At 40.6% G+C, this 117,472-nt stretch overlaps 1 protein-coding gene across 1 annotated transcript; it reads right to left on the bottom strand.

Annotated features, from left to right (window-relative positions):
* Window positions 1-6,430: 6,430 nt before the first annotated feature.
* LOC126259886 (uncharacterized) lies at window positions 6,431-117,192 on the bottom strand. The gene is made up of 8 exons (XM_049956962.1): window positions 117,058-117,192; window positions 116,837-116,952; window positions 106,866-107,094; window positions 87,105-87,270; window positions 36,524-36,565; window positions 14,362-14,567; window positions 14,079-14,264; window positions 6,431-6,889 (listed from the first exon to the last, which is right to left on the bottom strand). Exons 2-8 carry the CDS (start codon window positions 116,896-116,898, stop codon window positions 6,569-6,571), a joined length of 1,212 nt encoding a protein of 403 aa, XP_049812919.1. The 5' UTR covers window positions 116,899-116,952; window positions 117,058-117,192; the 3' UTR covers window positions 6,431-6,568.
* Between the last annotated feature and the right edge of the window lie 280 nt (window positions 117,193-117,472).

Genomic DNA, 117,472 nt, shown 5'->3' with positions numbered 1-117,472 from the left:
ACACCACATGTTACTTTCTGAAGCATTGAAATCGAGATTGCAATGTGCTTTTGTAACCCAGTCATAGCTCAAGTAACGTGATCTCATCAGCCGATGACAGTGGATATTCAAGAGCATAGGAAACGTGATATAGTCAGCCAATAGCAGCACTGTTAAGTAGGTGAACACACAATAGGAAAAGTTAATGTTTTAAATCAATATACATAGTGTTGGTATAAGAAAAGCAAAGATTTCACATATACTACTGGCCTCTAAGATTAATAAGCTGCAAGAGAAGCTACGCTCTGACATATAATGTTGATCTTTTCTACATGTGTTACACTTTAAGATACCTCATACAAATGTGCGAGTAAAATTTTAAATAACGACATAAATGTCTAAACTTCTGGGCTCGAAATTCCTCTAAATGGTCATCCTCAAAAAGTTGATTTTTAAATGAGAGTCAAATGCTCTGTGGCTTAAGAAATTTATCATATATTCCTGCACATCATTCATCTTGAATAAAAGGAAATTTACTTTGGAAGTAACGCTTTTCAACCCGCCATTCGCAATATTTTCCCGTGACCTGTCAGAAATAGGCATCACCGCACTAGCGCAGCTATGATAACACGGGAAGCCTGCATGTTCGTACATGTAAAACATTAAAAGATCTTACATTATGTCATAAAAGAAACAAAACATCAGAGGATACTCTAAGAGCATTGGAATTCCGTGAACTACATTAAAAATGCATAATTCGGCTTAAAGTATGAATGTATTTTAATTCAATTGATAGCTCCCAGCCACAGAAATGCCATTTTGTTTTCATTTGGTGTGAGAGCAATAAATGAAGAGGAACCAGTAAAATCACTAAAAATAAACATGGTCACGCGGAGACTACCCACCTCCCCACTACAACTCAGACTGCTCTGTACATCAGCCCCCTCCATCTACAGGATTTCCGAACTGGGGCTATACTAGCTTGACATCTTGCCGCTCTTTTTTTTTTAAAAAAAGCTCGCAATTAATACTGGATGGGATTATTTGAAACCAGTAGAACAAGAAATCTTCCGAAAATTTGCACTCTTTATTGCCTAGTTGCTACTAACTTGCTGTTTTGTGTGACACAGAATTAAATATAGGATACATAAAACCAGTAACAACAAGAGACAAGCAAGTACACATTTCTTCAATCCTTAAGTCCTAGCATTGTTTTCTCTCTCATCTTGCAACAGATTTACATGGCATGCTTTCCTTTCGGCGAAAGAATCTGTTACCTCATCAAAGTGCTTCAAACATTTTGCTACATGAAAAAACAAGATGTCGTCATCAAATACTGAAAAAGCTTAATACATATAGTATCCAAGAATGGTGTGGTTTCTCGACCTGATTACTTGTATTTTGTCACTGTCTGCTAGATAAAATGAAATAGGCCAGACTAATATTGCAGAAATTGTAACACACACAAAATAAACGAGACTGTTTTGGCACAAATGGTCATTTTTATAACACTACAGAATATAATTCATGAAATGCCAATCTCAAATGCCGATTAGGCCTATTACAAGCAGAAAGCTTTATGTTAGAAAATAGTTACGTATTTCATTCATACGCTCCAGCTTCTCGAGTGCAAGATCAAAAAGTAGCAGTACAAAATTTTTATATTTATTTGGAATCATCATACTCTTCCACAATTGGTGTGATGATCCTGTTTCTTCTCCTTCATCATTCTAACAAACAATCTTGTCATCACTATTTCTGTAACTATTCCTGCCAGTGTCTAAACTTATTCTTCAGTTAACTTCACTAATCCTGCCACAACCACTTGCTTAGTTATCCCATGTTTATTCTCCAGTTATGCATTATTGTGTGTTTGTACAACACATTTTCCAGGCTACACGCAGACTAGAACTTAAGTGGGTGCTAGTCAGGGACTGTACAACTAGCCCTTACTAGTGTAGCGGTCTGGTCAAAAATTTTCAGCCAAAATTTCATTTTCTTGGATACACCGAGAAGATTACTTGTAATCTTTCTTACCTGTCATTCCTGTTAGTCATTTATTTCCACTCTGGTAGTCTGACTATGGATATCGTTAGTAATTATAAAAACAATGATCATTCACAAACCCAGTCAACCACATAAACAAACAGCAATTGGCATTCACCCGTTCAGCTTTATTCCGCTCAGCTCGTATAGGCCTGTCCCCTTTCGTCTGCAAGAAAGTTTACTTCTAGATGGGACGGGGATTCCCCTGGCAGAGACATCATATATACCACACACGCATTCAAAAATCAACTTATGATTCATTCAGAAATAAACTTAGGATGTGTTCAAAAACCAGCAGAGATGCATTTCAAACTCATATGAATAATTAATAGAGCAAAGTGTGCTGGATGCTGGCACTTTGTGAAACAAGGTTTTTTCCCTCAAAAATATGAATTTGGTGTCCTCAACCCCCCCCCCCCCCCCCCCCGAACCGCAGCCCAGGGCACAGATACCCCATTTTGCTGCCCGTCCCCCCCCCCCCTCCCCCACCCCAGATCCAGGCCTGTTACACATGTGTGAATCTGTCAGGGAGAGCCAGTAAACTTTTTCTGAATAGCATCTGGCTGCTTGCTGCTACTGCTTATACAGTTAACAGCCACACTTCTGTAGCCAGAAGCAGGAGAAGGTACAACTCATACGCGACTCAACTGCGCATGCACATGAGCCCACTCGCAAGTGCTCAAACAAATCTAATGTAAACAGTTGTGATGTCAGGCTCATCAGAGGCAATTTTTTTGTTATGAAGCACTGCATAGTCTTCCTAAAGCCTTTGACGCAGTTTTTCTGTTAGCAGACTCTTATATGAGCACTGTGTTTTGCTGTATATGGTGCATTTCCTTTGCAACTTAGGTTTTATTTTATTTTCTTTTTTTCTCTTGTTCATGTTTTATTGCTGCAGTATTATTCTGCAGCATAGGGATATAGTAATATCCTTTGTCAGGGTATTGGTTCCTACCAGTCAAAATTACAAAAATTTAACTGAAAACCAAAACAATGAAAAATTGCCAGAATTCTAAAAACATTCCCAGGTTTTCTCCCAGATGAAAAAATTCCTGGGTTTTTCCTAGATCTCCTGGGTCGTATACACCCTGATGGATGCATGCCCTGATTATGTTGGAAAGGATGTTTTAAAACTGGCCCCCAATTGCTGCGACTGGTCCTCGATATTCTGGATACTGGCACTGGGATCGAGGTGATGTCCGAGGTGGCTCCATACATTCTATCATGGACAGATCTGGGGATCTTGCTGACCACATAAGCACCTCAATATCATGCAGACTATTGATAGATACATATGCCATTTGTGGATGAGCACTGTCCTGTTGGAGACTGGACCCCAACCCTGTCACATGAGAAGTAACACATGTAAACGACAGTTTACGCATGGGATATTAATTCCTTAGTCCGGCTGCTACTAGTCTATGAACAATGATGTGGAATGACACAAACATCACAAGGAATCCTTTCTTTGTTTTCCTATGGTAGGTGCAGATATGAAGGGGTTAAATTATGCTTGGTGCACAATATGGCGATCTTCCTTTTCTGGTAATCACATGTGGTCAATCAGAAACTTGATGGCTAGTATGCCTGCCCTCACATTCCCAAGCTCTCCAAAATCAGGCCACTCTCAGAGCCAAATGCCCCACAAATATGGATATTGTGCAATTCAACCAGTTGGCCAAATGGAGACCCATAATGAGGGCTCTTGCAAACTTTTGTCAGGTTCTAATAACATTGTCTCACATGAGTATACAGCATCTTTGTGTCCTTCAATGATCACTCAACATCTGGCACTGTTCAAGCCTCTCATATATATCGCAGACCTGGTTATAACTCAGACACTGGCAATTCTGCTGTGGATATGTGAAGAGGGTGAAGAACCTATCTCGTGAGTGCAATGTTATCCAAATTTGTAACAGCCTTAAGGTTATAAGTAATACAAGGTGAGAAGACTAGTGATACAGGGAAGTTTAATTATTTTCACCTTTGGAAAAATTAAACTCATGAGAGAGTGGGAAGGAGGGGTGTGAGGGTGCTTGGGAAGGGGGTTACTGGACAAAAAGTGTCACATTTTCCCTTCCTCTCTTTTCTTAATGGTCACCTCCCTCTGTCTACTCTCGGCTTTCTTTATTTACATTATTTGCTACACTTTTCATCTTTCTTCCTCTTTACTTCTTGCTCTGTCCTCCCTATCATCTCTGAACTGAAGCTGCCCTTTAGCTTATCTATATGCTATATTTGACGTCCTACCCTCTCTGACATTTCACTCATCTTCGTGTCCCCTTGTCCTCACACCATTTCACATAGCATGTGAGTTGAAGTTCAGAAATCCAAGATTAGTATTATCTACTGTAAGTTGTTTTTATAGGTAATACTACAAATTTCTTGTCCTGGAAGTAAGTAATGGAGAAAAAGTTTGTCACATTTTAATTTTATACCACAAAATTCTACAATAATGATAACTACAACAAAAACAATAATAATTTCTAAGGTCATGGTTAATAAAGTGGCATATCCATCTCCCCTTTACATTTAGTTTTTAAATTTCATTTGTAAAGTATGTAAGTTGTCTCTTTAACATGCCGCATTATAGTGTCCACATGTGCATTACACACACACACACACACACACACACACACACACACACACACATATATATATATATATATATATATATATATATATATATATATAATAGAGGAAAACATTCCACATAGGAAAAATATATCTAAAAACAAAGATGATGTGACTTACCAAATGAAAGTGCTGGCAGGTCGACAGACACATAAACAAACAAACACAAACATACACACAAAATTCAAGCTTTCGCGACAAACTGTTGCCTCATCAGGAAAGAGGGGAAGGAGAGGGAAAGACGAAAGGATGTGGGTTTTAAGGGAGAGGGTAAGGAGTCATTCCAACCCCGGGAGCGGAAAGACTTACCTTACGGGGAAAAAAAGGACAGGTATACACTCGCGCACACACACACACATATCCAGACACAAACAGACATATGTCTGCTTGTGTCTGTATATGTGTGGATGGATGTGTGTGTGTGTGGGGGGGGGGGGGGGGGGGCCGCGCGCGAGCGAGCGAGCGAGCGAGCGAGCGAGAGTGTATACCTGTCCTTTTTTCCCCCTAAGGTAAGTCTTTCCGCTCCCGGGATTGGAATGACTCCTTACCCTCTCCCTTAAAATCCACATCCTTTCGTCTTTCCCTCTCCTTCCCCTCTTTCCTGATGAGGCAACAGTTTGTTGCGAAAGCTTGAATTTTGTGTTTATGTTTGTGTTTGTTTGTGTGTCTGTCGACCTGCCAGCACTTTCATTTGGTAAGTCACATCATCTTTGTGTTTATATATATATATATATATATATATATATATATATATATATATATATATATATATATATATATATATATATATACACACACGATGTAAATTCATTGCAGTTGCTAATTCTTCCTCTACGGCCAGCATGCCGTTTTCCATAGCCATGAGCAAACACCACACTTTCAGTTTACCATATAACTGTCATTGTGTTCTGCACTGGTAACTTTAAGCTTCTTTTACAGTTGTTTTCTGTAATGAATTTTGAAAGGAGTGATATAAGCTCATGCCTGTTAAAGCTTTTAGCTTCTTGTTGAATACTGATACCCCGAATGTAAATATTTTGCTTCTTTATGGGCTGCAGTACTGCTTCAGTCGCCTTTGCACAATTTATGTTTTCCAGTGGACAAATGTATATTCTGTGCTCATCTTGTTGGAGATAACCAATTGAAAATAGTCTGAAGGCCAAACTTGCAATAGTGGAATATAATTAAAGTACAGTAAATATCAAAAATGACTACATTAAAAAAAATTAATGAGATGGTGAAACTGTAACAGACATAACATTACTATCACGTCCAAATTTGGTGGCTTTGCACAATCTTCAGATGAGGATTCCTAAAACTGTAACACAAATGACAATTTAATAATTATACTTAAACAATGAATAACACCACCACCACTGGATAACGCAAAATCAACCACCAAACTATTTCACTTCAAACACATTAAGTGGAAAGGCCTTCAATAATTTTAAGGACTTTTCAAAAGTTGCCAGATGACAACTTTCACAGCTTCAGGTAAATTTCATTAAGCAACAAGTTCCCATCATGTCTGCGAACTGTTTGCAACAGCAGCAACAGCAGCAGCAGCAGCAGTAGTAGTATTGATTCAGTCAGTAAAAGTAAAGTATTTTACAGTTATGTTTTATTACAAAAAAAGCACATGCTGCATAGCAACAGAGCTTCACTCAGATAATTGATTTTCAATTGAATGCTTGTTTGTAGTCACCAGGCTTTTTCTGATCCTTCAAAACTGTCAGGACAGCATTTTATTGAGTAAAATGCCAGCTTAAAATGCATTTTTTAAGAAATTGTGCTTTATTTACTGATAAACCTTTACAGAAGAAATACTCTTATAAACACTTGTGCCTACAATTGCAATTTTTGCAGTAAATATATCTTCATAATTATATTGTTCTTTATGCAGTATGTTTCACTCCTCAGAACGAGGTCTTGAAGTAGAAAGGATTGAGTCTGCTAGAACTTCTATCTCATCTTCGGGCAGCCATGCCTGCAGCACAGGGCGGTTACATACAACTGGATGCTCCTGCATAAGCCACTCACAGCCATCTGGGATGATGCACCGTACTTTCAGATTAATGCAACCACTCTTTATATACTGATTAACCATCAATGTGTATATTAATTTCACATAACTGGCATCTATACAAGAAGTTAATGGACCTTCAGTCAATGACTCAGCAGTCAACGCATCCAAGTAACCTTTAGTCACTATTGGGATTACATAGTTTACCTGGAAAAAAAAATTACATGTGTAAATATACTTTCACTAGAAAAAATATTTAGCAGTAAAAAGACAAGTGAGAAGAAAAGCTCTATCCTTGTGGTATTTACAACATGCAGATCACCTAAGACAGTATATTGCACAACTTCCTGACACTGTGACACAACATCAGCAGACAGCAAAGTAATCCATGTATTGAGGTCTCTGCCCCGAAGACTGGTTTGATGCAGTTCTCCATGCTAGAAGACCCTGTTCAAGACTCATCTCTGTATAATTACTGCAACCTGACATGCATTTGAACTTGCTTGCTGTAGTCAAGCCTTGATTTCCCACCACTACTAAAGAGACGATTCTTTGATTCTTCATAATCAATCCCTTTAACCCACCCCTTCTCTTACTCAACTGATCCATGAATTTATTTTCTTGGTAATTCAATAAAGTTAATATTTTTTGAAACATTGTCCATTTAAATAAAAATCTCAAAATTTTCAATTAAGTTGCTCTTACCTAGTTTGTTGATCTAGCCATCTAATCTTCAGCATTCTTCAGGAGCACCATATATGAAAAGATTCTATTGTCTTCTTGTCTTAACTGCTTATGTATGTTTCACTTCCATATGAGGCTACACTACAGACAAATGCTTTCAGAAAAGAGTTCCTAATACTTTATGTTCAACATTTCAGGAAAATTTTCTTGCTACTGAGAGTCTGCATTTTATACCCTCTTTCTTTCTCTACTTCAAACACTGTCAGTTAGTTTGCAGACGAAATAGCAAAACTCATCTATTTATACTGTCTCCTTTCCTAATCTTATTCTCTCACTACCACCTGATTTACTTCAGCTACATTCCACTACACTTGTTCTACTGATGTTGACATTTGTCTTTTAACTTCTTTTCGAAATCCTATCCATTCCATTTAACTGCTCTTGCAAGTCCTTTACCATCAATTTTTTATTTCTTCACCCTGTACTTTAATTTCCTTTCCAAATTTTACCTTTGTTCCTTCACAGCTTGCTCAGTATACAGACCGACTAACGTGAGGACTAATATAGAACCTTGTCTAAACTTTTTCAACTACTACTTTCATTTCATGTTCTTCAATTCTTATAACTCCAGAATTGTTTCCATAAAAGTTACAGATAACCTTTTGCTCATTGTATTTTATGCCTGCCATCTACCGAATGTCAGATAGTCCATTCGAATCAACACTTTCAAAAGCTTTCTCCGGATCTTGCCTTTTCTCAGTCTGTCTTCTAAGATTAGTTGCTGGATCAATATTGACTAGTATGTTCCTACACTACTCCAGATCCCAAACTGATCTCCCCAAGATTGGCTTCTACCAATCTTTCCATTCTTTTTGTAAAAGATTCATCTCATCTCAGTATTTTACAAATATGATTTTTAAACTCTTAGTTTGCTAATATTCACCCTTCTCAACACCAGCTGTCTTTACATTATCCTTTAAATCAGAGCATATTTCATCTGTCTCACAAGTCTTGTATACTAGGTTGAATGGTTATATCATGATTTTTCTCCCAAGGTTCTATATAATTCTTGGGAAATGGTGTCTAGTCCATACGACTTTTTTGACTTATGTCTTTCAATGCTCTATCAAATTCTTCTTGCAATTTCGTATCTCCCATCCCACATTCATTTAAATTATCTTCCCTTTCCATAATATGATCTTCCAGCCAATTCCATTTGTACAGTGCTTCTATATATTCCTTCCATCTTTCAACCGTCTCTTCTTCGTTTGAACTGACTTGCTGTCTAAGCACTTGATAATCATACATCTGCTTCTCTCTTCTCCAATATTCCTTTTTTTCTTTTGTTTATTTTCCAGTAAGTGGCATCTACCTATTCCATGGTCTTGTATGTTTATAACTTTCTATTTTTCCTCTAGCCATTCATGGTTTGCTGTTTTGCATTTCCTGTCAATGCCAATTTTTAAGACATCTGTATTCCCTTTTACTATCTTTACTTCTCCCTTCATCAGTTACATTCAATATCCTCTGTGCCATATCCTGTGTGAATGAGCCTTGTCTCTTTTTCTAATTGTTCCTCTGCTGCCTTCAATAAACTGTCTACTAAAGGTAGCCATTCATCTTCCATTGAATTCCTTTCCCCCTGTTTCAGTCAAGTGTTGGCTAGTCCCCCCTTTGAAACTCTAAACAACCTCTGGTTCTTCCAATTTATCCACGTCCCATCTCCTTAATTTCATACCATTCCACAATTTTTTAAATTTTTATCTAAAGTTTTTCACCACACATTACAGCCAATGTCTACATCTGCCACAGAAATTTTCTGCAGTTTAAAAATCTGGTTTCAAAATCTCTGTCTCACCATTATACAAACTATCTGAAACCTTCTACTGTCTCCAGGTCTCTCCCATGTATGCAACCATCCTATATGGCTCTTAAACCATGTGCTCTGTTTAAAATTCGAGCTGGTAGTTTTCCCCTTCATTCCTCTCCCCCAGCTCATATGCTCCTACAATTCATTTTCGCACTATTGAATTCCAGTCCCCATAATTATTAAATTTTTGTCTCCCTTAATGATGTGAATAATTTATTTTATCGTGTCACATATTTCTTCAATTTTTTCATCATCTGCTCAGCAAGTAGACAAACTTCTACTACCGTGGCATGTGTAGGTACATCCACAGGTAACTACATTTTCATCACAGTAATAGGAAAATTTGAGATAAATACAGCAATGGACTTTTATTTATGCCATTCACATGCACAATGTAATGCTTGTAGTAAAAGCGCAGAGATTTCAGAGTGAGACCAAAAGAGGTACAAAGTTGTAAATAAATATGAAATACTGTATTGGTTAACAAGCTGTTATGCACAATTCATTGAAGAAACAACTTTGCTAATTTTGAATACACTGTATGTAAACTCTGATCATTAAATTTTAATTACCTTAGCTCATGGATAATATTACAATGATGAAAATACCAGGATATACACAACAAACAAAAATTAGTACAGGCAACCACTCATATCCAGTTGGTTGATACGTAAACACACACACACACACACACACACACACACACACACACACACACACAGAGAGAGAGAGAGAGAGAGAGAGAGAGAGAGAGAGAGAGAGAGAGAGAGAGTCATGGCGAGTAAGTGCCGCCATTACAATAAGCACCGTCAACACCCAAATCCAGGACGCGTCTGAAGTGGGAACCATCGGCATCCTGGTCAGCGTCTGTTCACACAATGTGCGGCTGGTCATAATGCTCCAGGAACTAACAATCCCTGGTTCTAAACACCCAGTGGAAACACTGGACCAACTTGATTACAAGCAAGTATGACTCGTGCAAGTAGTAACAACATTACCCCAGGTGGTAACCAATCCACCCATCAACAGATGGCAACCAGGAATTCGGATTCTGGGGAACCTGGACTTACACGATTACATCAGAGAAAGTCGGAGCTCTCTGGCAAACTTCCACTTAAAACACCTACATACATTGGAACCTTTAACATAAATACATTAATCCAACCAGGAAAACTTCTAAACCTTACAACAGAACTTGAAAAGCAAAAGATAGTAATACTAGCTTTACAGGAGACACGTTTTACAGATGAAGAAACATCAGATTATGGCAACTATCGCATCTTTAAGAGCAAGACGGATAAACGAATCGGAAGAGGAGCCCCCCATCTCGGGATGGCGTTTATCATACACAAGAGCGTGCTCAGCTCCATCAATGAAGTTACTCCCGTAAATAATAGGATAATGACGATGTGGTTACAGTGTGCCAACAAAACATACACAATGGTTAATGTTCATGCTCCCACAAACGGAGACAACAAGAAAAACCCCATAGAAACAGAAAAGTTCTGGGAAAATTTGGAGAATATAATGGCCAGGATTCCAAAAGATGATACAAAAGTTCTACTCGGCGATTTTAATACCCAAATGGGTAGAGAGAAAATCCACCCAAAAACCGTAGGCAAATATCCTGCACATAAATTTACCAATAAAAATGGTACAAGGCTCGTCAAACTGTGTAAGCAGAATAACCTGAAGATAGTGTCAACATCTCTAAGAAAATGTCCAAGAAAACAAAAGACATGGAGATCTCCTATACAACAAATTGGCGAGTTTCAAATAGATCATGTGGCGATTTCATACCCAGTACAAAAAGAAATTTACGACGTCAAAGTACGCAGAGGAGCAAACATTGATTCAGACCATTACCTAACTAGAATTAAAATCAAGTTTACAGCACGAAGAAGTCATCAGAAGAAAACAGAAATATGACACCAAGAAGATTAAAGAATCTAAAGTAAAAGAAGAATGGGAGAAGGAAAAGGCAAACACATGGGAAGAATTTCATTCTAAAATCACGCGAATAGCTAAGGAAACTATTCCCTTGAAAAAGATATTCCAACACCCTTGGTGGGATTTGGACTGTGAAAATGCATTGGAAAGGAGAAAAAAGGCATTTCAAGAATATAACAGTAAAAAATCACAAGAAAGTCTACATTTATTTAACGAGGTTAGAAAACAGGTTTCAAAATCTATTAGGCAAGCAAAAAGGAAGTACACAAAGGCACAACTGGATGCCATAGAAGAAAATTTCCAAAACTATAATACAAGAGACTTCTACAGAACTTTCGCAAATAAAATACGAGGATATATCCCTCAAAATTAAATTTATGTTTCAGAAAACCAGATGGTAAATTAGCCCTAACAAACCAGGAAAACTGTCAAGTATTGGCTCAATATTTTTCTAACCTACTAAATTGCCCAGAACCTAGTTTAAGGTTTCCCAAAGAAATCTGTGCCAACGCTCAACCGGATTCATTACCACCAACACAGGAAGAAATCAAATGTCACATTAAAAACTTAAAAAATAATAGAACATCTGGCGAAGATGGCATTGTTGCAGAGATATTAAAAAACCTAGGACCAAAGACGTTGCAAGAGCTCACAAAAATAATAACAAAAATATGGGAAACAGAAAAATTACCAGAGGAGTGGAAATGTGCCCTTATTCACCCGTTACATAAAAAAGGAGACAGAACAAATGTCAATAACTACAGGGGAATCTCACTTTTACAAGTCACCTACAAAATTCTCTCAACATGCCTGCTGAAAAGAACACAAGAGCAGCTGGAATGCCAAATTGGTGATTATCAAGCAGGCTTCCGCCCCGTTCGCTCATGCATAGAACAAATATTTAATTTAAAGACAATATTAAAACACAAAGCAATTAGAAATGCCCCCATAATTTGTACATTTGTAGATTTTAAGAAAGCCTATGACTCAATTGACTGGCAATCTTTGTTTAACATTTTAGAGGAACTTGGACTTGACTCCAAAACACTAAGGCTTATCAAAGAATCACTGACAGACACTGTATCTAAAGTTAAATTCAGGGGAGAAATCTCTGAACCTTTTCTCATAAAAACTGGAGTACGTCAAGGTGACGGGCTATCTCCACTTTTGTTTAATATAGTCCTGGATAAAGTCATTAAGGAATGGGAAAAAGAATTAAAAAATCAATCCTACTGGAAACCAATCCATCTTGGTAGAACCAAAGACAACGTGGAGATATCTTGTTTAGCATTCGCGGACGACTTGGCCATACTTGCAGATGATGAAGAAATCGCCACCAAACAAATAGAGATCCTTAAGGAATGCGCGGATAAAGTAGGTTTACAAATTTCGTTTCAAAAGACAGAATTTTTCTGTACAAAATTCCATATACACAGTTTGAACACAAAATATGGAAAAATAAATAGAGTAAAACATTTTAAATACCTAGGTGAAATTTTGGAGCCAACCGGAGGAGAGAAAGTTGCACAGAAGATCAGACAACAGAAAATGAAGAGAGCATATGGTATGACACATGAAATATACAATAAAAAATGCATCTCCTCGAACACAAAAATCAGACACTACTGCGCAGTAATTAAGCCAGCAGCACTATATGCTAGTGAAACGCTCACACTCCACACAAAATGTGATTTAGAAAAAATACTAAAAGAAGAACGAAAAATTATGAGAAAGATTTTAGGCCCAAAATTAACAGAGGAAGGATACCGGATACAATCAAGAAGAACCACAGAAACTATATCAAACCTGGCAGCAGACATAAGAAGGCGAAGATTAAAATTTTATGGACATGTCACTAGACTTCCCCCCACACGACTCACCAACAGAATTCTCACTTACATAGAAAAAGTCAAATCAACAACACCATGGATTAGCCAAGTAAAATTAGATTTACAAAAAGCAAATATTGAACTTAAAGATGTCAAAGATAGAAAAACTTTTAGAAATAAGGTGGAAAAGTGGAATGTATTGTCGGAGAAGGAAGCACTAAAGAGACCAGGAACAAAATGGACAGAAGAAAGAAAAAGAAAACATGGAGAACGAATGAAAGAAGTATGGAAGAAACGACATCAGAAAGCTTTGCGTGATCCTTCTGGGTCCATCCGCGATATATATATATATATATATATATATATATATATATATATAAAAGCGCTGGCAGGTCGATAGACACACAAACAAACACAAACATACACACAAAATTCAAGCTTTCGCAACAAACTGTTGCCTCATCAGGAATTTTTTCCACGTGGAATGTTTCCCTCTGTTATATATATATATATATATATATATATATATATATATATATATATATATATATATAGAGAGAGAGAGAGAGAGAGAGAGAGAGAGAGAGAGAGAGAGAGAGAGGGGGGTCTACACATCACTATCTTTTGAGCTTCAGCTCTTTTCCCACTTATTTTGATATACACACACAGTGAGCACTTTAATTCTGGATTAGCCTATAGACACAAAGGGACTGCAGAATAACTTATTTGTTGTTCATTGTCTTCTCAAATAATAAACATAAGTTAATTCTGTTATGCCAGCTGTTTGAAAGTTTTTGTTACAACAAAACCATATTACATCTGGAACTGTGACTAAATTAATTACTGCTGTAAAATTTATACTTTTCTTCCATGGTCGTTGTTAAGTAGTAGAGAATTTCCACAAAAATTACTCATGAAACTCCAATTAGAAACAACAGAAGAACATCTTAGTTGTTTGAAGACAGTTGTTATGAACAAATACAGTAAGCTACACCACACTGCAGGAATAAAGGACCTTTCTAAATTACTGTATTGTTATTCTTCATGTATAAAAATTGTATACCTGTGGAAAGAATTCTGTTATAAACAATTCAGGATTTGAAACTAGACGATTACGGTGTTCGTCTAGTATCAAAACTCCTATACGGTTTTTTCTCAATGCTGATGCTATGCTCTTTGCGCAACTGAATCCATCTACTGAAAATGTCAGCATAACTATGGCCTTGTAACGTGTCCTCTTTGGTCGTATCTGAAACAGGATATAGAATTTACCAAAAGCAAGAAACAATCAAATTGCAGATTCTTATTTCTGCTGTTATGGAATGTAAATGTACAGATGATCATACCATATCTTTCACACAGTTTTCCTCTGATTTTATGAAACTTCTAGTAGCCATTCTCTCTGAGCAGAAAGGTCTCTCACTGATGTTTTCAGGGAAGTTGTATGTCTGCACAGTGTCAGATGTACAGAATATCTCATATTTTTTTGGAAGAGGTGGTAATTGTGGTTTACTGAAGAAAAGGTGATCATCACTGGGAATCTTGTGAAGTTCTGAAACAAAACAATGCAATTTTTTGAATACTGTGATTAACACAATCAACTGGCAGGGAAAAAAAGCACATTCTTTTTCCAGCCATCCCCCCGTCCCACATTCCACTAGCCTCTTGCTGCTCCATTTAGAAACTACTTTCCAAATACAACAGTTTCAGCCTCAATATAGTAGCTACATACTAAGAAAGGAATATTCATGATCCTAAATTGTATAAAGTTTCAAGTTGCCTTGAAAGTTCCCTGGCAGAAACAGTGAATTCAAGAAAAATGTGTGTAAATATTACTTGTAAAATACTGGCTCTACCAAATGAAACTATAATAAAACAAAATAACTTATCAATTAAGAGCAGTGTAGTCAGGAACAAAAGAGGCACATTCTAGAAATTTGTCTATCTTTACATGAGATGTAGAGCTTGAAGGAAACAAGATATTTTAGAAATTACAAGTGTCACTCAAAAAGTTTAGTAATGCAAATCCCTTCTTAAAAATGGGAATGATCTGTGCCTTTTTGCACTTAATTCAAGTAATTTGTTGCTTCAGTGACCTATTGTAAAGTGCTGCTAAGAGGCTAGCTGTTTCGCATTAGCTACAAATAACCATACAGATATTCAATTAGGACCTATAGCATTCTTCTGTTAAGCTATTTTTGGTGGCTTTCTATTCTGTGATCTGCAGCCTGCAAGCTACCTTATGGTTTGTGGCCTACGTTACTTCAGGTAGCACTATTGTTTCCCACCATTCACTGCACCATTTTTGAACACTGCACAGGAGAAACAACTCTTGCTAAGCCTTGATATGTGTTAGAATTTATCTAGTTTTCCCATCATGATAATTTTGCAATGAATGTGGGAAGAATTAATGTGCACATCTCTGTCATGCTTCTGCATCCCACATGGACAAGTGTTTTCCAAAAAGATTCATAAACACATGCATAAAACACCTTACACAAACACATTACACATGTTCTACAATTGATTGACATCAGTGATAGTGGCCTATAGATATCTGTCCACCAATGTTTCTTGGAAATGGGAGTGATCTGCGCCCTTTTGCAATTGCTTCAAATACTTTGTTGCTCCAATGACCTACAGTAAAATGCTGCTAAGAGGAGAACTAGTTGTTCCGCATAATCTACAAATAACCATATAGGTATCCCATCAGGACAAACAGCCATTCTTCTGTAGAGCTATTTTCATTGGCTTTCTATTCTGTGATCGAGTATCTCAATATCTGTCATTTCAGCAATGACTGAAAGGAAGAACAGAAGGATTTTTTTTTTATCAGTGAAGCAATTTCAGAAGACTGAATTCATTATTTTGGCCTTCTCTCTGTCATCCTCCATTTTGGTATTAATATGATCACTAAGAAACTGTATAGATAATATTAATCCACTTATTCACTTTACAAAAGAACAAAATATCATAAGATTTTTCATCAGTATGGAAGAAAATTTTACTTTTGGGCTCACTGAATGACTCACATTGCTCTCCTTATCTTCACATGGTATTTCCCCAATTTTCTGTTTTCAGTAACATTTACCCCTAGAACAAATGTACCGACTTGTTTTTGCTTGTTACAAGAATTGCATCAGAAAGACGCAATACTCTTACATCTTACTTTCAAGTTTTGGAAAGAATGATAACAAACAATCAACAAGAAGATAATCAGAAATGGAGCTCCAGCTCAGACTGGGCAAGAATGGAGAAAGACTGGCTCAGTAGTTTGCTAAGGAATCATCACAGATTAGTAGTGAAATCACATAAAACCTTGGATAGATGGACAATGATTTTAATACAATTTCTTCCAATGCAAGTTCATTATTTTGTATTTCCAATTTTCATGAGATTTTGATAAAGTAATGTGAACATTGTGTTACATATGTTTCATTTCTGGAGCTTCTTTTCTCAAACGCCTGTAAGGCACTACATCTTTTAGTTTTTCCTGACACTATACTCTTTGGCAGTGTTCTGAACTACTAGTATATTATTGATCATTGTGTTACTGGGTTAGTTTACCATGTTTTAGGACCTTACACATTTCCAACAAAGAGAAATTGCCAGTGTCCTCTTGGTGAGTAAATAACAGCTAAATAACTGCTAGAGATAGCATTATCTAGCATCATAAAGCAACATAAATCATATGAAAACTTTCGAAAGGTACAATAATGAAAGAAAAAGTCTTGCAAAATGTCATTTTTTGTAAACATACAAATGAAGCTTGTTGTATAGCACATAGTTTAATGAATATAATGACAAATTAAATTCCCTGATAGTTAACAAATCTTGGCTTCTGAGAATGCGAGAAGGTACAAATCTGAATTCTGTAAGAGTCTGGACTTATAAATGAGTAAGCAACCTGTTGATGGAAGACCTGTTACAATTGTATTTTTAAATTCTGATACTGATTGGCATTTTGTATGTTCATGGTACTCCTGGGCTCAAATGAGACACTTAGCATTACTGAACATCCTATCACACTTATATAGGTCGAAATGGTTTACCTTCTGCTGTTAGCCACTTCACAGTAGGTGGTACATTGAAATAATCAAATACTTCCACTGTGAGCATTAGTAAACAATTGACAGAAAAAGTAGTAAGAAGCACTACAGAAGATGAATGGATATCTTTGAGAGATGAAATAGTGAAGGCAGCAGAGAATCAAATAACAAAAAGATAAGGCTCAGCAGAAATCACTGGAAGATACATGGGAATTTAATTTATGAAAGGATAAAATATAAAACACTGCAAATGAACTGGTCGAAAGAAAAACAGGTGTTTAAAAAATGAGACTGACAGAAAATGCAAAATGGTTAAGACGGAATGGTTACAGGAATAATGCACGCTGTAGAAACATGCATGGCTAGGGCAAAGATAAATACTGCCTATAGAAAAATTAGAGAGGTCTTAGGAGAAAAGTGAAGCAGCTGCATGAATGTCAAGATTCAAATGAAAAGCCAATACTAACAAACAAAGCAAGAGTTGAAACATGGAAGGAAAGCTTGTAGTGATACATCCCATTCCTTGACAGAGAGATATCACATCCTTAGATACATATGTCAGAGAAAAGATGTTCGTCACAGAGAGTAGTTGGTAAGTGGTGAGCACCCCACTGTTGGGAGGTGTTTTAAATCATAGGTACTGATACCAGTGCTGAAGATCCAATGACTTTATGGAAATGGGTAGCACTCAGACAACCCAACCCGCTGAGGTGGAGATAGGAGTTCTATGGAGCAGTTGGAGTGGAAGAAAGAGCTCCAGGAAATTTAAGAATGCAAAATGTCAAAGACAATAAATGTACTGTGACTTAATTATCAATTTGAATATCAGATCTGTTATGTGCATAGTAGAGACAGGCAGTATTTGAGTTGGTAGCTGTCCTCATTTATCAGGTATTGAGTTGTAATTTTGAAGACAATATAGGAAGGTGAACTGAATCCCACTTCTTATTTATGTGGTAGAGTGAAGGACAAAGAAGGCACTCGAATTCAGGTTATGGACTAGCTGGACCCTGATTAATAATACTTAACAGCTACCAGATATTCGGTAAGCAACATTCAATGTATATAAAAGGTGTGTTCAGGTGGCAACTTATTTGTTTGGTGCATGAGAATAAGTATAACAAACCACTATGCAGCCAAAGCCAATGTGAAAAACCTCAAGCTATAAAAGTGCAATGAATTTGAAGACAATGTTGTAAAAGGGGAAGAGGATGCAAATAAAGATGAGATGAAGGATACGATACTGCAAGAAGAATTTGACAGAGCTCTGAAAGACTTAGAGGGAAACAAGGCCCCTAGAGTAGATGACATTCCCTCTAATCACCGAGACTCTTGGGGGAGCCAGCCATGACAAAACTATTCCTCCTGGTATGCAAAATGCGAGTCATGATCGAAAAACATGGTGAATAGTTTTATTAGAAACAAAGCAATAAGCTTGCATGGAATTTGATTTAATCTCCTTCAAAGTACTGTCACTGGCTAGCAATGTACTTATCCCAATGTTTAATCAATGACTGGAAGCATTTCTGGAAGGCTTCTTTTGGAAGAGTATTCAGAATCTCTGTCATGGCCTTCTCAATGTCAGGAATTGTGTCAAACTATTTTCCTTTAAGCAGTGCTTTAGTTTTTGGAAAGAGGCAGGATTCACAAAATGAGTAAGGCAGTTGTGGACAGATAATAACGCTTTTCTGGCCAAAAACTAAGGAATCAAATGCGAGGTGTGGCACAGTGCACTGTCACAATACAGGAAGCCACTGGCCAATTTTTCTGGCCCCTCTCTTTGTACACGAGTTCCCAGGGATAGGCTACAAACCTGTACACTCAGTGTACATGATTGCACTATGCTCTCAATATTAGAAGGGGGGAGGGGGGGGGGGAGGAAGAGGAGGAAGAAGAAGAAGAAGAAGAAGAAGAAGAAGAAGGAAGAAACAAACAAACATACATACATACATGAGTATGACTTTGCTATTTAATTTTGACTGACATGTCTTGTTAGGGTGAAGAGGTTCACTGGTTTTCCATTGGAAATCTGGATTTTCATCTCAGCATCAAACAAATGGATGCAATTTTGATATCTAGTTACAATTTTGGGCATGAAGTCTCAACCTAAATGAAGATGATCATTCAACTCTAAGCAAACAGACACATGATTTTTTCTCCTGTTCACCACTCAAAAAGTCTGGGAACAAATTTTACACCTACTAATCTAATTTGCAAATTATGAAGAGATGCTAAGTTCTTCAGTATGCTCTTCAACGGTTATCCACCTGTTTGAACATACAATTTTTTTTCACTTTTTGCCGCCGTCTGCTTGAAAAAACAATTTTTGACACTTTTTGGATATGTTCTTGTGGTTTTGAGGTTAATGGATGTTCTGAACATTATTTGTCTTCTAATGATTCACTTTCACTTTTAAATCACTCATACCACTTGTAGAAAGTCTTCAGAGTTACAGCATTGGCGCCATACACCAATTTCAACATTTCATTAGTTTCTTTAGAATGTTTGTGCAACTTGAAACAGAACTTAATGGTCATGCACTGTTCATAATCCTTGATGTGTTACAGACATAGTAAACAGCACATCACTCTAGCATCTCTAGATGTTGACTGACAAGTCAGAATGAGTTCCAACTTGGCACTGCCCATTTCGACGGATCAGGCTATTGGACAAATTACATCAAATGGTTGTAGTGTCAGCAGCTGCTGTTAAAAAATCAGTCATCACATTTTTTGATTGCGTGTCGTATATGAGACAGATCAAATACCCTTCTACTTCAAGAAGAATATAACTGCTCCATTTCCAAAGCACGTAGGTGCCAATAGGTGTGAATATTACCAAACCTCCAGTTTGATAAGTCATGGCTGCAAAATACTGTTAGACATTATTTACAGAATAGAAATTCTGATGAAAGGTGATCTCGGGGAACGTCAGTTTGGGTTCAGGAGAAATGTAGGAACAAGCATGGCAATACTGAGCCCACGATTTACCTTAGAAGATAGACTGAAGAAAGGAAGACTTAAATATAATTTGTAGATTTAGAGAAAGCTTTTGTGGTGACTGGAATACACTTGTGGAATACACTTGTGGAATTTGGGCAGGGAACTACAGTTGACACATTCCACACTGCTATGTATGCGCCTTGACTGTGCAGGTGCACTGGCGATTTTCATATTTAGCACACTTCGCTAATACAAAGCCAACACAAAACTGTACGAGGTTAAAGTAAAGCACGATTTACATTTATGTTTTTATTGATCCGGTGAACCTAATAAAACACGTCGCAGATGTGTATCTGCAATAGTTTTCCAAAACATTCCGAGAAGCAAAGACATAATTTTGTTAAATTTTTAATTTAGTAACTACTTGTTTTTTAAATGTCAGAAAATTGCACAAAGTTTTCAACAGAAGTTGTAGAGAATTTAATTTTCGAAAATTGATAGTAATAATGTTAACAGAAACTGTATAAATGTCAGATAATCTGCTTTTATTAATACCATAGCACACACGAATTCATGTTAAAGAGGAAACAACAAAGCTCAGTGGTAAGGAAGTTGTACAATGTACAAACAGTTTCACAATACATTGACAATAATTGTTCAAAAATGTCTCCACCGAGTTCAACGCATTTAGCTGCACATGTATGAACAACTTTTGTTGCTCATTTCAGTTTCACAGGGTTGTTCTTAATTTCGACTATTGCATGCATTGCAACTATTGCAGAAACACATCTGGGACATTTTATTAGATTCACCAGACCAATAACAAAATAAGCAGGAATCATGCTTTACTTTAACCTTTTACAGTTTTGCGATGGCTTCATATTAGCAAAGTTGCTAAATTTCATGCAAAATCTTATTAGCCGCTAACTCCATAACTACAAATTTGCGGACCTATGTTTATACGAACTTTTTCCTTTAGTTTTACTTGTAAAATAACATATTAAAATATTTGCATATCCTCGTGAATCACCCTGTATATTTTATACAGAATTCACTGTCAAGTGGTAATCCTGAAAGCAGTGAGGTACACAGAGACCTACATTGCAGTCTTTGCACCACCATCTACTTTTTTTCTTATACGCTTGCCAGTCTCTTTGTTCCCTTTGTTGGAGCAAACTTTGCAATGATGCGTAATACTTACTATGTTGGCAGTGGGAGATACTTTTTCTGGAAAGTGACGACCAAAATTTCTGTCCAGGCTAGTGCCATGTGTTGGTTCTAAAGATCAAAAGTCTCCTCCTGTTGCTACCAATTTCAAACTAACTTCTCTTTATGAAGTCCACAAGACGGATTTTTCTGTTTACTGATGTCTCTGACCAAAATAAAACTGTTCATGACAAACATTACAAAAGCATGAAAGAAAAGTTTTTTCCATAACTTCATTGTTTTACGTGTGAATGCATAGTAACTGTAGAGCTGATCCACACGATCTACACCAGTCTTGTTCATACTGATGCCAGTTACAATGTCTGGTTTCATTACTGTTGTAATACCACCCTTTGAATATACTGGAAAGTCTTTGGTGGTAGCCTGATGTCTTGTGGATAGACAGTATACATCACGCCTATTTTTCCACTTCAGTGCTAGAATGGGACCATTCCTTAAAAATATCATTTCATTTTGCTTCAGTTTCTTTGTTTTGAAGCTTTTCTGTTTTACATTCCAGTTCCAACAGCTAATGTATTTTCTTCCCATAACATCTTCAGTAGAGGAACACTAGTGTAGTAACTACCTATGTAAATACAGTGGCCTTTACCATAATATGGAGAACTGTCTGTCAGTCCTCCCTGCTGATCATGTGTAAACATCACAGTTCTGGACACTGCCTGTTACACCACCACAAAGTGCGTAAACTTTCATGCCATATTTACCGAGTTTATTTTTCATGTATACCCTAAAGCCAACACATCCACAAAATGGACAAATAGCTTCATTTATAGTCAAATTTTCATATGGCATGAAACTGGCTCTTCGTTTGTTGACAAAAAAGTCTAACTTGGGTCTAATTTTATGAAGAGGATCATGGTTTTCCTCTTTTTTTATGTACTTTGAGTTGTCATTGCCATACAGTGTGAACATAATACTGAAAAGCCTATCACAGCTCAACAATCAGCTCGCAGAGCCTGTTTGTAAAAATGGATCAGTTGACCAACAGTCACCAAGCTTTGATAACTTCATGACACACATATGCATAACTGTTGCATAAAACAAATATATTTTGTGTAGTTTTACTGGACCCCATTGGTGCCACATAGAGTTCTTTTTAATCTCATTTCACCATTTCATTGCAGCAATTTTTGTATCTGCGTATCTGTTTGTCTTGGTCTTTATGTTTCGCATAAAACCATCACTAAAAAATATCAAAAACAATTGTAAACATCAGTTCCTATTCGCAAACAAGTGGCTCCAGATGCCGACTGAAATACTGAAAACTGAGGCTGTGCGCTGAGCGCCATGCTCCTGCACCATTGCATTTGTTGCTGTACCATTTGTTGATCGTTGCAGCTCCTCATCTAATGGAAAACCATAATTCAAGTCAGATAAAAAGAAAAAAAAATAGTGTGTTTTGCTCTTAATTACTGACATTGTCGCTGACGTCAATATGAGTGTCATTTCCACCAAATAAAAAAATCCAGAACTTCACTTTCCCAGAGGCCTCTAGTTGTCATTTTCACTCAAAACTCTTACACAATTCCAAATTTACAGCTCCACACCATGTGAAAATGTCATCAAAGAACCAATCAGTATACTGAAAGATATTCTACTCACACAACTGATACACAGAACTCATCAACTGCTGCTGCATCTAGTAGACAAAATATGAACTACTGCAGTTATCTCACAGCAGCCAGCCATGTAGCTCATTGAAAAACACCTGTCAGCAACCGCAAAAGTTGCGCCTGTACAGGATACATGCTCTGTTGCCACAGCCAAAACATGTGCGCTCATAAGGTGTACGGGCATAGTGTTGAATGTGTTAAAAGAGATTAAATAAAAACTTTGGTGATGACATTTCAGTTCTAACACAAAAGCCAAAGGTCTCGGAAGAGCAGTTGGAGAGAATGAATAGAGACTTAAGAAGAGCCTATATGATTAACATCGTCAAAAGTAAAAAATGGTAGTGGAATGCAGCTGAATTGAATTAGAGGATGATAAGAGCATTAAATTAGGAAACGAGACACTAAAAGTAATCCATACAGGATGAAAATTATTGAACTACTATTTTTTTGGGTCATCAGTAATTTGACTAGTTTGATGCAGCCCGCCATGAAATCCTCTCCTGTGCTAACCACTTCATCTCAGAGTAGCACTTGCAACCTATGGTCACAATTATTTGCTGGATGTATTCCAATCTATGTATTCCAATCTATGTCTTCCTCTAAAGTTTTTGCTCTCTACAGCTCCCTCTAGTACCATGGAAGTCATTCCCTCATGTCTTAGCAGATGTCCTATCATCCAGTCCCTTCTCCTTATCAGTGTTTTCCACATATTCCTTTCCTCTCCGATTCTGTGTAGAACTTCCTCATTCCTCACCTTACCAATCCACCTAATTTTCAACATCCGTCTCTAGCACCACATCTCAAATGCTTCGATTCTCTTCTGTTTCGGTTTTCCCATAGTCCATGTTTCACTACCATACAATGCTGTACTCCAGACGTACATTCTCAGAAATCTCTTCCTCAATTAAGGCCGATATTTGATATTAGTAGAATTCTCTTGACCAGAAATGCCTTTTTTGCCATAGTTAGTCTGCTTTTGATGTCCTCCTTGCTCCATCCATCACTGGTTATTTTACTTCCTAGGTAGCAGAATTCCCCAACCCCAACTTCATCAACTTTGTAACCATCAATCCTGATGTCAAGTTTCTCGCTGTTCTCATTACCTTCATCTTTCTTCGATTTGTCCTCATTCCATACTGTGTACTCATTAGACTGTTCATTCCGTTCAGCAGATCATGTAGTTCTTCTTCACTTTCACTCAGGATAGCAATGTCATCAGTGAATTGCATCATTGATATCCTTTCACCTTTAATTTTAATTCCACTGCTGAACCTTTCTTTTATTTCCATCATTGCTTCCTCATGTACAGACTGAATACTAGAGGTGAAAGGCTACATCCTTGTCTTACACACTTTTTAGTACGAGCACTTCATTCTTGGTCGCCCACTCTTATTATTCACTCTTGGCTGTTGTCCATATTGTATATGGCTGTTGTCCGTATTGTATATGACCCATCTCTCCCTATACCTTACCTTACCCCTATTTTTTCCAAAATTTTGAACATCTTGGAACATTTTACATTGTTGAACGCTTTTCCAGGTCAACAAATCCTATGAACGGGTCTTGATTTTTCTTTTATCTTGCTTCCATAATTAACCACAATGTCAGAATCGCCTCTCGTACCTTTACTTTTCCTAAAGCCAAACCAAACACCATCTAGCACATCCTCAATTTTCTTTTCCATTCTTCTGTATATTATTCTTGTAAGCAACTTGGATGCATGAGCTGTTAAGCTGATTGCTCGATAATTCTTGCACTTGTCAGCTCATGCCATCTTTGGAATTGTGTGGATGATGCTTTTCCAAAAGTCAGATGGTATGTTGCCAGACACACACATTCTACACACCAATGTAAATGGTTGTTTTGTTGCCACTTCCCCCAATGATTTTAGGAATTCTGATGGAATGTTATCCATCCCTTCTGCCTTATTTGACCTTAAATCCTCCAAATCTCTTTTACATTTGGATTCTAATACTGGATACCCTGTCTCTTCTAAATCAACTCCTGTTTCTTCTTCTATCGCATCAGCCAAATAGAGGCTTTCAATGTATTCTTTCCACCTATCTGCTCTCTCCTCTGCATTTAACAGTGGAATTCCCGTTGCACTCTTAATGTTACCACCCTTGCTTTTAATGTCACCTAAAGTTGTTTTGACTTTCCTGTATGCCGAGTCTGTCCTTCTGACTCATTTCCTTTTTGATGTCTTCACATTTTTCCTACAGCCATTTCATCTTAGCTTCCCTGCAGTTCCTACGTACTTCATTCCTCAGCGACTTTTATTTCTGTATTCCTGAGTTTCCTGGAACATTTTTGTACTTCCTCCTTTCATCAATCAACTCTTCTGTTACCCATGGTCAGTTACCCTCTTTGTGCCTATGTTTTCCCTCCCAACTTTTGTGATGGCCCTTTTCAGAGATGTCCATTCCTCTTCAACTATACTGCCTACTGAGCTATTCCTTTTTGCTGTATCTATAGCCTTAGAGAACTTCAAGCGTATCTCGTCATTCCTTAGTACTTCTGTATCCCACTTCTTTGCATATTGATTCTTTCTGACTAATGTCGAACTTCAGCTTACTCTTCATCACTGCTATATTGTGATCTGAGTATACATCTGCTCCTGGGCACACCTAACAATCCAGTATCTGATTTCAGAATCTGTCTGACCATGATGTAATCTAACTGAAATCTTCCTGTATCACCTGGCCTTTTCCACGTATACCTCATCCTCTTGCGATTCTTGAACAGGGTCTTACTAGCTGAAACTTGTTGCAGAACTCAATTAGTCTTTCTCCTCTCTCGTTCCTTGTCCCAAGCCCACATTCCCCTGTAACCTTTTCTTCTAGTCCTTCCCCTACAACTGCATTCCAGTCCCCCCACAACTATTAGATTTTAATCCCCATTTACATACTGTATTACTCTTTCAATATCCTCATATACTTTATCTCTTCATCGTGAGCTTGTGATGTTGGCATGTATACCTGAATTATCATTGTCGGTGTTGGTTTGCTGTCGATTCTGATAAGAACAACCCTATCTCTGAACTATTCACAGTAACACACTCTGTGCCCTAACTTCCTATTCATATCGAATCCTACTCCTGTTATACCATTTTCTGCTGCTATTGATATTACCCTATACTAATTTGACCAGAAATCCTTGTCTTCTTTCCATTTCATTTCACTGACCCCTACTATATCCAGATTGAGCCTTTGCATTTCTCTTTTCAAATTTTATAGTTTCCCTACCATGTTCAAGTTTCTGACATTCCACACCTCAACTCTTAGAACATTAACCTTCCGTTGATTATTCAATCTTTTTCTCATGGTAATCTTCCCCTTTGATGTCCCCTCCCAGAGATCCGGATGGTGGACTATTCAAGAATCTTTTACCAATGGAAAGTTCATCATGACACTTCTTCAACTACAAGCCACATGTTCTGTGGATACACGTTACGTGTCTTTAATGCAGTGGTGTCCATTGCCTTCTGCATCCTCATACCGTTGATCATTGCTGAGTCAATCGCCTTCAGGTACAGTTTCCCACCCCTAGGACAAGAGAGTCCCCTGAACCTCTGTCCACTCCTCCACTCTCTTTGACAAGGCTACTGGCAGAATGAGGGTGGCTTCTACACTCCTGGAAATGGAAAAAAGAACACATTGACACCGGTGTGTCAGACCCACCATACTTGCTCCGGACACTGCGAGAGGGCTGTACAAGCAATGATCACACGCACGGCACAGCGGACACACCAGGAACCGCGGTGTTGGCCGTCGAATGGCGCTAGCTGCGCAGCATTTGTGCACCGCCGCCGTCAGTGTCAGCCAGTTTGCCGTGGCATACGGAGCTCCATCGCAGTCTTTAACACTGGTAGCATGCCGCGACAGCGTGGACGTGAACCGTATGTGCACTTGACGGACTTTGAGCGAGGGCGTATAGTGGGCATGCGCGAGGCCGGGTGGACGTACCGCCGAATTGCTCAACACGTGGGGCGTGAGGTCTCCACAGTACATCGATGTTGTCGCCAGTGGTCGGCGGAAGGTGCACGTGCCCGTCGACCTGGGACCGGACCGCAGCGACGCACGGATGCACGCCAAGACCGTAGGATCCTACGCAGTGCCGTAGGGGACCGCACCGCCACTTCCCAGCAAATTAGGGACACTGTTGCTCCTGGGGTATCGGCGAGGACCATTCGCAACCGTCTCCATGAAGCTGGGCTACGGTCCCGCACACCATTAGGCCGTCTTCCGCTCACGCCCCAACATCGTGCAGCCCGCCTCCAGTGGTGTCGCGACAGGCGTGAATGGAGGGACGAATGGAGACGTGTCGTCTTCAGCGATGAGAGTCGCTTCTGCCTTGGTGCCAATGATGGTCGTATGCGTGTTTGGCGCCGTGTAGGTGAGCGCCACAATCAGGACTGCATACGACCGAGGCACACAGGGCCAACACCCGGCATCATGGTGTGGGGAGCGATCTCCTACACTGGCCGTACACCACTGGTGATCGTCGAGGGGACACTGAATAGTGCACGGTACATCCAAACCGTCATCGAACCCATCGTTCTACCATTCCTAGACCGGCAAGGGAACTTGCTGTTCCAACAGGACAATGCACGTCCGCATGTATCCCGTGCCACCCAACGTGCTCTAGAAGGTGTAAGTCAACTACCCAGGCCAGCAAGATCTCTGGATCTGTCCCCCATTGAGCATGTTTGGGACTGGATGAAGCATCGTCTCACGCGGTCTGCACGTCCAGCACGAACGCTGGTCCAACTGAGGCGCCAGGTGGAAATGGCATGGCAAGCCGTTCCACAGGACTACATCCAGCATCTCTACGATCGTCTCCATGGGAGAATAGCAGCCTGCATTGCTGCGAAAGGTGGATATACACTGTACTAGTGCCGACATTGTGCATGCTCTGTTGCCTGTGTCTATGTGTCTGTGGTTCTGTCAGTGTGATCATGTGATGTATCTGACCCCAGGAATGTGTCAATAAAGTTTCCCCTTCCTGGGACAATGAATTCACGGTGTTCTTATTTCAATTTCCAGGAGTGTATATGAAATAAAATTGTAATAGCTTCTGAACATTTTGTGTTACAATGTTCAAAGTGCACAGGTGGACACAGGCATAATGGGAATTAATATGTGCTGTATGCTTTGGATTAGCGACGAAGCCCACTTTTATTTGGATGGGTTCATCAGTAAGCAAAATTGACACATCTGGGGACTGAGAATCCACATTTCATGATAGAGAAGTCTCTTCACCCTCAACGGGTGACTGTGTGGTTGCAATGCCCAGTCATGGAATAATCAGTGGGATATTCCTTGATGGTACGGCGACTACCAAATGGTACATGAAAGTTTTGGAAGATGATTTCATCCCCATTATCCAAAGTGGCCCTGATTTAAAACATGATGTGGTTCATGCAAGATGGAGCTCGACTCCACCAAAGCAGGATTGTGTTTGATGTCCTGGAGGAGCACTCTGGGGACCTCATTCTGACTCTGGGTACCTGGAGGCCTCTGGCATGGGCCTCGATAGGCCACCACTTTCTCAGGATCTGGAAACATGCAACTCCTTTTTGCGGAGCTATGTTAAAGACAAGATGTACAGCAATAAACCCAAAACTGTTGCTGACAAGGTGACCCTACATACTGTAAATCACAGATTTTGATGTGCTTCAAGTATGTTGTAGAGGCACTTACCCTGAGTACCCGGCTATCCGGTTTTTCAGCGATGGGCCTTGGTTTTTGAGAAAATCAACTTTGAAGTTCATTGCACACTTTGTATGTCCGTAACATTACAGATAGTCCAAGGAAGTCAGTGTAGCACAGCGGTAAATGTTCACGGCTACTGCGCTGGAGGTATCGTGTTCATATCCTGCTTGTGTATTTTTTTTTCTCCAAAATCAGCCACATTTTTCAATTTTGTTTCAAAGAATATCAACAAACAGTGTTGTTGTTGTTGTCTTCAGTCCTCAGACTGGTTGGATGCAGCTCTCCATGCTACTTGATCCTGTGCAAGCTTCTTCATCTCCCAGTATCTACTGCAACCTACATCCTTCTGAATCTGCTTAGTGTATTCATCTCTTGGTCTCCCTCTACGATTTTTACCCTCCACGCTGCCCTCCAATACTAAATTGGTGATCCCTTGATGCCTCAGAACATGTCCTACCAGCCGATCCCTTCTTCTAGTCAAGTTGTGCCACAAACTCCTCTTCTCCCCAATTCTATTCAATACCTCCTCATTAGTTATGTGATCTACCCATCTAATCTTCAGCATTCTTCTGTAGCACCACATTTCGAAAGCTTCTATTCTCTTCCTGTCCAATCTATTTATCGTCCATGTTTCACTTCCATACATGGCTACACTCCATACAAATCCTTTCAGAAACGACTTCCTGACACTTAAATCTATACTCGATGTTAACAAATTTCTCTTCTTCAGAAACGCTTTCCTTGCCATTGCCAGTCTACATTTTATATCCTCTCTACTTCGACCGTCACCAGTTATTTTCCTCCCCAAATAGCAAAACTCCTTTACTACTTTAAGTGTCTCATTTCCTAATCTAATTCCCTCAGCATCACCAGGCATAATGGGAATTAATATGTGCTGTATGCTTTGGATTAGCGACGAAGCCCGTATGTGAAATGATAAAGAGATATTCAGTTATTAATTATTTCAAATATTCATTCCGTTTGTGGTTTGCAGTTGGAGTTCCAAATGTTTGTACAACAGTCACTTCTTGTATTACCTGAAATCGATCTCCGCCCATTATCGTCTCCTCTCCCGTGAATACCGTTAGCTGTAACGGGAACCCCAGCTCCTAGTTGCGGCCAATGCGGAAGCGAGTTGCATTTCTTTACATTAGCATCTAACTACAGCGTCAGTTGCTCGCAAGGCTTCTCTAGTGCAATGTGTTAGAAAAATTCTGTGAAATGGAAGAACAAAGTGTTTCTGTAGTAGTGCAGCCAGAAGATCCACATGTCGAGGAGTTGAACAAAGAATCAAAAGGAGAAATACAAATGCCATTAAATAAGCCGAAAATCTACTCCACGATTTGAATCTCTTAACGAATACACCACCTAGTGTGATCTCTACCAATTCCATTGCAATTTGGTGATAAGATGTATATCACAATGCAGGATCTCTTGGCCGATAGATAAATAATTATTGATGATGAATTGATAGATTTCAACGAAGAAGGTGAATAGGGAGAATATGATGTGGTAAGTTTTACTTTTTTATGAATATTTTCTCTTTCAGATGAACGTAAAAAAAATAAAACTCTTCACTTTGCAGTGTATGGGGATAGAGGAAGATGGTGATTACGTTCCCGAAGAGTTTGCGCCAGAACCGACAGATTATGTGCCTCTGTCCTACAAGGAAAAAGCAGTCGCTCTTGCAGCAGCTCATCCTAAATGTAGCTTGTAAAGTACGCAATCTCATGGAGTTTCTCGATTGAAACATAAATTGATACTGTATCAATGGAAAGAGGATGTAAAACAAGGTGGAACTTGTCTCGATAAATGGAGAACCATTGATTGTGAGACTTATGAAAGGTTCATCGAAGCGAGCCAACATTTGGAACAGGTAAATCGTATTGACATGAAATATATGTTGAGTATATCATAAAAAAGAGAATGGCTTGTGAAAATAATTTTAAAAAAATTCCGATACCAGGTGACAACAAGAACTCTACAGCTTCAATTTCGTGGCCAGCCAAGCTTAGGTTGAGTGATTCAAGAAAAAACATAAAATTCGGCAAAGAAAAATTACAAAGTTCGTCAGCTCTAAAGAATTTGTGACAATAGATGAAGTTTTATTGTTAGTAGCTGCTGAACAATTCCACATACAAACAAGAATACTTATGGAGAATTTTGACCTAGACTTCGTAATCAACACTGATCAAACTGGCTGCCAGTATCAGGCAACATATAATACATCACTTTCCGAAAAAGGAAAAAAACTGTTCTCCACTGAACAAAAGATTTAAACAAGACTACTCATTCTTATAAGGCCCAGTGTACCATAACAGCCCCAGGAAAGGTGATCCTGTATGTTTTTTATGTGTGCAAGAACCGTCCCGAAAATTTGGTCCTAAAGTTCAAAAATGAATAGATGAATTAACTGGGAAATACAGAAATGTAGTCGTGTCCTGTACCAAATTCGGGAAGTTCGCGAAACTGGTATGCGAAGAATTTTTGCGTTCTGTAATTCTTCCGTAAGTGTTACAGAAAAATTTTTTGTACATTATCTATTCGTGGGGAGGGCAAACCAATTCAACTTTATACAATCATCTATTCACTGATAAAGGAAAGCAAACACCTGCACCCTAAAAGTGGTCACACCAAAGTGCACTCCTTATTGCCAGCCCTGCTATGTTTATTTTTACATACAGGTGAAAATCTTCATGAAAATTATTCAGAATGCTCCCGACTTAATGAAAGACAATAGAGATCACTTCTAGGGAAGAGTCAATAAAATTACATTTACTAATCCAAAATCAATTCAGCACACCTAATTTTGAAAGCATGATTAGATACGCACGGTTCGCACCGAAATTAGCAGATGAAAGAGAAATCTTTTTGAACACAAAAGAATTGAGTTTCCCAGTATCGCTCATGAAGAAACAGTGCGCCTGCAAGACGGTTGCTTTCATAAAATGTGCGTGGAGCTGCAAAAATTTGTGCTTCGGTTGTTTCTATTATAATTATCACCCACAATATTGTTCTGGCATGTCAAGCAATGTGGATGATGAAAAATGAGATTTTGTAATATTGTATGACAAAAAATTAATAATTAAATATATCTTTATAATTTCGCACACCTTACACTGCTTGACGATATTCTTTGAAATAAAATTGAAAAATTAGGTCGATTTTGATGAGCAGGATTCGAACACGGTACCTCCAGCACGGTAGCCGTGAACCTTTACTGCTGCGCTACACTGCCTTGCTTGGAATATCTGTAATGTTGCGGGTATACAAAGTGCGCAATGAACTTCAAAATCTATTTTCACAAAAACCAAGGCCTGTCGCTAAAAAACCGCATAGCCGGGTACTCGGGGTAAGTGCCTCTACAACATATTTGAAGTGCATCAAAATCTGTGATTTACAGTATGGAGGGTCCCCTTGTGAGCTGAAAACAGCCATTCAGAAGGACATTGACAGCATCAATGTTCCGACACTTCTGCTGGCCATGCAGAATTTTGCTGTTCATCAGTGCCACATCATTGCCAATGATGGCAGGCATATCGAACATGTCATAACCTAAATCCAAAAATCAGTAGTGACGTTTACATGTTGAATAAAGTGGGTGCACACCAAGTTTGTTACTAATTTATGTTTCGATGATTGTCACCCTATAAGTTCTGCTATTTTTTGGACAGCTAAATAAATGATGATGACCAAAGTGGAGCTGATATAAAATGCAGACTGAGAAAACGAAAAAAAGTATTTTTGAAAAAGAAATATTTGTAAACAATAAAAATAAATTTAAAGACTGAAGTGTTTTCTGAAGGCATTCATCTCATGTACAGAAATTAAACAATGACAATAAACAGATTAGATAAGAAGTGAATGGAAGCTTTTGAAATGTGGCTACAGAAGAATGCTGTAGATCAGATGGATAGAATGAGCTACACAACTCTACTGGGGAAAAAACAAATTTATGACATTACTAAAAGAAGCGATCAGCTGATAGGACACCACAACAACAACAACAGCAGCAGCTTTAGAGAGCATACAGTGTTCAGTTCACCTTTTATTTCTGCTAATAAGTATGTAAGTACTACATGAATCAATTTTGTTTGTATATGTGCAATGGTGTGTAGTAATGCTCCCACACACACACACACACACACACACACACACACACACACACACACACACACACACAAACTGTTATGAATTAGTGTTTTAGTCAGTCGCTTTCTTCTTGTTCCTCATGATAGTTTGATTGTTAGAATGGAGTCGCTCTCATATTTTTAAAATGGTTTACATGAAATGACAACTTATGAAGGATCCGTGGGCCTAGAATGTCCGTGTGACAAGTGAAGATAACTTAGATTTGGACAATTTGTGTGGAAATCCTACAACAGTAAATGATGTGGAATCTGTAGATGGTGATAACAAGTATGAGACTAATAGAGGGACTACACATAATTCAAATAATGTTTTGAAGGACAATGATAATGAACTTGTTGCTGATAAATCAGTACTACAAAATCCTGAAAACCATCCAAAGATACAAAAAAACTGACTTATTCAGAAAGAAAAGCAGTTCATTTCCTACTGAACCAGATTTCTGAGCATCTGGTAATGTTGAAATTCACCTCTTAAGTGAGATTCCAAGAAATCAGAACCATAAGATCTACTGACAGATATTATACCTCCTACACATATACCTATTCAAGCTAGAGACTCAGCATGTAGGAACAATTCAAAGGAATAGGATACCAAACTGCAAATTTTAAAATAAAGGAGAATGTGGATATTCTGAGGAATATATTACTACCACTGACAAAATAGATATTTCCTCCATTTTGTACAAAGATAATAGTATTGTCTATTTTCTGTCTATCTTTGTCAGCAAGCTGCCAAAATTGAAAGTGAAAAAGTTTGATAGAAACAAGAGTGATCACAATAGTACCAAGTCCTGCTGTTGTTTCCATTTATAAATCACATATGGGAAATATAGATTTATTACACAGCAACTGCCAAACATGGTATTTACACTTGTTTCCCATCTGATTGATGTAATCATAATAAATGCATGGATTCTCTACAGATGGGTATGCACTGAAAAAAGAACAGCAGACATGCAAAGGAACCAGAAGTAATTTAGGACTGAATTGGCTCAAACTCTAGACAGACTGGTATTGGAGCAAAAAAGTGAGGTAGACCAGCTAGCACAGGTCCAGTAGAGATCAACAGGATTAAATATATAGGATCATTTTTACTACAAAGAATATAAGATTAGATCCTTTTAATCACTGGCCAGTGTAGAATGAGAAGAGAAAAACATGCAAATGTCGTAACTGCAAATGCTATACATTTTTCATCTGTGAGAAGTGCAAAGAAACTTATGTTTAAATAAAGTCAAAAACTACTTTCCCGCATAGCATAGCAGCTGAAGACAAGTGCCATCCATCCATGTTCAATACTACCATTAATTCTGTCATAACCCATTGTTCATTTGGTGTTTAAAGCTATGTTTTTATACTTAACAAATGCTTATTAATGTTGTAATTTTCACACAGTTTTAATATATGTAAAATGTAAAAAATATATATTTTCCACAATTAAGTATTTTTGCACAATTAAGACGGTATTATTTTTCAACATTTTTTCTGAGACCTTTGAACAATTTCAAGTAAAAAAAAATTATTTGGTGTTCTAAAAAAAGTGCAGAATGAAGGGTTAAATCAAGGTGTCTCCTCATAAATCTTACTCATATTCCCTCCAAATGGAAACACTGCAATGTACTGTATTTACAAGGTGACCCTGCTTATAAGATGACCCTCCTTTTTAAGAGGATCCTTGTGAAAAATATGTTCTTTTAACATATTCTAACCAACCAAAATTACAAAATTTTACTGACCTAAGGTATATGCATAAAAAGTTCACAACAAACATATTCTAAACTTTGCCACTTATTGATTGTCTACATTTTGATAATACAAGAAGAAATAAACAAAAAGTACCTGTTTACACTAATTTTTATCTTCACTGCTTTTTTGTTTAGCCTGTCATCTCTGGTATCACTATTTTAAATAATCTTCATAATCCTAACAGAAGAGCGGTGAGACTTATACCTACATTGTCACACACATTTGGCGTTTCTTCCGAATACATTAGGATTTCTGTGATTGTAGTTACTGTGGCACCTCAGAACACAGTTCTTTTCTGAATAAATAACAGCTTTCACTTCTATACTGATGTGAGAATGTTACTATGTGTCTTGTTTGCCAAACATATTGTCTGCACACTGCTCTCTCATTATCTGTGTAGAACTAGTAGCTAACACCCCCCGCCCCCCCCCCCCCTAGTGTTTCCACCGTACCTCACTATGAACGTCAACAACACTGCTACACAAAACACCAAGTATGCCACTAGCTCCCATCTAGACTTTTGCCAACTACTGCAGGAAAATGTGCGATTGTGGATTGGTTGTTTTGGGGAAGGAGGCCAGACAGCGATGTCATCGGTCTCATCAGATTAGGGAAGGACAGGGAAGAAAGTCGGCCGCGCCCTTTGAAAGGAACCATCCCGGCATTTGCATCTTAGTTCTCACTTCTCAGCCAAGCTGGTGTAATTGTTCCCCCTCCAAACATTCTGTAGTGCTACCACTGAGCAACAATGAAACACGGATGGCAGTATCTTCTATGATGCAAGTAATATGCAAGAATAGCTATTAGTATGTAAATAAAAGATCACAATCACTATTTAGTCCAATTCTCAAACTTTCACTCGTCCTTACGATTAGTAAAGTTTGTTGGTACCATCTCCACAACGCATTTTTCTACTCTAATTTGTTCTTGCGACAACAACTGCTGTCAGTTTAATGAGATTTTCATTTGTTAGACATTTAGTTCTGGATTAATTTTCTTTCTCATTTCACATGAATGTCATCATCTTGTTCTAAAGCTGGGAACATATTTTCCTAGTATTCTAAGACATGAACAGTGACTGAGTATCTCATTGGCAACCCATTTGGTAAATCAGTTTCTCACAACCAAATGAAATACTAACTAGGGTTCAGAATCAAGTAATGGATTTTGAGGGAAACATTTTCATCTTTGAATGTTGCCTTTATGTATAAATCAGCATAAATGTATGTATACAGTACCCTACAGATCTACGAGAATTTTTATTGCAAACCTGTTCAAATATAACAAAAGTTCGTAAGTTGATAGAACTGAATGCTATTTGCTCCTGTATTTAACAAAACTGTCAATTTTTAAGCAAAGTGTTAGATTGTTGTAGTAGCTAGTTCATAGGTTCTTGACTATCCCTTGCACTAGTGCTGCAAATCAAATGTCTGTATTGAACACTTTGGCACACCGGGAAATCTCAAACCTATTCGAATGTAAGTACAATTTGCTAAGTGCTATCCTTTGGAATTCTTCAAAATAAATTTGTACGAAACCTCAATGACCAAAGCTTCATCTGTAAATGTAAGATGACCCTATAATCATCCATTAAAAATATAAAACCACTGGATTCAGCAGTAGCTATAGTTTAATCTGCAAGTCTAAGGTGACACTGTACTTTTCAAATTATGTATCTGGGAAAAATCTTTGCCTTACAATCGGATAAATATGGTACAATCCAAGTCCCTTACGTACGCCTCCAATAGTCACATTACAGAACCATTCCTCACTGGTTTTCCTGTCACATGAATCAGCTCCACATATACCTCTATGATTTATAATAATTAAGATTATCAATTTTATTATTTGTAACAACAATACCGCTTAAATTCTCTGCTGTGAAACCCTATTTTTTTATTTCATAAACTGATAGTTCTGGTTGGGCAACAGCACAAAATTGTACCAGAAAGAAGCACAAACTTGAGATTTTTTTTTATAGTGCATAAGCTCTGTATATAGCCCTTTACATACTTTTTATAAGCAAATTAAATCTGGAAAATTCTAATCCAGCTTCAAGTACTTACCATTCCACCTCTCAGCTTCTGATTGTAGTAGTTTAATCAGACCTACAAAGAAAAATAATTGGTGAAACATCGCAAATAGAATCACAGAACTGTTAATAAATTATCAAAAGACTGCTACTTTAGACACGAGGATAACTCCTTTATTCAGCTGCTTTTCCCATTATCTGCTGTCAAAGTATACCAACTGGTTTCATTTTCTCCACTTACTCCTCACAGGCATTATTTTCTTCACATCTGTAACCTATATTAAATTTCTATTTCCTTTTGCTGTTTTTACCAACTTCTTTTTCTTCATGGGCAAATCATCTACTTCAGATGCTCAAGCATATATCTCAAGAGAAGTCTCCACCTGTTCCTGGTAGTGGGTTTTGATACGGGTGGAGGAAGAGAAGAGCATTGTCTGGTGGAGAGTGCAGGAAATAGATAGCATCAGGTGGGGGGAGAGGGGTGAGAGGGGGGAGGGAGAGGAGAGAGGGGGAGGGAGGGGGGAGAGGAGAGAGGGGGAGGGAGGGGGGAGAGGAGAGAGGGGGAGGGAGGGGGAGAGGGGTGAGAGGGGGGAGGGAGAGGAGAGAGGGAGGGGGAGAGGGGGCAGAGGGGAGAGAGGGGGCAGAGGGGGCAGAGGGGGCAGAGGGGGAAAGAGAGGGGGGGAGAGGGGGGAGAGGGGGGAGAGGGGGGAGAGGGGGGAGAGGGGGGAGAGGGGGCAGAGGGGGCAGAGGGGGCAGAGGGGGGAGAGAGGGGGGAGAGAGGGGGGAGAGAGGGGGGAGAGAGGGGGGAGAGGGGGGAGAGGGGGGAGAGGGGGGAGAGGGGGAGAGGGGGGAGAGGGGGGAGAGGGGGGAGAGGGGGGAGAGGGGGGAGAGGGAGAGGGGAGAGGGGAGAGAGGAGAGGAAGAGCAGAGGAGAGGAAGAGCAGAGGAGAGGAAGAGCAGAGGAGAGGAAGAGCAGAGGAGAGGAGAGGAGAGGAGGAGGAGGAGGAGGAGAAGAGCAGAGGAGAGGAGAGGAGAGGAGAGGAGAGGAGGAGGAGAAGAGCAGAGGAGAGGAGAGGAGGAGGAGAAGAGCAGAGGAGGAGGAGGAGAAGAGCAGAGGAGAGGAGAGGAGGAGGAGAAGAGCAGAGGAGAGGAGAGGAGGAGGAGAAGAGCAGAGGAGAGGAGAGGAGGAGAAGAGGAGAGGAGGAGAAGAGCAGAGGAGGAGAAGAGCAGAGAAGGGGAAAAAATGGTGGGTGCATTAGCAGAGAGTAGCGCACAATGAGATGACAGGACAGAGGGGCAGAAACTATTGGGTGGAGGGTGTGGGAACAGTACATTAGCTTAGGTTGATGCCATGATAGTTTCAGGAGCAGAGAATGTGTTGCAAGGTTAACTCCCATGTGTAGTTCAGAGAAGCTGATGGTGTTTGTGGTGGTGGTGGTGGTGGTCCAGATGGCCCACAGCTGTAAAGCAGCCATTGAAATCGAGCATGTTATGCCACAGGATGGTCCACTTTGCTCTTGCTTACAGTTTGGCAATGGCCATTCATCCTGGTGGTCAGCCTATCGGAAGTCATACCAATTTTAGCTGTGTAATGATTGCATTAGAGCTGACATATGACACGGCTGCTTTCACAGGTGGCCTGGCCTCTTGTGGCACAGGATAAGCCTGTGACAGGACTGGAATAGGAAGTGCTGGGTTGGTGGGTGGGTGGACCAGGAAGGTCTTTCACTTGGATCTCCTGCAGGGATGTGATTCTGGTGACAAGGGGTTGGGGCTGGGAGTGGTGTAGGGATGGACTAGGGTGTTGAGGTTAGGCGGGCGATGGAACACCACTAAAAGGAGGGCAGGGACGGGCCTTGGATATGCTGTCCCTCACGGCAGGGCACAATGATAGATAACAGGTCAACAAAATAATTTTTTTTTACTTTGATAGCTGATCTTTACAGATTTTTATGAGCTGAATCCAAACTAGCCTTAGTTTTTTTATATCATCCATAGTTTTCGAGCAATGTGCTTTTTATTATAAAGTCATACAGTAAATGGGGGAAATTAATCAAACACTTTGTTACAATATAAGCATGGTTTGTATTTACAGTAAGCTACATAAAACAATGATTTATGTTAATAAAGGTTTCACTTGTCAGCTGGAGTTGGTTTGTATTTTCTTTCTCTTTTCTCTTTGTAGCTTCTTGTGTAGCTTTTTCAACGATTAGTCGCTTGCTGAACTTGGTGAAGTGACCAACAGTAGTCCCCCATCATGTTGGTGTTCCAGCAGCCTTGGTAGCATTTTTCCACCACTAGTTTTGGATGGATCAATAAACAGCCTTCAGTCTTCCTATCTGTATTAATACCAAACTCATTCATCAGACCAGGAATGTCTGAGCAGTACACTAAACCACCTTCTTGTTGAAAAAACTTGGAAAACTGCTGCTCTCTCTTTCAATACGCGTATATGCTAGTTTCAACTGCCAATAAGTTCTTTTCTTTTAATCTAGCGCCAAGCAATTCAGCTTTTTCTTTCGTTAAGCCCAGATCCCTAACCAAATCGTTAAGCTCAGTCTGAGTAAACAATTTGGGCTCTAGAGTTTCTGTGTTACAATGCAATTCATCATCATCTGGTTCATCTAAATCAGATTTTACATCAGAAAATGCTTCTGTTGGAACAAAATTTAAATCATCTGGTGGTTCAGGAACCGGCAAATTTACACCATGCTCTACTGGTTGGATGGCGGTCGGAGGGTTAGCGTAGCTTATCACCTTCTTGTTTTTCGAATTATGACCAGTAATATCAACACTGCAAAAGTAGCAATCATCAGAATTATTTCTTGGCTCCCTCCATATCAAAGTAACAGCAATGGTTTTTTTTCTCCCTTTTGTACCAGTTTCTCAGATCTTCAACACACACATAACATACCTCATGCGGCACCTAAGATTTATCTTGATCACCAAGTTTAGATCCAAAGTATGATAGACAAACTTTTTTGGCGAAGTCTGTAATGTTTCTTTGGTGTTTTGTAATCACAAATTCACCACAAATATAAGAAAAGCTGTCAGCAGAGTTTTTAAAAGCACAATTAGACATTGTACAGCAAGCAAGATGGTGTCGCGTGTAGATGTGGTTGTAAATTGTTCTGTAGAAATCGGAAATACATTTAATCTCTCTTGTTGCAACAAAAGTGTTGACATAGGTATCAGATTGTGTGCAGTAACACATGCATGGGCTCACATTTCGTGTTTGGCGAGCGTAGGCACGATAAATGAAGCCTGTGACTGTGGCATGGAAACATGTGACCTTCAAGAAACTGCGTCTCTTGGATGCCGATGCATTTCAACAGGAACTTACTGTAGCAAAAAGATTTGTTCGCAATTTGGAGATAGTCATAAAATCTCTCACAGTGAAAATATCTAGTGACGGTACCAGGAGTGAAAATAAGAAGTGTTGCATTGTGCCGAAAATACTTTCACACGTGAAACACTACCAGCAAGTGTTTACAACAGCTGTGTCTACCAAAAACAGCTCTGAAGTGATTTCAGATGACAAATGTACCTGTACAATAATTCAAACATTGCAAAAACCAAGTTATTCTTCAGATACTGTGAATATTCCCATGAAAGTGCTGCAAGTACAAAGAAATTACACAAAATTGAATAACAAGGTTAGTACGTTTCGCCGTGGCAACATGAAGTGTCGTGACATAAGTTATAAAGACAGAAAAGCGCTAGTTTTAGCTGATAGCCATGGTTGAAATATTTCGAAGACACTTAGTGAAATGAACATTAACATAACATCTTTCGTAAAACCAGGTGCACCTATGTATGAAGTAATAGCCGACTGCAGTAAACTATCGGAGAGACTCACAAAAAATGTTGTTGTCTTAATAGGAGGTTCTAATGATGTGTACCATAATAATGCTAGACAGGCTGTCAGAGAAACAGAGAAAACCCTAACCAATTTACGAAATGTAAAGATGAGCCTCTCGACATACCAACAAGATATGACTTAATTCCTACATCATGTGTAAACACAGAAATCGAAAACACCAATAAGAAACTACAGAAAATTGCTAAAGCATTTCCTACGGCATCTTTTCTCGAATGTCATTCCCATGAAAGGGATCATTATACTAGGCATGGCACGCACTTAAACAACAAGGGAGAGTTATTTATGTGTCGTCAAATTAGTAACATAACTAAGGGAAACAAGTCACAGACTGCCCTAGAAATGGGAATACAAGGACATCCAGGTGCTGAAAATGTAAAGAAGAAAAATAACTTGTCAGTTGGTGTACAAATCTAAACAAAAGGTCCATCTAAAACACTCTCCTATGCTGAAGTTGTGATCTCACCTAGAAGATTAAAGTCATCTGAAGAAGAAAAAGATGTGACATCTACAGGAAAAACAGAAATTCCACATGCAACAAATGGGAAGAAATCTTCAGCAAGCAATCCAAATAAAAGGTTGTTGGGCAGAAGAAATGCTGAGCCTCCTTCACATCTCAATGATTTTTTTGTGTGTGAGCCTGAAGAAAAAGAAGGGACAACAGTAGGTAGTGTCAAGTGTCTCCTCCCTGACTCCAGTGGATTCTCAGTCAGGTAACATCATCACTATTAGAATAAAAAAGCAAGAGGAAGGCATCTCTTTCTTCCATCAAAATATAATAGGCCTCTTAAACAAAAGATATCAACTTCTTATTAACATTAATGAAAAGGATTGTATAAATAATGCTCAGATTTTGCACTTAACTGAGCACCATGTTACTGATAAATGTGCCTTGCCATCTACAGTAAGTTATAGTTTAGTAATATATACTGTAGGGAAAGTAAAGACAAAGGTGGAGAAGAAATTTATGTTAAGGATAGTGTAGCATGCAAAGCTATACATATTAGGAAATATTGTGTGGAACGACAATTTGAGGCATGTGCAACAGAAATAATAATTACATTCTACGTCATAATATTGTTGGCTGTCTACAGGGCACCTTCAGATGACATAAAAACTTTTCTACATATAATGGAACTCTTGCTGTAAGGGTTACTTGTAAAATCAAAGGATATTGTAGTTTTAGGTGATTTCAATATAAAGTTTATGACATAAAATAAGTAATAAACTTCCCAACAAGAAGTACATCCGAGTCCCAAACTATGACAGATAACATTTTTTTAGATGTAAGTAGACATCAGAATTATACTGTCAGGCAGGTTATAAGTGGGCTATCAGATCATGATGGACAAATTCTCACTCTTTATTGTGTTAATCTGTTCAAAAAACAATTTCCTCAATGGAAATTCATAAGAGTAATGAACAAAGAGGCAAAAGAACCTTTCAACCACAGATTGCAGCAAATGGATTGGTGTTTAGTATGTAGCCTTGATAATGTTGATACTAAATTTAACTGTTTTATAAATGAATTCTGTGTTCTTTTTGAAGAAATATTTCCAAAGAAATGGGTTAGAAACAGTGCTTCAAATTCTGTACGTAGGCGTTGGATTACAAAAGGTATAAAATAGTCATGTAAAACCAAAAGGGAAACTTATGCTGCAATAAGACTATCTTAAGATGTAGAAAAATGGGAGCACTATAGATTATACTCTAAAATTTTGAAGAAACTAATATAGAAATCAAAAGCCCTTTATTATGAGAAGAAAATAGATAATTCTACTAATAAAATAAAAACAATTTGGAGCACTGCAAAAAAAGAAACAGGAAGGGATATAACAAGCAAAGAAGATGTAAACAAAATCAGATATGAAGGTACCCTAATAGATAACCCCAAAAGTGTGACAGATTTTTAATAAACACATCCTGTCAGCAACTCAACAGATTGGTTCCAAGCCCAATGTTGATGAAGTCCTATCTCTTTGTCAAGGTGTACACGCAAACACAATTTCAGAAATGCACCTAAATCCTGTCACTGTAGATGAAATTCAAAAAATCATCATGTCTCTAAAAAGTAAGAACTCTGCAGAGATTGATAATATTTCTAGTAATTTATTGAAATATTCTTGTGTGTGGATAAGGGACATTCTCTGTCACATTTACAATGCTTCCCTTCAGAAAGGTGTTGTTCTGAGTACACTTAAGAACGCCATTGTGAAGCCCCTGTGCAAAAAGGGTGATAAAACTGAACTATCAACCTCTCTCCTTGCTGACAGCTTTCTCTAAAATTCTAGAGAAGCTAACACGTGGAAGAATTACTGATCATCTCATGAAGAATGGAACTCTCAGAAAGAGCCAATTTGGCTTTCAAAAGGGCCATTCAACAGAAGACTCAATCTATGAACTTGCAAATGAAGCCCTAGAAACCCTCAATGAAAAAATGCTAGCACTTGGTGTCTTCTGTGATTTGTCTAATGAGTTTGACTGTGTTGATCACCAGATTCTCTTGCAAAAAGCAAAATTAGTAGGAATAAGTGGTGTTGCTGGCAATTGGCTACAGTCGTATCTCCAAGACAGAAAACAAAAAGTTGTCTTGAATAGCTCAGGTGGAGTATGTGGTGCTTCCTCACATTCTGAATGGAGTTCCATTACATGTTGAGTGCCTCAGGGCACATGAGGAGTGCCTCAGGGCTCAATTCTTGGGCCACTATTATTCCTGATTTTTATAAATGTTCTACCATCATGTACAAGTCTGCCGAGTAAATTTACATTATTTGCTGATGATACTACAATTTTTATGAGCAGTAGAACAGGTAGTAATCTTGAGGAATCCATTAATCACATACTCTCAATTGTGGTTAATTGGTTCAAGGTGAATGGTCTCTCTTTAAATTCCAGTAAGACCAGCTTTATTCAGTTCTGAACAAAAACAGAAAATGAGAGAGAGATAAGTGTGACAGGTGGTAATCAGCCAATAGGAAGAATGGAAACAACAAAATTTCTTCGAGTGCACATGGACAAGAAAATGAACTGGTCTTCACATAATACAGATCTCTGTAAAAGGCTTAGCTCTGCTACGTATCCTTTACGGGTTGTCACTAGATGTGTTGAACCTCACACTGCACAAGTGGCTTACTATGGCTATTTTCACTCACTCGAATACGGCATTATTTTTTGGGGCAACCAGCCATTAGCAAGGAAAGTGTTCAATGCTCAGAAGCAAGCTTTAAGAGTTATATGTGGATTGCGCCCATGAGACTCGTGTAGAAATAGCTTTCGAAAACTTAAAATATACAAAACTACATGCCAACATATTTTTTCTCTAATGTGTTTTGGCTGTAAAAATATAGAGATATTTCAATCAAACAGTAATTATCATGAGCATAGCACAAGGAGGATGAATGACACACACAGTGAACATAGAAATTTTAGCTTGGCGCAAAAGGGCGTCCCCTACACTGGAACAAAACTCTTCAATGCTCTTCCTCCTGAAATAAAGACCGAGATTCATAACAAGAGTAAGTTTAAGAAAGCACTAAAAATATTTCTGCCCCTTTTTACAGTCTTGATGAACTTTTAAATAAATAAATTGTAAAATTATATAATATAATTTGACATAACGCCACTAAGAATGTTATTTAACTTGAGTTCTGTATCTGTGTGTGCTCTGTATATGTTTTTCCATAGTGCTTTAACGATTCTAAGAAAATATGTATCGTCTTTTTTCCGTATTGCTGCTCAAAGAATTTACTGTATAAATTTTTTTATAATTATGTACTCAAATGTCTGTATATGCTATAAGATTATCACATTGTATCTGTAAAAACTGACTCGTTCCACGTTCTTGTGAACCCAACACAGTTGGACCTATGGAACATGGAATAAAATCAATCAATCAAACAAACAAACAAACAAACAAACAAACAAGTACAGGAAAGAGGAAAGTGAGGTTAGGTTGACAATAAACAAAACACCATCTGTCAACACAAAAATAGAATCGACCTTTTCTGCCAGCAAATGTTTTTCAGCAGCGCTACCAACGTCATCTACATTCATTCCAACTCCTTTTTAAATTATTTAAACTATATAATAGCTGTTAAATTCTTTTAAAAATTGCTTAATTTAATAAATTTAACTGTAAAATATGAAGAAATGGTGGGTGATACAGTTTTTAAAGTATCATATTTGGATTTCCCACCCTAAAAAATGTAAGAGTAAGGTATTTTCAGCAAAAAAGTTTTTGCATCGTTGGCCTGTGTAATCAAAGCAATGACAAAGGCCTGGCCCAATCCATGGTGGTATGGGTGATGCAGTGGGCAGTCTTTTGTAACTGTTTCTTGGGCGTAGTGGGAGAGTTGGGGGTGTGTGTGAAGACATGGGAAGGGGAATTTGTTTGCAGACTAGGTTTAGGGTTAGTGCCTGTCTGTGAAGGCTTTGTGAAACCTTCAGCATTCTGTACAAGTATGTTCTTGTCACTGCAGATATGCTATCCCCGTTTGGTCAGTGTGGATGGGAGGGATTCCTTGGTATGGAAGAAATGGCACTTGTCAAAATGCAGTTATGTTGGTGGGTTTAATGTAGACAGAGGTGTGGATGGAGCCAGCAGAAAGGAGGTGGTCAATGCCCAAGAAGGCGGCACAGTGGGTTGAGGACCAGGTGAGAGGATGTGAGAGGATGGGAGAGGTGGTGTTGAGGTTGTGCAGGAATGAGGACAGAGTGTCATGACCCTCAACCCAGATCACGAAGATATCATCAACACCTAACCAGACTGGGGGTGTGGGAGGCTAGGAAGGTTTCCACTAAATGGTCCATGAACAGGTTGGATTAGGTGGGTGCCATAGATTTGTTTGTATACCTTTCTTTCAAAGCAGAAGTAGTTGTGTGTTAGGATAAAATTATTAACATGTATGGGGAATGACGTACTGGGTTTGGAGTCTGAAGGACGTTGGAAGGGATAGTGTCCAATTGTAGCATGGGCATGAGCTATTTTGATGTATAGGGACATGGTGTCAACACCAACAAGCAGGGATCCGGGAGGTAAAGGTAGGAGGATGATGGACAGTCGGTGAAGGGAATGGTTGTTATCTTTGACATGGAAGCTAGATTTCAGGCAACTGGTAGAAGGTGTTGGTCAGTCACAGCCGAAATTCTTTCGGCATGGGCACAATAACCAGCTACAATGGGACATCCGGGATTGTTGAGTATGTGGATTATAGGAGGCATGTAGAAGGGAAAGTATGCAGGGTGACATAGAAGTGAGGAGGTAAATGGATACAGGGGAAAGGTTCTGGGAAGAGCCTAAGGCTTTAAATAGGGATTGGTGGTTATGTTGGACTTCTGCGATGGAACCACTCTGGCAGAGTTTGTAGGTGGAAGAGTCAAGACAAATGGCAGTGGCCTTCCACCAGGAAATCACTGATTCACTTCTGCCTCACTCCAGATTGCTGCTTTAGAGTTCAATACAACAGATGTATTCTGGTTGTAGTGGTCAAGGATGGCAGCCGTGTGTGTGTGTGTGTGTGTGTGTGTGTGTGTGTGTGTGTGTGTGTGTGCAGGGTGTTCCAAAAAGAATGACCCAATTTTAACTTGTAATAATATTGAGACAAATGTCACTAGGTAACTGAAAAAGTGCTAGATGTAATCGGCATGGTCTAGAGTTCCTGGCCAGCCACGCGTTCCTGAACAAACAGTGGAACAAATCCGACGAGCATTTGAGCGGAGCCCCCCCAAGTCTAAGCATCGTGACTGACAATTTCATCTAAAAGCAAGCTGGGGCACCACCGCACTGGCACAACAACAAGCACAGTTTTCTCAATGTCAATGTGCCTCAACGTCGCATAGGGCGTACAGAACCGTGAGACCAGGTTTTACACTCTTGGCCTCTTAGGTCCCCTGACTTAACACCATCTGATTTCTTCACTACACAAAGGAAAAAACTAATCAGGTAGCAGAGTACTTGTCGAGTGCACATTGGGGTGTTTTAGCCTAGGGGATAGTTTGCTGTCCTCTTGACCGATGCACACGAGTCGAAATTCTGAGAGTGAAATCAGATCATGTACAATGTAAACACACTTCAAATGTCAAAATTTTTATAATAAATTGCCAAAGAATCTATATCAAAGCTCCTGAATTTACCACACTCCAGGAAAGCTGCTGCACTCAAATTATATTTTGAACTGAGGGCTGGATGAAACCTGAAATAGAAAGCTCCAAAATATTTTACAAGGCATGAAAGTATGTTGAAAAGAAAGGTTGGATGCCATAGGATAGGGAGTGTTCATGGCAATCATCCAAAATATTGGCTCTATCGAGGTCAAAACTGAATCTGACTGTGAAGTTATCTGGACACAAGTAACGGGCCTAGGTGAACACAAGTTAATCATCAGATGTTTTTACCAGCCGATGCTTACAAATCTGATCTGATGAGCAGGATGGGCAGCAATAAGTGACTGTCGATGACACTGTAGTGTGTGGTAAAGTGTCATCACTGAGTGACTACAGGGGATACAAGATGACTTAGAATTTCTACTTTGTGTGATGAATGGCAGCTTGCTCTAAATGGACAAGAATGTGATGGATGAAGTGAAACAGGCAGATTACATATTGTTAGATTTCCAGTAAGAATTTCACCACATTGCATTACACACTGTTGAAATGTCATTACAGAGAGAGGGGTTAGTGACAATGATATCATAGCGATGATTGCTACTGAAGTTAATAAATCCATCAAGTAGGCTATGAGAGTTTTTATGCTGGGAACAGTAGACAAGCACTTGTTAGCATCCTACATAAGACAACATATGGAGATCATTTAGTTCCACTATGATGGGCATACAAGAATTACGAGCAAAGTTTAAACTATTGGTAAATCACATTCTGTAGAAGCATGTGCTAAATAAGTGGATTAAGGATGGAAAAGACCCACTAAGTGATTTAATAACAAAATTCAGAAAATGCTGAAGAAACAAATTTTAAGCACAGACTGTTGCAAAAAAGAATGTGGAAATTTTGACAAGCAAATGTTGGCAGAAATTTATGTGCTTATAAAAAGATCATTGTGCAAAGCATATGACACCTTCCACTGTCATACCTTAGTGAAAAATCTTGCCAAGAGCCTGAGAAAAATCTGGATCTATGTAAAATCTCTAAATGGGTCAAAGGCTTCTATCCAGTCACAGATCAGTCTGGTATGGCAATAGAAGACAGCAAAAGGAAAGCTCACATTTTAAATTTTGCATTTAAAAAACTCAGAGCACCATACAGACATGCCGTTGTTTTGACTGTCGCACAGGCTCCAATATGGAGGAGGACTTAGGAATATGTATACCTGGCATTGAGAAGCAATTCAGAGTTGAAGACAAGTAAATCACCAAGTGCAGATGGAGCCCCAACTCAGTTTTAAAAAGTACCCATCAGCACTGGCCCCTTACTTAGCTTGCATTCATTGTAAATCTCTAGCCCATCACAAAGTCCCAAGGTACAGGAAGAAAAGCACAGGTGATACCTGTATACAAGACAGGCAAAAAGGATGGACCACAAAATTACAGACTAATATCCTTAACGTCAGTTTGCTGCAGAATTCTTGAAGATATTCTAAGTTCAAATATAAAGAAAAATCCTTGGGACAGAAAGGTTCTGTCCACAAATCAGCGAGGATTTACAAGGCATTGCTCATGCACAACTCAGCTTGCCTTTTACTCACACAACATCCTGTGAACCATGGATGAAGTGAAACAGGCAGATTACATATTGTTAGATTTCCAGTAAGAATTTCACCACATTGCATTACACACTGTTGAAGATCTGAGCATATGGAGCACGTTCAGTGATATGTGAGCGGTTTGAAGACTCCTTAAGTAATAGAATCCAATACGTCATCTTGAATGGCGAGTGTTTATCCGACACAAGGGTCTAGTCAGGGGTGCCCTAAGAAAGTGTGATATGACTGCCCTTGTTCTCTATACACATAAATGATCTGATGAGCAGGATGGGCAGCAATAAGTGACTGTCGATGACACTGTAGTGTGTGGTAAAGTGTCATCACTGAGTGACTACAGGGGATACAAGATGACTTAGAATTTCTACTTTGTGTGATGAATGGCAGCTTGCTCTAAATGGACAAGAATGTGAGCTAGTGCATGTGAGTAGGAAAAGCAATTTTTTCAAATTTGAATATAGTGTTTGTAGTGTGTTGCTTAACTCAATCATCACATCAGTTAAATATCTAGGTGCAATGTGCAAAGCGATACTAAATGGAGCGAGCATGTAAGAACAGTAGTAGGGAGGCAAATAATCAACTTTGTGTTATTGGAATTATTTTAGGGAAGTGATCTCATCTACAAAGATCATATATAGAACACTACTGTGGCCCTTCCTCGAGTACTGTTCCAAGTGCCTCGGATTCCCATCAGGTCACGTTAAAGGAGGTAAACAAAGCAATTCAGACGTGTGTAGCTACATTTCTTACCTGCAGGTTTAATCAACAAGTGAGTATTATGGAGATGCTTTGTCAATGCAGATGGGAATGTGATGGAAGGAAAATGATATTCTTTCTGCAAAACACTGAGAAAACTTGGAAATTGCACAAAAATTTCCCTGCTGCCAACATACATGTTGAAAAGAGAATAGCAATTGGGACTAATACGGAGCCGTACTGACAATCGTTTACACTATTTATGAGAGGAACAGAAAAGGGAATGACTATAGCCCAATTAAAATTACTTGATAGTTGACGCTTCACGCATTGGAACTGGTCTCCCCCAATCAGGACACTTAACATCACATTTAAACCATTTGTCATTACCAAACTGCCAAAACTGGTCAGTTCACTTCCGATTCCTTGTCTGGCTTTCTTTCTTGATCTGTTTGGATCCCAAAACCTTGGTCTGGCCCTTCTATTTTGTATTTCATCACATGCAATACCCACACCAGCACTAACCAAACAGTACTAGATCCTTTCACACAAGATGCGACTCACTGTCACATATACTGTTACTATAATCATGGAGATTGGCTTACATTAGATAAACTTCCTATGACATTGCATGAAGTCTAAATTTGAAGGCTGTAATTCATCACTGCAACTGGGTCACCAGAGTCTAAATGTAACAACACGCAGTAATTTAGTGGCATAGTGCACTGGTTAGCATTTAAACACGATGTGCAGTAGAACATGGGTTTGAATCTTGTCAAATGCTGTGATTTTTTTATTTCTAAATCTAATAACAAAAATTTGATTATTATTTTTAGTCAAGTAACTGGTCAAAATGCAATTTTTTGTTTCTAATACTTCATTGTGTCATTTTCATCATCGTAGATTTATTATTTGCTTTCATTTTTCTTCCCATCATTCTGTTTTCAATTGGAATGTGCCTTTGTCTCCTATAATCTGCAACCAAGTGCCAACCAGTACTGTTCATAGGTTGGTAATGCAACAGCTCATGTAGCCAGTGTGAAGATAGTTTCAGGTAACCAATGACAGTGGGAAATTACAGTTTGCTTTAGTACTGAAACTGAAAATTTTCTGTCTTGATATTCAGACAAATTTTTATGGCTTGATTTTGATTGTACAGGTTGGCTTTCATTGCCATAAACAAAGCAATTGTGATTTTTTGTTCTGCTGCAAATTGTGACTGCTGTTTTCTTGGACATACTGCACACCGTAAGGTTGTTGGTAGGGTGAGAGACGAATTTAAATTCAGGGCAACAAAACATGTCGTCTGCCATTGTTCTGTCATTGGTCACTTAAATCAGCTGTCCACAGAGCACCTCACATTTCTGTCACACCTTATGCTCCATGTTAAACAGTAACAGCATTTCTGAAGTGACCTACCTTCTTTGTGTGCAGAGTATGCGTATGCGCATGTAGAATATAAGGGGGAAAAGGGAGACGGGGGAGTGAATGTCACATTAAATCAGTTAATCACTGCTGTGAGGAACACTTAAAATACATGGACTGAACTGTAAGTGCTTATAATAATAAATATGCCAATATACATACATCTGATTTGGTTGGTTTGTGGGATTGAAGGGACCAGACTGCTACGGTCATCGGTCCCTTTTTCCAAATACTAAGAACACCCACAGAGAATAAAAACAATTAACAGAATAGATCACAGATGATACAGAACAAGAGAAACTTAGACAAAGACAAGACAAAACGAACTAAAATCACACAGAGTGTGACGGTGGTTGGCCGACCATAGAATTAAAAAAGGAAAAGCCAACCACTTAGAAACACATTAAGAAATCAGTTTAAAATCGTAGGCCAAAGGCCAGAATCAACACAAAACAATAAAATAAAACAGAAACACTCAGATTAAATGATAAAAACCCCCTGCCCGAATAAAACGTAAAACTAAATCAGCCATAGCAGTCATCTGTTAAAAGGGCAGGGAGCGTGTCAGGCAGTGCAAACGACTGCCTGAGCACAGCTAAAAGTGGACAGTCCAATAAAATGTGGACCACTGTCAAAACGGAGCTGCAGCGACATAAAGGTGGGCCCTCACGTCGCAATAGGTGGCTGTGGGTCATCCGTGTGTGCACAATGCGCAGTCGGCATAGGACGACAGACTCCTTACGAGACACGCGCAAGGAGGAGTGCCACGCAGTCATCGTCTCTTTGACGGCACGGAGTTTGTTACGGGTAGTCAGACCGCACCAATCAGCGTCCCAGAGCGAGATAACTTTACGGCGTAAGACTGCCCTCAAATCAGTCTCCGGAAGGCCAATGTCTAGAGTGGGTTCACTGGTGGCCTGTTTGGCAAGGCGGTCAACAACGGGCAAGAGTATGCAGGGACTCATGGATAGCAATCACCAAACGAGAACGAGGGAAACACTGGTCGAGAGCTTGTAAACCGCTCAGGGAATCGCTACAGATAACGAGACTCACCTGAGCAGGAGCGGATATACTCTATGGCACGAAAGATGGCAACCAGCTCAGCAATGTAAACGCTGCAGCCATCCTGCAAGGAACGCTGTTCGGAACAGTCCCCTAGAGTTAGCGCATACCCAACACGACCAGCAACCATCGAACCGTCAGTGTAAACAATGCCAGAGCCCTGATACGTGGCCAGGATGGAATAAAAGTGGTGGCGGAAGGCCTCTGGAGGGACTGAGTCCTTCGGGCCCTGTGCCATGTCGAGCCGAAGGCACGGGCGAGGAACACACCATGGGGGTGTACGCAAAGTGGCCCGGAAAGGAGGTGGAACAGTGAAAACCCTAAGCCTGGAGAGAAGCTCTTTGACGCGGACCACTATCGTACAACCAGACCGGGGCCGACGTTCTGGCAGATGGACAATCGATTGCGCGAACAGGAGACGATAGTTTGGATGCCCGGGCAAGCTAAAAACATGGGCAGCATAAGCGGCCAGCAAACGTTGGCGCCGTAACCGCAGGGGAGGGACACCTGCCTCCACTAGTACGCTGTCCACAGGGCTGGTGCGGAAGGCACCAGTGGCAAGTCGTATCCCGCTGTGTAGTATTGGGTCCAGTACCCGCAACATAGATGGGGAAGCGGAGCCATAAGCCAGGCTCCCATAATCCAGACGGGACTGGATTAACGCCTGGTAGAGCCGTAACAAGGTAGATCGGTCGGCGCCCCAGCTGGTGTGGCTCAAGCATCACAGAGCATTGAGATGCCGCCAACACGCCTGTTTAAGCTGCCGAATATGAGGCAGCCAAGTCAACTGGGCATCAAAAAGTACACCCAAAAACCTGTAGTCTCCACCACAGCAAGAAGTTCGCTGTCAAGATAAAGCCGCGGCGCAGGATGCACCGTTCAGCGCCGGCAGAAATGCATAACGCGGGTCTTGGCAGCCGAAAACTGAAAACCACGCGCTACAGCCCAAGACTGCGCCTTGCAGATTGCGCCCTGTAGCTGACGTTCAGCAGCTGCAATGCCAATAGAACTATAGTAAAGGCAGAAGTCGTCAGCATACAGGGAAGCGGAGACAGAATTTCCCCACGGCTGCGGCGAGCCCGTTAATGGCTATTAAAAACAGGCAGACACTTAAAACAGAACCCTGCGGCACACCGTTCTCCTGGACGTGGGAGGAACTAGATGAGGCCGCAACTTGCACGCGGTAGGTACGATACGACAGAAAATTGCGGATAAAGATCGGCAGAGGGCCCCAAAGACCCCATCCATGAAGCGTAGAAAGTATGTGATGATGCCATGTCGTATCGTATGCCTTCCGCATGTCGAAAAAGACAGCGACCAGGTGCTGACGGTGGGCAAAGGCAGTACAGATGGCCGACTCCAGGCTCACCTGACTGTCGGTGGCGGAGCGGCCTTTACGGAACCCACCCTGAGATGGAGCCAGAAGGCCCCCAGACTCCAGTACCCAATTCAAGCGCCGGCTCACCATCCGTTCGAGAAGCTTGCAAAGAACGTTGGTGAGGCTAATGGGGCGGTAGCTGTCCACCTCCAAAGGGCTCTTGCCTGGTTTCAAAACGGGGATGACAATGCTTTCCCGCCATCGCAACGGAAACTCACCCTCGACCCAGAGACGGTTGTAAAGGTCGAGGAGGCGTCGCTTGCAGTCCACTGAAAGGTGTTTCAGCATCTGACAGTGGATGCGATCTGGCCCAGGAGCGGTATCAGGGCAAGCGGCAAGGGCACTGTGAAATTCCCACTCACTGAATGGAGCATTGTAGGATTCAGAATGGTGGGTGCGAAAAGAAAGGCTCCGATGGTCCATCCGCTCTTTAATGGAGCGGAATGCCAGTGTGTAATTGGAAGAAGCAGAACTAAGAGCAAAATGCTCTGCGAAGCTGTTTGCAATTTCGTCGGAGTCTGTACAAACTGCTCCATTCAGTGAGAGCGCAGGGACGCTGACAGGGGTCCGATAGCCGTAGAGGCGTCGGATCTTGGCCCAGACCTGTGATGGAGAGACATGCAGGCCAATGGTGGACACATACCGCTCCCAGCACTCCTGCTTGCGGGCCCACGCACGCAGCCGTTTGAAGGTGATGATGTCTTCAATGCAGGGATGTCGCTTGTGACGCTGGAGCGCCCGCTGACGATCTTTAATCGCTTCAGCAATCTCAGGCGACCACCAAGGCACAGTTCACCGCCGAGGGGACCCAGAAGAACGGGGAATGGCAGATTCGGCGGCAGTAATGATGCCGGTGGTGACCGACTGAACCACCGCATCAATGTCATCATTAGAGAGAGGCTCAATAGCGGCAGTGGAGGAGAATAAGTGCCAGTCAGCCTTATTCATAGCCCATCTGCTAGGGCACCCAGAAGAGTGACACTGTGGTAGTGACAGAAAGATCAGAAAGTGGTCACTACCACACAGGTCGTCATGCACACTCCATTGGACAGACGGTAAGAGGCTAGGGCTACAGATCGAAAGGTCAATGGCGGAGTATGTGCCATGGGCCACAATGAAGTGTGTGAAGGCACCATCATTTAAAATCGAGAGATCGAGCTGCGACAATAAATGCTCAACGGTGGCGCCTCGACCTGTTGCCACTGACCCACCCCACAGAGGGTTATGGGTGTTGAAGTCGCCCAGTAACAAGAAAGGTGGCGGCAATTGGGCTATCAGCACAGCCAGGACATGCTACGAGACATCACCATCCGGTGGAAGGTAAAGACTGCAGACGGTAACAGCCTGTGGCGTCCACACCCGAACAGAGACAGCCTCTAAAGGTGTTTGGAGAGGGACAGACTCGCTGTGCAGAGTGTGAAGGACGTAGAGGCAGACGCCACCAGACACCCTTTCATAAGCTGCCCGGTTCTTATAATAACGCCGATAGCCACAGAGGGCGGGGGTTCGCATTGCTGGAAACCAAGTTTCCTGAAGAGCAATGCAGAAGAAAGGGTGAAGGCTGATAAGTTGTCGGAGCTCAGCTAGATGGTGGAAGAAACCGCTGCAGTTCCACTGGTGGATGATATTGTCCATGGCTGAGAAAGGCGTGAAGGGACTGGGAAGGCAATTTACGCTGCTTGTTCACTCACTGCCACCGATTCACTACCCGTGCGAGTGACATCCATGGCGTCTGAGGGACCGGCGAGATCAAGGTCCTCAGCGGACGCCAGAATCTCGACCTCATCCTCAGATGCAGAGCTCAAAGGGTGCGGTGGGGTCGGTGCCACCGCAACTTCTTTGGCCTTAGAGGTCTTTCTCTTGGACTTCTCTCACTGAACCTTGGGTTTCACCGGCTGGGAAGGCTTCACCAATTCAGTCTCGGGGACGGAGGAGGATCGTGAAGCCCTACGCCCGGCCGCTTGTGGGGACTTATGCCACTGTCGGCCATCATCCTTCCCGCTGGTGGAAGCCTGGGAAGGGAGGGACCCAAAGGAACCCTTACGGGCGAGAGTAGCCGAAGTAGTTAGATGCTTCTCCGGCTGAGAAGTGGGGACGGACGTCCCCGATGGGTGGGAGGATGTTGCTCCTGAGGTAGGTGGTGCAGGAGCAACCGGCTGGGTAGAGCCCCCCCACGGGCAAGGGGGCAGGAGGAGTCGTACTGCTCATCGAGCTGGCTGGAAGTCTCGAAACTGATGGGGCTAGCACAGTTGTTGTAGCAGCTGCGTAAGAATGTCATTCTCACAGGATGGAGTCTGTCATATTTCCTTTTGGCCTCAGTATAGGTCAGCCGGTCCAGGGTCTTATATTCCATGATTTTGCGCTCTTTCTGAAAGACTTTGCAGTCAGGCGAGCAAGGTGAATGATGCTCTCCGCAGTTGACACAGATGGGAGGCGGGGCACATGGAGTATTGGGATGTGATGTGCGTCCGCAATCTCGACGTGACGCTGGAAGTGCAGCGGGAAAACATATGGCCGAACTTCCAGCACTTAAAGCACCGCATCGGGGGAGGTTGGTTGGTTGGTTGTTTGGGGGAAGAGACCAAACAGCGAGGTTATCGGTCTCATAGGGTTAGGGAAGGATTGGGAAGGAAGTCGGCCGTGCCCTTTCAAAGGAACCATCCCGGCATTTGCCTGGAGAGATTTAGGGAAATCACGGAAAACCTAAATCAGGATGGTCGGACGCGGGATTGAACCGTCGTCCTTCCGAATGCGAGTCCAGTGTGCTAACCACTGCGCCACCTCGCTCGGTATCGGGGGAGGGATATAGGGCTTGACGTGACAACGGTAGACCATCACCTTGACCTTCTCCGGTAATGTATCAACCTCGAAGGCCAAGATGAAGGCACCGGTAGCAACCTGATTGTCCTTCGGACCCCGATGAACGCGCCGGATGAAATGAACACCTCTACGCTCTAAGTTGGCGTCATCAGACTGCAAAAGTAGGTCCCTATGGAAAATAACACCCTGGACCATATTTAAACTCTTATGTGGTGTAATGGTAATGTTAACATCCCCCAACTTGTCACAAGCAAGTAACCTGCTTGACTGGGCGGAGGATGCCGTTTGTATCAGTACTGACCCAGAGCACATTTTGGACAAGCCCTCCACCTCCCCAAACTTGTCCTCTAAATGCTCGACGAAGAACTGAGGCTTTGTGGATAGAAAAGACTCCGCATCAGCTCTTGTGCAAACTAAGAATTGGGGCGAATAACTGTTACATCCATCCTGAGACTTACGCTCCTCCCACGGCGTGGCCAGAGAGGGGAACGTTTTCGTATCGTACTTCCGAGCATTAAATTGAGCCCAAGAACGCTTAGAGACTGCTGGCGGCTGGCCGTCAGCGAGAGATGATGTACCACGCTTCATTGCGGGTCATCCACCCTGATGCCACCTACTCTGACCAAGGGTCCTCCCCACGGGTGCCACCCAGCCGCAGCAATAGCCACCTGGCAGGATGGCCATTGCCGAGAGTCCTGATGCTCCAGGGAGACGGGCATCTACTCCTTGGCATACGTGGGGAGTTAACGGCGCAGGCATCAGTAGAGCGATCCCTGTGTTGTCAGGGGGCTACAACCAACAGGGTACATGGCGGCCCCACCACAACGGACTGGCTACCGTGCTGGATGTTAGGTGACATGTGGTCCATGGTCGCCATCAGTGCAGAAAGTGGCACTGCACAGCGCAAGGTGGAAAGTGCACGCAGGAACATATCCATGCCCAAGAGATGGAGAGCGGGCAGGACTGCAATGCAACAACGAAGAAGCTGGCGAAAGGTCTGATCGCTAGATGGACACAATGCACCAAGTAAGGCGCCCTTCCCCAATCGGCTCGCTCTTCGGAAAAATTTTGAGAGATGGAGGTCAAACCCAACAGGGGACCATCACATACGGCCGAAAAGTTTGAGACTCCTTGTAGTCGCCTCTTACGACAGGCAGGAATACCGCGGGCCTATTCTAACCCCCGAACCTGCAGGGGGGCATCTGATTTCCAAGGTTTGGTAAAAGTGATATGAAATTAATGCAATATGTATATTTATTGACCCTGTCTTCTGATTTTTATGTGCAACATTTGTGCCTTTTCAATATTATCTTGCACCATAACAGTCCTAACAGACTGCACCTAAGATAAATGACGACAGCTATTTTGGGTATCTACATGTACACTCTTTGACATAAAACTCGACCGGCGGCCGGCCACTTCAGAGGCTAAGTCCGCGCCGATCGCGACATGGGACAAAAAAAACTGGCCAACTCGCTAATTCTCTAAATCCGGTTATCTGCACAATCTGGAAACACTGTAGACTGCGGCACTTCCTGGAGGAAAACTTTTCCTATGATAGAGAAACCCTAGGCGGATTACGCCTGTGGTCTAGCGGTAGCGTGCGTTGTTTCTGCTCATAATGTCAGTGGATCGAGAGCAGCTGGCATAAATTATTTTTATAGCCTCTTCTGTCTGAATGCTGAAGACGTGAATGTAATGGTAGCGCATATTCAATCTATTTCGCTTTCTGACACACCGATATTAAAATTTTATCCAGTAACAATTTTGCGGCAGATTTCCTGCAGACTGTCCTCCTCTGGACGCCGTATGCGGCAAAGCTCCGGGATCCATTTGCTGGCTACCGGCAGCAGCCGTGGCGACAGCAGCGGCGCTGCACTCCCCCGTTCTTTATCGAAAGCGCCTGCTCCCGCTCATTGCTTTTGATGATTTAAAACGCTCTATTATTAAATGTTGCTCCACAGAAAACTTTTACAATTTCCATTCACACTCAAAAGCAACGGAGACGGACGCCCTGATCAGTAAGCGGGTATTATATTACATTAATCGGCCCGAAATTAATTTTATAGACTGGGACGAAATTAAACCGCCTCACTACATTCGATGAATTTATAAATGCTTCATACCTCGTTTCTTTTCCTTTCAAACTCAATTATTTGTACAACTTTTGGTCAATGTTCGGATGTTTTCGTCAAGCCAGAGTGAGCGTCTGTGGTGTAAAGTATATTACAGTTCTTGTTTCATTCCTTATGGTAAGTCTATGCGATAAACTGTGTGAATACCTTGCAATGCATGCTCTGTAGCAGCACAGGAACACTGCACATTTGGAGTTCCATGTATGGGTTCATGAAGTATTTAATGTTGATCGGAAGTGATAGTTAAGGTCATCAGATTTAAACCAGAAAAATTTGTCGTTTTGGAGGTTTCAGAGAACGGAAAGGAATTGCTAACGACGGTGTTAGAAAACGTCTACAGTTAAATGCTATTGCAAAAATTTAGAAGAGGGGAACTATATTAATCAACATGTGCACTTCGTAAACAACCTTCTGACATGTTAGACCTACATGACGAACAAAGCTCAAATTTATATCGTTGACAGTCGGTTTGAATCTTTTCAGGATCTATTTTACAGTGCAGCACCTTGGCATTTGCAAAGCAGACATCCATGATATTAACTTAATTTACTAAGTCGAAATCGGACTAGGATTGATGTTTAAAGGCATTCTTCAGATTTTGTATAAGGAATTTTTACTAGCAGTTTGCATCTCCATTAATTAAAATGGAAAATAAAAGGTTGTAGTCAGCGGCTTCTACCGTGATTGGAACTGCTATGTCATATAGTACGATCACTGCAACGCACAAGGGAACCTCTGAGCTAACGACACACTGGCGGCAAGAGACGGACTATAGTCACTGCGATGTTGCCTGAGCCTCAAAACGCAACCTTACACATACAAACAGAGGAGGAGGAGATTACTGTTTTAACGTCCCGTCGACAACAATGTCATTAGAGACGGAGCACAAGCTCGGATTAGGAAAGGATGGGGAAGGAAATCGGCCATGCCCTTTCTGAGGAACCATCCCGGCATTTGCCTGAAGCGATTTAGGGAAATCACTGAAAACCTAAATCAGGATGGCCGGACGCGGGATTGCACCGTCGTCCTCCCGAATGCACACATAAACAGGTGTTACTTATGTGAAGAACGCCATTCCTGAAGTCCAGAAATTAAATACACTTTCTAATTGTGTCATCTTACAGTGGATTATATCGTACGAGTCTTCGATGTGGAAAACGAATGTCAAGTGAATTTAGCGAGGTAATGCCGGCCTACACCCGGGAGTAAATGCACTATCACAGTGTTGACAAATACTTGCTACGATTCTGCTATTTCTCGGCTCTCTTACGAGGCAGCTCTTCAGCGAAATGCTTGCCGTGATTCTCCGATACGGTTCTTCAGAGTGGAGACGCGCGCACGTTTGGTTTTTATGCGGCGTTCTCCCCTGATGGTTTCTGACGTCGCCTTGTGGGCTCTGTATACATTTGAGACATTCAATTATCATTAATCCAGAATGATACAAGTTTCAGCTTCCGGCATGGAAGAAGGCTGTTGACGCCGACATTATATCATTTCAACGTAGGGAAAGCAAAACGGGTCATTCAATGTTTCTCATTCAACATAAAGCATGTGAGATAATTTTCCGTAATGTTAATAATCATCTAAAAATACAAACGAAGTAAAAATACATCGGAAGCTTATTCGATTTGAATATAATGTAAGATACCAAACGCTTTGCACCTCGATGTCGAATTTGTCCACGTGCAATCCTTTGCAGCATACTCATAGAATGTCATGATTACCACGATAATGAAGAAATATGTTGGTAAGGATGGAAGCAAGAAGAGACGCAGACAACAAATTTGCGATTCCTCGTGGCATTCATTTCATTTGAGACGTAAGAAGAGGTAAAGCGGGATATTACTTTCGTTAACACGAAAGATATGCCGCACATATAGATAACGAGGAAGTCTACGTCTTCATACGTTTCCTCCTTGAAATATGTATGCTCTATTATATACTAAGTAGCCTGATCATTGTTTCAGTAATGTTACCCTCTTGTTTGACCCCGTAACGATGAACAGATTCCAAATGCATGTCTCTGCATGAAAGTAGCTGTTCAAACCCTTCCTGGGTTGTTTTTTGTGTTTTATTGCTTGGAATTCCTGAAGCAGACCACTGTGCCTTCCCCCCTCGTGGGTTAGGTCTCAAAACTAAACCGCTTTTTATCCAAGGGCATAATTTATTCAGACAGCATCAGCACAAGACTATCAAACAAAGCCTTCCATTTACAGTTGCAACACTCTAACCAGCACTGACCGAAGTGTAATCCACGGTCATGGTCCGAAATTAGCAGCTGTCTGCTACTGTGGCAAAGTCCGTACTACACTTTCTATTCCGCAGCACCATTTTATCTGGTAACACTGTGTAGTTGCAGAGTTGTGCCAGCATGTCTGTCCTCACACTGTCAACTTTATGTATCTCACTTCTCCTGTAGCGTTGATCACGAGGAGCCGAAGTAAATGAGTGTATTCTGCACGACGTAACATTCAGTATTCCCTTCTTTCATTGCCTCTCTTCATGTGCATCGATACCAAATAGGAATGTGAAAACTCTTGCGAGTGAGAGAATGACAATAACAATCGTAACAAGAACAAGCAAATAATGAATGATGTTTATTCCAACGCAGAACGAGAATGGCTTTAAATATAAAAATCTATATCTATATCTATATCCATATCTATTGATCTTTGAGTTGGCACAATGCAAATATATTCTTAGCATTTAGTTCTGGATGTTTGCAGAGAAAAGGAAAAGTCGGTACTTCTCGCTAGTGTAATGTGAACCAGCAACTACCCTTTCCTTAGAACACGACTCAAGCAGGTCTCCAAGCAGGTACCAAGGCACTGCTGCATTCTGTTCCCTGACATTGCTCTGATGGCGGTTAATGCAGATAGTTCCGATTATGAAATACAAAACGTATTGCAGGTTAGTTCCTAGGATAGTAACATTAAATTTGCGTTGTAGACGGCACATGAACGTGACGACTATCCATATTACTCATCAATATAAAAAGACAATATTATGGGAATTTAGCAGGATTACTCAACATGAATTCTGAAAATGGGTGACTGTGCCGCACAGGTGCTAAACGTCGTCAAGAGTATACGATGTCCTAATTGCATTAGGAATATGAAGATCGTCTTCGACAGCTCGCAACTTTCACATTGCTATCTCCACCCTACTCCAGACAGCCCTCGGTGGAGTTGCACTACGTTGCCGATGTAATGGAAGGCCTTCAAACCGACAACAGACCACATATTGAAAAATACAAGCGAATTCTCTTGCAGCATAAGCATATTGTAACTAATCTAAAAATTATTGGAGAGGAACATTGTCCTATTAAAAAAAAGTAAAATGTTACACACTGTTGACGTCAAACGGACATTATCTATGTTCTGTCTTGTGTCCTACTCATCTATAATATCAAGTGTACTATCAAAATGATTATATATAATGGATGATAATGTAATGCATTGATACCAGATGTTGGGTTCACAACAGTATTGATGCGAAAATAAAACAGAAGTTCGCAAAAGTGCAGTTGTGCATTTTCGTACGTTTTCACTTCGAGATGTGCAGTCGTGCTCAAAAGAATTCAAACGACCTAAATTGCATTTCGCCTGATTCACATGCAACCGGCATAGCGCAGCTGTTTGCAGGTCCTCTAATCGCTCCTTGGTACAGTCGTTTGACTATTGAAAATGGTTCCAACAAGTCACCACTAAAAAACACTGCTCTGTATCGCAATAACTCAAGATGTAAAGTCATACCACGATACTACAAATATCAGGGAACACCTTATCACAGATAAGACTGTCCTTAAGGCTTGTAAGCTCACATTTATTACAATAAATGACATACCTGAAATGTTACCACTCTCATTATTACGTCAGATTGGTAATGCACGTAGTAAGTTCGTCGTATTCATGATTTCCTCTTCAAAGTAACATACCGTACTTATTATTTAACACAAAATGACATTAAAAATTTAAGTTATTCACGAGCAGCTAGTTGAGAATATGTATGAACTTCAAATGACACGACGAACCGTCTTGTTCCGCATATGGATTCAAACCCAGCTCATGCAGACTAAGCAAAGATTTCGTGACTGACGGAAATTAACAGTCATTCCTGATTAGGCATACAGAGAGTGATATACCTCGATTTTAGATAGTATCATTTAGCAAATATCAACTTTAAATTGCATAACGCAAACATTTTTAACAGACGCGAATTCCTACCCAGCACCTATTGTCCCTGTTAACGAACTACGAGAGATGTTAAATATTGCTTCTTCACAAGTAACTTACTTGAAATGCCGTGAGGTAAAGCTTTGTGTTGGACACTGATTCGAACCCAGAACCTAATCGGTTTGCTATCGAAGCACAGTCAAATGTGACATATCGGATTTTCGCGGCAGTAGCTAGATGTTTTAACTGAAATGACGAGACGAAACATAAATTTTTTCCTTCCCAGGCACCAACTCGGCACCTATCGCTGTTATATTCTAGAGAAAACGAACGTTAAATATGGGTTTGTTGCACCAGCAGTGACATGTGAGCATGTTTGAACTAGAAATAATATGACGAAGAGTTCAGCGCTCACTGGGAATAGAGCCCCACACATATCGTTGTTGACTACACACAAAGAGACGTCAGCTACCGAATTTTTCTCCACCAGCTGCTCAGAATAACATCTTGAACTTAGTCATCTCGCAAATAGTTCTGTGTCTCACTGGGAGTTAAAAATGTCAGATATCGTTAGTGTTGACAACGAATGAAAATACATTAAAAATCAAAATTATTATCCACCAGCAGATAGGTGTTCTCCTGCTAGAGCTTGATAATACATAATTAAATCTTTAGTGCCGGGCCAGGATTCGATCCCGTTGGGGAGATGTTGAGGAATCTGCAGTTTTGAACAAACAACAAATTGTAGCCGAGCTGTATTGTCACGAAGGGATCAAATTCCGCGTTAAGGGTGGTCTGAGTTGCATTCCCAGTTCAGAACCAATTTTATCGACGACATACAGAAGCTCAGATAAAAGATGGAATAAGTGTCCTGTGACCATACATAGCGTTTGTTTCGTCACTTGAAATAAATAACTAGTATAAGAAAGGTTACTGGTGATAGTTTCTACATGTCGCCACTCCAGACTTTATTGTGGTTCAACCTACCGTCTACTTTGTAGAGAAGGAATATCATCTTTAATGTGAATTTTCAGACCACACTGCCATTATATCTTCTTCACTTGGTGTAGCCAGGAGAGAATGGAATCTGTCTCTCCCTATCTAAAATCATTGACAGAAGTGGGAATCGAACCGAGACCATAGGTATAACAACCTACCACCCGTCCAACAGACCACGAAATACTCTTCTCTGCGACTCAGTTTTCTATCGTAACGCCGTAGCGCCACACTGGATGAGAATTCTGACACACAGGCTCCCTGTAGTAATTTGCAGCATGTTCAGTAAATTCATTTACTTGGTTGACCAAATCACAATGAACAAGCTGCCTCGGCTACCCAGTGCATACATTCGACTCTATTTTGTAATCACCGAAATAAAATCACGTAACTGCCACCTACACAGAACTGCCAACAGTGTAGGATGCAGAAGTTTAAATAGGAAGTGTTCCTTTCCACTTGAGCTATTCTATTGCGCTATCTGTTTGTAGAAAACGTCGTTCAGTCCAAAAGAAAAGCTGTAACTGTTTGTCTCTCAGAAGTCAAGACCTGGCCATATGCATGATCTCCCAGTGCTGTGGAATCCAAAAGTTCTGGAGGAATAGTTGTCCAGCTCCGGAGCTGTTGTAGCTACGTGTCAGCTAGTAGCGTAGATAAGATGTCGCGAGTTCGAATACATTCAGTGCTACAATTTTTTAAAATGCAATTCTGCTGTCTGCTGAAGTTATCAATCTAATGGACCTTTGAACATAATTTCCTTCACTTCTCAACCCAAAGTAGTCGCATGTGGAAAAAGGGCTAACTACTGTGACATTTTGTTCTATTCAGGTTTAATAGACACCAGGCAGCAGATGCATCTCGAAGATGTGTAGGGAGAGCGCATCGTGCCATAACATGTCAGAAAAGTATTTTCTACATTAGCTGTCGTGTGGTAGTGGCATTTTATTCTTCTTCAAACTTTGTTTGACAGCTTTAACTCGGAACAAGTTTTCTACATGCATGTAATCAATAAACTGCATGTGCATTGTCAGACTGTCATAGGTAACATCAGAGAATTCGCATATATCGGTGATGATTAACTTCTCTCTCATGTTTACTATTGTTTTAACAACACTAAAGGAAACCTTACGAAAATTGTGCACTGTATTATAAGAAATGAAATAAAACTAACCACGATAACCTTACGACGAAAGTCTGTTTTAATAAAACCGAGTATCTGTACACAAGCGTGCCTCTGTCGACACGAATTAGTAAAATACTGCTCACTTAGATTTTGATTGGGTCTGTGTTTAATTGGTATGCTGTGTCATACTAAGAGGTATGCAAATGTGGCATTTCATAAATATAGTTACGTATTCCTAGAAACCCAAAATTCGCTTGTCAGCAGCGGAAAGAGGCGTTACCTGTTGTGCAGCATTGTAAGTTTTTCAACATTGCACTATGAGCCGCAAGTATTTTCTTGCGATTTTCTTATTGATGTTTGATCCGACTGCTTGTAGCTCTTTCACAGAAGCGATAAAAACGTTGCAATCAGTGAGACTGGAACTGCAAACCATATCAGACGCATTTTCACAGGTCAGCATGTTACCACAGAGCTGGCGAAGAGGTATGGGTCTGAGCTTTCTCTTACGAGGGCAATAGTGCCTAGAACTCGTAAACCGCTATTTAAAGGTCGAGATTAGTTGCTATTTCCACCTGCAACGACTTTCCTGGGCTGAAAACCGTAAATTTACAATCTTTTGTTACACTTCAAGCGATAATAACTCAGATTATTCAATGGAAATGACAGGTAAAATCAAGTGAACTTTGAGGCTTAATTCCGTGCACACCAGGAAGTAACTCGTCGATCACAGAGTTGCCAAACATACGTTGCCTTGTTGCCAAATCTCAGTTACAGTACCAGCAGGAGGAAGACGAACCGATGTGATCCTACAGCGGGCTGGGAAGTGACCATAGCTGGTGTCTCCAAGTCGCGGCTGCTACGGTCTGGAATACGTAATGCGTCTGATTCGCTTTCTGTAACTAGGTTTAGGGACTGGAGCATAGTTACTAATAATACTCAGAACTGACTGCAAACTAAGCATCATAAATCAGTAACTCTCATTGTTGTTTTTATATTTCTTTCGTATGTGTACTCAAAACTAAGAAACTCATTCACAGGCGTTTTCGTGTCTCGCCGATAGTCGAGCACAACAAATAAAAATAAAAAATAATGTGTGTGTGTGTGTGTGTGTGTGTGTGTGTGTGTGTGTGTGTGTGTGTGTGTGTGTGAGAGAGAGAGAGAGAGAGAGAGAGAGAGAGAGAGAGAGAGAGAGAGAGAGAGGGGGGGCGTGGCGGGGGGGGGGGGGGGGGGGGGGGGAATAAAAAGGAATGACAGAGTGTAAAAAATTGTTGTAAAGAAATTGAATCATGGTATTTAAAGAAATCTTTCATTAAAATGACACGTTCCACATCATTACGAAATGTCGTATTCATGATGTATGGAACAAGAATTAATCTAATGTAATCTAATCTAATCATATCATATTGATGACTAGCCATGAAGAGTCATGTGTTACCGAAATTTTTGCCAATACCAGTAACCAAATCTAAACTTGAAAATAAAAGACGACAATTTTTGTAATAAACCGTGACTTCTATCAAGACCCTTTCGTCCCTGTTATCTAACCACAGAAGATGTCTGATATACCTCCATTCTGAAGTAACAAAGTGTGCATGCGTTTAAAGATGAAGTGCATGATGTGAAGTTCTGTGAGGGAGACGAGAACCCAACACGTAATCGGATTGTTAACTAAGAAAAATCAAATGTTACGTATCGGTTTTTCTTAAGAGCCGCTAGGTGTCTGAATCTAAAATAAGGATACAAACTTTTGTGCCTAAGCTACAGTCGAACTGCGCACCTACCGGGCATCCACGAATATAGCTTAAGTATCAGTTGCTTACTCATGAACAGTAAGATGTGTGCGTGTTTGACCAGAAATAACGACACCTGTTTCGATTGTTGGCAACACATGAACAGACATTAAAAATGCAAGTTAATTTTCACTAGCAGGTGGGTGTGCACTTGATAGAGCTTGAAATGAAATTATGAATATTTTTGTACTGGATCAGGGTTCAGACCCACATACTTACCTTTGGAGGAGACCTAGAGAAGATTGCAGTCTTGGGAAAAGGAACGAAATGAAAGAACTATACTGTTCCCAGAGATTCAGATCCTCGAAAGAGGAGATACGAATTCGAATCACAGTCCAGCACCAAATTTTTCAACGTCTCTAGGTTAATCAAGTACAAGTAAAATGCCGGCCGCGGTGGCCGTGCGGTTCTGGCGCTGCAGTCCGGAACCGCGGGGCTGCTACGGTCGCGGGTTCGAATCCTGCCTCAGGCATGGGTGTGTGTGATGTCCTTAGGTTAGTTAGGTTTAAGTAGTTCTAAGTTCTAGGGGACTTATGACCTAAGATGTTGAGTCCCATAGTACTCAGAGCCATTTGAACCATTTTACAAGTAAAATAAGAGCCCTGTCCCTTTAAATGGCTATCGGTTCATCAAATAAAATAAAATTTTCTCATGTAAGTAAGCTTACTGGCGACTGTATTTCTGTTTACCATGACTTCCGCTATGTCATTTCCCAACGTAAACTGGCTCTGCCCAGTTGGTAATGAAGGAACGTGATGTTTAATGCGGATTCTGGATTATAACGTCTTTCTCTTGAGGTTACCAGAGGTAAAATAAATCTGTTTGTGCCTCTTAAAAAGTAAATGCCTGAACCCACGCATTGCACCTGTGATGGTTCGTTCCACCAGACCTTTGTGGCCACATTTCCCAGCCCCTGGAGTGTGCTGTAACGGATGATGTGCTTAGCTTACAAAATTAGTCACAGTGGAAAAAATGCAAATCTATTAGATGGTTAAGTAGAAGCAAGCTTCTGACGCAGAGATTATGCTATTCTCATGTCAGCAGGATGTAAAGACTCTTTTAGGCATCATAGGCTGGATGTGAAGCCATTTTCATTTTTCACAAATTCAGCAAATTTCTTAGTTCGAGAAAATCCACTGTGAAGTGTGAAGTTGCCGGATAATTCGATTATTACTGTTATTGTTACAATCATTTTATTTATACCGCTGCTGGAACACACGTGCTTGAAGATCATTTAATGCCTTTTGGTCACTATAGAAGTAGTTTCCCAAGAACAGGTTCTTTCCCTGTCTACGGAATCCTTTTCATGTTAATTTCAAACATCAGCAATTGCACGTAGATTACATTAAAACTAAATTAATTGACGAAGACGTTACTTGATAACAAAACTGCGCTGCCTTTCTTCATTTACTTGCGCCTAGAAATGGCTATCGAGTACTGTCAAAGCAAAAGGCAAGAGATCTTACTGCCTTCCGATATACGTCGCTGTCAGTTCTTCCACATGTTTTGGCCGACATGACCTGTTTCAAGTTGTGTATGACAGACAATGTTTTAGAAAATCTATTGTTTCCCTTCGAAATAAACAGAAGTATTTTCATTCTAAGCTGTCCAAGTACAAAATTTTTGCTATATTAGTTGAAATTTAATATTCGCTTCTATAACGTAGGAAAGTATTTCACAGTTACAAAACTCGCATCTGAAACATTGACCTTACACTTAGTCGCTGACCATAAATTCTAGCTCAGAGTGACACTAGTTTAAATAACCTAATGTAGCGAAGACTGTTTGCCAGTGCTCTTTCTCACTGGAAAACAAGCAATTCACTCATTTGGTTCCGTAAGTACACTGTAACAGTAATTTCTGTGTGAAATTTGCCAGTAAGCTTTTACCTTCTAACCGGCGAAATGCGGCGGAGTACGGCAGGTAAACAATTCACAAACCACGATTTAGTGCCGATAAGACGATTTCCTTAAACATTGTCGAAGCTGAGGGAATTTAGTTTCTGCTTAAATCCTCTTAAGCAGCAACGTTCACAGATATCTCAAATAGGAAAAAGCTCATTATCCAGGTACGAAGGTTGTAAAACAAACTTCTCACAGTTTGTGTCTTGTTTATCTTTTCGTCTGATAACACTGCTTAAGTATTTTGTCTAAGAGGTATCACAAGTAGTGTTCCTGTAGCTGTGGGAATCATTGGTTGAAAACGAGTTTAACACCAATGGGTACAGTGCTGCTAAATATTGAAAATTATTATCAACCTAAGTCTGAGTTCATCCACAAACTGAGGCGTATTTATAATATTGAAGATAGACTGCGTATCCTTGTCTTCCTGGAGTGGTCATTGGAAGGCGTTTACACACACGTATACAATACTATGAATACTTCGAACCCTATGGTTAACGTTGCTCTCATAAACTACTTTTGTTTTTTTAATTCTTCTGGGTCTTCAGCGTGCAATATGTGTTGTAGATACAGTATTAGACCAAAAAATTGACCGCCGAGTCGTTCACATAAGGTGGACAATACAGTCGTGCTCCTCTCAGAATTCAATGTCTGGCAATATGCTCGATCTGGCAACATGTAGACTGCGGCACTTCCCAGAGGAAGTCTTAACTCCAGTCTTAGTACATTACTCGTGACTACAACCGTAGTCTTGAGGTAAAACGCGAGACCATTTAATATGATATTGTAGATTCGCTTGAATTACACTCATAGCTTCAGCACCGAGAGGAAAGGGGCGATAAACATTTTGTCGATATGTGCTTTCGGTCGCCAGACTTCATATTAACTGGTCTCGCGTATTACCTCAAGACTACGGTCGTGTTCCATCAGCGGTCTGAATAAAATGATAGTAATAATAACAGTAATAATCGAATTATCCGGCAACTTCACACTTCACAGTGGATTTTCTCGAACTAAGAAATTTGCTGAATTTGTGAAAAATGAAAATAGCTTCACATCCAGCTTATGATGCCTAGAAGAGTCTTTACATCCGGCTGACATGAGAATAGCATAATCTCTGCGTCAGAAGCTTGCTTCTACTTAACCATCTAATAGACTCGCATTTTTCCACCGTTACTAATTTTGTAAGCTAAGCACATCATCCGTTACAGCACACTCCAGGGGCTGGGAAATGTGGCCACAAAGGTCTGGTGGAACGAACCATCACAGGTGCAATGCGTGGGTTCAGGCATTTACTTTTTAAGAGGCACAAACAGATTTATTTTACCTCTGGTAACCTCAAGAGAAAGACGTTATAATCCAGAATCCGCATTAAACATCACGTTCCTTCATTACCAACTGGGCAGAGCCAGTTTACGTTGGGAAATGACATAGCGGAAGTCATGGTAAACAGAAATACAGTCGCCAGTAAGCTTACTTACATGAGAAAATTTTATTTTATTTGATGAACCGATAGCCATTTAAAGGGACAGGGCTCTTATTTTACTTGTAAAATGGTTCAAATGGCTCTGAGTACTATGGGACTCAACATCTTAGGTCATAAGTCCCCTAGAACTTAGAACTACTTAAACCTAACTAACCTAAGGACATCACACACACCCATGCCTGAGGCAGGATTCGAACCCGCGACCATAGCAGCCCCGCGGTTCCGGACTGCAGCGCCAGAACCGCACGGCCACCGCGGCCGGCATTTTACTTGTACTTGATTAACCTAGAGACATTGAAAAATTTGGTGCTGGACTGTGATTCGAATTCGTATCTCCTCTTTCGAGGATCTGAATCTCTGGGAACAGTATAGTTCTTTCATTTCGTTCCTTTTCCCAAGACTGCAATCTTCTCTAGGTCTCCTCCAAAGGTAAGTATGTGGGTCTGAACCCTGATCCAGTACAAAAATATTCATAATTTCATTTCAAGCTCTATCAAGTGCACACCCACCTGCTAGTGAAAATTAACTTGCATTTTTAATGTCTGTTCATGTGTTGCCAACAATCGAAACAGGTGTCGTTATTTCTGGTCAAACACGCACACATCTTACTGTTCATGAGTAAGCAACTGATACTTAAGCTATATTCGTGGATGCCCGGTAGGTGCGCAGTTCGACTGTAGCTTAGGCACAAAAGTTTGTATCCTTATTTTAGATTCAGACACCTAGCGGCTCTTAAGAAAAACCGATACGTAACATTTGATTTTTCTTAGTTAACAATCCGATTACGTGTTGGGTTCTCGTCTCCCTCACAGAACTTCACATCATGCACTTCATCTTTAAACGCATGCACACTTTGTTACTTCAGAATGGAGGTATATCAGACATCTTCTGTGGTTAGATAACAGGGACGAAAGGGTCTTGATAGAAGTCACGGTTTATTACAAAAATTGTCGTCTTTTATTTTCAAGTTTAGATTTGGTTACTGGTATTGGCAAAAATTTCGGTAACACATGACTCTTCATGGCTAGTCATCAATATGATATGATTAGATTAGATTACATTAGATTAATTCTTGTTCCATACATCATGAATACGACATTTCGTAATGATGTGGAACGTGTCATTTTAATGAAAGATTTCTTTAAATACCATGATTCAATTTCTTTACAACAATTTTTTACACTCTGTCATTCCTTTTTATTCCCCCCCCCCCCCCCGCCACGCCCCCCCCTCTCTCTCTCTCTCTCTCTCTCTCTCTCTCTCTCTCTCTCACACACACACACACACACACACATTATTTTTTATTTTTATTTGTTGTGCTCGACTATCGGCGAGACACGAAAACGCCTGTGAATGAGTTTCTTAGTTTTGAGTACACATACGAAAGAAATATAAAAACAACAATGAGAGTTACTGATTTATGATGCTTAGTTTGCAGTCAGTTCTGAGTATTATTAGTAACTATGCTCCAGTCCCTAAACCTAGTTACAGAAAGCGAATCAGACGCATTACGTATTCCAGACCGTAGCAGCCGCGACTTGGAGACACCAGCTATGGTCACTTCCCAGCCCGCTGTAGGATCACATCGGTTCGTCTTCCTCCTGCTGGTACTGTAACTGAGATTTGGCAACAAGGCAACGTATGTTTGGCAACTCTGTGATCGACGAGTTACTTCCTGGTGTGCACGGAATTAAGCCTCAAAGTTCACTTGATTTTACCTGTCATTTCCATTGAATAATCTGAGTTATTATCGCTTGAAGTGTAACAAAAGATTGTAAATTTACGGTTTTCAGCCCAGGAAAGTCGTTGCAGGTGGAAATAGCAACTAATCTCGACCTTTAAATAGCGGTTTACGAGTTCTAGGCACTATTGCCCTCGTAAGAGAAAGCTCAGACCCATACCTCTTCGCCAGCTCTGTGGTAACATGCTGACCTGTGAAAATGCGTCTGATATGGTTTGCAGTTCCAGTCTCACTGATTGCAACGTTTTTATCGCTTCTGTGAAAGAGCTACAAGCAGTCGGATCAAACATCAATAAGAAAATCGCAAGAAAATACTTGCGGCTCATAGTGCAATGTTGAAAAACTTACAATGCTGCACAACAGGTAACGCCTCTTTCCGCTGCTGACAAGCGAATTTTGGGTTTCTAGGAATACATAACTATATTTATGAAATGCCACATTTGCATACCTCTTAGTATGACACAGCATACCAATTAAACACAGACCCAATCAAAATCTAAGTGAGCAGTATTTTACTAATTCGTGTCGACAGAGGCACGCTTGTGTACAGATACTCGGTTTTATTAAAACAGACTTTCGTCGTAAGGTTATCGTGGTTAGTTTTATTTCATTTCTTATAATACAGTGCACAATTTTCGTAAGGTTTCCTTTAGTGTTGTTAAAACAATAGTAAACATGAGAGAGAAGTTAATCATCACCGATATATGCGAATTCTCTGATGTTACCTATGACAGTCTGACAATGCACATGCAGTTTATTGATTACATGCATGTAGAAAACTTGTTCCGAGTTAAAGCTGTCAAACAAAGTTTGAAGAAGAATAAAATGCCACTACCACACGACAGCTAATGTAGAAAATACTTTTCTGACATGTTATGGCACGATGCGCTCTCCCTACACATCTTCGAGATGCATCTGCTGCCTGGTGTCTATTAAACCTGAATAGAACAAAATGTCACAGTAGTTAGCCCTTTTTCCACATGCGACTACTTTGGGTTGAGAAGTGAAGGAAATTATGTTCAAAGGTCCATTAGATTGATAACTTCAGCAGACAGCAGAATTGCATTTTAAAAAATTGTAGCACTGAATGTATTCGAACTCGCGACATCTTATCTACGCTACTAGCTGACACGTAGCTACAACAGCTCCGGAGCTGGACAACTATTCCTCCAGAACTTTTGGATTCCACAGCACTGGGAGATCATGCATATGGCCAGGTCTTGACTTCTGAGAGACAAACAGTTACAGCTTTTCTTTTGGACTGAACGACGTTTTCTACAAACAGATAGCACAATAGAATAGCTCAAGTGGAAAGGAACACTTCCTATTTAAACTTCTGCATCCTACACTGTTGGCAGTTCTGTGTAGGTGGCAGTTACGTGATTTTATTTCGGTGATTACAAAATAGAGTCGAATGTATGCACTGGGTAGCCGAGGCAGCTTGTTCATGGTGATTTGGTCAACCAAGTAAATGAATTTACTGAACATGCTGCAAATTACTACAGGGAGCCTGTGTGTCAGAATTCTCATCCAGTGTGGCGCTACGGCGTTACGGTAGAAAACTGAGTCGCAGAGAAGAGTATTTCGTGGTCTGTTGGACGGGTGGTAGGTTGTTATACCTATGGTCTCGGTTCGATTCCCACTTCTGTCAATGATTTTAGATAGGGAGAGACAGATTCCATTCTCTCCTGGCTACACCAAGTGAAGAAGATATAATGGCAGTGTGGTCTGAAAATTCACATTAAAGATGATATTCCTTCTCTACAAAGTAGACGGTAGGTTGAACCACAATAAAGTCTGGAGTGGCGACATGTAGAAACTATCACCAGTAACCTTTCTTATACTAGTTATTTATTTCAAGTGACGAAACAAACGCTATGTATGGTCACAGGACACTTATTCCATCTTTTATCTGAGCTTCTGTATGTCGTCGATAAAATTGGTTCTGAACTGGGAATGCAACTCAGACCACCCTTAACGCGGAATTTGATCCCTTCGTGACAATACAGCTCGGCTACAATTTGTTGTTTGTTCAAAACTGCAGATTCCTCAACATCTCCCCAACGGGATCGAATCCTGGCCCGGCACTAAAGATTTAATTATGTATTATCAAGCTCTAGCAGGAGAACACCTATCTGCTGGTGGATAATAATTTTGATTTTTAATGTATTTTCATTCGTTGTCAACACTAACGATATCTGACATTTTTAACTCCCAGTGAGACACAGAACTATTTGCGAGATGACTAAGTTCAAGATGTTATTCTGAGCAGCTGGTGGAGAAAAATTCGGTAGCTGACGTCTCTTTGTGTGTAGTCAACAACGATATGTGTGGGGCTCTATTCCCAGTGAGCGCTGAACTCTTCGTCATATTATTTCTAGTTCAAACATGCTCACATGTCACTGCTGGTGCAACAAACCCATATTTAACGTTCGTTTTCTCTAGAATATAACAGCGATAGGTGCCGAGTTGGTGCCTGGGAAGGAAAAAATTTATGTTTCGTCTCGTCATTTCAGTTAAAACATCTAGCTACTGCCGCGAAAATCCGATATGTCACATTTGACTGTGCTTCGATAGCAAACCGATTAGGTTCTGGGTTCGAATCAGTGTCCAACACAAAGCTTTACCTCACGGCATTTCAAGTAAGTTACTTGTGAAGAAGCAATATTTAACATCTCTCGTAGTTCGTTAACAGGGACAATAGGTGCTGGGTAGGAATTCGCGTCTGTTAAAAATGTTTGCGTTATGCAATTTAAAGTTGATATTTGCTAAATGATACTATCTAAAATCGAGGTATATCACTCTCTGTATGCCTAATCAGGAATGACTGTTAATTTCCGTCAGTCACGAAATCTTTGCTTAGTCTGCATGAGCTGGGTTTGAATCCATATGCGGAACAAGACGGTTCGTCGTGTCATTTGAAGTTCATACATATTCTCAACTAGCTGCTCGTGAATAACTTAAATTTTTAATGTCATTTTGTGTTAAATAATAAGTACGGTATGTTACTTTGAAGAGGAAATCATGAATACGACGAACTTACTACGTGCATTACCAATCTGACGTAATAATGAGAGTGGTAACATTTCAGGTATGTCATTTATTGTAATAAATGTGAGCTTACAAGCCTTAAGGACAGTCTTATCTGTGATAAGGTGTTCCCTGATATTTGTAGTATCGTGGTATGACTTTACATCTTGAGTTATTGCGATACAGAGCAGTGTTTTTTAGTGGTGACTTGTTGGAACCATTTTCAATAGTCAAACGACTGTACCAAGGAGCGATTAGAGGACCTGCAAACAGCTGCGCTATGCCGGTTGCATGTGAATCAGGCGAAATGCAATTTAGGTCGTTTGAATTCTTTTGAGCACGACTGCACATCTCGAAGTGAAAACGTACGAAAATGCACAACTGCACTTTTGCGAACTTCTGTTTTATTTTCGCATCAATACTGTTGTGAACCCAACATCTGGTATCAATGCATTACATTATCATCCATTATATATAATCATTTTGATAGTACACTTGATATTATAGATGAGTAGGACACAAGACAGAACATAGATAATGTCCGTTTGACGTCAACAGTGTGTAACATTTTACTTTTTTTTAATAGGACAATGTTCCTCTCCAATAATTTTTAGATTAGTTACAATATGCTTATGCTGCAAGAGAATTCGCTTGTATTTTTCAATATGTGGTCTGTTGTCGGTTTGAAGGCCTTCCATTACATCGGCAACGTAGTGCAACTCCACCGAGGGCTGTCTGGAGTAGGGTGGAGATAGCAATGTGAAAGTTGCGAGCTGTCGAAGACGATCTTCATATTCCTAATGCAATTAGGACATCGTATACTCTTGACGACGTTTAGCACCTGTGCGGCACAGTCACCCATTTTCAGAATTCATGTTGAGTAATCCTGCTAAATTCCCATAATATTGTCTTTTTATATTGATGAGTAATATGGATAGTCGTCACGTTCATGTGCCGTCTACAACGCAAATTTAATGTTACTATCCTAGGAACTAACCTGCAATACGTTTTGTATTTCATAATCGGAACTATCTGCATTAACCGCCATCAGAGCAATGTCAGGGAACAGAATGCAGCAGTGCCTTGGTACCTGCTTGGGGACCTGCTTGAGTCGTGTTCTAAGGAAAGGGTAGTTGCTGGTTCACATTACACTAGCGAGAAGTACCGACTTTTCCTTTTCTCTGCAAACATCCAGAACTAAATGCTAAGAATATATTTGCATTGTGCCAACTCAAAGATCAATAGATATGGATATAGATATAGATATAGATTTTTATATTTAAAGCCATTCTCGTTCTGCGTTGGAATAATCATCATTCATTATTTGCTTGTTCTTGTTACGATTGTTATTGTCATTCTCTCACTCGCAAGAGTTTTCACATTCCTATTTGGTATCGATGCACATGAAGAGAGGCAATGAAAGAAGGGAATACTGAATGTTACGTCGTGCAGAATACACTCATTTACTTCGGCTCCTCGTGATCAACGCTACAGGAGAAATGAGATACATAAAGTTGACAGTGTGAGGACAGACATGCTGGCACAACTCTGCAACTACACAGTGTTACCAGATAAAATGGTGCTGCGGAATAGAAAGTGTAGTACGGACTTTGCCACAGTAGCAGACAGCTGCTAATTTCGGACCATGACTGTGGATTACACTTCGGTCAGTGCTGGTTAGAGTGTTGCAACTGTAAATGGAAGGCTTTGTTTGATAGTCTTGTGCTGATGCTGTCTGAATAAATTATGCCCTTGGATAAAAAGCGGTTTAGTTTTGAGACCTAACCCACGAGGGGGGAAGGCACAGTGGTCTGCTTCAGGAATTCCAAGCAATAAAACACAAAAAACAACCCAGGAAGGGTTTGAACAGCTACTTTCATGCAGAGACATGCATTTGGAATCTGTTCATCGTTACGGGGTCAAACAAGAGGGTAACATTACTGAAACAATGATCAGGCTACTTAGTATATAATAGAGCATACATATTTCAAGGAGGAAACGTATGAAGACGTAGACTTCCTCGTTATCTATATGTGCGGCATATCTTTCGTGTTAACGAAAGTAATATCCCGCTTTACCTCTTCTTACGTCTCAAATGAAATGAATGCCACGAGGAATCGCAAATTTGTTGTCTGCGTCTCTTCTTGCTTCCATCCTTACCAACATATTTCTTCATTATCGTGGTAATCATGACATTCTATGAGTATGCTGCAAAGGATTGCACGTGGACAAATTCGACATCGAGGTGCAAAGCGTTTGGTATCTTACATTATATTCAAATCGAATAAGCTTCCGATGTATTTTTACTTCGTTTGTATTTTTAGATGATTATTAACATTACGGAAAATTATCTCACATGCTTTATGTTGAATGAGAAACATTGAATGACCCGTTTTGCTTTCCCTACGTTGAAATGATATAATGTCGGCGTCAACAGCCTTCTTCCATGCCGGAAGCTGAAACTTGTATCATTCTGGATTAATGATAATTGAATGTCTCAAATGTATACACAACCCACAAGGCGACGTCAGAAACCATCAGGGGAGAACGCCGCATAAAAACCAAACGTGCGCGCGTCTCCACTCTGAAGAACCGTATCGGAGAATCACGGCAAGCATTTCGCTGAAGAGCTGCCTCGTAAGAGAGCCGAGAAATAGCAGCGTCGTAGCAAGTATTTGTCAACACTGTGATAGTGCATTTACTCCCGGGTGTAGGCCGGCATTACCTCGCTAAATTCACTTGACATTCGTTTTCCACATCGAAGACTCGTACGATATAATCCACTGTAAGATGACACAATTAGAAAGTGTATTTAATTTCTGGACTTCAGGAACGGCGTTCTTCACATAAGTAACACCTGTTTGTGTGTGCATTCGGGAGGACGACGGTGCAATCCCGCGTCCGGCCATCCTGATTTAGGTTTTCTGTGATTTCCCTAAATCGCTTCAGGCAAATGCCGGGATGGTTCCTCAGAAAGGGCATGGCCGATTTCCTTCCCCATCCTTTCCTAATCCGAGCTTGTGCTCCGTCTCTAATGACATTGTTGTCGACGGGACGTTAAAACAGTAATCTCCTCCTCCTCTGTTTGTATGTTTAAGGTTGCGTTTTGAGGCTCAGGCAACATTGCAGTGACTATAGTCCGTCTCTTGCCGCCAGTGTGTCGTTAGCTCAGAGGTTCCCTTGTGCGTTGCAGTGATCGTACTATATGACATAGCAGTTCCAATCACGGTAGAAGCCGCTGACTACAACCTTTTATTTTCCATTTTAATTAATGGAGATGCAAACTGCTAGTAAAAATTCCTTATACAAAATCTGAAGAATGCCTTTAAACATCAATCCTAGTCCGATTTCGACTTAGTAAATTAAGTTAATATCATGGATGTCTGCTTTGCAAATGCCAAGGTGGTGCACTGTAAAATAGATCCTGACACTGACAATGTTGAGTGTTTATGGAAAAAGTTCAAGGCAATCGTAAAATGCGTTTTAGACAGGTACGTGCCGAGTAAAACTGTGAGGGACGGGAAAAACCCACCGTGGTACAACAGCAAAGTTAGGAAACTACTGCGAAAGCAAAGAGAGCTTCACTCCAAGTTTAAACGCAGCCAAAACCTCTCAGACAAACAGAAGCTAAACGATGTCAAAGTTAGCGTAAGGAGGGCTATGCGAGAAGCATTCAGTGAATTCGAAAGTAAAATTCTATGTACCGACTTGACAGAAAATCCTAGGAAGTTCTGGTCTTACATTAAATCAGTAAGTGGCCCGAAACAGCATATCCAGACACTCCGGGATGATGATGGCATTGAAACAGAGGATGACACGCGTAAAGCTGAAATACTAAACACCTTTTTCCAAAGCTGTTTCACAGAGGAAGACCGCACTGCGGTTCCTTCTCTAAATCCTCGCACAAACGAAAAAATGGCTGACATCGAAATAAGTGTCCAAGGAATAGAAAAGCAACTGGAATCACTCAACAGAGGAAAGTCCACTGGACCTGACGGGATACCAATTCGATTCTACACAGAGTACGCGAAAGAACTTGCCCCCCTTCTAACAGCCGTGTACCGCAAGTCTCTAGAGGAACGGAGGGTTCCAAATGATTGGAAAAGAGCACAGGTAGTCCCAGTCTTCAAGAGGGGTCGTCGAGCAGATGCGCATAACTATAGACCTATATCTCTGACGTCGATCTGTTGTAGAATTTTAGAACATGTTTTTTGCTCGCGTATCATGTCGTTTTTGGAAACCCAGAATCTACTATGTAGGAATCAACATGGATTCCGGAAACAGCGATCGTGTGAGACCCAACTCGCTTTATTTGTTCATGAGACCCAGAAAATTTTAGATACAGGTTCCCAGGTAGATGCTATTTTTCTTGACTTCCGGAAGGCGTTCGATACAGTTCCGCACTGTCGCCTGATGAACAAAGTAAGAGCCTACGGAATATCAGACCAGCTGTGTGGCTGGATTGAAGAGTTTTTAGCAAACAGAACACAGCATGTTGTTATCAATGGAGAGACGTCTACAGACGTTAAAGTAACCTCTGGCATGCCACAGGGGAGTGTTATGGGACCATTGCTTTTCACAATATAGATAAATGACCTAGTAGATAGTGTCGGAAGTTCCATGCGGCTTTTCGCGGATGATGCTGTAGTATACAGAGAAGTTGCAGCATTAGAAAATTGTAGCGAAATGCAGGAAGATCTGCAGCGGATAGCCACTTGGTGCAGGGAGTGGCAACTGTCCCTTAACATAGACAAATGTAATGTATTGCGAATACATAGAAAGAAGGATCCTTTATTGTATGATTATATGATAGCGGAACAAACACTGGTAGCAGTTACTTCTGTAAAATATCTGGGAGTATGCGTGCGGAACGATTTGAAGTGGAATGATCATATAAAATTAATTGTTGGCAAGGCGGGTACCAGGTTGAGATTCATTGGGAGAGTGCTTAGAAAATGTAGTCCATCAACAAAGGAGGTGGCTTACAAAACACTCGTTCGACCTATACTTGAGTATTGCTCATCAGTGTGGGATCCGTACCAGATCGGGTTGACGGAGGAGATAGAGAAGATCCAAAGAAGAGCGGCGCGTTTTGTTACAGTGTTATTTGGTAACCGTGATAGCGTTACGGAGATGTTTAATAAACTCAAGTGGCAGACTCTGCAAGAGAGGCGCTCTGCATCGCGGTGTAGCTTGCTCGCCAGGTTTCGAGAGGGTGCGTTTCTGGATGAGGTATCGAGTATATTGCTTCCCCCTACTTATACCTCCCAAGGAGATCACGAATGTAAAATTAGAGAGATTAGAGCGCGCACGGAGGCTTTCAGACAGTCGTTCTTCCCGCGAACCATACGCGACTGGAACAGGAAAGGGAGGTAATGACAGTGGCACGTAAAGTGCCCTCCGCCACACACCGTTGGGTGGCTTGCGGAGTATGAATGTAGATGTAGAAAAGATTCAAACCGACTGTCAACGATATAAATTTGAACTTTGTTCGTCATATAGGTCTAACATGTCAGAAGGTTGTTTACGAAGTGCACATGTTGATTAATATAGTTCCCCTCTTCTAAATTTTTGCAATAGCATTTAACTGTAGACGTTTTCTAACACCGGCATTAGCAATTCCTTTCCGTTCTCTGAAACCTCCAAAACGACAAATTTTTCTGGTTTAAATCTGATTACCTTAACTGTCACTTCAGATCAACATTAAATACTTCATGAACCCATACATGGAACTCCAAATGTGCAGTGTTCCTGCACTGCTACAGAGCATGCATTGCAAGGTATTCACACAGTTTATCGCATAGACTTACCATAAGGAATGAAACAAGAACTGTAATACACTTTACACCACAGACGCTCACTCTGGCTTGACGAAAACATCCGAACATTGACCAAAAGTTTCACAAATAATTGAGTTTGAAAGGAAAAGAAACGAGGTATGAAGCATTTATAAATTCATCGAATGTAGTGAGGTGGTTTAATTTCGTCCCAGTCTATAAAATTAATTTCGGGCCGATTAATGTAATATAATACCCGCTTACTAATCAGGGCGTCTGTCTCCGTTGCTTTTGAGTGTGAATGGAAACTGTAGAAATTTTCTGTGGAGCAACATTTAATAACAGAGCGTTTTAAATCATCAAAAGCGATGAGCGGGAGCAGGCGCTTTCGATAAAGAACGGGGGAGTGCAGCGCCGCTGCTGTCGCCACGGCCGCTGCCAGTAGCCAGCAAATGGATCCCGGAGCTTTGCCGCATACGGCGTCCAGAGGAGGACAGTCTGCAGGAAATCTGCCGCAAAATCGTTACTGGATAAAATTTTGATATCGGTGTGTCAGAAAGCGAAATAGATTGAATATGCGCTACCATTACATTCACGTCTTCAGCATTCAGACAGAAGAGGCTATAAAAATAATTTATGCCAGCTGCTCTCGATCCGCTGACATTATGAACAGAAACAACGCACGCTACCGCTAGACCACAGGGGTAATCCGCCTAGGGTTTCTCTATCATGGGAAAAGTTTTCCTCCAGGAAGTGCCGCAGTCTACAGTGTTGCCAGATTGTGCAGATAACCGGACTTAGAGAATTAGCGAGTTGGCCAGTTTTTTTGTCCCATGTCGCGATCGGCGCGGACTTAGCCTCTGAAGCGGCCGGCCGCCGGTCAAGTTTTATGTCAAAGAGTGTACCATTAGCTACAGCCACAAAAGTACCAGTTTATGGAAATACCCTATTAAATGTAGAAGAAATGAGAAAAATTAATTTTCTACCAGACAGAAGTGCATTTAAGACCACTGCCTGAAAATGTACTGCTGATATTAAAACAATCAATTATTGACAAAATTATGTAATTTGATAGATAAAAAGGACTTCGCTGCAACAGTTATACCAATAGATAAAAAGAGAAACACTAAAAAATGTGAAGAGCACTGGACCATCAGTCTAATTTCTCATGCAGCTGAAGTCTTGCTGAGAGTGTTGAATAGAAGGTTGTATGGCAAGCTGGATAGAGGGATTGCAGAGGAGCAGTTCGGATTTAGAAGAGATGCTATTGGCCTGCTAAGAACTATAGGGGAAAGATGTATGGAAAAGGGTAGAGAAATCATTGCTGTTTTTATAGATTTAGAAAAGGCTTTTGACAGAGTTCAGTGGAACAAGCTGATGGATATCTTGAAGAGGAAAGGAGTAGACTGGAAAGAGAGACGACTGATACAGAATCTATATTTACACCAGAAAGTAAGGATAAGCATTGGAAATGAAATGTCAGAAGGAAGCAGCATTGGACAAGGTGCTAGACAAGGTTGTTGCCTTTCCCCACTGTTATTTAACGTATACCTTGAAGAGATTGTTGCGAAAAGCTTATATGGGAAAAGAGGAATATGTATTGGTGGAAAGAGAATAGAATGTATAAGATTTGCTGATGACATGGTATCAGTGGCAGAAAGTGAGCGGACAGTGAATAACATGCTCAAAGATCTGAATGAAGCTTGTGTGGAAAATGGGATGCAAATAAACACAGCAAAAACAAAGAGTACAAGACGCAGACTGTCCATTATTAAAACAGGACAATCTACCACTAGCCAAGTGTGTGAATTTAAATATCTCGAAAGCACAATAACTGAAGACTTGTGATGTCACCAGAAGGTGAAAACTCGAACTGCCATAGCGAAGGAGGCATTCAACAGAAAGAGGAGACTTATGTGGCAAATTAGATAAAGGACTAAGGAAAAGGCTTGGTAAATTTTTTGTCTAGAGTGTAGCACTATATGGGGTAGAAACATGGACACTGAGACGAGAGGATGAAAAACGGTTAGATGCATTTAAGATGTGGATATGGAGGAGAATGGAGACAATAAGATGGATGGAAAGAGTGAGTAATGAAAGAGTATTGGAAAGGGTTGGTGAGAGATGTCTGCTGAAGGTTTTAAGAGAAAGGAAAAAGAACTGGTTGGGACATTCATTGAGAAGGGAGTGCTTGCTAGTAGATGCTTTGGAAGAATTGGTTTGTGGGAGAAGACTGAGAGGAAGGAGATACAAGATGATAGACACAGAAGACCGGACAACCTGGAGAACTACCATGTGAAAACCTAAAGATCTACTCACCAAGTGGCGGTTGTAATTGGCAAGCTTTCGGAGCCAGTGGCTCCTCCTTCAGGCAGAAGGGATGAAGGGGAAGGAAGACAGGTGAAGGAAAAGGACTGGAGAGGTCTAGGAAAAGGGATAGATTTTGGGGAAGTCACCCAGAACGGCGGGTCGGGGGTGACTTACTGTATGGGATAAGAAGGAAAGACTGATTGTTGGGTATTGCATCAGACGAGATTTGAAAACCTGTGAGCTTAAAGGTGAAATACAGGGTAATATGCAGACAGAGATCACTCATCACACATGAGTTAATAAGAGTGAAAAGCTAAGTGCATTATACATAACAGAGGTGAGAGGAGGGGCAGTGAAAAATAGACGGGAAAGACAATGAAAGATTTAGAAAACTAAAACAGAGAGAAGCAAAGAGTAGTTACAGCGAAGAAATGCTGAGATGGAAGAAATTAATGTAAATTAGAGACTGCAGGTCAGTTTGAATCACAGGGATAGGATCTTGATGACAGGCGCTGTATGTAGACGTGTCAGACAGCTGGCATTGACCTTCAGTAACATACTCCTTTCAGTCAAGTACTACAGTGGGAGATCCTTTGTTTGCTGGGACAATAATGATAGAGTCATCAGCTTTTAGGGAATGTAGAGCCTGGAGTTCTGCTGAAGACAGGTTAGGGTCACGATGTAGGGACCTGAGGGAAGGTTGTCAAGCAATGCTGAATAAGAGGAATTCTCATAAAGCTTGTAAGGGATGATTGTGAGGTAGTGGTGGTGGATCAAGTTGGGACCGTGGACTGAACTGTTCAAGGCAGGTTCAATGTCAGGTTTGCTGTTGGAAAGGTTTTGGGATTGGGTTGCAAAGTGATATTTCCCATGGATATTACATATGAAGGAAAGTACATCCTCCACCAAAGCAGCATGATCAAATGCAGATTTATAACTCTCCAAACACCCTCTCTTGCCATGATGAATCACATCTCACATTATATCCCTTATTTTCAAAAACATGTCTTTACACTATAAAAACTAAAATCCCACATTCTGTTTCTAGGAACCTATTTGTTCCTTGGAGTTACTCCAAAAGACCCAACATTGAAAGTCCCTGTTTCTGGATGCAATCCTACCCTACACCGGGCTCTTTAACATTTTCAAATACAGCAATCTCTTGCTCATACCTGGCTAAGCTGTGGCTTATATGCCTCATCAGTTAACTTCCACTCTACCAGACTTCTCTCCTTCTACAAAATCCTGCAGTTACCTGCCCCTCATGTTTCTCGACAACATGCCAAACTTCTCGACAACATGCCAAACTTCACCTCGACAACATGCCAAACTTCACCTCGACAACATGCCAAACTTCACCTCAAAAAGCTATCCCACCTTCTCCTAAACTACCTGAACAGTGGTGTTTCCCTTCCTGTACCTCTACAGCTCCCTAAACATCCACACCATCAACCACCACTCCTCTCCTACAAACTGAGCTTGGGCAACCTCCTTAACATCCCACAGCCTTCACCATTGCTTCCCAGACCTGGAATAATCCATGATCCCAAGAACCAGTCAAAACAGTACAGTGTCCGTAACCTCTCATCTAAAACACTCTCCCATCCTAAATTATCTGTATTATCTAGGGCCTCACTTTCAGCCCTAAAATTGCATCTGATCATGCTGCTTTGGTGAAGGACCTACTTTTCTTCATATGTAATATCCATTGGAAATATTACTTTGTAACCCAATTCCATAACCTTTCCAACAGCAAACCAGACACTGAACCCTGCCTTGAAAATTTCAGACTACGATCCAAACTTGATCCACCACCACTACCTCACAATCACCACCTACGAGAATTCCTGATGTCCAGCATTGCTTCACAATCCTTCTTCAGGTCCCTACAACATGACCCTAACCTGTGCTCTGCTGAACTCCAGGCTCTACATTCCTTAAAGGCTGACGACTATCATCATCCTCCCAGCAGACAAAAGATATACCACTGTAGTACTTGACTGAAAGATGTATGTTACTGAAGGTAAATGCCAGCTGTCTGACACTTCTACAAACAGCATCTGTCATTAAGATCCCATCCCTGTAATTCAAACTGACCTGCAGTCCCTCCTTAAGACCTCAGGCCCCTCACTAGAACTCCTCACAGCACCTAAACCATGAACCCCCACTGTTTACCTTTTTCCTAAGATCCACAAACCCAATCATCCTGGCTGTTCAAAAGTTGCTGGCTTCAAAGAACCCACCGAACGGTTATTTGCTTTAGTTGATCAACACCTGCAACCCATAATACAAAGACTCCCCTCCTACATCAAATATTTTAACCATTTTCTAGATCATCTGAAATCCATGCCCATCCCACTCCACCACACACCTTGCTTGTCACCGGTGATGCCACCTCCCTCTATACCAACACCCCCCACGTACATGGTATCTCTGCTGCTGAACATTTTCTGTCAGCGCCCACCTCATTCCAAACCTATGACATCCTTCCTACTCACCTTAATCAACTTTATACTGACCCACAACTATGCCTTATAGAACAGACATACAAACATATCAGGGATACAGCCATGGGAACGAGGATGGCTCCTTCCTATGCCAATCTTTCCATGGGTCGCTTGGAGGGGTGTTTCCTGGGATCCGTAAGCCTTCAGCTTCTGGTTTTGTTTAGATATATTGATGAGATCCTTACCATATGGACTCATGGTGAGACTGACCTGCTAAAATGTCTGGAATCTCTGAATACCTTCTTCCAATTAAATTTCACATGGTCCTATTCCAAATCCCATGTCACTTTCCTTGGTGTTGATCTCATCCTCACCAAAGGCCAGCTACAAACTTCTGTCCACATTAAACCTACCAACAAACAACAGTACTTACATTTTGACACTTGCCATTCTTTCCATGTCAAACATTCCCTTCCATACAGCCTTGGTATCCAAAGCAAACATATTTGTTCGGATGCAGACTCTTTACAGCAACACATCACCATTCTCACCTCATTCTTACACTAATATAACAGATTTCCTGGGCCATTATATCCAATCCTGGTACTGCTGATCCCTCAAAAAAACCAGCTTCGGAGCACACCATTGGTAACTCAGTATTATCCTGGTCTCGAATGTGTTAATCAGTTACTTTGACACAGCCATGACTTCCTAAAAAACATACTGAAATTGGCGCAAGACTTGTCCTATGCACCCTCCTACCGCCACCTTTAATAGCCCTGTAACTGGCAAAACAAATACTATCAAAGGGAGAGCCACCTTCGACACGACGCGTCATATACCATCTAATACACAAACACTGTTTGCCCCTTCTACATCAGCATGACTACCACCAAATTATCAATTAGAATGAATGGGAATACACAGAGGGTGTATATTCGCAACTTGCAGTATCCTGTTGCAGAGCATGCTCTACAACATGACATTTGTGACCTTGGCACCTGTAGCACCAAACGCACCATCGGGATTATTCCCCCACACACCAGTTTCTCAGAATTCCACAGGTGGGAACTAGTACTACAAAATGTCCTTGGTTCTCACTACCCACCTGGCCTTAATTTACATTAATTTCTACGTCTCAGCATTTATTCACTGTAACTACTCTTTGCTTCACTCTTAGTTTTCTACACCTTTCATTGCCTTTCCCATCTATTTTTCACAATCGCCCTCTCATCTCTGTTATGTACAATGGACTTAGCGTTTCACTCTTATTAATTCATGCATGATGTTTAAGCGGTAATGTTTGTCTGCATATTACCCTGTCTTCCACCTCTAAGCTTTCAGGTTGTCAAATCTTGTCTGATGCAGTGTCCAATGATCTGTCATTCCTTCTCATCCCATAGGATAAGTTTCCCCTGACCCATGGTTCACGGTGACTTTCCCATAACCTACCCCTTTCCTAGACCTCTCTAGTCCTTTTCCTTCACCCCTGTTCCTTCCCCTTCAACCCTCCTGCCTGAAGAAGGAGCCTCTGGCTCCGAAAGCTTGCCAATTAAAACCGTGTTATGTGTGTGTTCTGCCGCCACTTGGTGAGTAGATTTTTCATCTATCCAATTAGTGTGTATCTAGGTAGAACCGTGTCCTTACCAGTATGGCATGGGTTGTCTAAACAGAGCATTCACTGTGGACCTGCTGGTGCTAGACCACTTGCAAAGAGTGTGCATCTGAGCAAGACGGCAAGCTGCACAAAGCATGCTATTCCTGTCAATAGAAACATTAATACAGTACAAGTCCACTTAATATGTGAAGAATCCCTATATCTCTCAAGGAATTTTTTAATGCTGCATTTTCCGATGGAATTGATGAAACCCCATTGATGGTCGTTGATGACTTATTTGAAGTGTTTCTGGCTGTAGATGTAGAATAACCTGACACTAATTTGGCTGGGTAGTTTATCCAACACCTTTACTGAATCAATAAAAGTTGATCAGAAGTCTAAAACAAGCTTTATTTCCTTAGTTGGTTGTAAGGAATGGAATCATCAATGAGACATTTGCCCAATATTCTTACCAACGGCAAAGTACCCCATGATGGACAATCAAAACTTTTCTGAAGAAAGAAGTGACAGTTTCCTTCCAAACACCTGCCAAACACCTGGTGAATCCTGCTTACTGAGATACTTAACCACATCTTACATTACTTTCGGTTCTCTTGGAAGTAACAAATCAGAAGTTATAGAACACAAAGTGTGTGTGGGGGGTGTGTAAGTGAAGTATTCAAAGGTGCTCTTAGAGTTTTGGAAAAAGAGGAAAAGCAGATGGGACCAAGTTGGGACCGTATGGAGGATTATTGATGACAAGGCATCAGATTGATGTAGATGTTGCAACACTCTTGTGTGGTCTGGCACTGTCAGGCTGATGGAGAGTGTGCACCATGTGTTGATGGACTACTCGAATCTGAGGCTCAATGCTATTTTTCATGTTCTGATATACTTATGTTACAAACCGCCATGTCACACACTATGTTTGTTTTATTTAAAAATCTTTAAGAGTTTCCACATAAAAAATTTCGAGGCATTACTTTTCGGCAAACCCTCATGGTTACTGATGTTGCTACTCTTCTCACAGTCCTATTTCAACTGCTTGCTGTGTGAATCAGGGTTTAATTTAGAAAGTGTCTCAAGGTGTCCATTGTTAAGCAAGATATTGACACTGTAGTGTTTGCATTTACCTTTCTCTCCAATAATGTACTCCTTCAGTTCCAGCAAAACATCATAACGTTCTATAGAATGAAGTGCTTCCAACACTTTTCCAATTGTAACACCATCCTGGTGTGCATAGATACAAAGAATAGTATATGTTGGTCCTTCTTGCAATTTATAGTCATGCCTTATGGCCTGTAATTAAGTCAGAATAGTAATTAAGCATTATTTCGTTGATACTTAACATGTAAATTACATTAGATGAATCATATTCCACAGCTTCCATACAGAGAAGTTACTGGTAAGTGAAAATAAGTCAAACGTGTACATTTTTTTGTGTGTGGAATAGAATACAATTACTTACCTAATAAAATACAGTTGTATTACCCTGCTATATTGATTATAGTTATAACCAAATACACAAAACTGAGAAAGTATCTGTGAAAATACTCTTGAATGGAGTAAGGGAAGATGTCCCAAAAAAGTTCTTTAAAACACTCTTTGCTTTCACAGTATTATTCAAAAGATATTCTGCACTAGTATACATCATACTTTTTTATATAAAAAGAAAGAAATTGTAATGGTGGGCAAAAATTATACTGTTCCCTACTTGTGAATGGAACAGTGAAGAATAAACTAATCTCTAATTTTTAAATCATATAGCTGTAAATCACTTGTAACGCAAACTTAACTAAGACCCTCCATCATGTCTAAGGTGCATGTTTTCAAATTCAAGTTTGATTTATCAGCAGTCCCAGAAACTAAACACTATCTACTTCTAGGCTTTACTGTTCATTCAAGTAGAAGGTACAAGTTCTGGAATTCAATGGGAAGTATTGAATAGTGCATACTGTATATTATCAATATTTGATGACAATTAATTCACTTAAACCATTTGTACAAATTTTAAAATATTTTCTTTATTGCTGTTATAATAAAAGGAATGATGTTATTTTTTTATATACTGAGTTGCTCAGCTGAGCAACTTTGATAATTTTGAAATTGATTTTATTTTAAGCAATAACATTTATTATTCACAAAATTGATGGCACTGAAAACTCTTTACTTGCCTGAATTTTATCAAAATTATTCCTGAGTGCTTTTTTATAAAAGCTTGAGGTGAGCCGCTAAGTTAATTATTCACACCTACATTATCAACTAATGAGAGAAAAATGAATTATTAAAAATGCCTCCAAATAATCGGCTATTTTTGAGTATCTCTTAATTTACCTTTTGAGAAATTTCCACTTTTACATCTAATTCATTTTTCCTGTCTCATTCTTAGACGATTGGTTGGCCAGGGGTTAAGGAACTCAAGATCAAGGTAACCAGTCTCGTGTTCCTGAGATAGTCCAACTGGGTTAGTGACACCAGCTAGAAATCTTATTGAATTGTGACAGTATGTAGGAATTGTAAATCTAAGACATCGAGAGCAATATTGATGCCCGAGATGAGAAATAATTGCATGAGACATGAAACTATATGAGTCGGGCTGACATGCATGCCACACAACAGACAAGGGACTGAAGTGTGAACTTTTCAGGGTGGCGTGTCCTACTTCGAAGCTTCTATGATGATGAAATTTGTTTGTGACTATTAGTAATAAGGAAATGTTGGGACATCCCACTGCAGTAGCTATTACTATGATATGTGCACATGAAAGAATGGCTTGAACCCATTGTTTCTACAATGTGAGATGGTGAGTGAGCCTCTCCACCTGCTGAGTGGGGCAGCTTGTTGTTTGGCAGCAGGCTCTGAAAGTGTTCACAAGACAAGGAAAAAGAAAAAAAGTCATGGCTACATTGGACACTGTGACCAAAGATTGCAAATTGGATTTGTAAAATATGCTTCTTGTCTCACTTCTGCAGAAGCTACATACATACAAGCAAATGTAAGAATCTATGAATCCAAGGTGACTACAGAATGCAAGACAACCTCCCATTGTTCAATGAATTACAGAAAAACATGTACTAGATTCATTCCAAAAACTTACACGTGGTTACCTTATTACATGTAACTGAAGAGTAGAATAAAAGTTCGGCACACAGAAAATAAAATCAAATAAAGACCTCTCTCAATCAGATACAGATGCAACTGTGCTCCTCACTGGAATGATTCACAGATCTGCAGAGTCACTGCCACTGTCACAGTTATCTTGCATGCCTTCCCATAGCAGATAATCTTCACTCCCATCAAATGCATTTGTGCCACAACACTTTTTAAAGCTGTGAATAACTGATGCACTGGATGTGTATGTTAAGGAATCTCAAGCCATTCTGCAATCAGCGGTACTGAAGGCTTCTTCAACTTCCCGGTAGGGGTCAGTGTCTGACTACCCTGAAGTAGCCAATTGCTGCACAGCTTCTTCAGGTGGTTTTTACCAGGAGTACCGGTATGAAATGAGGTTTTGTGTGTGTGTGTGTGTGTGTGTGTGTGTGTGTGTGTGTGTGTGTGTGAAAATGAAACACTAATTTTGAATTGAAAAGTAAAAACATTTTATTGGAAGTACTGACCATTGCTTTCTACATATTTTGACAATCTTTCTGGCAATTTGTGGACACCACACCAACAGAAATTTTTGTCTTTTGAAGCAAACCAATCAGACACCCAATTTTCGACTTCTTCGTAGGAATCTAAGTGTTCCTCAGCCAATGCGTGTCCCATTGATGAAAACAAATGGTAGTCGGACGGGGCCAAGTCTGGTGAATATGGCAGGTGGGGTAGCTGCTCCCAGCCAAGTGTTTTGATTGTATCCTGGACCAGTTTTGCTTTGTGTGCAGGTGCACAGTTGTGTAAAAAAATTACTTTGCCATGTCTTCTGGCCCATTCTGGTCTTTCTTCGATCAATGCATAGTTCAAATTGATCATTTGTTGTCTGTAGCAATTAGTATTCACAGTTTCCCCAGGTTTTAGAAGCTCATGATACACCACACCTTTCTGATCCCACCAAACACAGAGCATTGTCTTCTTGCTGAATCGATCTGGTTTTGCAGTCGATGTTGATGGTTGTCCCGGATTAACCCGTGATTTTTCCAGTTTAGGATTCTTAAAATAAATCAATTTTTCATCGCCAGTAACAATTCAATGCGAAATTTATTTTCTTTCATGTCTTTGAATCAAAATTTGACAAATGGTTTTTCGGTTTTCCAACTGTCTTTCATTCTATTCATGTAGCACCCATTTTCCACACTTTTGTATCTTTCCCATAGCTTTCAAACTGTCAGAAATTGTTTGTTGTGCAACATTTAGCATTGCTGCCATTTGCTTCTGACTCAAAGTATCATCTTCATCCAATATTGCTTGCAATTCAGCATCTTCGAACTTTTTTGGTGGTCTTCCACATTCTTCATTTATTACATCAAAATCATTATTTCTGAACCGTTGAAACCATCTTTTGCACGCTGCTTGTGATAGAGCATGATCACCATATGCCTCAACAAGCATTCGATGCGACTCTGCAGCACTTTTTTTCAAACGAAAACAAAAAATTAATGCTTTCCTCAAATCATCACTTTCTAGTGCAAAATTCAACATTGTTAAAACGATGAAAACATATGATGATGTTTGTTCCATGACTTGATGTATACTAAATATCTGACAGATGTCATACCAACCAAAGCAAAAAAAAAAAAAAAAAAAAAAAATAAGGCTCGTTCACAACAAATGTTCCCTATCGACACATTTGTATCTTAACGCTCATTTCATACCGGTACACCTGGTAAATGGCTTATTCACCACACCTAACACTTGTAATTAGGAAGTCATGCCTCCTGGAATGACAACAAGATCTGTGCTTAATTTCAGATTTCTGTCTTCAGTGCTGGTTCCAGATGAAATCCCCAAGGATCAAAATCTAATTATTTTTTAGAAGAGCACCTGACCTCCTGCTCTAAACTGTAAAGAGCCAATCTCTCAGTTGTCATCTATGCTTTTCCATTGTAATGAAATATGATACCAGGTGGCAGCTTTTCCTTCAGCACAGTTTCATGACTGAGGATGACACAGGGTCACATCCCTGTTCCATCAGCCAGCACACACATCATCACAGCAATTTGTGATTTCTTATTGCCCGTAGTACAAACCAATAAACTTTTGATGCCTTTCTCATCAACTTTTGTAGTGGATTGTATGTCAAAGTAAACATGAGTTTCGTCAGTGTTTTCCCAATTTGACCGAAGATAGAAGTACATTCCTTTCTCAGTCTTACAAAGTGTTGTCGATACTTGACCAACTTCTCCACATATGATACTGGAAGCGCACACACGCACAATACTGGTCATTGCAGCACAAGTCCACTGTGTCACATTATCCTTGTACACCACCCAGAGCTGGCTTTAAATTGGACACCATGTTTCTATAATTCACATGCTTTATTTCGTATGACATCACAGGAAACTGCCATTGCTTCTTTACATTTCTTGCTCACAAATGCCGCTACTCCCATACCAACATTTTTGAAACATGCACCTTGTGCGCCATTGAAAACATTCCTAGTCGACTCTGCATTTTTCACATATCCTTTGTCCTTTATAATATCCCTTGGCCCGTGCTAGCGGACAGAAATCTGTTCAACGACCTTCCTGTTATCGGTTTAAAGTGAATATATATTGCGAGGTGGCACATTTCACCTGCGTGAGCCAAATATTTATTCTGTGACTTAGAGTTGCTCCATGGCGAGTGAAGAAAAATAAGAAAATCAGAATGTGAAGGGACTTTGTTATGAGACAGGATAACAAGAGGACGTGTAGGAAGTGTGTGCAATGAAACAGTCATTGTTAGCCGCCATATTGTATAATTTGTGCTTTTTGAGATTCACAAGTGATACGTAATGTTAATGTGGAGTTTAATAATGGCCATAATACAACTGCTTGTTGCTTCTGCATAGAGAACTATCAAGATCTTGAAATTTGCGTCATTGTAATGTCTGCATCCTGTTGAAAAACTCTATCCTGAACCAAGTTGTTTGCATCATGATCAATTACACACTTTCCTACGTGGTTTAGAAGTAGGCTCTCTTAAAGTCAAACAACAAAGTCTTCCTGCTATCATACAATAATGCTCAAAGAGCATGGATATGTTCAACGTCAAAGTGGTAGGCATGGCAGAGAGTATAGTTACAGCATAATGGAAGATCTAGATTTGATTCAGTAAAGGAAAGAAAAAGACATCATTTGCTCTGAATGCAGGATGACCTCTACTTTGGGCACAAAACTTCAGAAAAAACCTCATCTTCGATTCAGAGATATATGCTATGTTTAAGACGTTCTGTCAACCTGCTTAGTATACGAGTTTGTGTTGCTGTATAACAAAGTGTAAATACAGAAAATTTAAAGTTCAGCTGTTTATGTCATTTAAGTAGCTTGGAGGACAATTGACGCGCTCTTTCAGCACCCATCCAAGCACACGGAGATGAAGTTCTATGAAGACTGCTAGAACATGGTTGGGGGGAACTGACTAGTAGGTCCCCTCCAGCAAACATCAAGAAAAGATGACCAAATCAAATCTTATTAAATAAAGGTGCTGATCTAAATTATCAGAGGGCTACATATCACACAGGAAATGGAACACTGAAGCATACCAAAAGATCATCCACGATCAATTCCATTAAGGTGACCCAGGTGAAGGACAGGGATTAGCAGTGCTAGAAGAAGAGGGAATATGAAGACTTTACAGAAAATTTCATCCAAATAATCTGGAAAAAAATATGTTGTTGCCAGGTTGAAGTAATAAGTTGAACTAAAACAAGATAAGTAACTTTAAATAAGACTTAAAAGAAGAAGGTAAGAAAAATTCAAAAAGAAAGGGAACTTCTAGATCAAAATTCATTGTCCAAGCAACTCGGGGAACAACAAAAAAATATGACCATGTTCAAGTCAAACTACTCACAAAACTATAAGAATATTTTGTAAAATAAAGAACCATCTTCAGTCACAATCATGATTTTATTTCAATGCACGGTGCATTTTGAGCCCTGGGGCCTCATCGTCAGATGCTCTGACGGTCTACGTCGATTTTTTTTTTCTTCCCAATTTAAGTTAATTCTGGTCTGTTTCCAGTGGTGGATACACAGTTTTTGAAGAAGTGTAAAGGTAACCATGTTTATGTACATATACACACTTCATTCTACAGCACATAAATGTGCATACATTATTAAGTATTGTTTACTGCAGATAGCACCTCTTCTAAATTTTGGGCATTTGATCAGGAACTTCAGTATGAATATGTCAAGATGGTTGGCTGGTTGGTTGGTTGGTGTGAGGAACCAAACAGAGGTCATATGTCAAGATGGTTGGCTGGTTGGTTGGTTGGTGTGAGAGGGAACCAAACAGTGAGGTCAGCAGTCAAATGATCTAAGACAGCAGAAATCATGGGAGGAACGCCACAAACAGCACAGACCAGTCAAGGAGAAGGGATAACAGGCAAACAGAGAAGGAACAGGAATGTCAGAGCAGCAGGAAGAGGAAAGAACAGGAGAGGGGTGGGTGCAAACAGGGAAAGCAGGGGTGCCCCAGAAATGCTACATGTGGTGAGGCACCAGCACCACCACTGACCCGCCCTGACACCCACTCCACACTATTATCATGATACAATAGGGACGACACCAGGGGAAGAACACACAACAGATCTAACAAGGAGGGAAAAAGAGGCTGGCTGGTGTAGAGGCAAGGCCAAAGCCTCCATAACCAATGCCTACACTACTGGAAGGACTCAAATCCTAGAGGAAATATCAAGGACATAAACCTGAGAGGACAAACCGCTTTCACGAAGGAAACCAAGGACAGACATAACCATGCAGCCACTTTCGCAAAGAAAACCAAGGACAGACATAACCATGTGAGGGTCATATGCTAACACCAGAGGCAAGGAAGATGGGAGCGGCAAAAGGAGAGGACTGTCCAGCAAAATATGGATCACCATAAGGGGAGCCCGGCAACTATAAAGTGGAGGGGGGCGGGGGGCTCATTGCAGAGTAAAATGCCATGGGTCTACATAGTATGGGCAATACGAAGCCAACAGAGGATGCTGGATTCCCACTAGGAGAAGTGGAGGGAAGTACAACACACGATAAGTCTCCTTGATTGCACAAATTTTACTAGACAGGGGGAATAGCATCCCAAGAGTCGGCAAAAAGGGCTTTGATGTAAGACTGAAAATCCACTTCCAGAGAGATCATGGAGAATGGGGGTAGATAGTTGCTGCCCCCCCCCCCCCACCCCGACCCCACCCCCACCCCTATCCTCCCAGCCTGATGTTCAGCAAATTCATTACTCGGGATACCTACGTGGCCAGGAAACCAAAGGAAATCAACTGAACAAGCTGCATTACCAATATCAGCAAGAAGGTCATGAATGGCAGAGATCAAGGGGTAGTGGGAAAAACTCCCAGCAATAGCCTGACTGCTACCCACTGACTCTGTACATAACAAAACTCGTGTGAGTGAGGACGATTTAATGAAGCAGAGGGCCTGATAGATGGCCATCAATTCTGCAGGAAATACCCCACACATGGCAGGGAGAAGACGATGTTCCATGCCAACGAAGACGTGAAGGCATATCCCACATGACTGGTGGTTTTAGAGCCTGGTGTAAAAAACAATGGCATCCTGAAACTATCACAAGAGTGTTTGGAACAAACGATGGAACATTACTGGAGTGAGCATAAGGGTGGGCAGTGGACAGGCACCAGCCCAAGGGGGGGAAAAGAATATAATAGGAGGGGGTCCGCATTGCCGGGAACCATGATTCCTGAAGGGCAATGCAGAAAGCAGGGGTAAAGCTTAACATTTGCCGTAGCTCAGCCAGGTGGTGAAAAAAAGAAAAACAGCAATCACTGGAGGATTACGTTATCATAAGGCTGGGAAGGTATGAAGCATGCAAGGAGGCAGGCTATGCCTCAGGGTCACCTGCTGCCACCGACTGAGTATTTATATCCATTCCTATTGTGAATGAGGCATCAGTGAGATCCAGGTCCTCAAGGGATGCTAAGATCTCCACCTCATCCTCAGATGCAGAACTGGTAGGGAGTGGTGGTTTTGGGGCCACCAGAGGGTCCTATTTCTTAGCAGACTACTACTTTGTGTGCTTGCTCTCTCGCTTCTCTTTAGGGGCTTGCTAGAACGACTTCTCCAGGCACAGAGGAAGACCGCGAAGCTCTTCATCCCACAGCTTTTGGGTCCTTTAGTCACTGGGGAGTGTCCGCAGTGGCATTAGTGGAGACCTTGGGAGAGAGGGTCCCAAGGAACCCCTTCTGGAGCCGGAGGAGGTTGTTGCTTCTGCGGCTGGGGGCAGGGGACCGATGTCCCCTGTGTTTGAACGGAAGATGATTTTCCCCCTACCACCAAGGCGGCGGATGTATTCTGGTGGCCCGGAGGGCCCACTGTTTGTGGCACAGAGTGTGGTATGACCGGCACTTGTGACAGTGTTGTTGAAGTAGCTGCAGCATACGAGGACATCAACTGAATGGGGTGTAATCTTTCAAATTTATGTTTAGCCTCTTGGTAAGTCAATTGGTCCAGGGTCTTCTTTTTTTTTTGTGGTTTTAGGGCGCACAACTTCAATGGTCATTAGTGCCCAGACTACATTAGGAATGCACTGCGAGGCAACTAAAAGGGAAAACACGATAAAAGATTGACAGGCATAGGATTAAAAAAACAGCATAATCAAATGTCCTTAGACAGGTTTGTCAAGTTGATAAAACGAAGAACGCGAGCAGCTGCTCCTGGGTCATCCACTAAAATGGCATCGAGAGTACATGGCAGGCCAAGATCAAGACGCAGTGTAGTAAAATCCGGACAGGACGTTAAAATGTGGCGGACCGTCAGCAATTGCCCACATGGGCAGAACGGCGCCGGCGCAGCCGTCAGCAGATGGCGATGGCTGAACCAGCAGTGTCCAATCCGTAACCGGGCCAAAACGACCTCCTCCCGCTGAGAAGGGCATGAGGAGGACGTCCAAGCCGCGGGAAGAGGTTTCAAGGCCTGAAGCTTGTTGTCCGTAAGTGCAGCCCAATCGGCATGCCACAGCGATAAAATGCGCCGACGAATGACCGTGCTACAATCTGATGAAGGGACACAAGAAGCTGTCCGAGGCTGGAGGACCGCAGCCTTGGCCGCGGCATCTGCAGCTTCGTTCCCAGGGATACCGACAAGGCCAGGAACCCACATAAAGCTAACCGGAGAACCGTCGTCCACCAGCTGCGGAAGAGAGCGTTGGATCCGGTGCACGAAAGGGTGAACCGGATACGGATCACTGAGGCTCTGGATGGCGCCCAGGGAATCGGAGCAGATTACATAAGCAGAATGTCGGTGGCGGCAGATATAAAGAACAGCCTGGTAGAGGGCAAAGAGCTCAGCTGTGAAGACCGAACAATGGCCATGGAGCCGGTATTTGAAACTTTGTGCCCCGACAATAAAAGAACACCCGACCCCGTCATTGGTCTTAGAGCCATCTGTATAAATGAAGGTCATATTAATGAACTTCGAACGAAGTTCGACAAAACAGGAGTGGTATACCGAACCGGGGGTAGCCTTTGGGAGCGAGCTGAGGTCAAGGTGAACGCGAACCTGAGCCTGGAGCCAAGGTGGCGTGTGGCTCTCACCCACTCTAAAGGTTGCAGGGAGTGAAAAATCAAGGTGTTGAAGGAGGCGACAAAAGCGAACTCCAGGGGGTAGCAGGGCAGAGACATACAACCCGTATTGACAATCGAGAGAGTCGTCAAAAAAGGAACAATAAGACGGGTGGTCGGGCATTGACAGTAGCCGACAGGCATACCGACAAAGCAGTATATCGCACCGGTAGATCAGTGGCAATTCACCGGCTTCAGCATGAAGGCTCTCGACGGGACTAGTATAAAATGCTCTGATCGCAAGACGTAAACCCCGATGTTGTATGGAGTTGAGACGGCGTAAGATGGACGGCCGTGCAGAGGAGTATACGAAGCTCCCATAATCCAGCTTTAAGCGGACGATCGACCGATATAGGCAAAGTAGGACGGTTCGATCCGCTCCCCACGACATACCACTGAGAACACGGAGGACATTTAGAGAACGGGTACAACGGGCAGCCAAATAAGACACATGTGGAGACCAGATAAGTTTCCTGTCAAATGTAAGACCTAAAAATTTTGTTGTCTCCACGAATGGGAGAGCAACGGGACCGAGTCGTAAGGACGGTGGGAGAAACTCTTTGTAGCGCCAGAAGTTAATACAGACTGTCTTCTCGGCAGAAAAACGGAAGCCATTGGCGACACTCCAGGAGTAAAGATGGTCAAGAGAACGCTGAAGACAGCGCTCCTTGGGCGTAGTGGGAGAGTTGGGGGTGTGTGTGAAGACATGGGAAGGGGAATTTGTTTGCAGACTAGGTTTAGGGTTAGTGCCTGTCTGTGAAGGCTTTGTGAAACCTTCAGCATTCTGTACAAGTATGTTCTTGTCACTGCAGATATGCTATTCCCGTTTGGTCAGTGTGGATGGGAGGGATTCCTTGGTATGGAAGAAATGGCACTTGTCAAAATGCAGTTATGTTGGTGGGTTTAATGTAGACAGAGGTGTGGATGGAGCCAGCAGAAAGGAGGTGGTCAATGCCCAAGAAGGCGGCACAGTGGGTTGAGGACCAGGTGAGAGGATGTGAGAGGATGGGAGAGGTGGTGTTGAGGTTGTGCAGGAATGAGGACAGAGTGTCATGACCCTCAACCCAGATCACGAAGATATCATCAACACCTAACCAGACTGGGGGTGTGGGAGGCAATACCTTCAGGCTGCCATGGTATGGCCACCAATGGAAGGGCCCATAGAAAAAGGGACAGCAGTTCGAGCAATGCAGATGATAGTAGCACAGATGTTTCAGACAACCTCACTGATAAAAAATCTGATGAAGAGGGGACGATTGTGAAGGCAGAGGTATACAACTGACAGTTTGCCCATTGGAGAGTTCAAAGTGGCAATTGGTCTGTTGGGCAGCGACAAAGCAGTGATAGGATCATCAGCAAGCAATCATTGCCACAAAGATTGTCATGTGGTGGTGACTGTAGAGAAGCAGTGAGACTGGGGAGGGGATCATAAGATTGGTATAGGAAATTGTGTCATGAGCAGTGCTAAAGGGGGTAGATATACCGTTATTGAGATGACACAGATCAATATTAGAAGAAAATTGGTCACTCAGGATGCCTATTCCAGATGACATGGTAGTCTCCACATGGGATGGTGTGCACTGATATGTCCAAACGAGAGAAAAGGAGGGAGCGGGATGTAGGAGCGAGATCTATCATTTCAAGATTGTTGTCTGAAAGAACGTTTTAAGTGCCCTGACCAGGTTTAAACAAAAGTTGCATAAGGTAATCACACAGCTATTGCTTCCAGTGGAGTACAGAGGGGAACCAATGATATCTGTGCCAAAAACAGACTCCTCCAGCTGCTCTCTTACGCCAGTGCATTCCAGACAGGAGGCATGGTAATCTCAGATGGTTGAAGAATGGTAATCAGTGAAATGTATTTCTCAGAGAATAACACAGACTGTGAAACTGGAGGAAGTTTGCTGTTGCAGTTTTCGCCCGTGACTGTAATATACATAGCTGGTTTTCCAGTTACCACATTTAGGGTGTCCTGGCTGACTGCTTTTTCCGGCCATCAAAATATGAGAGGCAGTCAGGGAATTAAGTTCCTGAATTTTACATTCCTTGATTCAGGTAACACTCTTCTGGTATCAGGAAGGGAGTGGGGTGTGGTGATCATCTCCACAATTGACACGGAATTGGGGTTGCTCACACGAGCAATTTTTATCAAATGGCCAAGCAGCCTTTACAAACTAAGTTGTTCATACAATAGGAAGACTTATGGCCAAAGCACTGGCATTTACAGAACTACATCAAGGGTGAGAAATACGGCTTCACAATGGTAGACCATAATTTTCACTTTGAGAAAATGTATCCCACTGAAATGCTACCTCGAAGAACACAATGTACCACGTGGACCCCTTGATTGATTTGGGGCGGGGGGTTATGGGACTAAATAGCGAGGTCTTCAGTCCCACAATTCAAAGTTACTTGCATAAGATAGATGGTCTGCTAAAAGTAGGTGGATCCAGTCAGAGGGGTCAATAGGTCATGGGTCCCAGGCCTAGAAAAAACTAAAAGAGGCCCCAAACCACAGCCACCCTGCCCTGCTCCTGGAGCAAACCAAAACCTTATAACTGAAAATAAAAATCACTTTAGCAAAGGAAATTGAGGACCAGTTCAACCATTAATAGCTCATCTGCTAATATTAAAGACAAGGAATCTGGAAGGCTATACTTAGTACAAAGGACCAAAAGAAGGGGATATTCCACTAATATATGGGATACCGTCAGTCTGGCACCAGTCACACTATGGCTTTACGCAAGAGAAAACAATTGGTGAGCCTAGTATGACTGATGCATAGATGCCATAAGACAGTGGAGTCCTTCCGAAAGGAGTGGAAGGAAGAGCCCCAAACTGCAGTAGACTCCTTGATTGTGCGGAGTTTATTTCTGAGAGCAGTAGCACATCAGATATCATTCCACTTTTGGGCAAAGGGAGAATTGATGTGTATCCGAATATCTGCACCTGGCATTGTGAAAGGGAATGGGGGGGTAATTATCTGCTTATCTATCCGATCGGTCAGCCAGTTCATTCCCTGGAATGCCCACATGACTTGGGACCCAGGGGAAGACAACAGAGGAGGCATTACGGCCAAGGGCAAGAGAGAAGGCCAAGGACAGCAGAGACCAAATGGTGGCGAGGGTAGCATCTGTCTATAGCCTGCAAGCTACTCACTGAGTCAGTACACATTAAAACACTGTGAAAGGATACCTGAGATACAAAATGGAGGGCTCTGTTAAAGGCTAGCAGCATTGCTGTGAACATACTACATGATCCCAGCAGTAAATGGTGTTCCATGCCAATAGGACACGTAAAAGTGTACCCCGCCATATTTATCATTTTAGAACTAACAGTGCAGAAGATCTTAGCACCCTAGAACTCTTCAAGGATGGAATGTACAAGATGCCAGAATATCATAGGGGTGATAGACCTTAGGACTCTGGAACAGGTTGGTCCTAATCTTTGGTCGAGGCACCATCCACGGGAGGTTGCAGGAGGAAACATAAGGGGCACATTCCTGTGAGTGAAGATGGAGATCCTGACAGAGGGAAGTGAGATGCATTCCAACAACCAATCTCACCAGAGGGTGGGTATCAGGAGGGAGACATCCCTGGGTTGCAAAGAGGGTGGGATAAAGGGATGGTCAGGGAATAGTCAAATGGTGATTGTGTAAGAAACCAGGAGTTGGCTCCATCATATTTGTAGAAGGGGGATCCCCACTTCTGCAAGGAGACTGTCAATAGGACTAGCGTGAAAGGCACCGACAGCGAGACGCACCCCTTAATGATGAACAGGGTCAAGCCATAAACCTGAATAGCACAGTCTGCATCCCAAGATGTGTGGGCCAGGAGATGGAGAGCATTAAGCTTCCCCATGCAGGTAGTCTTCAGGTGGCGATTATGGGGCAGCCATGTCAGCTTTTTATCAAAAATAAGGCCCAACAAATGGAACTGTGCTACTACATCACCTAAATAAAGTTCTGGGTTGGGGTGGACTTTGGATCGACAGTAAAATGCATAACCTGTATTTTGGAGGGAGAAAAGTGGAAGCCATGGGAGAGGGCCCATGCAAAAGCCTATCAGATAGCACCTCGGAGCTGGTGTTCAGCAGATGCTACTGAATGTGAGCTGCACCAGACACAAAAATCGTCAACTTATAATGCCGTAGCAATGGGAGGCCCAACAGAGGTCACAAGTCCATTGATCGTGATGAGGAAGAGCACGACACTTACACAGTACCTTGTGGGATACTGTTCTGGACCCAAGAGGTGCTGAGTGAAGTGCCAACTCAAACCTGGAAGAGCCAGTAGGATAAAAACTCTCAGCTTAAAATCAAAAACGGAACATGAAAGCCCCAGCCATATAGGGTAACTAAAATGTGACAGTGCCAAGCTGTGTCGTATGTCTTATGTAGGTCAACGAAGACCATGACAAGGTGTCTTCAATAAGTAGAAGCCTGTAAAAAAAGGCCCTGAAATTTGAGCACCCAATATAATCTGAAGCTAATCATCCTCTTGAGCAGTTTACAAAGTACGTTCATCAGGATAATTGGGTGGTAGCTATCAAGAGATGTTGGGTTCTTCCCGGGGTTAAGGACAGGGATAAATACGCTGTCTTGCCAGTGTGATGGGAAGGCATCCGTGAGCCAAATGCGGTTGAAGACCCTGAGGTTATGTTGCCTCTGGGTAACATCTAGGTGATGGATCATCTGGTTGTGGATGGAACCCAGGCCTGGAGCCACATCATGTAAAGAGGTAAGAGCCTGCAAGAATTCCCATTCAGTGAAGAGTTCATTTAGGATTTGGCTTGGTGTGAGAGAGGGAGGGAGAGGTTAAAAAAGAGAGGGGTTTGTTCAACTCTGTGTTTCTGCCAAAGAAAGGTAGCAGTAGAGGGAGAGGATGCCGATGCTGTTGCAAAGTGCGTCAAGAGGTTTTCTGTGAGGACCAATGGATCAGTACACAGAGCACCCTGTAGGAGGAGACCCTGAACAGTTGATTGTCCCTGGTGGTCTACAAGGCTATGGAGCTTGGACCAAGCTTGCGATGAAAAGGCAAACATTCCCATCAAGGAAACACTGCTCCCAGCATTCCTTTTTACTCTGCTTAATAAGGTAACAAGCCTTAGCAGAGAGATGCTTAAAAGCAATACCGTTGGTATCTGAAGTGTGTCATTTAAATTGTCGCAGTGCACTTCAGCAGTCCTGGATAGTGACTGCTATATCCTTGCTACACCATGGTACAGTCGATGATGAAGGGAATCTGTGCAGGGTGAATACATCGACAAGAAAAAAAATCCCAGATCTCTCAGTTAAAAATACACTTTTTCCCCCCACAGGAAAATACACTTCTTCCAAGGTGAAAATACATTTTTTCTGTTTTATATATATATATATATATATATATATATATATATATATATATATATATATATATATATATATATATATATATACAAAGATGATGTGACTTACCGAACGAAAGCGCTGGCAGGTCGATAGACACACAAACAAACCCACATCCTTTCGTCTTTCCCTCTCCTTCCCTCTTTCCTGATGAGGCAACAGTTTGTTGCGAAAGCTTGAATTTTGTGTGTATGTTTGTGTGTCTGTCGACCTGCCAGCACTTTCATTTGGTAAGTCACATCATCTTTGTTTTTAGATATATTTTTCCTACGTGGAATGTTTCCCTCTATTTTATATATATATATATGTGTGTGTGTGTGTGTGTGTGTGCGCGCGCGCGTTTTACACTGAGATACATCACACAAGTGTCCCAGTAAAATTTTAAACAATGACATTAATGTCTGGTCTTCTGGACTTTAAGTTATTCTAAGTGGCTGGTTCTCAAAGTTTTAGTTTTAAATGATAGTCAAATGCTTTGTGATTTAAGAAATTCATTGCACACACTCACACATAACATAATCCATCTTGCATAAAAGGAAATTTCCTTTAAAAATAACAATTTTCAAAAAACCATTCACAATATTTTCCCACGACCTCTTAGACATGGGTTCATTTCAGCAGTTGGTAGAGTGTGCCAGAAAATAGGCATTACTGGGCACCGACACCTACAATGACATATGTCCATATGTTCATACACAGAACCTTAAGCGATCTCACATAATGTCATAACAGAAATAGGACATCGGACAATACTGAAAGATCTTAGGAATTTCATAACTCATATTAAAATGCTTGATGCAGCTTAAAGGACACATTCGTATGTCCAGGTCCACAATGAAGTAGGCCCAAGCCTAATATTTAGCCTTTCAGTGCACTTTTCGAGATGCAAATTTTCTTGGACCAGTACTGAATTGTCTCGTGTTTGGCTCTTTAATATGGCGTAATGCTACACATGCCAGAAGATGAAAATGTGCACTTGACGAACAATTGAAACTAGTCAATAGTGTGGAATGAAATACTTTTTTCCTAATAAACTGACTTCATCTGCAGAGAAGATGCAGAGAGCAGCACAGGAAAGGAAGCTGTGCTGCAATGGCTCTGAGTCCCACACTCTTCACATATGTACTTGGAGCTTCAAACAGGCCTGACCTTATCCGTGGCATCAATATAGAGACAGCGATTAGTGATCATGTTGTCATAGTGATGATGTTTACTAAAGTTAATAAAGCCATCAAGAAGGCTAGGATAGCATTTTTGCTAGAAAGAACAAACACTCAGCTGTTGGAAGTACTGAGGATGACATGCATTTAAAGTTCTCTGAGCCTGTGGATACTGTGATAATGAATACTAAAGTGGACAGTCCAGTTGAGCTGGAATGACATCTCTGAAAAAGACAATCAGAGACACTGGACAGACAAAATAGGTACAATAAAGGTAACTGTGAAGAAACCTAGGGTAACAGAAGAAATACTGAAATTGATTGACAAAAGAAAAAGGTACAGAAATGCTCAGAAAATACAGTAAAATAAGCCACTTAGGAATGAAACAATACGAGAGAAGGAAAGTTGCTACTCACCATATAGCAGAGATGCTGAGGCGCGATAGGCACAATGAAAAGATTCACACAATCAATTCACTTAGTAACGAAATAAATAGGAAATGCAGGAACACTAAGGCAAAATGGCTGCATGAAAAATGCGAAAAAACCAAAAAAGAATTGGTCATTGGAAATACACACTCAGCATACAGAAATGTAGGAAAAAAACATCTGATGAAATTAAATGCAAAGGTGTCAACATTAAAAGTGCAGGGGAAATTCCACTGTTAAAACACACAGGATAGAGTGGATAGATGGAAACATTACATTGAATGCTCTGAAGAGGGGAAGGACTTCTCTGATGATGACAGAAGATGAAATGGAAGTTGATATCAAAAACACATGAAATCCACTATTACATCCCAAATTTGACAGAGCTTCGATAACCTTGCAACCAAATATGCCAGAAGGCATAGGTAACATTACTTTGGAATTTCTGAATTCGTTGGGGAAAGGTGGCAACCAAACGAGTATACAAGTTGGTTTGTAGAATCAATGAGACAGGCTTTCAGAAATATGTCACCCACACAATTCCAAAGATAAAATGACCAGGTAAGTGTGAGAATTATCGCACAGTCAGCCTAAGAGCTCAGGCATGCACATTACTGATGAGAATAATAGAAAGAAGAATGGAAAATAAGATTCAGAATCTCCTAGGTGTCAATCAGTTTGGCTTTAGGATAGGTAAAGGCACTGGAGAGCTTCTCTGGATAATGGAAGCTACACTTAATTAAAATCATAGGACTCGTCGACCTGGAAAAGCATTTGATAATATAAAATGGTGCAAAATGTTCAAAATTCTTGGAAAAATGGGTGTAAGAACCAAGAAGGGACAATAACAATGGAAGACTAAGAATGATGTGCTCAGATTAAAAAGATTGTGAGACAAGGATGCAGTCTCTTCCCTCTTCCCACTGATGACTTTGCTACTCTCAGTGTAAGCACTGACAATTACAGGATATACTGAATGGAACAAAAAAAAATCCATTGAGTACAGAATATGGACTGAAAGAGCATTGAAGAAAGACTAAAGTAATGAAGAGCAGCAGAAATGAGATTAAAGAAAAACTTATCACCAAAATTGGGAACTACAAAGTAGATAAAATGAAGGAATTCTGCTACCTTAGAAGCAAAATCACACGACAGATGAAGCAAGAACATGAAAAGCTGTCTAGCACAAAGAGGGCACTTCTGCCAAAACAAAATCTAGTATCAAACATAGAACTGAAGCATCTGAGATACAGTACTATAAATAAATGTATGAGTCTGGCGACTTACCATCTGACCTTCGAAAAAAAATATCATCCACACAATTCTGAAGACTGCTGACAAGTGTGAGAATTATCACACAGTCAGCCTAACAGCTCATGCATCCAAGTTGCTGACAAGAATAACACAGCACTGATGACCCGTGCAATGAAAAAAAAGAGGTTAAGGAGTGGCATTAAAATTCAAGGCAAAAGGATACCAATGATGTGATATGCTGTTCTTTGCTATCCTGAGTGAAAGTGAACAAGAATTGCATGATCTGCTGAATGTAATGAACAGTCTAATGAGTACAGAATATGGATGGAGGGTAAATAGAAAAGACAAAAGAAATTAGAAGTAGCATTAATGAGAACGGTGAGAAACTTAACATCAGAATTGATGGTCATGAAGTAGATGAAGTTAAGGAATTCTACTATCTAGGCAGCAGAGCAAGGAGGACATCAAAAGCAGACTAGCACTGACCAAAAGGGCACTCTTGACCAAGAGAACTCTACTAGTATCAAACATAGGACTTAATTTGAGGAATAAATTCCTGAGAATGTACGTTTGGAACACAGCATTGTATGAAAGTGAAACATGGACTGGGGAAAAACCAGAACAGAAGAGAATTGAAGTGCTTGAGGTGTGGTGCTACAGACAAATATTGAAAAGTAGGTGGACTGATTAAGGTAAGGAATGAGGAGGTTCTGCACTGAATCGGAGAGGAAAAGAATATGTGGAAAACACTGACAAGGAGAAGGGATACAACATCAGGAAATGACTTCCACGGTGCTAGAGGGAGCTGCAATAGGCTATTGGTGTTGGTTTACTGTTGATTCTGATAACGACCCTATCACCGAACTGTTCACAGTAAGTCACTCTCTGCCCTAATTTATTATTCATAACGAATCCTAATCCATACGTATCAAGAAGATGCGACTGGACTAATTACACGGCACACGGAAATGTTTGGACGGCCATTCTCCCCATACTTCATGTGGGAACAGAGCAGAAGAAACCCTTATAACTGGTACAATGGGGCGTACCCTCCACGACACACTTCGTAGTGGTTTGCATGAATTTAGATAGTCATTAGCAGATACAAAGACATAAAACATATTTCTGCTAAGAAAACATAGCAATTTAGAATTTTAGTTTTCAAATATACTCAAGTACAAAATCAGCTTAACCAGTCTGCTTCTTATTTGAAAACAATAAACTTAATGTGAGATAGTCTACCGTCATACCATAACGTTTAAGCATATATGGACTACATACAATGAAATGGACTCTTATCAAACTAAAAGCACCTAAAAACAGGGTACTTTGAGTTTACAATGAGGAGATGACTGTGTCATCCCCCCCCTCCTTCTTGGATCATTGTATCAGACCATTTGTAACTAATTTAAAACAAGTCACCAAGTTGTGTAGAAACCACCACAGTGTCATCCCAGTCATGTTTTTGGTAACTAAATCTGACACCTGTTTCCACAACAGTACAGTCTCACTATGTAAGTTTCATTTATTGCATCGTTCACAAAATTTTAATCTGAATGACTTGATCAGTAAATTTTGTGAAAACAACTTTTTCTTCACAATTACACCAGTGATCCTAACTAGTGACATTTTTCTATTGCTTCAGCTGTTGTAAACTGCTCGCCAGAATCCAGCTATCAAAGACAAAAGTGCTAAAATTTATCAGGTGTGGTAGCTTTAGAAGAAAAATCAGTTAAGTACACAATTGGTAGTTATCACTTACCACCTACCAACTGTCAATCTAAGGAAAGTAGTATTAGAGACCCAAGACCAGAGCAAATAACAGCTACATACTTAAGATCAGTTATTAATTATGAAACTGTAATATCAACATACATTCTCAAGCAAAAATTAAATAAGTAAATAAAAACAAAAATCTCTCTCTAATATTATTCCATACCATAATCAGCTTAAGATTTATTCCAAGTTTTGTGGCCAGATCCTGCCATCCAGGTGTCCGGTCATCTAATGCGAGAGAAAGTTCTCCACAGATATACTTTCCAGCGGGTGAAAATAGCCAACCAACGTGTATATATTCAGTAGCTGACAATAACTCCCCGAGGAATGGGCCAATAGGGGTAGGCCGCAGGATACTATTCCTTTCATATTCCAATTTTTCATTTATTGAACTGAAAAGAAAAAAACAGTCAATAAATAAAAACAAATAATCACCTCGCCTGTTTTTCTGCTCTATTCATACATCATTTGTAGAAGTATTGCAAAAATGGGAGAGGAAAAACATGACATCAAAATAGTGAATCATCAGCAGTGAACAATATCAACTCAATGATAATAAAAGGGGCATGTCAACCAAATTAAAACTTATTGGAATGTTAAGAGAGAGTAGTTGAGAGGGAGATTTCAACAGTTGATAGTGGGTGGCAAGTTTTCCAGCAGAATACTAAACAAGAAGACATAAGTATAAGGATTTTTGCAGACAAATAAGAACTGCATTCATTCAATCTGAGTTCCCAAACGAAGTGAAATTTGCCGTTGCTGAGGTTGTCTACAAAAGAGACATTTTTCATGATGCCATGTCAACATGATGCCATGTCAACAACTACCACCTACAGGGGACAGGCAGAGTAATGAGATACTGTACTTACTTGGGAATGGTTTATTAATAAGGGATTGGACCCCAATTTGCCCATACTCCAGCTGTGATTCTTCTGGGAATACTGGCACATAATGTTTGTATAGTCTCACATTGGAACACTATGCCACTCTTCGATCAGAACCTCTTCTAACTCCTGCAGTGACAAGGGAGACTGGAATCTGCTCAGGAGTCTGCACTCCAATACCACCCACAGGGGATCGATAATGTTCAAGTTCGGGGACTGTGATGGCCACGGAAGATGCTTCAGTTCAGTTGCATGCTCTTCATACCACAAGTGCACTGTCCTGGCTGTGTGAATCGGTGCATTATCATCATGAAATATGGCGTTAATGTTGGGGAACAACATTTGAATCATGGGGTACACCTGCTCACCTAAAATGTTCACATAATCGTTGGCTGGAGTAATGATGGGACCAGCAAAATACCACGATATGGCTGCTCACACCATAACTCTTCCACCTCCATTCTTAACCGTTGGAATCAAGTAATCAGAATTGTAGATGTCTTTTGGCATTCTCCAGATACAAACCTTGCCCAGTGTTGGAAATGACATGTTTCCACTGATCAGCCATCCAGGATTTACATTCCTGACACCATGTTTTACGTTTCTTTGCCTTGGTGGTTGTCACTAATGGTTTCGGTACAGCATCTCTCCATGAAAATTTGCTCTATGAAGTTCTCTGCATACAATGTCAATAGATACGAGGTCTCGAAGATGACTATTGAGCTCTGCTGTCACTTTAGCCGCCATAGTTTTGTGTTGTTTTGACACGATTCGTGTTAGCATACGACGATCTCTGTCATTTAGTTTTGATTTGCACTCACTATTACATTTACACGATGATGTCTTCCCATGTTTTGTGTAGGCTGTCATGACTGTTGAAACAGTTGATCTTGAAACATTCAATAAGTTGACTGTCTTGGTTACTGATGCCCCAGCTAATCGGGCCCCCAAAAACTGCCTTCTTTGGAACTCTGTTAGGTCTTTCATTGCACGCCGACCTCGGCCTCTGAAAGGAAACATGAAGTGTGCAACACTCAAACAACCTACTTTGATGCCTAGCCCGTACTGAACTCACAGTCCAGCACCACACGTGCCTTACCTGCTTTGTTGACCATCAAACAACCATCCCATTACTACCACTCTTCACATTATTTTGCCTATCCCTGTAGTCCCTTTATTCACAATATTTTCTAGAAGTTTTGAGAGAATGAGGTAGCCAGACATTATTTGAATTTCACAAGAACTACTACACTAATTCAACTTTCTACACATTCACTAACCTGAAATAGCACAAACAACACACACTACCAAATGCAAACAACATATTCACTGCAGCTGTGATACATCAGACCTCTAGCAACTATGAACTACCTGGTGTGCAGCTATTCAAAATTGATAGATCAGTGCTATCTCCATAACATTTTGATCTCTTAACAGCTAAGATTTTTAATTCAACTTCCACTGCACTAAAGACATCATGCCAGTACAGTTTGCCTCTAAATGAAAGTGGAAGAAACTACATTGGAATTAAGTGAACTTTGAGTACCAGGTTCTGATCTACAATTGCAACTGAAGCACTGAATTTTGAAAGCCTGGGATGCAGACTGGTAAGCTACCACATTTACAAACAGATGCTGATTAATGGAACAACATATGCCCAATAGACTTCCCTCCCAAACTATCAGCAAGATTTGGATAGTTTGTTGGTTAGCTGCTGGTTAAGGGACTAAATAGTGAGGTTATCAGTTCCTCAGTCAAAAGAAATGTCATCTGGAGTTAGTGATGTCACCCGGAAATTTGATTGAATTATGGAAGTATATAGGAGTGGTAAAACTGAGGCCTCGAACCCAATATTGATGCCACAGCTGTGGAATAATTTAAAGATACATAAAAATGTATAGGTTGGGTCAGTACATAGGTCACAGCATGTGAGGGCTCCTCCAGGGCTCATCTGTGGTGAGAGAAACCCCACCCATAACTGATCCCGCACCAACCCACTTAGGGTCAGAGACATTACAGAGTATATTATGCCTCCTAGCCAGGAGATTTGTAACAGTAAAAGTTAGAACACTAAAAACATAATAAAAATCGGCTGAAGCAACTGTAGTAAAATAAATGAGTGAAATATACGATTAGTAGATAGTTGGGACCAGACGAGTATCCTCAGGGGCATGTGAGGGGGCCATCCTTCCACACAGCCATCCTACCCATGAACCATTATAATTGCCGTGTTATAGAGCTGAACAGTATCCACTACTTATCAGAGTATAACTTGTAAAATGGGGAATACAATGCAGCAGAAAAAAGGGACTCAGCCCATCTGAAAGCCATTAAGAGTAAAAGGGGGAGCTTGGCAGCTGGCAAAGGAGGTAGGGTCGAAATCCTCCAGACCTAGCATGTGGCAGGAGATCCCCAACCCTCCCTGCCCACAAGTAGTATAAAACATTATATCTGAGAGTAAAAACCCCTTTCATAAAGAAAAATCAGGAACCAGTTCAACTGTCTATGAGTCTACCACCAATATTGGAGACAAATAACCTGCTGAACCATAGAGGGTTAAAAGGAGGGGACACTTCACCAGGATGTGAGCTACCACCTTTGAGGCTCTACAAGCACAACATATAGTGGTGGCTCATTATGTTACCTTAAATTGTAGGTTAATCTGGGATGACCAATACACAGGCGACATATAACAGCAGACTCCTTCTAGGGGAAAAGATGGAGGTGGACCATGCAGCAGTTGCCTTCTTGACAGAGCAGAGTGGGACACCCAGTGAGTACTTTCTATGGAGGTTAGTGTGAAGTTTTAGCAGAAGATCTCATGGCACTTTCCAATTCGTAATTCCATCAGAGAGCAGGTGTTAGTCGGTTGAAGTCCATTGCATGGAGAAAGAGCTTGATATGTTGGCTGATCAGAAATTTGTCAGATGGTGATCACATAATTGAGCATGTGTTGGTACCACCCAAACTAAAGAGGGAAGCTTCTGACTTAAGCAAGTATACAACCTATGGATTAGTCTGGAAGATGCCAATGGTCAGTCTTATTGCACAATGATGGACTGGGTCTAACACCGTCAAAGCCAAAGGTGATTCTGAGCCGCAAACCTGCAACCTTAGTCCAGTCAGGACAAGATAAACGCCAGGTAAATCTAGAGGAGAGCAAATAAGCAGAAAGTGTAAAGCTTTTGTGTGCAGCTAGTATTTAGTTGGCAAACAGAAGGCAACCATGTCAGCACTTTATCAGAGAAGAGGTCCAAAGATCAGGACTGTGCTACAAAGTCCAAGAGCTGGATACCCAAAAAGAGTTCTAGGTCAAGAAGGACCATAATGTGATGACAGAAGTTGATGAGGTGTTTCTGCAGGAGAGAAATGGAAGCCATGGGAAAGGGGCTAAAAAGAGGCCCTTCAGATGGCGCCTTGCAACTAATGCTCAGCCAAAGCTAAAAACTGAAGATTGTACCAACTCTAACCCGAAACAAGCATTGGGATAAAAGCGCACAAATAAGAATCAGTAGGGACTCTCACAAGCCTCAGTCTCGGAGTGTAAGTAAAATGTGATGGTGAAAAGCAGCACTTTAATTCTTGCTTAAGCCAAAAAAGTCTGCAATGATTAGCTGGCATTTAGAAAAAATGCCTGTCAGACTGATGTTTACAATTTCACCAGATGGTCTGTTGAGGATCACCCTTCCCAGAAAACATACTTACAGGAGGAAATATGGCCTCATGATCTGAGAAACCAACATGATCATCAGACTACCATCCTTTCAAGCATTTTTCAGAGCACAATGGCAAGGCCAATCGGGCAGTATCTGTTGATGGACATGAAAGTACGAACCAAAAGGTGATGACAAAGTGGCCATTAACATTACATCACTGCTCAAAGCCAACAACTAGTATTGAATTTTCCTCTTAACCCTGAAACTACACAGAACCAATACAGATTCTGAAGACTGGCAGCCTGCTCCAGAATGATTGACTGATGTTAACTGGACTGCAATATTCCAACTAACAAAAATGAACAGCAAAAGCACCTCTAAGTGAATGTTGTAAGATGTGCTTACTAAAGAGGTAGTCATTTGTGGGAAAGACTTAAGAATTCCATGACAAATATCTGACTAATGAAATCAAGGTGAAGTTGTAAATATGATGGATCTAGATCAGGAAGGGAGGCAACAAGTAATGAGTGCAGTTTTGATCATGTGACATGCAATAGGTACATAAAACTTTGTAGAAGGAAGGCACCATCAAAAATGTCATCAGAGAGAGTAAACAAGTGGACGTAATACAGTTGACCTAAGAAAAATGTAAAAAAATAACTGCAAAGGAAAAGAAAGCATGCATATAATACACTAAGCATAACTGAAGATTCGAGCAACAGCCATTTTTGGTGTAACCTATAATTTTATGTGTTTGGAGGCTTAATATTCACTTAAATGTGGAATGGGCAGTGGGTCATTCCATATCAAATCACCCAATAAAAAATAAATTTTACACCCACCTCCTGAGATTTTCATGAAATTTGGCTCAAATGGTTCTAATACCATCCTGACAACACCTGCAATTTTTTTGCTGTATCTCTTACAGTTTTTTTTATAAATTTTTAAAGTTTTTATGTTTTGCGTTTTCTGAACCTTCAGAAATGGTCAATTTAATTTGTATTCAAAACTTTAAATTTGCTTATCTTAAAATCTCTTTTAGGTAACATCATGAATTTTTGCAGCAAGTTTATTTATTATACATATTTGAAGATAAAAATGATTCTATTAAAATATATTAATATTTTCTATGAAAAAAATATATATGTATTTTTTTTTACGGATGTTTTGTTTTATAAGAATTGCAATATCTAGAGTCTCAGACCTGATAGAATGCTCAACTTTGTTTTAATTTACTCTTAAACATATAGGCTACTTGATAAAACAAAAATAATGATGGCTTTTTAACATGTTTATTAATTATAGTACATTACATTAGAATTATGTACAAAGATACTTACAACACTTATGTATAACCCAACTGATTGCTTGAAACATTGAATTTTTTGAGTAATTTTGTCTTTTTAATAAACATTAATGCCGATTCAAACTGTTTTTCCACTTCATCCAAGAGCTTTCAGTTCTTTTGATACAGTCTTTTTTGAAGTAATACATTCTCCCAGTGCCACTTGATTGAGGTGCGTCTACTACACAGACTATGTGCTCCAAAGGCACTATGCAGGAATCTTCTCTTTCATGCCAATAAAATGATGCAACAGGTCCTGAAGGATGTAGAAATAGAATTTCTGCATCTTCTTCATCATTGAATATTGTTTTTACCAGTCCAAAGTACCAGTTACCATAATAATTTGCAGCCACATAGCTATTTATGGATGGTTCAACACGAACCCAATCAGAAGAAGAATGGAAAGAAAAGACTAAGGAGGGTTTTACACTATCTGTAGTCCTTCTAATTTCAAGGTTGTTTGTTGGAAGTGGTTTGAAGTTATGAAAACTTCTTGTTCCAGGAATGGTTTGGGTTGCTGAAAAACGTTTTTCTAGTTTTAACCGTAGCAAATCAGCTTCTTTTTTGTCAATAAAGTGAAAATGAATGTTTTCAATATTTTTTTCACAAAAATTATACACATTGATTGCTGTCATTATTTGTTCTTTGTCTGGAAGCTGTAGACTGGCTTTCCTTAAAATTCTTTTAATAGTTCATCCTAGGCCATCACAAATTGACTTCCCATGACCTGTTGCAAAAAAAGAGTGTTGGGCCTTCAAATTAGTCTCTCAAGTGTTCAGTCAAATTTTTAAAACTGTTTCTATTTTTGTACTACCCAGCACAACCATCTGTAAAGTAGTGAACTGAGTCAATGTCAGTATGATGTAATGACAGCGACTTTGTAATTTCTTTTTGTACAAAGTTAACAAAACCAGTGTCATGTTCTTCGTCATCACTAATAAAACAGTGGTTGGAAACAAAAACATTGTTTTCCTCATTTCTTAGAAAAACTCCAACTGGGTGTAGAGTACAACCACCTCTATTCCAGTGGTAACTTTGGATCTCATTTTGTATAACAAAGGAATAATTTTCACTGAAATCCATCACAATAATTGCTGTTTTGGGTGGTGGGTCTTCTTTCAATCTTTTAAAGGCTGCTGATTGGGATTTTGCTATAAACGAGTGCGGGGTGAGCTTTTCCAATGACCTAACCAATAAAGAAATGTAGTCTTCAACACTAATAGACTGTTTGATCATTTCTGCCCTGTCTGTGTTAACCCACTAACTGATTACAATTTCTTCTTCTAAATCATAATATTCACTTAGTTTTTCAGTTAAGCACTCTGTTAGTGCAGTATTTGCAGGACAGCTGTTGCAATGATGTAGCATGCAGTTTTGGTTTTCTGTGTTGCACACAAGCATCTTAATTAGGTCTTTATAAGATTCTTAAATTTTCACAGCATCCAGTAATAGTTTAACATTCTGGTGGATACTGCATACTCATACAGTGTGTGTGCCTGCAGCACCAGCAAGGATACACCATTTAGGTCTCAAGAAACAAAATTTTGAAAATCCTACTTCTACCTTGGGATTCTCCTATTTGAAATAATAATAGAGTTCTCTCAAGTTACACAAAATGAGTCTTTTTTGCATGTACACATTTTCTTGAACACTTACTTTGTCTTTCGTTCCAGGTAGCACTCTGGAACTTTCATCCTTTTCATAAAAATCTGTTACAAGTCTTACTGTATTTTCAGAAAGAGTTTTACCTTTTTTTGGACCAGGAGTTTCCAAAATACCCTTTTCAGATTTTAGCTTTCTAGCTTGTCGCACCATGTACTCACTTACATTAAATTCTTTCATCACTTTATTTCGACTCCAAGAATCTGGAGCCAAGGTCAGAAACTGGATTTTTCTAGACCTCCCAACAGATGAAATCTTCTCTTTCATAAGAGAAATCATTACATCAAAATCCTTTGCTTTCTCAACCACACTTTTATCTTCTTCGTCATCATCAGAACTTGGTGCATCATATTTTAATGCTTTTGAAACCGCCTTTTTTGCAGTCTTTTCAATACTGCTAACCTTCCTTTTAAAATAAGACCCTTTACTTTGTTCTGACAAGCCATGAAGCTTTATCGGTGTTAAACGTAAATAATCAAGAGCAATGTTTGTTTGTATGAGGGATTCATTTCTGGATTCCAATGATTCTAATTCAACCATGACTTCTTCATCTGTTTCACTTTCATTGACTTCAACTCTTAATTTTTCCTCACAAAAGTTATGGCATGTTGAGCAAAGCTTTTGTCCGGGTTTTATGCTAATATTTTTTGTCAGTAATTGTTTAGAAAGATCCAAGCCTACACTTCTCAACGATTTTTTGATGGGCTTTTTGTGTTTTTTTAGTGGGTCTACACATGTTGTTTGATACTTTTCAAAAACATTTAAAAAGTAGTAGCTGTGGTGTGAACATATATTCTTAAATTCACACAGATTAATTCCAGATCGTAAGTGGATCAAATCTTTTTCTTCCTCACTCAATTCTGATACCGGTTGTAACTTTTTTGAAGGTGTGTAGGTTGTTTGGAAACAGTCAGATTTTTTAAATAACCCTACACTACAGGTTTGAATATCTGACATACTGATTTCACTTTTGGTCTGATTACTGTTCTGGTTACTTTTATAGGATATTGGAAAAGAATCTCTGTAAACTAAGTACCAGTACTTACTGAGAGTTCGAATAAACTTAATAAAATACTATCCAAGCACTATTTAACAGTGTAATAATTTTTTACTTCAAAACACAGGAGTAACAAAACAAAATCCAAGTGTACATTGCTACTCCAAAACTTGTAAATTTTTTTCATTTGGAAGATTTTAATATATCTTTATGGTAATTTTTTTAACATTTAGATATAATACACAAACTTATTCCAAAATTTCATACTGATATCTTGAGTATTCTTTAACATACAATTTTTTTTAGTTGTGAGGACACGTTAAGTTACAATTTCCGACTGCTGAAACAACGCCAAATCTAAAAACTTTAAAAATTTATAAAAAAAACTATAAGAGATAGAGCAAAAAAATTTTACAAGTGCTTTCAGGATGATAAAAGAAGTAATTGCACCAAGTTTCATCAAAATCTGACATGGTTGGTGTCAAGGCCTGGGTGACTTGACATGGAATGACCCCAGTGTTTTATCAGATGAATTAGTGTCATGATTTGCTCTAATACATGTAAAAACAGACCCTTTTATAATCTCTCAGTTACAATCATTTCATGTCATGTCACACCCTTTCACGCTGCAAACTTATGAGCTAAAGAACTAAATCCGTTTTTTACCTTTCGTCAATTTCATGTAATCATAACAACTATTAGCTAACTCTCCTTAAATGCAGTAAGGCTCAATGGCTGAATGGATGAGTGTTAAACTACAAATTCAAAGGTTTGCAATTCAATCTATGGTTGGTTCTACAATTTTTTTTTTTTTCTGTCACTTACTGATCCTTTCATTTCTTTCAGTGGTTGGCTAAGATGTAAATAGCCAAGCTGCACTGCTGTTTGCCATGTCCCCCAAGACAAGGTGGGGTATGTCAGTTCAATGGTAGTAGAAAGAAGTATTCCACCTCCTAAAGGACCAGTGTTCAAACAATTATTTTGGTTGATGACAGGTGTACCTAATTAAAAACTAACATGGGTGTAAAGCATTGGTAGAATTTGGTGCTGTTTGTCCTGCCAGTTGTTGCGATGTTGTCGACTTTACAGCACAACTGTAACACTAGAGTGTGATATTGCACCCCACCCCCTGAAGTCTTGGTAGTGAGGACAGAACGATCTGTAGAGTAACCAGAGGTTTAGGTTAGGTTGGAAAGTGATAATCTGGTTGACGACTGGCGAAATCCAACTAATGTGAATTCCAGATATGGGTTGTATTAATGCAACAGCCTGTAACGTAGCCTAACGTTTACGTCGCGTCATGCATGAAGCACTTTTCATCGTTAAGACAAACCACATGGTAAATTCAAAAAACTTATACAGTGGACAACTCACCAATGAATAATTTGATGCATTTTTTGGCACATTTATCTCAAAAGAACTATGTAACATTTACAAAACAATAACGTACCTCTAATGAATTTGACAGAAAACATGAAAGAATGTCTACTTTTCGAAAACAATATTGCTACAGCACCAGCATCTCAATAACTATTTCGACGCTATCAGTAAAAATCCTTTCACATTGCATTATGAATAAAGTATTATTACCATAACTGTTGAATCGCTTGTGACTTTGCAGGTGCGTTACGGTCGATTTCCGCTAAATTCATGTTCCATACATGTATCTCTTCACTTCTATGACACAACCGCCTTCACTTCCTCAACTGCAAAGGTACACATTAAAGATAAAAACATACGTTTTGGCAACTCCTTGACGTCCAATTACATCACTGCGTGCAATTTACATATTCGCTGACAGGAACACTCACGGAAAGAGCCGAAGCTTTGACAGTAGGTGTGAAGACTTCCTCCTTGAACCCGAACGGGAACGTGCAATTACAAATATGACAAATTAGAGTAAAACCTGCATGCAATCAGTGGTAAAAGAGCCACCAATACAAAAATAATCTGAAAAAAAAACGTAAATCTTTTTAGGCATAGCCAAGAAAGCAAAGTGAAATCGTTCCACAATTAGGAGGAGGAGGAGATAAGTGTTTAACGTCCCGTCGACAACGAGGTCATTAGAGACGGAGCGAAAGCTCGGGTGAGGGAAGGATGGGGAAGGAAATCGGCCGTGCCCTTTCAAAGGAACCATCCCGGCATTTGCCTGAAGCGATTTAGGGAAATCACGGAAAACCTAAATCAGGATGGCCGGAGACGGGATTGAACCGTCGTCCTCCCGAA

This window comes from Schistocerca nitens, chromosome 1 (assembly GCF_023898315.1).
Source record: "Schistocerca nitens isolate TAMUIC-IGC-003100 chromosome 1, iqSchNite1.1, whole genome shotgun sequence".
NCBI classification, from domain to species: domain Eukaryota; kingdom Metazoa; phylum Arthropoda; class Insecta; order Orthoptera; family Acrididae; genus Schistocerca; species Schistocerca nitens.
The sequence above is the reverse complement of the archived record's forward strand: the minus strand, read 5'-3'. Positions and strand labels throughout refer to the sequence as shown.

Bases quoted from the DNA above. Each gene is read 5' to 3' on its own strand.
- LOC126259886 (XM_049956962.1), bottom strand. From the start codon at position 116,898: ATGAATTTAGCGGAAATCGACCGTAACGCACCTGCAAAGTCACAAGCG. The intron at 87,271-106,865 runs GTATGGAATAAT...ACTTAATTACAG, and splicing joins TAAATCTTAAGCTGATTATG to GCCATAAGGCATGACTATAA. The intron at 6,890-14,078 runs GTATACAATTTT...TTTTTTTTCCAG, and splicing joins TAACAGAATTCTTTCCACAG to GTAAACTATGTAATCCCAAT.